The sequence below is a fragment of the Lutjanus erythropterus genome, chromosome 11, assembly GCF_056507025.1.
Source record: "Lutjanus erythropterus isolate fLutEry1 chromosome 11, fLutEry1.hap2, whole genome shotgun sequence".
Taxonomy (NCBI): domain Eukaryota; kingdom Metazoa; phylum Chordata; class Actinopteri; order Lutjaniformes; family Lutjanidae; genus Lutjanus; species Lutjanus erythropterus.
The window spans coordinates 29,431,968-29,537,838 of record NC_139327.1 but is presented as its reverse complement, the minus strand read 5'-3'; the positions used below and the strand labels follow the sequence as shown (position 1 = coordinate 29,537,838).

Genomic DNA, 105,871 nt, shown 5'->3' with positions numbered 1-105,871 from the left:
AATAAATAAATCTTATTCTCAGTAAACAAGAAAACTGCATCACCACCTGGTTTCTCTGCTTGTTTAACATCTGTTGTGTCCCATCCTGCTCTCTGCAACCATTTATTGAGTTTTAATACAGCCAAATCCTCACCTTAGTTGTTCTCACTGAACGTGTATATATACACCCTTTTAGTTCATTAGTTGTACCATATGAATCACAAATCTGAGACAAATGTGTCATCACTAATTTTAATATTAAGCAATATATACATATATAAAGTCCAGTTGGCCAACATGCATTTAAGTAACCGACTTCCAATTGGCTTTCTCCATTGATCTGATTAGAGAAATGTGGTTTTCATCATTACATTTCTCTTGGAGCAAGACAGCAGTTGCATATCTGGTTTTCTAATCACCTTTTTTGTACACGTGTACAGCGATACTGTGACAGCAAAGCAAAGAAGCGATTACACCTGCAGATGCAATGCATCCTTGCACTCAAGATGATTCCACCTAAATTCAGACTAAAACTGAAACTTTAAAATAGGGCTGGGCCGTGTCGCCCAAAATTTATATCATAGTATAATATGAAACACAGACAACAGTGGTATATACCACAGTATCTTATAATAAATAGAAAAAAATGCTAAACCTTTTGTTTCAAGTTTATCAAATATTCCCACCCCTTGTAACCACTGTCATCTGACATAATTTGCAAATTGTCGTTTTCTACTTATTGTCACATTGACACTTTTTTAAAATAAGGGCTTAATCTGTCAGCACAGTATATAATATAGCCAACATTCTTACTGTAGGGTGTATTCATACCACTGTACTTTCTATAGCTTTATGCCATCCACCCCCCCTTTGAAAGTTACCTCTAAATAAGTCATCTTCCACAGCTGAACAGTTCTAAGTCCATCAGTCCACCCATCATGTCATAAGTCCGTTGTCAGACAACAGAATGAGCAGAAAAAAGTGATTGACTGCAGGTCATACCTGTTACGAGTGTTATCCAGGTGACCAGTAACTTGTGTGCTGCTGTGCAGATGATCAGCTTCATCTGATAAATCAGCATGAAAACAGCTCACTAAAAAATTGTGTATATTAACAGCTAAAATGGTTGATCACAGAGAAGGCCAGAGGCAACAGAAAGTTTCTAATTTTACTGCCACACAGCCACTAGCCAAGCTTTCAAATGGCATTCATCCACTCTGGTGACTGCTTTCAAAAAACTTCGTTTTCGAGTTAGAAGAACACCAGCTTAGTGTGGACGAAGAGCAAAAACAGATTGCTTGTGGATGTGATTTTAAGCATTTCCCTCTCTCTTTCTCACCTCACATTCATAGTAAGTACCATCCTCTTATTTGCTTTCTTTAACTCTGTGTTGCTTTGACATTTTCTGTCCAGCTCTCAGCTCCTCTTCCTGCCTCTCTCTACTTTAATGGATTCTTCCTCTCCCCTCTTCCTCTGTATCTCTCCTCCTCAGTGCAGAGCAGACGGTTTCTGACTCATTAATAACAAAAAAATCTCGCTCCCATCTCCTGACCTGCGATTCACAAAGTTTTCTCCCTCAGGTTTAAAACATTTATTCACACGCAGAATTCAGAGGAGTTTTGGTTTGCAAAATTTCAGCAACTCTTTGTTTAAAACTTCTTACTGTTTTCACCTATAAGCCCTTATGAATATCAAATTTTCATATTAATCTGTTATTTTAAGCACTTAGTATGTCCTCCTTTGTGGAAATAAGGTTAATCTGCTTCTTGTTTGAACAGTTTTCCCCCTTCTCTCTGCTCTCTCATGACATTTTTAAACATTATTGGGTATCATTCTACAACATGAGATTGTTTCACATCATATTGGTCATATTTAGGCACTATTTAAGCACCAATCAGCATCGTTCAATCAAAGCAGAGCTGGACACAGGCTTTTTCTCCTCCTCCTCCTGTCTTATTTGTCCTTATATGAAGGTATTAAAATCTCTGCTGTCGTGTCCAGTTTCTCCTCCACTCTGCATCGGTTCTTCAATACAATAATATGAATGTTGCAGGAGTTTATCCTTCTGTATTCTTTGTTTCAAAGAATGTTGTGCCATTTGTTAATAGCAAAGAGAACTATTGAACATATATGAAAAAGAAGAGCTATTTTAAATTATTTTTTGGCTTTTTTTGCTATATTTATTTTCTTGTATTAGAATCTTCTTTGTAGGAGGGAAAAATCAAAAAATGTATTTTTCATTAGTGCGAAAAACCTATTTTCTTCCTTTTTGTACAATTTCGATGTTTTAAGCGAGACTTTGAAAAGCAATATGATGATGATGACGATGTTTCCTGTGACTGTATCTGCATGCTGTTTGTGTTGCCTTAATGATGGCTGCATCCCACTTTGATCCCTCCCAACCCACCCCCACCACCTTGACCTGTCTGGCCCCTCCCTCCCCCAACTCTAACCCCACCCCCTTCAACTCCCACTCTCATCTGATGGAGTCCCAGTCCCACCTGATCCAGTCCAGACCGATCCAGTCCAGTCCAGTGCAGTCAATAAAGCAGTGCTTTCTGTGTACACAAACTCTCTGCCTCTCTGTTCACCACACAAACAAACTGAGGTCTCACTGGTGTTTCCTGATCTACAAAGGAAAAAGGTCACTTAAATTTTAGCCTTGGATTAACATATATGGTATTCACAAAATAGATCTGAGTTTTCTTAATGACAAAGCATTTTGTAAATTTTAGGAAATCTTTTTGGCTCAGCAGAAAAATGTTTACATTTTCCATAAAAAAATCTGATTTCAAGTACAAGATTTATGTATAGTGGTTTATTTTTTTCTGTGCCCACTGAAATAATCTTTTATTCAAATCTAAAATTTTTAACTGACGCATTGTACAATAACTAAAACTGTTAAATATTTTTACGATTTTAAAAAGTGAATAGTGTGGAGACACTTCATTCACAACATCAAATATGAATCTCACGGTGGTGCTCAAAGAAAAGTCAATCAGTAGGATTCCTCCTCTGAGAACCATGAAAAGCACAAATTTAGGTCTCAATCCATCAAGCAGTTGATAAATTTAAGAAGATGAGTGAAAACTTTGACCTGCTGGTGGCAGTACAGGAAGAATCTCTACAAAGCGACAAAACTATAACTTTATCTTGCAGAACTCGGGAGTTGTTGGTCACCCTTGCCTCAATCAATCTCCCTACTCTTGGACAAATCAATTGGTTGATGGGGGAAAAAATCTGCATGTAATCCCTAGATTATTAACTTAAAGTAGCCACAGTCCACTGGGTGTGCTCTACCTGCAGCCTAAATAAGTGCCAATCAAAGGTTGCCAAGCACATACATTCCTGCAGCTTGACCATTTCTTTTACACATGTTATTTCATTGTTTCCTTCAGGGCATGTCTACCAAATAAATAAGTGCTACATACAACAGCAACACAAACATACACACAGCAGCAACAAGGATTACAGAGCAGAACCAGCCCGGCTTCTGTAAAGCACCACAGCTGCAGTATAAACTTCCACAAAAAACAACATGGGAAAAAAAACAGTTACAGCATCCATCCAACTACTGCCGTTATTTAGTTTGCTTCAATTAAAGTTTTACGTTCACACTGTTTCTCTTAACCGTCCCTCAATACCACAACACTTGTCCAAACATAAACCCAGCATGTGGAAGCAGCCACTTTAGATGCATGCTAGCTCCAAACAGGGTAAGCTACAAAACAAACACTAAAAAACATGGCAAAGCTTACAGTCGGGTCATGTACAGCTGGTATTTATCTATCAGTGAGCTTGAAACATTACTGACAGGCACTCATTAAGACAGCGGTCCGGAGTGAAGTCAACACAAGTTGTCAACAAAAATAAACTTTTTATCCACTCAGCTTTTCTGTCCTTTGAGACTGAGGGCTGATGTAACAGTTAGTTTGGAGCAGAGTAAATGTTCAGTAAATAGCCTCACATTGAGAACTAAATCCATCAGTTCTTCATATGTCCCTCCCAAGGCAATAATAAATTAAAAAACACTTCTCTCCTTATGAAAGGAACACCAACGACTGTCTGACCAATGAGAATTTGGTCAGACAAGAGCAGAACGACCAACCAGCTCACCAAGTCACACAATAATACAAACAAACCAACAGATCAAGGCGGCAGCAGAGGAGCACCTCCTGTGTTTGGCAAGGTGAAATCATTGTTTTTGCCACAGGAGGCTCTTTGATAATGGAGAGAGCCATATTTGACATCTTGAAGTTGCTTGTTTTTGCTGAACCAACAGTCCAAAGATATTCAATTTACCATTGGACCATAGGACTAAAAACATAAATATATATATATATATATATATATATATATATATATATATATATATATATATATATATATATATATATATATATATATATACACACATATATATATCTGAGGGTCAGAATCAATTCATTTATTGCAGTTTTGTTCCAAATATGACTCAGAGGACTATCAAAATGGTTGCTGATGAATTTCCTGTGGATTAGCTGATAAAAAAGAATTATGAAGAAACTTTACCATGACTCATGTCTAGGGAGGACAATGAAACTATAAAAAAGGTTTGAGACAACAGCAGACCCCATCGTAAAGAGACATAGGAGCATAAATGAAATTACCAGGACTCCTCCTAGAGCTGTTTTTTGACCAAACGGCGCAACCTGCCAAGAAAGACGTTGATCAGGAAGGCGGCCAAGAACCTCAAGACCACACTGACAAAACTCTGTTTTTCAATCATGACAGAATAACTTGCCAGGACAGAAACTGTCAGCGGAGGCCTTCAAATGAATTCAGAAGTCAGACTCTCCTGAAAAACACCACATGGCAGCAGCCTGGAGTTTGTCAAAAAAAAAAAAAAACGTGTGAAAGACAGAGAGTATGACGCAAAAGATTCTGTGGTCTGATGAAACAAAATTCAAAACGCTTCGGCTGATGCAAAGTGTTGTGTCTGCTGGAACTCGGCAGAGCTTATCAACCCTCTAACACCATCCATACCTCGAAGCGTGATGGTGCAGCTTCAGACTTGGCCAGGGAGGACATGGAGACTTTGCCAGAGGTCCAGAGGAACAATGCAGGGATCCAAACACAGGCAAATCTCGAGGAGAGCAGGTTTCTGAATGCCAAAGGCCTGAGAGCGGGGCCAACAAATTTCTCCTCCAACAGGACTCAAATATGCTGCCAAGTCAACGTTGGAGTGGCTTCACAACAAGAATGTGAAAGTCCTTCAGCGGCCTCAAAGCCCAGATTTGAATCCCAGAGAAAATCTGTGGAATGACTTGAAGATCGAGCCACGGCGACAAAATCCAAATGTGTCGAGCTGATGCAGATGTTTCCAAAAAGAGTTGATGTGACAAAGTGTCAATCTCACACTTGCATTTATCATAATTTTTATTAACAATGAACCAAGTTACTATGTGTGATGTGACAGGGGTCTCTCGTAGCGACAAACCACACAGAATTATCATCCAAATCTGCTCTACAGTGTTTTAGAATCTTTAAGCTCATTATTTTGGTATTTATTTTATTTATACTGATACACTATTTCATTTCACTCCTCTGCTCTCATCAGTTGCTGGCTGTTTTCAATTTTTTTTTTTTACTTAAAAATGAATGTACAATACACCTGCCCAGTATCACATTGCAGAAATACTAAGGCCCTGCCCACACCTACACAGGTATTTTTTAAAAACGTAGCATGCGTATACTATGGTGTGGTTCATTCAGTCAGCCAGGAGATTAAAGAAGACAGCGATAAAGACAATGATGGGTTTTAATGAACCACATCCACATCATAAGCAAAGTTTGACAGTCTGGTATCCACAAAAAAAAACAAAAAAACATACTGCGATCTCAAAGATAACACAACACTGTGTTCAACAACCAAAACCCAAATTATATCCAGATATCTCAGTCCAAGTTCAAAATCAAACCATATTAAATTCAAGCAATCCATAGTGAGAGAAGAACAGTACGCACATAAAGGATGACAATGACCACTAATGGCAGTAAGGTTATAAGCAATGTTTGAGACCACCGATTAATTTTAGGGCACAAATGATTAAATCATCAAGTTTGTTTTTGTCTTTGTCCGTGACATTTTCCCATCACAATCAGACTCTATCCTACTGCTATTTTCTAAGTCACTTCTTCCCTCTGCCTTATAATCTAAAAACCGTCCCTTGGATTCAGATAGACCTCAACTCTCTCATCCATCTGATTCACACAAACACAGTCTGGAAACAAGCCAAACAAACAGACATATTCATAATAATGGAAATCAATTTAGCAGCACAAAGAAAAAGCACCTGGAGAGACTTCATGCACCTGGCTTTCACAAAGCTCTCATTTTCATTCTTTTCCCCTGGGGCACTTTTGGAAATCGTTTTGTTTTGCAATCTAAATGTTATTTTTCCAGACTATTGTTGAGGCTAACTGGCTCACTCTACTGTACAGTTATATTACTAACTTACTATCCCACCACAACTTCAGGGACCTCAAAAAGAAGCTTTGGATACCATATTTTCTTGTATATATTCAGAGTTTTATTTCCTGCATCTACCGTCCAGGTTCACATCCTCAGATGGTGTTTGGGAAACAGCAGGATGAAGTTTCAGAGCTCAGCGTGCCACGGGGGACTCAAGAGAACTTTTTCATGCACCTGCCACAGTGCCTGGTGTTTTTACAAGCAGCACTTATTTAAGCTGCAGTAGGCAAGATTTTTATGTAAAAATGCACCTGTGTTATCTGCCTAAATCTTTTAGTAAGGCTGAAGAATAACATCACAACTTCCCCACTAATTGTGATACTACACATTCTCTGGTGTCTGGTATGAACATTTCTCCCCATACAGGAAGTGAAGAATTTAAACTAATTCTCCCTAAATAGGAGAGATCAAGCTCCAAATCCACAAAAAAAAAAAACTGTCAGCCCCTTTAGATTTCATTGGTATTTTCTTGTAAAACAACAGGAGAAGTGCTGTGTTCATTTTATTGGTGTGTTACATGGTTTGTGTTATGAAGGTTAGATTTTCTCTTGATCAAAGTTAAAAAAAAGGAGGCCTCTCTCAATTACACATTTACACATTTATACTAACTCTCAGGGACCATTTCTGTCTAGAAATATCTTTCACAGTCACATCACAGATGATGAGGTACTGGGGCCATATTCACAAAATATCCTACGGCTAAAAGTAGCTCCTAACTGGCTGAGTTAGGAGAAATTCATAAACGTTAAATTTACAAAAATAAAAAGCATGTCAGTATTAACTTGAGGAAGTTTCTGGTCCAAGAATAATGCACTAGGTCTGTACTGATTATCTATTTTTCTTACATTCAAAGCATCTATTGAGGTTTTTCCAATGAAACTTTGAAAGATGTGAAAGAAGAAAATCCTCAAATAAAATCCTTGATTTGAAGCAATTTAGAACTGAAAAAGATTTCTTCTTATTGTCGTTATATAAATGTAATTTGTGGTGCTTTTAGATTCCTTAAAGTGCTTCATTAATACAGGTGCGTGCCCTCCTTTTGTGGTAAGCAGGAATTTTTTGGTATGCAGTCAATATGTTTTTGAAAGGCTAAGCGCCAACAAAGGACTGAGGCACAATATTTCACTAGATAAAAATATGTGAATTATTGTGGGATATGTGGAAATGATTAGATCTATCTTTTTTCCACAAACTTTGACTTTTGGATTTTACAACACTCTGGAGTTATTGAAATTTTTGGATCACACCTGTTGGGACACTATGCAGCCATCACTGGAACCCAATTCTATTAATATTCTATCCAGCCCTATAATTCACAAAGCATTGTAGCACGTAAGTCTGAGAAATCAGATGTAGTCCGGTGGACTCCTAAGATATGATTCTTCTGACAGTACACTGACAATTATTATATTGTAAGTAAAATAAGACATCTGAGGGCATCATCTGAGTCTGTGGGAAAGACTGATGAACATATTTCACCATTTTATGGCATTTTAAAACAAAGAACTATTGATCGAGAACATAATCAACCAATTGACCGACTATGATAATCATTAGTTGCATAGAAAGGAGCCAGTTAAGGTGGTTCGGGCATCTTGTAAGGATGCCACCTTTTTAACATTTTAATCTGACAGAGATCAGCTTCAGGAAAAAAATCTTCCTGAGGAAGAATCTTGATTTAGCTGCAGTTGTTTTAGTTTACTTGTTCTTGCTGAGATCTAAACAGTTTATGGGATCCTCTTCTCCCTTTTTGAAGTGGCGAAATGTGGCACTACAAAGTAACTTTGCAGCTTCATTCTTGCACTTGAGGGCAGCTCTCCCACCGTCTGTCAACTGATCCATTACCCCCACAGTGCAGATATTTAAGCCTGACTGACTGAAACGGTGGAAACACATGAGAGAAATCTACTGGGATCAACAGCTGATAACTGAAGACTGCTAAAGTGAGTTAAAGAAGATTTGAAGATGATGGATGCTTGGATTTAATTTTTAAAAAACTGACTGACCACCAACTGCCACAGGGAATTCAGTAAAATTCATCTCCTGTAATCATAGTATCCTTACAGCTAACTGTCCTCCCACATGTCAGGGAGACATGCGGGTCATCAGCTAGCTCATTAGCTTTCTAGCAAACACGTGCTCAATGAGGAATGCTGATATGCTTTGTCCTAGTCCAAAAAACACGATGCAAAAAAGTAGTTCCCTCCACAACGTGACAAGTGCCTGGCAAAGAAAAATGACAGACGAAAATTCAAAATGTCAAGGCGTCCATTTAACAGCCTTTTGTGCCGGCAGCCAGTTAATCTGACACATTGTTGAAAAATCAATAGAGAGCAGAAAACTGTTAGGATAAACTGTTGGCAGCTGACATGCACCACTGTGAAACCGTGAAATCCACATTAGTTTCAGGACGTCCAGCAACCGACACAGGAAGGAGGTGGGCGGCACTGCTCGGGGGGTTTGAACAATTCTATCTGTTACAATCTGATATACTGTCCTACACACACACACGCAGTGACAACATATACACACCGGCAGATCATCATAGTCCTGACAAAAGCACTTGGACCGTCTTTTTCATTCCCTGCTCCCAGGAGATCTTTATCAACTGCACTAACACATCCAGCCCAGGCCAGTATTTTCATATGTTAGGTGTTGAAACCATCCAGTGCAACAGCAGGCTGAAATGTCAAGAGGCCACTGGGGTTTAGTGTGTTCCTGATGAATTATAAACCATCTAGTTCCTCTTAAAGCAACAAACAATAGACTCAGCGGAGGGCTTGGCTTAAAAAGAAGAAAGAGAGACATCAGACCCTGTGGACATGAAAGATAGTTTGTTTTTGTTGCTCTTGGGCCACGTCCAGGACGTGCTGCAGTAAGTGACGAAGTCCTTCCCGTATGAGACCCTTTGTAAATACTTAGCAGAGTCAAAAGAGGGTGGAGGTGAGCTGGGAAGGAGGAGGGGGCTCTACGACAAAAAAAAAACAAACAAACACCAGACTGGGAGAGAGCAAGGACCAGTATGCCAAGTTTTAGTTCCTTTAACTATCTATAAATTAGAGCCTTAACCAAGATTAATAATTCTAGTTGCTTGTTTAATTTGCATAAACATACATTTTTGATAAGAATCTTTAATTGGTCTTTAATGGTCACAGAAGAGTAATGACTAAGATTTGTACAAAGCCGTATTTTTCAATCTGGACCCCATTTTCCCATGTTTAAGTAAGTAATGGGGACAACAATTTTTTAAATTGGTTCAGTATTGAGTGAGACCACTGCAGCTGGCGAAGCAGGCTGCAATGTATCAGTATGTCCACTTAAAGTGCTTGTTTTGCCACTGACAGGCTCAGTTTGTTATTCTGATAGTCCCTCCTGGGTTTTGCAGGCTTTTGTTTTTTGTTTTTTGTTTTTTTTTTTGGGGGGGGTGGTCTTTTTGGAGGTCTAACTCAGTCAAAACTGCAAGTACAAAATTAAAAAACATAAAATTGTACAGTGCATTGATAAATGACAATGACAAACCTTGTGTTCTTATCAGTGCCCATGACAAAATAAAAAGTAAAAATACAAAAAACGTACTAAGTAAAATAGTAAAACAGCACATACATATATGTCGTTTGCACAGAGAAACACTATGACTGGTGGAGCTCACAGGAATGATTGGTCAAATTTGCAGAAAAGTTGCAGTGATTAAAAAAAATTTGCAAGGTTGAACAGAATTCACAGCGATTGGTTGAATATGCATGTATTGTTGAGATCGCACCTTCCTGGAGCGACAAGTGTCTGACAACATTTCTGAAAAGACTGCTGCAGAGACTGACCTTTTGTTACAGACTAAGATATGTTTTGTTTAACCAGACGCAGATGTTTTATTGCTCTCGCCAAACTCACCAGACAATGATGCAAGTGACATGAAAGGATTGAATTGAGGACAGTGAAGAAAGCAAATTCAACTCCAATCAAGTTATCGGCTGCTCAGCCAATATGGCCAATATAAATAGCCAATATAAAAGGCTCAAACTGGCTGAGCTCTACTACAACACGAAGCAGATCTCTGGATGTAATTTTCTCACAGTTACAGCTGTTGTTATCATTCATTTCAGGGCAATATTGTGATTCAATTTGAGAGCAGATAGAAATGGTGTTTTTATCCATAAACTGACCTCTGGTCCTTTCAGTCTGCAGGCATAATAATAAAGTGTTCAATCTGTGTGGGCATTTAAGGCCTGTCAATTCATTATTAGAATTAATCCTGGAACAATAAAAATGGTATTGTTCAAGGATTTTAAAATTGATAACAAAACAAGAGCTAGAATGAAAATAACATTTTCTATGAGGATTGTGCATCAATTTTGTATCAATATAACTATGAAAAGGTACTTAAAAGGCTGTTTTCATAAACTAATACCTTTAATAAAAAGTATTTAAATTAAATAATGTGGACAATTTAAATAAAAATTAAATAAATACCTAAATAATGTACTGTTCAGTATCAGTCAATTACTGATTATTCCAATATTGCCAGTCAATAGGGGCAGGCAAAGCAAGCCTCAGACGCTTAGGTCCTCACTTTGTGGCTTGAATCTGAGTAAGTCTAAAAGATACAGCATAGATTTGTAGTTAATGTACAACAAAATGTAGAAAAATTGAGAACTACCACATAAATTAAAAGGGGAGCGACAGTGGGACATATGCTAAAAGTATGGTTTATACTAACACATGAGTTGTACAACAAGAAGAAATACAAAGTGGAGGAGAAAAAAGTAAACACTTGTGTGGGAAAACTTGCTCCAACTCATATAACAATACAGACACAAGATACAAATTGTGTTTCTTCACTACAGAAAAAGTAACAGCCAGTTATCATCAGCAAGCAGACATAAGTAGGATCCCAGGAAAGAATATCCTCAAAGGAGTTTACACTGCAGTTACTGATGCACAACCACTGTCTGAATATTTGTTTACAACAAGGTTTACATACGGAACATGAGAGTAAAACGATAAACTGTTTTTCCTGTGTCTGTATACTCAAATCGGTGTAATCGTTTTCTCACGCAGTCCTGCAACAGACTAGTTATGTGAAACTGAAGTCATGTGAAAGGCTAGAGTCTTTTCCCTTTTAATTAGTGCATGCTGGGATATAGTCTCCAGCTGTCCAGTAGAACTGAAGAAGAATAAAAAAGAGAGAGTGACTGATGTGATTGGGAGATCTATGCAGAAGAAGAAATAACAGCAACTTAACTGCAAGACTCTCAGGTCTAAATATGTGCACCATCAAAGGGATAGTTTGGATTATTTGAAGTAAGGTTGGAAAAGGTAGTCAGTGTGTCACCTATAATTTGCCGTTTGTCACGCCCGCAGTTTAGGGAGGCAGAGAGGAGTACCAGATAGGATGCTAAGCAATGCACTAGTGTGGACAAGGTCAGCAGCAAAACATATTTTGGCCACTTAAAAAAGGCCCATCTTAAGAAATCAATATCAGTTTAAGCGTATGCTAGAGATGAAACGGGATGAAAATTTCATATCACAATTATAGTGACCAAAATTATCATAGTTATCATTGTTATCACTGTTAAAATGTGCTGAAAATTTTCAAAAAGTTTTTTTAATGAAACTCTCTCAATGATTTGAAATGGCATCATGTCCTTTGCAATGTCAATGTTTTCATTAATGCAAAACAAACCCACGTCGCTACTGCGCCTGCTTCTGGAAGACTGTTGCTGACTGATGCGGGACAGTATTTATTGAGTTTTTCAAAGCGCAGCATCAAAGCATGGTTAACACAAAAATTAAAAATTTGAAATGGTCATATTAATTGTTTGGAATTTTATCACCGCTTTATCATGAAACTAATTTCATCTAGTGTTGTCACAATATTAAAGTTTCTCATTTTGATACAATACCCTGGAAAATATGGATATTCAATACAATTTTTGATACTGCAGGGAAAAATTACTCAAATTGACGTGATTTTTTTTTTTACAGATGTTATTAAAATCAAAGCATAAAAAGGTGATTAACGCTGGTGACCATGACCACAGCAGTACATGCTTAGCTTCCTACACCAGTACTCCTGCAGTGTCTCCAAACTGGGAGTGTGTCGACAGCCACTGGCCGTAGTTAATACACCAAATATCAATAAGTACCTCATGCAACCCCACTTCAAATAATCTTAACTATCCCTCTGAGCACGTTCATTTTCCATCATTTCTAGTGCATCAAAATGTGATCCACTGATCCAAATTAGCATTGGGTGCCTCTCCCCTAGTATATCTGCTTGCAGGTCTAGTGTTATTTTCCTCTTTGTAAGTGCACACTAGCACTGAAAACACATTTCCAGACAATGTGTTGGTTATTATTGTATAAAGGCAATCATGCCCTTAAGAATATTCTCCACTGTGATTATGGGTACTCAGATTCACATTGCAGGTATTGCCTTGCCACTGTGGACATAATCACAGTACAAAATGCCCTCTCAGGTCCTCTTTCCATAATTTATTTTGCCAGGTTCCTTCCTCTCAGACAAGTAATCACCTTTTAAGAATAAGAACAACGGGATGTTCTGCTCAGATATGAGTATGAAAGTCTAGAGCCAGTCATCAAGTGCAGCTGAAAGTGTATTGTTACACTTGAGGGAGAAAATGACAAGAGAATATGCACCTGAACCTCATTTGTAATCCAGCACATGACTGTTTGTTTCCCTCTGGTAAATAATTCAACTGAAATCTAGTTTTAAAGATGTGCATGTATATAAAAATATAAAATAACTCTTTCCCTGCAGGCATAAATGTTGAATGAAGAATTTAAATTAAAAGTAAGACAAAACCTGCCTCCACAGCCGTTTGCAGCAAACACAATTAAAAACCGTTGATAACTTTTAATAGCATACATAAATCAGGAGTTATATTATTCTGATAGCATGTGCAGAAATCATTCCAGTTTAACACAACTAAACTTGAAACATAAGAGGATGTCAGATCAGTGTGGCTGTAGACTAAGAGTTTGTGCACTATCGATTAACATCACAAAGATTAATGATTGTGTATACAGCACACCAGGACAGACCACATGGTTAAATCTGATATGCATGTTGGTAGTCTGTTTACCTAAAGGCCACACCTGTCACAAACAAAACTGAATAATCTTTGGTTACTGATGGTTGATAATGTTATCTCTGCACTGTGGGCTCTGTTAGCTCATTCTATCAGCATAATATAAGGAGCAGTGTACAGAAGAAGATAATATAAAACTACAACAAATCTAAATTGTGTACACAGATAGTGAATCCTCTGGCTAAACTTGGCCATGAACAGCATGAGCAAATATGTTAGCCAGGTTAGTCAGACTCTGTGTGGCGTAACAGAGATTTCAGATTTAACTCTGAAGTAGAGCACAACGATTGGTCAGTTAACGGACGTTAAGGGAAAAAGGTTAGAGTCACTATTCACAGAGAAAATGTCATACATTAAACAAGTGTGACTCTTACAGCACCATTGAGGGATGCAACTATTTATTTTCATTACTGTTAACTACTTATTAGTTTAGCATTTAGTGGCTTAGTTTATGAAGTGTCAAAAAATAGTAAGAAATAACCATCAACTTTTTTTAAGCTTTTCTGTGGAAAAATGACACTGAAACACTTAGTCAATCATTAAAATAGTTGACAATTCATTTTCTTTTTTTATGACCTCATCAATTCATAGATGTGTACAATTGTTTTATTGTATGAAGCACTTTGTGTTGCATTTTGTTTTGTATGAAGCGAGCTATATAAATAAACTCTGATTCATTAGTTGATTAAATTAATTGACTAATCGCTGCAGCTTTAAATTAGTGCCTTTGCAAACACGTTTAGGAATTAGAAGTGGCAGTGGAAGCACATCAAAGCAAAGGCAACAGATTTAATAATATTTAATATTAGGCTATGCCATTATTAATGATTGATGCAATTATGCAGAACATCATCTATAGTCACAATGTAAATTATTTCACTTCATTGATAACGAGGTGAGATGTGCAGGTGTACATTCACTTAATAATTTATCAAAGCAGCATGTCAAAATCTCAGGAAATATTGTTTTACAAGACAGGAAAAATATAGAAAAACAGCTCAATCGGTCACAATCCTGTCCTGATGTGTGAGAAATACACTCACAGCTGGACTGCAGGACAGGTCAAACACTGGCATTGGTTTGATAATCACCAGTTGAACAGACGTTGAGCAGTAAGAGTTTACATCAAGTGGTGGTTGGTTTTAAGTTAGTATCATTCGACTGGACTCACCTGCAGGTGAGAAGCACATCCTGATTTGACGGATTTTAAACTTTGTACTTAAAGTTCATAAAGTTTCATTACTGTAATCAGAGAGAAAACCGGAGGGAAATCACCCTTATGATGAGAGTAACTACTTAAGTAAATTGATTAATTATGCCGTTCCTTTTTCTTGTCCTCTGTGTTGAGGGATCAGTGCTTTGGACAGTTTTTTATCACTCACAGCCAAAGGGAAGAGATTCAGAAGGACTTCAAAGATGGAGACGATAACAGAGACCCTCAGCTGCCTTCCTGTACTGCCCTCTGGTGGAATAACATCATATGACTTAATAGTTAAATTACTCTTTCACCACAAAGCTATCAACAAACAGTGCAAATGCAAAGCCATTTACCTTGATATGTTACTAGTGCAGAGGCTTATAGGGTTTTGTAATACACATATACTTACAGTACAAAAGGAAAACACAAGATTACAAACAGTGCAAGGCATACAATGAGCAGTGCATTCTACATACAATTCCTTACAGGAAGCTATATTTTCCGTTTTGACTGCAAAGCACTGTCAGCCCCAAAACAAACACACAAAATGTTTTTAATGGTGCTATTAAGGATATAATGAGGTAAAAACAAAGTGATTTATTTTCCAGGATGTCAAAGTCAAAGTCAATTCTCTGTATGTATTTGTTCATGTTTAACATATCACATCAATACAGGGCTAGTAGTATATAGCTGTTAAAAAATATATAATTTTATTAATATGTTATATATTTCTTAATGCACTGGTATCGGATCGTTACTTGGTAGGAGCCGATATGCAAAGTTCGGGTATCAGGAAGGAATAAATGGTATTGGAACATCTCTAGAATTGGTGTGTGAATTCTTAACTTACAGCTCAAAACTTGTTTGTGAGGTCACAGTGACGTTTGAGCACCAAATTTTAATCAGTTCACCCACTCCAAGTGGACATTTGTACCAAATTTGAGGAAATTCCATCAAAGATTGGAACAAATGTAAGGTCACACTGACCTTGACCTCTGGCCACCAAAATCTAATCAGTTCATCCTTAAGTGAAAGTGTATGTTTGTACTAAATCTGAAGAAATTCAATCAAGGTGTTCTTGAGATATCATGTTAAGAGAATGGGATGGACATACAAATAGATACAATGCATCTGGCTGTCGTCAGTGCAGAGGCAGCAAAATACTTTTTTAAATATTAAGTCCCAATCCCTTTAGTTTTTTTCACTTCACTTCTTTACTTTCACTATTAAACATAGCTATGAGTTCTACTGTTGATTTTTTTACGATGTGTTTTCACCAAACGTTTAAGTGATCTGCAATCACAATCATTCAAGATTTCCACATTTGTTCCTTGAAGATGACGGTTCACCACTATCCCTCCAGCTTTTAATTATGCTTTGGACAGTTCTTAACCCAACCTTAGCAGTTTCAGCAATCTCCTTAGTTGTTTTCTTTGCTTGATGCAGGCCAATAATTTGACCCCTGTGAAACAGAGTACCATCTTTTCAACAACCACAGGATATGTCATCTGACATATCATAAAGTTTAAGAAATGAGAAGCTACTCACTGCATCAGTTAGGGTTAAATAACTTGTTGCCAAACATATTAATCACTGCAGTAATTATTAAATGGAAGGCTCTTACCTATTTGCTTAGTTAAATCCAGGTGGTGTTTTTTTTTTAGCCAGGCAGTGTATTTAAAGACATCATCAACTGAAGAAAAAGAACTGGCAGAGAGAGACCTTTATTTTCTGGGTACACGAATAAAAGTGTTTGATTGCATGAGTATGAGGCTACACGTGTACATTTACTGTATGTATGCCTGTCTATTATATGACATGAACTGTGGTCCCTGCATTTTGATGTTGAGCGTGGGCATACATGTATGTGTGTGTGTGTGTGTGTGTTTGTGTGTGTGTGTGTGTGTGTTTACATGTTGTTTTTGTGAGTCTGGCAGGAAGCATTGTTCACAGCAGTGGTGAAGGACACATCTCCATGGCCTGTGTACCTTTCCCCTCCGCCTGCTCCTATAAATAGCTTCCAATGTTTTTGCAGTGTGCGTGTTTATGTGTGTCTGTGTGTGTGTAACCCTCGCTCTCAGAGATATTTACCAGACAGTTGATTAAGGGAAGGTGAAACAGAGACAAGGAATGACGGAAAAAACTGTACGAGAGAGCAACAGTAAGTAGAAACAAAATGGAGCGCAGACAAAGAGGGGAAGAGGACAAAAAATGGGTAAATCACCTGACCGCAAAGAAGACTTGAAGAAGACTTAGTACTATCACCTAAAACCTGTAAGGATTAGGTATGTCAATCAAAAGAAAACAAATCAGCATGTTTTTGAAAAGCAATTAAAAAATGCCAAACATTTGATGGTTCCAGTTTTTGCTGTTGCTTTTCTTTGTCTTATAATAAAGTGAATATTTTGGGGATTTAGACGAGACAAAACAAAACATTTTATGATGCTTTGCTGTCAGGTATTGTGACGTCATAGGCATTTTTCCCTGTTTGCTTGATAAAACGATGAAGATAAAACGATTACTTGATTAATCAAGAAAATAATCGTCAGATTGTTCTGTAATGAAAATAATTGTTAGTTACAGCCCCACCGATTAAAACTCCCATCACAGTAACACACCTTTAAAAATAGTTTAATACTAGGTAAGTAAAATGTGCTTAAAAGTATCAAAAGTAGCAGTGGTCATTCTACAGTAAAATGGTCCCTGTCAGTGTTTTACTACTTTATATGATTTTAATATTTTTGCTGCATTCATGTGTATGATGCATTTTACTGCTGCAGATGATTAAGGTTGAGCTAATTTTAACTACTTTATATGCTGTTGGGTAGTTTAATACACAGAAATGTATCACTGTCTATAAGATCATCATATGTTTGTGGTGTCGCTGTCATGTGAGAACCACAAATCTCTAAAAAGTCAACTTTTCATAGTGTCAGAAAAACTGTTTTCAGCTTTGTGACAATGCATTCTCCAGCTGATCCAAGAGGCTTTTTAAAGACTTCATTTATCTTAAGAAGTAGGAGAATTTTCTCAACTCTTACAAAAAGAACACTTTATCCTTTGGTTTATCATAAACTTTCACATTCAGTATCACTAATTATGGAGTGGACTGAAAGGGTATGAAGCACTGTAATCTGTACAGCTGCAACAACTGACCCTTTGCTAAGCCCCCCCTTGCAAACAGCAACTGTCCATTGGTGAAGCAGCGTACGTGGAGCTCCAAGAGGAGCGATACTCATGAAATGGATCAAACTTTGTCTTTATCTGCTCTAACATGAGCTGCAAACTTTAGCATGTACAGCTAACTCACGCTGGCTGACCAGCTGAGGTTACGTTAGCTACAAATATGAAACAGGTGAAGTAACTCAAAAAATGCTCAAATTGACAACATCTGTGCACGTAACTTTAAGCAAGTGCCATGAAACCAAAGCTGTCTCTAAGTTGTATAATTGTTTATCTTAATTTGCCATGTATCATAAAATTTGTTTAATTGTTGTAAACCTACTGCTGGATGAGACAAAGAGTCCCTCCTCTCTCTGCCAGGCAGAGACCTGCAGGCAGTGAATCACATCATATTCACACATCATATTTTAAAAGAGTAATTATTTAGTAATGGATAAGAACAGATAAGAGTTCCATTAAAGTACCGGCTCAATAAGCAGTATCGGTTAGAGTGGTGGTATCGATAAAATCTTAATGACACACAACTCTAGTCAGAGGGAAACATTAAAAAGTTAGCTGGAGAAAAACTTCTCAGCTAACTCAAGGAGTTTGAGCATTCGCTTTAGCCTATAATAGCCAGCAACATTTATAAAATCTGTCAGCAAGAGTCATCATTTTGGCTGACAAAATCCATGGAATCTGCTAGTAGGCTTGGTAAAGGGTCAATTAGTCCTGTAGCTTAGAAAATTAGAAAAAGAAAACTACTTGCCAACTATTTTAATAAGCACTTAGTAATTTTTCAAGCAAAACTGTTAAACATTTGCTGGTTCCAGCTTCTGTTAGGACTTGCTGCTTTTTCTTTTGTAATTTATGTAATGAATAGTCTTTGAGTTCTGGACTGTTGGCTGGACAAATAAAGCAATAAGAAGACCAGTTTGGGCTTCGGGAAATTGTGATCATTTTTGATCATTTTTTGACATTTGGTACAATTAATCAAAATATTGTGGAAACTGCAAATATGGCCAAGAGCAAAATCCAAATCAAAGAAGCTGCAATTTTTTTTGATGAAGTAAAATGTGACAAAGCAGCATTATAATGAAGTACTGCAGAACTGCAGAGATGTCCTGGCTTACAAATCTTGCCCTCCCAGATGTAAGAAAACATGTTATTTTGGTACAAGTCCCCAAAAGAGTCACATCATGATGATTGATAGTTTGTTTGGGTTTTTTTTCCAGGAAAACTGAACATTGTGATGCAAAAAACATCAACACTTATCATGAAGCACATCACGATATCACATCACATTTGCCTCTGAAATGTAGTGCAATGGAAGTATATGTTGCAAAAAATGGAAATACTCAAGTAAAGCTCAACTACCTCGAATGTGAACTTTCAAGTTACGTACAATAAGTTACTTGAGTAAATGTACTTAGTTACATTCCACCACTGCAGCTAACTATTGCAGAGCATTTTAAAAACACAACAAGACTGAACGAATTCCAACTAGTAGACCTTCTACTGCATATGAACAACAAACAGTTCACACAACTCCTTATGGGTATGTTCTGCTACCCAATGCAAAAAAAACCCCATGAAATTAAGACAACACACTTCACACTCAGCGTCAGTGTCCAGGAAATCAAAGCCAGCAAGCAAACACACTGCCACGGCGGGCCATTTAACTTTTAAAACAGCAAAAGAGGCAAAATTCAAACAGGAAAAAGGCACATTTTGACTCACCCTGAGTGAGGAGGAAGAAGGCCATTCTCCTTTCCTTTATGGCGGCGAAGTGTCATTTAATTTCCAGTGTTTCAGGTCTTCTAATTTTGTGTAGAGTTCATTCTTTCCCGACAACTTCAAGCCTAAACCCTCGGTCGCTGCTAGCTAGGTTAAGTAGCTAGCTAGTTGGGCAGGGGGAAATTAGCTTAAGTTAACTCTGTCGTTTATTTAACTCTTTGTTTTATTTTTGTTTTTTACATTTTTGGATATTAATTAACACGGATAACCCGATTGGATGATACACTTATGAGGTTAGGGTTATTCAATATTAATCAAATAATGATAACGTCACCTGCTGGATTCTAATCACTGTAAGTCTGCAATACCCTGTTTGACCGCACGTCGGTTCACGTTAATATATGTTGCAATCCAGGGGGGCGCTGTTGCACACACTTTGATTAACGTCAATGAAACCTGAAGAAGAGATCGCAGGTGAAAAACATATTGGGAGATATATTTATTTTTACTGAAGATAGCTCAAATAAGTGATGATTATGGTTATCCAACAAAAGAAGCATTAATTCGTTGAAATATGTAAAAGATGGCCAACATTTGCAAAATTGCACACTTATGATTATATTTTGCTAAGATCCATTGGTTTTCTGCAGAGACAAATCTTAATAACCTGTGTTTACCCAGCTATTTCATGTCAGTATGGCTGCTGTGAAGAAGATCTGCTGGTAATTGGCAAGGTGACAGTGAAAGCTAGTTTTAAAAATAACTGCATTTTTAGAGGGTCGCTTAGGGTCAGAACTTTTTGTTCTTTGCTTTATGTTGACCTTTAATATGTTTAATAAATGGGGATTGCCATGCTGCCAGCTGTCATTCATTAATTGATTTGCTGTGTAGCTGCTGTTTTTAATACTGTAATTGCCTCACTTTTCATGTTCAGTAGTGTTTACATCATTTTGTCTGCCAAACATCTTTTATGAAACATCTGTGTGAATGTGTGATCATGTATAAAAGGACTGATACATTTCTTTAGGTATCCAAATAAAAAATCGCAATAAAAATATTGTTTTAAAGAAAGGATGTTTTTTATTTTTGCCTTGATTAGTATGATGAGTTAACACTTGAACACTTATTTTAAAAACCTCTAATGAAAATCAGTGAAGACTTCCATCTTGACTGTGTTTAGTTGATAGTGTTTAATATTCTTAAATCAGTCCTCCTGCTTGATAAAGTAAACCTAATGACTGTGAGCATCGCACCCAGGGGCCTCGTGTGTTAAAATGTTCTGCGATTGAATTTTCTTATTCATCTGAAGATCATTTTTTCAAATCGTACATTGGCCTGATTTATAAGAACAGCTTCTGCTGAATATAGCTGCACTCAACAACATTCAATCTATAAATTGAGAGTGCCTCAGGAGGAGTGTGAGGGCTTCAACTCCCAAGGGGGGATTCTTTATGCCAGGTTCAAGCTCTATAAATAAAGATATTGATGTGGATTTCCACTTACTCACATTTCTAGGAACGATTTTTAGCCATGCTAGTCTCATGACTCTAGAGACGGCAGCGTTGGCCTGTCTGTCTGTCTGTCTGTCTGTCTGTCTGTCTGTCTGCCGTTCACTTTGTTCCAGACTGAAATATCTCATGAACTGCTGGATGGATTGAGATGAATTTTGGCACAGTCAGTCATGGCCCCCAGATAATGAAGCTTATTGAATTTGGTGATTCCCTGACTTTTCTTTTCCACCAGCAGGTTGACACTTTTGGCTTTTACTGAAATATTTTAACAATTATTGGACGGATTCCCATGAAATGGGTGATCCTCTGACTTTTCATCTAGCTATTGCTATTTTTCTGCCTCCACACCTGCGACAGCCGTGGCTGCAGGCATTAAGTTTTCGGGTTGTCTGTCTGTCCTGAACTCCTTGAGGAAATTTCTTCAAACTTGGTTCAAATTGCCACTTGGACTCAAGGGATGAAGTTATTTGATTTTGGTGGTCAAAGGTCACTGTGACCTCATAAAACATGTTTTTGGCCATAAATGAAGAATTCATCTGGTAATTATGTCAAAATGTCACACAAATATCTTAAATGGATAAAATGATGAAGTGATGACGTTTTATATCGAAAAGGTCAAAGGTCAGCTTCACTGTGATGTCATAATGTTCAGCTGTACTATCAGTCCTTTGTACTTCTCTGTAAAAAATAGTATCTAAGTGAAGACAGTATGTTTCTCACTAGAAATTATTCACTGGAATCATACTTGTCAATATAGTAATAACTTCCATTCCCCCCAGATACACTTAAAAACTTTTATTAAATTCCTTCAAAGTCTTTATTTCAGTATCTTATATGAGTCTGGACAGACATGGATGTAAATAGTCACTTAACTATTGGTGAAGCCATACGATTGCAAGGTGTTAATTCTAGTTTTCTATGAAATATTCAGGACATTTTCCATGTATGTGTGTGAGAAACGCAACAACATTTTTTTTTCTCCCATTTTTCATGAGTTGAAGTAAGAAATCTAGGACACAAAAGTTTTATTTCTCTCAAATTTTGTTCACAAATTTGTCAGTGAGCATTTCACTTTTGCCAAGATAATCCATCCACCTGACAGGTGTGGCATACAGAGATGCTGGTTAAGCAGCGTGATTATTGCACAGGTGTGTCTTGGACTGGTCACAATAAAAGGAAACTCTGTTTGTATCTGCATATTTTCACTGCTTTTATTCTCAACAATCTGTGCTTTCAACTATTCCCTGCCTGTAGACTACAGATGAGAAAAATTAGCGCAGGAAAAAAAAAAGCTTCTTTGCAATGTTGTCGTTCATTGTTGTTCAAACTGAGTATGAGGTCCTGCCATACACTTGAAGAGTGAAGATAAATTGTGTAGCACTTCTAAAAACACAAATGTCCATGTCATGTGCACCACCCAGTGGCCTGATAGTACAGTGATAGTACTGAGGCTAAATTTTATGGTGGCAATATGCTTTTTACATAAACTGCACAGTCTGTCTACAAGCTGCTCTGTAATCCTGCTCCACATAAACAAATAGTCTTATGTGGATATTTCAGTTTAACTGTCAGATCAGGAGAATAAAATATAGTCATCTCACCCAGTGGTGGTAAGTAAGTACATTTACTCCACTATTTATACTTACTACTACTATATCATAGTTTTGACTGCACATTTGACAGCAGTTGTTACTTTCCAAGTCAAAGATTTTTAATTAATGCATAATAGTCATGCAAAATACAGTGCATTATTAGAGCTTTAACCTGTTTTCCAACCTTTTTGGCTTGTGAAAGCATACAAAAAAGCTGTGTATAATTGCGGCCCCTTGTCGCATTTCAGATGTCCATGAATTGCAAGTCACTTCCCCTCTTAATTTCTCAACGGATTTAAAACTAATATTACTAAATAGCCCAAAATGGAGCTGCAACATTAAATTATTCAAATTAAGTATTATTTAATTGATTAATGTATTTGAGTAATTGTTTAAGAAAAAGGATAAAAATTCTCTGATTCCTACTTCTGGATATTTGTGGACATTTTATAGACCAAACCACTACCCAATCAATCAAGAAAAGATTCAACAGATTAATAAACAAATCAAATTATTATTAGTTCCAGTTCTATAGCAGAATTGTTTTTCCCTTCTTCTTTCCACATTATCTCATGACCGCAGCTTCTTTTGCGAGCCACTAGAGGGGGAAACCACAGCACCGAACAACCAAACTGTACATTAAGTTGTAAACTAGCTCCATCTTGATTCTGATTAATTCATCCAATTATAAATAATTATAATTAAAGTCACATCTGACATTGTTCTGCCTGAGTAATTTAATTTTTGCATACATTTTGCTGATTCTTCTTTACCGCTTTTTAGACCTCTTCTCAGGTCTATGTGGGCATGTGCAGACTGATCAATGAAACTAATTAAGGTTCTGTTCCATTCAGGTCAGACAGAGTCACGGCACTATTACTGTGCATGCTGGTTCGCTGGAAAGGCTCTGCTACAATAAAAGGAAGGGAAACTTAATTAGATCACAGGTAATGTCTGTGTCTACCCTGTCAATCTCATAACAATATGGCTGCTGAGAAAAAAGGTCTATTGATTGACATCGTTCTTTGTCTCTTGTTAGATTTGTTGCACCTCTTAGAGAGAGGGGAAAAAAAAAATCACCGTTATTATTGAAATTGGTAGTTTGAGATTTGTGACGTAATAAATAACCATTAAAGCTCTGGGTCACATTTAAGTGGGGTAGAGCTCTAATCAGACAGAATAACTGAAAACAAACAAACAAACAAAGAAAAGACCTTTATGGGTAAGATTTTGAATGCAGGACTTGTTTATAGTGGGACATTTTTTACACAGTTGTATTGGTGACATATTTTCCCTCCAGCCCATTGTGATGTTTATACATCTAGATTGTTGAGCTTGTTGTGGGCAGTTTCATGTAGGAACTATTTACTTTCTGCTGTAGAGAGAGAGGCCAGAGCAAAAAAATATATTGTACTGTCCCTTTAAGTTGAGGAAGCAAATGCTTACCATATAATTGAGCCAAAGAAAAGTGACAAAAAAAATCTGCATTGTAGATCAATGTTAAAGCCTGTTATTCATTGAAAACATTTATTACATTTTTTTTATGATGCAAACAACAGCGAGTCCCACCCTCGTTGGAACAGCTCATCACGTATAGTCATGAGGGAATGAAAGAGACACAAAGGGACAGGGACAGAAAAAATGTGTATTAAGCACAATTCCATCGTTTCTGTTAAAAAAAAAAAAAAAAAGAAAAACATGACAATCAGCTCTCATTGTAAATTTTGGCATCTTTTCCCCTCCTGTTGTACTCTCTGGAATAATGGTCATTAAAAATCAAAAGAACAAGGCATGCATAATAGTTTCTGGTAATGCACATAGATCAAAGGATACCACGTATAAATACAAATTCCATGTACGATGTTCATGTACATTTCATATATATATGGTCCCTTTCTTAGAGGCGTCTTCGGCCTATCTACCTGTTCCCACTGTGGGACTGTGTCCTCTGTTATCTAAGCTTGGTCACTAGATTCACCCTGTAAAAAGGTCTGCGCTGGAAAATTCTGCTTGTAGGATGGACTGATTACTAGATGTTACAACCATCTGTTTATTCCTCCCCTCATCTCTTACTGCATGTTATTATCAAGCTATTTATCCCAGTTTCATTCACTTAAATAGTTTCTTTGCAAAAACTGACCACTGTGCTATCAACACCATTTCATCAAACCTCGCCTGGGTTATAGCAAGTATTATTTTCTATTAAAAAATCCTCTCCCGTCTGTTATACTACCACCCCATGCTTCTGTTTAAAAAAGGGGAGCCCACAGAGTACTTGGATCCATACAATGCTACTGTGCCCATGAGATAGAGGTCTGAAACGAAAGTATTTTAACTTCCAAGTAAGCTAAAGAATTTATTTTTCTGACACGCTAAGATAAATGCACCGGTCCGTTTTGATAAAAGGGTGAAACAGCCGTGCGTCTATAGTGAGGGCTGTAAATATGTGGCCACACATTTTATTTATTCAAATGTAAAAGAAAAGAAAAAAAAACAGGACAAACCAAAATGAGTTGATTAAATACAGTATGGAATGAATGTCTTTACTGTTAAAAAAGTGTACTGCAATGTATACAACTATGTTGCTCTCTCTCATTGCTCAAAATGAGTTGAAGAGGGGAAAGAGGCATCATCAGGGATTGTTGATATACCAATGGAATCATATACAGATTTACAATTATAATGCGTCTATCGTCACACTCAACAGATGGCAGGAAGGGAGGGGGAGAGGTCGGCAAACAACAGACACAATATAGAAAAGACTCATCCGTTTGAATTTGAACACCCTTTGCGGTGGAACCAATGCTATGTTACGCTCTTAGAAAAAGACAGATGGAAATGAGTGTGTGCATGTGTGTGTGTGTGCGTACACAGGAATGAATTCTGTAAGTGCGGAACCAAATGTTCGACCAATAAAAGTCTATTGGGATCAAGTTGTACTGGTTTCTCTGAAGGTGGAGGCAGACTTGTTTAACCAAACATGGGGCTGAGTATGATGGTACTGGTGGCAACGGTGGGCGTCTTGAGTGGTTGGGTTTTAGCGCCCCCCTCCTGATGGTGGTGGTGGTGGTGGTGATGTCGGTGTCGGGGCTTGGCTGCTTTTAGTCGATGTACTGGGAGAGCCAGCGGAAGCCCTCGCCGTAGCCCTGTCTCTTCAACACGCTGCACATGAACACCTCCAGTGGTCTCGTGTTCAGCTCCTTCATGGGAATGGCGCCCTGAGAGAAAAGAAGGAAAAAGTGTGACGCTAAATCCACTTTTCTCTAAGAAAACACTTTCCTGAAAAATGGAGTCATTCTCTCCTCTTGACAATAAATAAAGTACATACATAAACAAAATCCAAATCCACTCACATCCGGGCCGTCGTTATTAAGACATAAAAACAGAAAGTAAGTCTTGTTGTGTGGTGTGTTTGGAATTTTAACTTGCAAGGAGAACAGAAGCAAGCTCTGGATTTAAATGCTTTTTTTTTTTGAATATGTAAAATGGGGTGTTAACTTGTTCTTTTAACTTGGCAAACAGGTTCAGAATGGAACTCCTGCAAGACAATACATGCAAGACTAAAAAACAATGTATAGACACAAAACACAATCTTCACTTATGACCCACTAGAAGTGTTTGGTATTGCCTGTATCTGCAGAGTCCCTGCCCTGTTCCTGCATTATATTATTTTCTCATTATCCTACTGTGCCCAAAATGTCGGTATTTGACGTCCTGGGAATGAGACACAACAATAAAATATCTTTCTGGTGTGTTTGCAAACAGCTCAGACTGATTCTACCTTTAACCTATCAAACTTAAACTTGATGTCTGGCACATGTTTTAAAGGTTATGCTGACAAATGAACAAGCCAGCATTATTTTATTTCACTCCAACTGCAGGAACTTAGGTCTGCTTTGACATAACTTCCAAACCATTTCATTTATATGCACACAAAATTTCCATGATTATTCTGAATATGACAACATTAGAATTTGATATGGGTCATGTAAACAGCATATTCCTAATTAGGCCTCATTCTGAATGTAACATCTCCCAATTAATACATGTGGGACATCCTGATATTCATAATTTAGGAGCATTCTTTGGACATGTATACAGCACATTAGGAATATCCCCTGTTTTTTTTTTTTTTTTACCAAAGTGTGCATCACACAGCCTCTGGCCTGTTTATGATCACCTCTGTGGATTGTAAACAAACCAAATACTCGGGATGACTACTAATTTCCCTGATTATTAGAGCAAAAGTTTAAACTTCCACAAGTCAACTCGACCATACTCTCCTCACAGTTTCTACTCACCTTGCCTGTCGTATGTCCATACAATCCAAATATTCCCCTCAGCTGCTCCTCGCTGATGGCCTCTGGTCTGTCGATCTTGTTGCCCAGGATCAGGATAGGCACGTTTCCGATGGTCTCATCTGTCATTAATGCCTGCAAAAATAGACTACGTGTTACATTCATATTCATTTTAACAAGTAATTTCCTTTGTTTTGCACCTGGTATAATCACTAAAAACTGAAAGAAGTGGACTGAGTTATAAATGTAAATGGCAGAGAGCCACTGAAAGACTGATCTAGTTTACAGGAGGGTTTGATAGTTGAAGCTGACCAAGTTTGATAGCAATGTGCTGCGATGAGCTGTGCTAGTTTATTAAATCTACAAAAATGCTTCAAAGCCAGACACATTTCATGAGCAATTGTGAGAGCAAAAATTTGTACCTTTTTTGGTTTACAGTAAGTTCTTTTATACTTTAATCTTGTTTTTCATGTGACGTTCAGCGACCCTTTAAAAATTATACATTTGTAGACCTTTTTATTTCTAACCCTTTTATAAGGCGTCATTATTTTATAAGAGATCATTAGTTGCATAAAACCACAAACTGCCCAGTGTTTCCATGTAATTGCAATTTTCTTACACACCTTATGATACAGAGAGAAAAGAAGAAAAAAATAGTGTGGTATGGTAGTATAACAGTATAACAGTAAATCTTGTACATCGCCTGCTGTGCAATGGATTTCTCTTTGCACAACACCGGCGGTGAAAGGTAACCTAGGAAACCTCGCTCTGTTTCTGGACTTACACCAAATCATTTGTTTTAACAAAAATATTCTTGCACCACCTGCAATGCAAGCATTTACAAGCGCCCCCACAAAGATGAAAAGAAAAGTGCAACATTAAAAATGTGTTTGAAATAACTAACTTTTATCTCACTTTACATGTAATATTAAGCAGCTGATTAGCAATAAATTAGCAGTTTTTCTAGTTTTCAAGTAGTGTTTCAAGAGTGCACAGCTAAATTTACTTGAGTGGGCAGAACTCCTTCGGTAAAAAAGAAGACTTAAAAGATTTAGATGCATTGACATGACAGAGAACAATTTATCAATTTTATTTTAAACACTTCGAGATCTGAATACTGTCAAAAGCACTGCTCTACAGTGTAATGGTGACCAAGCATGTAACAGGTACTTACATCAAGTTCTGCTTTTGATTCCGTCAATCTCATCTGGTCTGCACAATCCACTAGGAAGACTATGCCATTGATGGCAGGGAGGTAGTTTTTCCACACTCTGCGGGCTGTGTGAAGCAACACACAAACACAGAAACAAACATGAGAGTCAGTCCTGTCTGTCTACTTATGTCAGAAACGTTTTTGCATGCACTGACACTTGCATGATATATTTTATTCGTCTTATGTTAGCACAAGTATTGGCAGGCGGTATGGCCCCTGAAGGAAAACTGCTAACATGTCTATCATTGCATTTCCAGATCATGCCAGCGGTGAAAAGTGGCCTCAGAGTTTCATTAACACATAAAATGAAAACATTAGTAGACACAAACATACCTTGTAGGTGGCCTCCAAGGTCAAAGGTGGTAAAAGTCATGCCAGCAATCGTCAGCTCTTCCGAGGCTGGAGGAAGAAAGAAAATGACCATGAACGAAATTGAAAAGTCAGGAGGCTCAACAGTCACTGACACACAATAGTTGAGCAAACATATTACCAAAATTTTGTATTACCAGAATCCAACATTGTTTTATTTGAAAATGGCAAACATAAATTGCATCATAAGACTCTATTTGTTTTCTGAGTGGTTTTGAGACATTGGGCCTAAAGCGAGAACTTTTCCATATTTTACAAAATTTTACAAATTTCTCTTTCTTTCTTTGTACGAAGGGCTCATATGAACGCCCCACGTCAGATTCAGTAAACATTCCTAACTTCAGATACCTGTGTAAATGATCCGTCTGTGTCTATCTGACTGCATGTGCATGAGACTTGTAAATTCATATAATTAACGCCCCAGTAATACCATATAAGGCTGCTTTCAGACATCCATAAAGGAAAGTTTATCATTTTAACCTCGTCAGCAGTGGAATTAATTAAAAGGGCTGCTAGAGCCAAGAGCCAATTTCATGTCAACATAAGTTCTCCTAAATCACTCATACACACCACTTAAGAACAAATCTGTTCGTATGAGTGGTTCTTGCACGAGGCCCATTGAACGTCAAAGTTTTTGCATTCCAAATAGCAAAAGTGACGTGGAACAAGTCTCTTGCATACATGCAAATGACAGACACCCTAAATGTATTCTAATGTATTCAAAATCCTATCAAATTCGTAAATGTTTTTTTGGAACAGGTCAAACACAGGTAGAACCTTAGAAACCAATTTTCTGTTTAGAATTATAAGGCTCTAACTCACAAAACATTAAAAGAAGCAATGATTTTCAAGAACAACAAACACATGTATGAGAGATTAAATTTAATGCTTTCTGTGACGTTTTTATTAGGTTTTGTTTAATCAGAAATGCTGATTCTGATACAAGAAAAAAAATATGGATGAATTAGATTAAAGTTTATGTTGTAATTAAGACCCCACCATTTCAAATGTAGACTATTTAATAAACGTTTAAGATTAATATTTAGAAAATTTAAGCCATTTTAAGACTTATTAAGTTAAGTTATAAACGTGGCCATTCTCATGCAGGACAGCAGTACAAATACTAGGCAAGTTCAGTCTTTTCTGCGCACTAAAGATCTTGCTGAGGAGTTTATTCTCATTGTTGGTCACCGCTAGCCAGCTAATGCTAGCTTCCTAATGTTAGTCTGGCAGCTAATGTTAACATTGAGACGGGCCTGAAAGGATAGTTTTCTTTTAAAGTCTATAACCTTTATACAAGTTAATAAGTTGGATTGTTGGATATGGATTGTTTTAACACATAACTGAGTGAGCATGTGTGGATGTGTGTGTGTGTGTGTGTGTGCGTGTGTGTGAGAAAGTAGCATCAACTCACTTGGATGTAAAGTTGGCACATGCTGTCCCAATCTGTCATCTTTCAGCATGTGCAGTAGCGTTGTTTTGCCAGCATTGTCCAGGCCAAGAAATACTAACTTGCCGGATTTCTTGTACAGTCCTGAAACAAAGCCAGAAGCATTTCAGAACACAAGCCTCAACTCTTTTTTTAGACGGGCTGCGTCATATTACGCAATGCTTATTCACTGGAAATTTCACACGTGAGGAAACGTCATCACATGTGAACTCTGGGGCCAGTATTTTATAACCTTTAAGCTAGATCATGATTATCCAGATTTTGTAATCCCTTTTTTGTGTTCCCAGATAAAAGTGATGTTGTGGGTTTTCAAAGATTTTTCAGGTAGGATCATTCTGATCCAGATACCACAAGGTCAGGAATCCAGAATCCAGATTTGCAGTCTTATGATAGGCAACCATCTGTTGATCAAAGTAACATTTCATTAAGACAGATGTGAAAATATTTGAAAAGTTGAAAATGAAGTGCAAATCAGTTTTACTTTCAATTATTTAGAGTAGCACACAATACACAGGCCAAAATTGCTAAATTTGCTGGGGCTCTCTGTGGTCAATCTATCACTGCATTTATCATGACCACTTTGGGTTTATTAAAAGTGCTATCTAAATATTATTGTTGCTGTTATTAATTAATCATTAAATGTTTTGTAGGATTGCACTGCACATGGAAGAAGAAATGTGAAATTCAGTTTGAACTTGTTTTTTCTGTTTTTTGGTGTTGCAATTAAACATACTGGTTTACTGGTTAATTGTTAAATTTTAAATAGATATTGTTTTGGCATGATTGGTCTATGAATAATAGAATAATTAAATATATAACATGTGTCCTATATGTCTCTACATCCGCCTCGCATCCATGCTTAATCCACCATTCAGGTGGGATCAGGATTATCCAGATTTTTTTAACATTAAAACTATCATAAATCGCACACTGGAGTTTTAAAATACCCCAAATCAACATTATATCTGGATTCTGGGTAGGAGTGGATGACCAAATCTGTATTTCAAATTTGTAAGACCAGGATCACATAAACTGATTTTGAAATACCCAATTTGGAGATTTATTCCTATCCAGATAATTCTGATATAGATTAAAAGTTTTTTAAATACTGGCCCCTGGTGATCAGTCAGGTGGTACTGAATGTCTGCAATGATGCAAGAACTTGGGGTTGAGGGAGAGAAAAAAAAAAAAGGCATGAACTGGCTACTTAATTCACACATAAATAATGCATGATGAAATTATGCACAGGTGAATGATTTCGTCCTTCTCTAAACTCTACTTGACGTTATGAACATAACTGACACAAAAAAAGTGAAGCCACACTAGTGCAGGTTAAGCTACACATGTGCATTCTGTGCTGTGTGAAGTTGGAAAAAGTAAGAAAGAGTGGAATTGCAATTTTAATGGAGAAATGGCATCTAGTCATAGTGATCAAAAGCACCCAAGAAAACTACTTTAAATTTAGAAAGCCCCAAAGTGCTTTCAAGCTTCAAAGGAAAATTGACAAGATTTTACTGTTATTGTCAGCTCTCTCAAGTGGGTGTACTGACTAACTGAACATAGGAGAAAGGGTGCAACTAAGGTTACTCCTTACCTTTCCTGACAAGAATACAAGGCTTTGTGTATACCACTCTCTGAGTCAGCGTAGTGATACCCAGTGGATTTGTGAAATTTCTGACTGAGTCAGCTCTACTAGACGTCACCATTAGTCACAACAGCACTATGCTACCGGTCTGACAGGAAGAGCAGGAACGACTGCTTCACAGGAGCATCTCTAACACAGAAACTAGAACAGTTCACTTTGGGGAGAAGAGCAGCTGGTACACATAACAAGATGTTCCACCAGATTTCAGATGCACACATTGATCACAAACATTTAAAAAGCCGTGGTAACAAATCATGCCACGCTTCTGAGAGACATTCCCTTTGTGTGCCTTTCACGTTCACATAACATTAGGGTTGGTCTGTAGCCGAGCTGATCGCCTCGGGTTATAACAGTCTTTTTGATCCATGATAAAATCTCATACTACTTTTGATGTCTGACAATGGAAACAGATCTCTCTTACAAATGTGAAAAAAAATGTTTTGCTGAATATGTGTTAAGACAAAGTCCTTAACAAATAAATCAACTGTCAATCACATTTACATGCATTCACAAGTGAATTTCAGTCATACCCCCATCATATCATTAATTTAAGTGTAACTATAACATATGGCTTTTTTTTTTATAGTATCTGTATCATCTGCTCTTGGATTTTATCTGCTCATGTTATTCAACCGTTTGGTTGCTTTTTACCACAACATAGTCTGTCTTACACACTCAAGAAGTTTAAAAGGTATAACATACAATATTTTCTTTTTAAACAATGTATAGAATCATATAAACATAATCCCTATAAATCATCGCTTATGACCATCTAGAAGTGTGTGGTGGCGTTTATATCTGCAGAGACTCTGCTCTCTGCCTGTATTTCCTTATTTTTCTGATTATTTTGCTGTGCTTACGACGCTTTAACAACCTGCAACTTCAGTATTTGATGTCCTGGTATCTTTAACGTGTATTTACGGATTTTATTTTGTATAGAAATTTAGTTCCTCAACACTGACAGATTGCAAATCAACACAAGCCTAGGGGTGTTCCTGGCAACTAATGTCCTTTTCAATTAAACAGATTTTTTTAATATTGCACCTATTAAGAGCTATTTCAAGCCCTTAATCATATTCTTAATAGCCAAATCATATTAAAAATGCAGCTGAAAAGTGTGGCACTTTGCACCATGCATTATAAACATTAGACAACCTAAAAAACATTACGGTGCCATAACAAAACGTTACCGTTTCAGACCAAGCAAGATCATGGCTAACATTTTCAGCCACACTGTGTGACTGAAGTTAGTGGTGCTAAAAGCAGCAGCCTGCCTTCCTTGCAGCTTAATGTCCGCATGCTTGTACTACATGCGGTTATGCATTGCTCAAGTCGCATAGTCATATGCCAGTTTATTCTGGATCAGAACACTGGCAAGCCATGTTGGTTTTATGAGATATAATCTCTCCCACTTTCTGCTTTACATCTTGATGGATTACAATATCTTGCCATTAGTGCAGGAAGCGGGGGGCTGCAATCTGCTGGGGCTCCAGTGACAGTTAACCTGCCATTTTATATTAATAAAATATTCATTCATGATTTAACTGACTGGTGCTTTCTAACCATGGTAGCAATGTGTAATTGTTTAGATAAATAATTGTGCACATCCCTACACAAGCCTACATAACATATGCAGTTTGTTAGATCCTTTTAGCTGAGCCACTTTACAGGAATGTAAGTAGCGTGTGTGTCTATGGTGGGAATCAGACCCATAAGTCAGCTTGTGTTAGTGCCACAACCAAGGAGCTATAAACGTGCATTTCACAGTACACAGAAGCCTTAAAAGGAATGGTGGCCAATGATGATGGTCATTCATTAAATTCTTACTACATGGACCACATTAGAAACTTGTTAGTGTAAAAGGGCCTTGTAATGTCTTTGATTGTGAAATTAACTAATGTGTTCTGCCTGATGAGAGCTTTAGCTAAGGAGGCAACTTTGCTGATAATATTATATTGCATGAAATCCTGTAGTGTGGATTAGCAGTTAAGGATTGTTTCTGATTTGAGTCAGTGGGACACAGCGTAATCCAATACTTCTAAAGAAACGTTCCTTCTTCCTATCAACTTCTACCATCGCAAGGATGGATTTCTAGGACAAAGCACACTATTGTGCACAACGCCCCACTTTTAACTGAACACTTCAGGACTGATGTGCAAGACAGACCAGTAGTTGTAACAATGAAGACATTAATCAGACTATCCTCCCTCTAAATCCTCTTTCAAATGACCAACTCTGCTCACCATGTTACATAACATTTTTTAAAATAGCTTTGTGGTTCACACTATGGCAACACCATTTTGATGAATGAAATTAACTTAAAATACAGAAGAAGACAAAAATGTTTGCAGTTATCTTTTAAAGCTTTTAACAAGGAATTATTATGAGTTTGTGTGTCTGATCACCAGTACTCACCTAAGAACTGTAGTGCGCTACTGAAACTGTTATAAATCCATTCAAATAGGAAGGACATATCCGGAGCTGTTGAATCCTGAAAAACAACAAATGGGGGAAAAGAAAAGGTAAGAAGACATGAATGCACACAGAGGGAGAAAAAAAAGCTGAGACGTGTTATTTTGCCTTTAACATCCACTGTTATCAAAGCTGAAGTAAACTGTCCTTATACAAGTGGTCTAATGTTTGTACCTTTTCCCATTACTTTGCCACAGAATATTTATCAGTAACATCAGTTTGACTTATTTTTGCATGTAGGCTGTCACTAATGTTATCCACATAGTCTCTCTCATTGAGAAATAAGTATCAGCATTAAACTGTTGTGGAAGAAACTGTAGGGCATTTAAACAGCCACAAGACTGTATTGTTCATCCCCTGCATGAAAAGAACAATCGTCACAATAGCTAAAATGGCAAAACTGTACAATCTTTGAAACTGCAGGTTTCCATTGTGTTCTACAGTTCACCTGCTAAAAATGTTGGAAGGCAGGGAAATGTGGAAGTTTTAACTTATTGTGTAATACATGTTATTTAGATTAAACATTGTAGGAAGGGGTAAATATTAGGGGTGTTGTGATTCTCCAAATATGAGATTCTATCAGACTTGCAATTTAAAGGTCATTAATCGATTTGTTTATTCCCCAGACGACATTTTTCTCACTTGCAAAAAGCCACCAGAGTTAAAAAATTGTATAAACTGTATTTTTTTTGTCAATGACATGTCCGTTGTTGACATAACTACAGGTGGAAGCAAAATGTTTCCATGCCGATGGTGACTAGAGGGAGACAGGAGGTTTTTCCAGTTCAGTGGCCAGTGTCTCAACGAGTGCAGCTGCAGGCTACAGGTTAGCTATACAGTGTTGACTTGAAGGGTTGTGTTTTTTGGCAAAGGACATGCACAAGCAGGGAGGTGTGGAGAGAAAAAAAAATCTGTCAGAATCAATGATTCTGCTTTTTATTGGGAGGATTGAAAATACAGCTCATTTTGATTTATTTGGAATAGAAATTAGGGTTGTTCCAATACCAGTATTATAAAATGCTCATGATACTGCCTGCAATGCAGCACTGGGTATCGGCAAATACACTAGACTATGTATCTATCCAATACAAAGTAATGTATTTGTCCCAAAACGGGACCATGCTATTTTAAATGGTCAGCGGAGAACAGAAATGCCAGCTTATCTTTATCTGATGCTGCAAACCTGATAGACTTAAATTATAACTGACTGACTTACCATGAGTACCTGGCATATATATTGTTGTTGAACTGTGAAAACAGACACTGTTATTGTAGTCATTAATTCCTGATTTTGTTTGTTTTTAATGGGGATCTGCAGTAAAATCCAGGGTTGTTTTTTTGAGTTGTGAACTGTGATTGTGAAGTGGACTGAAATGTTTTGGGTTTGTGGGGGAAACAAATCAAACTCTTTACAAAGGGGATTGAACTCTTTAACTTAAATAAATAAATTTTAAAAATGCACTGAATGGATTTGTACTTGGTATTGGCCAATACACAAAGTTTAGGTATCAGAATCAATATCTGAGAGGGAAAATGTATTGGAGCACTTCTGATCAAAATGTTGACACTCCTAGTAGATGTCAAGATACAAAGGCAAATTCTTGTCCAAATTTGCTTACTTTTTTCCCATGTGGATGAGGATACTGTCTTAATGCTGCCATCCAAAGTGTTCACTAAATAATATTCATACCTAAAGACAACAGTGTTTTTTTTCAGCAACACACTATTGAACGAAATTATGGCTTAATAGTGATATCCATTACAATCCTAGAGCCTACAGGGGAAAGTACCTAAAAAACACCAAGAGACAAACGGACACCAAAAAAAGTATCAGACAACAGAGGACGGATAGTATGATCAATAGGAACCAATCAGCAACCCTCACCATATGCAGCCTGCCTCAACCTATCACATAGATACTGGCAACTAGTGATAAGAACAATGACTTGCTTTCTACAGCCAATGATAAGCTTGTTCCAGTAGGAGTCTTTGGACAGCAGGACAGGAGATTCAGAGCACTGATCACATACCATCTGACAGCTTTTCAACAGGCAACATGAGTGCTTTGTTCAACAAAACCAATCTGCAAGGGCCTTGGAAATGAAGCCTTGTCTTAGCCTTTTGTGATAAGCTACCCAGATTGCATTTTAATCAAAACAAAATGGATCTGTGATAGGACCTGCTGTAACTGTGTGAAATCAACAGCTCTCTGACTGACTAGATGCAACTGCCTGTTGCTTCAGTGTTAGATAAACTCTAGTGTTGCTCATTTGTTACTCTAGTACACCAAAACGTCTTTTCCCCTCTTTTAGGTGGCACGTGATCAAATGTTTCAGCAAGTGAAAATAACGCAAAGGGGGTATGAAAAAAACAAAAAACAAACTTCCTCTCTCTGTAACCAAAAGAGAAGCTTTAAGTTGCATCAATTTTTCCCCCCATGAAACCCTGATATTTGCTGTATAAGACTCACAAATTGTGACAGTCGCAGAGGCATCAGAATAATGTAAACTGGTGCTGACCTCTAGCCTTATTACGTAACATGCAAACAACTCCAGGGCTAAAGTATAAGGTAGCCAAAGTTCACCACACAAATACAGCTGAACTACACGTCAGCTGCTGCTGCCACACTCCAGTCCCATATGCTCCCAGGCCTCCCATTGGCTGCTATGACAGTGTGGGATGGCATTACAAACTGAGGCTACCATGTGCGACATGATGCAGCTGTAAATATGAAACTGTTTGACAGTAACTGACAACAACCATGGGCAAATAGAGGCTCATATAAGACCAATATGCACAAGAGTTTAAAAAAGACAGCAAACAAAAAATTGTGGAGCAATGACAAAGTCCAACTGCCTTAATTTGTTTCAAGGGATCTGTAGTTGTTATTTCCAGTGTTTAACTGTACTTACGGATTAATAAACATGACCAACCACATTAAACAGGGACAGTAATAAAATCTGTGACAAAAATTGTTGGTTAACAGGGAAAAATCATGAAAGGTATTTAATGAGGAATGACAAGAATGAGAGGAATTTGGCTAGAAATACCCTCAGAGCTTAACTTGCCATCAATGAGACATCTGTTATGAGTGCATTCTATCAGATGTGTTAATGACCATAATTAAAAACCAACACTCTCAACACAGGATTGTTTATGGCAGAATATGAGTATACTAAGGTTACAACTAATGATTATTTTCATTATCAATTAATCTATCAACCATTTTCTCAATTAATCAATTAGGTGTTTGCTCCATAAAATGTCAGAAAATGGTGAAAGCTCTGTTTCCTAAAACCCAAGGTGATGTCCTAAAATGACTTGTTTCATACTGCCATAGAGTACTTAAGTAACTGGAAAATACTGACATCTGAGAAGCTAGAATCAGAGAAATTGGACTTTTCTTTCTTAAAAAAATTAACTGATGAGCTAAACAGTTGGCAACTAACTCATTATTCATTTCAGCTCTCTTTAAGATTAGTTACTCAAAAATCACCGAGCTACATGTTTTGACAGTTTTCCTTTTTTTTTTATTTCACCCTCCATAATAGTTCTTCTTTGTCTGGAAAACAACTGGAAATGGTTCCCCACATTCAGATAATAAAGAAGACATGAGAATGGGTTACTTATACAAACATGTCAGTGTTTCAGTTTCAAATGAATAAAATAAGTAATAGCAAAACATATTTTTCCTTAAGCATATGGTCTGTATCAGTTCCAATCCACTGTAAGATTTCAGGCAGTTGTTGTGAATCAAGACAGATGTCATGACAAAATTGTGAATCTATAATACAGAGAAAAAGACACCGGTTTGACTCGGCTGTCAAAAAAAAAGTCCGGCTATCACAACCACTGTCAACGGAGCAGCCAAGTTAGCTAACCTTTACCTTAGCGGCTAACCTTACATGAACGATTGTTCTTCAACAGGTTCTGCGTGGACTTAAATAAACTACAAACGGTCCCAAAATTAGAATAACAACAAATTTTATGAAACTCAAACATTCGTTGAACGCAGTCATTTTTATAAAGCTTGGGTGAGGCCGGCTAGTAGGCTGGTTAGCAGGAAGCCACTAGCTACGTGTCATATTCTGAGAGGGGTCCTATCTAGAAGGAAACCTTTGATTTGCTAAACTCTCGTGAGATTTGAACGAGTTTTATCTTCATAATGCACATTGTAGAAAATAATCCTGTTCTAGAGTGTTACAACGCTATGATGAAGATGCACTTAAGTCGTCAAGACAAAAACACTTCGTTATGCTTCGATACAAATCATGGTTTAGGTAAAATAATTACTCTCGCGAGATGCTTCGCGGGTCTGGGGTTCCCTTCTAGACACGATATCTTAGAGGCGACGTTGCACGGTTCCTGGCTACGTTAGCTAATTAGCAGTTAGCTTAAGAAATACTTTTTTTGTTCTAGTAACACCGGATAATAGTAGGAAAGTGAGTATCTCTCTCTCAGTAATAGATGGGAATAATTATAATAAATACAGCAGCGGGTTAAATTCAGTTTTATATCCAGCGCGAAGCTCTTAGATAACAGCGAGTTAGCCAACTTGGAGTTAGCAATGCTAACTGCTAACTGGAGCCGGGGATAATTTGCTAGCCGAGATGCCGAGCGTTCACCTAAAACTATTTTCTGATCATTGTTGAGAAAATGTAACATAAGACTTACCCGTTATTTAGGTGTAGAGTAATTTACCAAGTGTGTTCGCTCTTATAGTCATGTAAATTGGTCTCCTGGTGGAAAAAAGAGAGCCTGCGAAATGTCAGGTCCTCCTCTCCTTTTTCGTGTTTTGTTACTGAGCCACGACACTGCAATGGCTGTCCAACAACTCCCCAAAACTCTGCCCAGCCGCTTCCTGTTTATGTTTCACACAAATCTTTCCGACAGTAGAACTGCAATAAACCGATGATCAAGTGTGGTTCTTATTTTACAATTTCCACGCGTACACACTACAGATAATTAATTTCCCCCCGTCTTTATTTCAATTTTCCGATGTAATATGCATGATAGGTTAGAACAAAAAATCTTTGAGAGATAATATTACATTTGGAATCACCATGGTGGATTAAACAAATAATTACAAAGTTCTACTGAATATTTATTTTAAATAAATCCTTTATGTAAATGTAAATGACACAGCCGATGTTGGTGGTTTTTATGAGAGAACTTTTGCAAATCACTTAAGTATATGACTAAGAACATTATTGATGCCTTAAAACTATCAGAGGAGACCCCTTGGATATTTTATTTATTTATTTATTTATTTATTTGTTTGTTTGTTTATTTATTTATTTATTTATTTATTGTCTCTGTCTTTTATTGGGTTATATTTCAGTTTACATTGTGTGATCTTTTGTCGAAAGAGTAGGGATGTAACAATAAATAGCATTATATGCAAACAAAAAAAATGCTGTCTACATCTGATTTATTATTTCAAAGGATTTTTTCTATCATAAAATTTCTTTGATTTTTGATATTGTGATAATAATGTATCATGGACTTTTTATTGTGGTATTATTGTACCTTGAGTTTATGCTATCGTTACATCCCTGCTAAAGAGTCTATTATTGTAGGTGTATCACTTAGGAATAACCCATACTGGATTTTTTCATGTAATATTTTATGAAGGTAACTGTGACTGATTGGTATTTTGAACGAAATGATCAACCACAAAACGATGGCCCACAGCTTGTTACAACATAGAATTTGATATATAGCCTGTAAAGACATGAATAATCAACTTGTTAGAAACTTAAATACTCTGGTGATTGTTTGAAATCTGTAAAGGCAGATTAGATGAATTATTTTTACTTTTAATTGTAATTAAAATTTCCATTTGTACAGAAATCCTGGCACCAAGATCTTTACATTACCCAATAGGAACAGGTGCATACAAAGACAGAAAAGATAACATGATAGTGAAATGAGGTTAAAATACGAAAGGAAAGTTTCAGCTAAATAAATATGTAAAATTGGGGCTTGCGTTTACTGTTTATTTTTCTAACTCATATTCTTCTATAATGCTAAACGGTTCCATTTAATTATTTTTCACGACTAGATATAAGAAATAAACTCAAGATGAAATATACTAAATCTAGTCTCACTTTCATATATTTAGATTTGTGTATGTAAAATCTTACAAGGATGAGGATGTTAAATGAGCAGGTAATTTAAAAAAGGATAGGGATTGTACATGAAATCGGAGATTCTCGTCTTTCCTCTTGTTTCCAGTAGAGTGGAAAATCCAGCGCACCGGAGGAAATGCCACGTGTACACACTGCGCATGCCCGACGATTTTTACGTCGATCCTGCTGGGTGATCCCAACTTCCGTTGAAAGAGGAGAAGTGTCTCACACGATTACTCTGACAAGGCCTATCGTTACTCACCCGTAGGTAGTTGGACGGGGTTTCGGTAATGACCATGGCCCTGTGATCGCCACCACGTCAGCTAATTAACTTTTTAAAGAAATTAGGAGACGTCGCCGTAGACGCCGCTTTGACTAAACGCCACATCGTCAGAGCCACAGGTTTAAACGTTACCCCGCGACTGGACTGCCAGCTAGTTAGCTAGCTAGCTAGCTAAAGACGCAGCTAGCTATTCGCCAACCAAGCACCTTTAAATTAGCTCCTGGTGTCTATTTCAAGATGTCAACGGCGGGGTTCAACTCTCAGAATGGGACAGGGACGGGACAGACATACGCGAATGGTGAGTAACATTCAAATAAAAGTAAAGTTAGCTCCAGGCAAAGTAGCTGACATTAGCAAAGTCGCTAAGTAACAAGCTAACACTAGCAGTAGTTCTTGGAGCTTGGCTTTAGTGGCTATTTGCTAACTGTAAGCTAGCTGGCTGGCTTAGTAACGCTGTGACATAAGGTAGCCAAGTAAGAGCGAGCTGTCAGGTACAGTTACGTCTGGATAACTGCGGTTAATCTTGACCTGTGTTACCCCACTGACTTAGGAAAGCAAAAAATAGCTGCTATCGTTACGGTAGGCTAACTGTGCCTGCCTTGCTTATAAAATTTAGCCAGTGTTTGCTACATTTGTGCTGTCCAGGTGGCAAACCAACAGGTTGACAAATGTAACGGAGTCAGCAGGCATCAAAACTTTTACGTCAGGTGTTGGGATGTCCCATCCTCTCCCAGTAAACATAACCGTGGTGGTGTGATCACACCATCAACTCCTGTCAAGTTGCTCGGTTAGTCGAAACTTTTCCTGTCATATTAAAACGTCTAACGAGTTTTGACTTGTCTTTTCCCTCCTGTATCTTCGGGGCTTTTCCTTGTAGTTTGATTGCCAGTCAGTAATTCAATCTGCAGGTTCATTAATTATCTCGCTGTTGAGCAATGCTGATTTCTCTGTTTTTAGCAGGCTAAATAGCTCGGGTATGTTTGTGTCCTACGTTGTAGTGTACATGTGGCATATTGGGGATGATCCAGATATGTTACTGCAGAGCTTTCTCCAGGCTCAAGCAATTACCCACTTCAGCTTAAGATTACTCACACATCTCCACTAGGTTCTCATGACCGCTGAAGGGAAACAATCTAAATACACTCAGAAGCAGCTGACAAAAGTGTACTTGTGTGCAGCCCTCAGTACCGTTTCTTATCAATGCATGTAAAGGAGCTCTGTAATACTGTGCAGATGAAGCAATTGCAGCTCGAGTTTATAATGCGTCCATGGTGTTTTAAAGCTGTTGATTAGGGCTACACAGCTAATCAAAATATTATCAGAATGGTAATATAGTCAAGTGCAATATCCAGAATCCAGAAGCTGCAATTTTGTCTGACAAAACAGCAGAAAAGTACTGTAGTGCTGCAGAGATGCACTGGCCTACAAATCTTGTTCTCCAGATGTAAGAAAATATATTTGTTTGGTGCAGATGCCAATAAATGTTACTTGATCATGATTTTAATAGTTTTTACGCAGTAAATATGAAAATTGTGATAATTCCTACAAATTGTGAATCATTGCAATACCTGTCAAAGTAACTGTGTCATGACATTTCCTATACCATATCGTCCAGCCTTACTGTAGATAAACATGTATCTGAACATGAAATTGTTCCTTACATTCCCTGTTAATTGTATTCCTATCTCTCTTGAATCAGATGGATTACTAAGTATGTTAATCCAGCTCTGTTTTTGAGCTTTGATGAGTCTGAAAACAATGTGTTACTGACAATAGAAACAAACCATGTCACTGAAGCTGGACGGGATGAGTTTTCAGAACAATGCTTGTAAATGAATTCTTATCATGGGATATCTGTAATGTGAATAAACAATTCAATTGGGATTGAGTGATGTAATAATCAGTTACAAAAAGGAATTAGTGTGTATGTATTTCCACTAGTGCTGCCCCGCTGGTATTTGTTTATAACTGAATATTTTCATAGTTGATTCGTTGGACAGTTATTATCTTGATTAATCAGTTCATAGTTGTTTGGTGTATATAATGTCGGAAAAAATGGTGAAAAATATCAGTCAGTGTTTCCCAAAGCCTAAGGTGATGTCCTAAAAATGTCTTGTTTTGCTCACAATCATAAAGGAGTAAAGAAACCAAAATATATTCACGTTTAAGAAGCTAAAATCAGAGACTTTGACTTTATAAAAAGACTCAAACCAACTAATTATTAAAATAGTTGATGATTAGTTTTATAATCAGCTAATAATTGATTAATCATTAAAGTGCTAATTTCCTCACCAAACTGATGACCAGAATTGATGCACATATAGTAATAATAACATAATATGGCACTAAGCCTCATGTATGAAAACTGAAGGCAACTGTGGTGAATGGCGATGAAATGGTATGAAAATTTCATATCATAATTATCATGACCAAAATGGTAATGATTATCGGTATTGTTGAAGTTTTTATAAAATGTGCTCAAAATGTTTAAGTACTGATACAGACACTGATTTAATTTTATGTTTTACATTGAAAACATCTCAAGAATTTGAAATGCCATCATTTCCTTTGCAATGTCAGTGTAGGGCTGGGCAATGTGGACAAAATCAAATATTTTTGACCAAATTCCTTGATATCACTTGTGCAACAATATTGTGGGGATGATGATGATCTGTGTTTTTGGTAAGTAAGCATCAGTAATGTGGATGAACCGACTAGGTAGGAAAGGCAAATAAGAGACAGGTAGAACATCCCTTTACTTTAATGCAGCCTTTAAAACCAGAAAAAGACAACACTTACATGTATATCACAACATCCAAAGTCTTAGACGATATCTAGTCTCATATTATCATATAATACTTATATATATCAATGTTTTCATTTCAAACAAATCCTGCTGCTGTGCCTGCCTCTGGGAGACTGTTGCTAACTTTGGTTGATGTTGACTAGTATTTTTCAAAGTGCGGTAATTAAACATGTTTTTTTTTATGATAAATAAGATTCCTAATTGTAATACTAATTATATGGAATATTATTATGGAACAGGTAATCATTTCATCTCAAATACTGAACTGTTTCACATAAGCTCACACTCATCTCTTGACTGATTTTTATATTTTCTTGCATATTCCCATCATACAGCCTACTGATCAATGAGGCCAATACCCTGAGACTACAGTAGCAGTACATTAGTAAAGCCTTCCTTTGGGCATTTAACAGTTAGACGAACAACTCTACTGGCAGGACAGGCTTAAAGGTATACTATGCAGATTTTGTCTTTCGCTGTTTGTAAATGCACCATTCAAAGTTGGTCCATCCTCCTTGCCTCAGCAAGCCAGAGGGAGAGGGAGAGAGAGAGAGCAGTGGTGAGAACAAAGCAGTGAATCAGAGAAATAAAACGTAACTTTCTGATTGTTTAATGGCAATTAGTGTTTCTCTGTAGCTCAGCCCCAGCCTCCAGGCAAAACAGATACACAGATCTGCAACTCTTCAGACATCCATGACACAGACAGAGCAGAGCAGAGAGGAGAGACAGAGACAGCAATGCAATCTGGTCACTCGCTACATTTTATAAAAACCTCCCGACCTCACACCTTGCATGCTGTAATTGGCTGGGACACTACTGCCCAAAGGTTGACACCCAGGAACATCTTGAACACAGAAAAATAAATAAATACTGACAGGGCAAGGTGTCTGCAGATACATGGTCGCACATTTCAAATGGGTCATAGTAGGTAATGATTGAGAGGGATGAGTTTTTTTAGGAAAATCCTGCATGGTGTACCTTTATGGTATTATAAAGAATCTCTGGTAATAATTGTATTGTCCCACTTTCCCCTAGAAAGCTCTCATGTTTGAGCAGGAGCAGTTTCAGGGTTGCAGTTAAATTTCTCAGGTGCTGAAGACATACATCAACCAAATGCTCACTATTCAAAACTTTTGTTGTGATCAGTGTCCTCATGGATGACTATGGTCATTCCCCTCTTGATCTCTGATTTGCTGAGAGTTCTGATTCCACATCAGGCTCTTTCTGATTGGACAAGAACTGTAACTGACAAGGAGCTTTAGTTCTTAAAATTTCCCTGCTCTCAGGAAGGACAAAGATTTGAGGTGGATTATGTGCCTTCATCTATCTTTGCTCATTGAGAAGAGTAGTTTTCTAATCCCTGCTCACTCTGCTGACTGAGCTCTGCTTCCAGTTCTGTAGTGCAATACTAAGTGGATAGGAGTGAATCTGTTTGCATTATGTAACCATTTAGGTTGCAACCAGTGATACGCTGATGCTGCAATTTAAGTGCTGTTGCAGCTTTTGTTATTAGATTTATTTTTTATTTAGGTAAGACATTAATTGATGTTATGAATTGCAACTCACTCTGACCTACTTCTTCCTTTTTTCCACTGACTAGTATATTTGAGATCTGTTTTTTTGCTGTTGGCAAGACCTTGCATCATCTACTGTTTCAAAAAGAGTGAATCTCGCTTTGATATTTGACACCATGGTTCTGGGTATTTACATTTGGCATTCATTCAAATTGAGAAATAAATGCCACATTTTATGGTATGTGGTATCCGGTATTTGCACACACAATATACAATGAAAGCCTTCTTAATTGTGCAAAGTGTCTGGTGTTTTACTACAACTGTGTTCAGCCCCGAGGAAGCCTCAGAGCCCCTCACTCACTGCCACTGAGAGGACAGATCATGGTAAAATAAATCCGGGTAAAGAGATTAGACCCTGGGCTGTCAGTTCATTGGTCATTTGACGGATCTGAGTGGTTTTCACTCTGAGTTGTGCCATCTGTTTTTCATTCAAGTTTTTGAAGTGAACAGATTTAAACCTGAGGATTTGTTTTAATTAAAAGACCTTTGAATCACAAACAAAAGCCCATTTAAGGCATTGCTGGTCACGTCTATCTGGGAAGCTAATGGCTCAGCTTTTGAACATTTGAATGTAAAGATATCAAAATTTTTCCACTAGGCCCATCGATGTTCAAATATTCATTGTGTTGTTTTAAAGTTATGTGCATCAGAGGTTGCTGCTTCTATTTCTTTACATGCATGCTGATATAGACAAATGTTCACATACAATTGCAATTATCAACACAACAATGCTTCCTGTTGGTGTTTATCAAACATAATAACTAGTTGTATGTCAGTTTTGTTGGCACAAAGTTACATGACAGAGAGGAAGACAGAGAAGAGAGAGAAGATACTTTTACGACTGCTGTTGCAGCATTCACACTTGAAACAAAACAAAAAGCAAGGGGCATATTTGCACGTCCCCCTGGTGAGATAAAGTATATTGTATTGTCCCGGCAGGGAAATTTGTTTAGGTCTCCAAGCCACTGCATCACACAGTATACTTGCCAACAACAACAACAACAACAACAACATCTGCTATCTGTTTAAAACATGGATCACACATACACATTTGCATAGAACCAGGTATAATCAAACCAAATAATAAAATCAAACCAGTTTTAGTCAAGTCAGATAACCAATAATCTAAATTAAATTTGCTAGTTGCTAAATAAATACCATATAATGTGGTTACATGTTGCTACTTGTTGCTTGACCAGTTGTGTTTGATCTAAATTCTGTAACATGCCTGTATCACTCTTCCTCTCTTCTCCAGGTCCATCACAGAATCCAGTTGCCCTGCAGCAGCTGCCAGGAGTCGGCTACGGCATGACTCACCAACCAACCTACAATCCAATGCAGGCCAAAGCTCCTGCACCCCCCGGCCCTGGACTCTACCCCTCTGGGCCATACCAGCCTGTTCCCCCAGTCAGTTCCTACCAGCCTGGCCCACCACCCACTTCCTACCCTGGTCCTCCAGGCCCACCGTTGTTGACCAGGCCTCCATTGGGAGGTCCTCCATCCCATGCACCTCCTCAGTCTGCCAGCCCCAGCCCTGGTCCAAGGCTACCCCCGGCACAGGGCACACCTCCCCCTCCTGCTGTGTCCTCTAGTAGTTACTACCCAAATCCACAGCAGCCGCAGCCCATGGCCCCAGCATGGCAGTACAACACAGCCCCCCCACCAATGGGGACACCCACTTCCATGAGCACGCCTCCTCGTGGCCCTGTGGCTAATCATGTGAACCCAGCTGCAAGCTCAACAGCACCGCCACTGCCGCCACCGTCATCGGCAGCTTACAGCTCTCCTCCACCAGCCCATGTGTCCCATAGTGCCACTCAGCCCCCAGGCCCAAGGATGCCTCCCACCTCTGCACATGGATACACCCAACCAGGTAGGAACACAAAGCCTCTACTGAAGTCCAAACTGAACCATCCAGATGTTATGTTCAAATAAAGGATGAAATAATTACGCAGAGTAGAGGGGATAATTCCCATTTCAGCAAATGAGAAACTAATGAAGCACCCACACCTTGGGGTGCATCAATAAAAAGGTTAATCAGGTTCAATAAAATCAGCCCAGTGAACTTAAGCCAGTCAATTCAAGGGTCACCATCACATAATCAATTTAATTTTTTTAAAACATAAACTGTTTTTTAAAACATCCAAACATGTCCACTTCCCTAGGGCACGATTTCTGCGTCTCATCCCTTTTCACCTTCATTGTCTTCTGTCACTGACATGTGCTGCAGATATGCATATCTACAGTACTGACATGTTGGAGCTGGACATTGCCCTCTGCTCTTATGCTGAACATGTTGGCCGCCTACTACCTCTGGCTCGCTCCCAGGCACAGAGAGTCATTTACTCTGAACTGGTGCAAAGTTCGAATAAGAATTTTATTGTCTCCAGCATGATTCTTAATTACGAGTATGACGTGGCATTTTGGACTAATCCAAATTGTATTTTCGGTTTCTGGTGCAGGTTGTAATGTTTGGATTGTGGTGATATTGGCACACATGCGTAATCTTGGTCATCATAGCATTTTGAGAGACTGAAGTTGTAGTTTAATTTCTTGCCGTGAGAGTTAAAGGTAGAATCAGTGGCACTGGTCCCAGCTGTTCAGAAATGCACTGGAAATATACCAGAACGTCAAATACTGATGTTTTGGGTGAGCAAAACATCCCAAGCACAGCAAAACAATGAGACAAATAAGGAAATGCAGCCTTTGTTTTTAAAGAAAATGTTGCATATTATGCATTTAAAGGGTCATTTCGACTGAGAAGTATTTAGCTCACAGTGTCAAAAACAAAGACCACTCATAAAGAATCTCAGTAACTTTTTATGCCAACTAGTCATTAAGATTTTCTCTGGAGGAGGAAGTGGTTTTGTTGAGTGATATGAGCATGATTGAGAGGATGCTTGGGTAATCTGCAGCCACAGTGTCAGGATGACTTAGCATAGCATTTTGTAAATTAACCTTGATTTTTTTTTTCTACTTTTGTGCAGTACTTCTGCATCAAAGCAAAGGTCACATGATGGCCTCTTTATATAACCACCATATTTCTCAATCTTGTGGTCAGATTGAATTGAAAATTGCAGTTCACATTCACACCCCCAACAAGAAGAGTCTGCTTGATTTTAGTGACCTTTCCCCCAGCAGCACCATCAGGGCACATCTTCCCAGTACAATGGTGACAGTGAATGTGCTAACCAGAGAAATTATTAGGTCTTTGTGAAGATGTGTACTCTGTTGACCATTTTCTTGCTTAAAATATCACAAGAGTCACATAGAGTAGGGGTACAAATCTCTAGCCACCTCACAATTTGTTTGTGGACAGCCCAGACAGAAATTGGGTTTTAAATTTCTGAACATTGGCTCCTCTAGATTGAGACAGAATCTTTCAAGAGATAATCGTGGTGCATCTCAGAATAATCTTTTTCCCCCACGCCGAGTGTCACAAGAAGTTCTAAAATGTCTCATATTTTGGCTCTGTGGAGCAGCTGAAATGGTCACAGTGCTATTGAATGTTGTTAAGTCTCCAGTATTAACACTAACAACTAGTATTCAGTCAATAAATGAGTCAGATGAATGTAACATCATGTCACAGCACCGATATAATGTGCAAAAAAGTACTGTGCACAATGTGTAGTAAAGACGATTATCATTTTAGTAATTATCATGCAGCGTCATCTCAGTCTAATCTTTACTGCCTTGTGTCCCTGAATTATAGATTCTTCCCTATAGATAATCATTTGTCCTTATGATTGTCACCAACAATTATTGCTCAGACTTATCTCCTGATTCGATACTATCAAGACACTTGGTTTAATATTTATTGCAATTTTGTTTGCTTATTTAACATTAGACCATGGGAAAAGTTGAATTATTCACTTCTAGAGACTGTATATCATGAGTCATATATATATCATAAGCGTTGAAGTAAAATTGATCCTGTTAAAAGAACATCACTACAATCATGATGCTAACTTCTGTTAGCGTGTCAAGGGGAATTCTTATTATGAGTTAGCATTAAGCTACTGGATTATGCAGTGGTAATTTACATATATAAAAACTCATTCAGCAATCAAAAATAAAATCACAGTGCTCAAGAAAATAGATTTTTTTCTAACTTACCATGTTCTGTCACTGCTGGAAGAAGAATCATCCTAACCATTTAAGCATGACCTTAGTGAATGATGTAAGTATAAAAAAAATGGTGTTGTGTGTACTGCACACAGAAAAGTAAACATACTTCCTGCATTTATAGATCAATAAATTACTCAAGGAGTGTGTTTGACACCAGACAAGTGATTTGGCTGGTGTGTCTGTGGAAATGGACATGTCACTGTATGACATAAGCTGGCTTTGGGTCAGTATTACCACCAGCTGTTGTCGCCTCTCGTCAGATCTGATAATGTTACACATCAGTGACGCCTCGTGTCTCTTCCACATGATATGTGCTAACACCATGGAGAACTCTTGTAATACATGACACAGTGATTCTGACATCATTTTAGAAGTCATAAAGCTGCCTGAATGACCTCGCTGACAACATGTTGGTGAACACATGACAACATCTCATAAAAATGACTGCTGAAGTGATTGAAAGAAACTTTGATATGTGATTAATCATCATTTATCAAACAAAAATGCAAATTAGTTCCATCTTTTGAAATTTGTGGATTTGCTGTTTTTTCTCTCTCAGGAATTGTGATGAATATTGCACTATTTTGCCACATTATATACAAACGAGCAATTAATTATTCAGAAAATTGATCAGAAAATAATTTGCAACCTTAAGAAGAATCGTTGTTGTTGTTGTTTTTCACCAGGCACTGCACCTCCACCAATGAATCCCATGACCCCCCACACATATCAGCAGAGCAGAACTCCCTATGGCCCCCCACCTACAGGCCCACCACCAACCATGAAACCCACACCACCTCCTGCTGGACCCCCAATGGCCAATGCCACGCCTCCACCCCCCAAAGCAGATGGTAAGTTTTTGTTTGTTTGATTCTTATAATCTTGGCATGTTGATTTTTCTCAACCATGGCAATCATGAGGGCAGCGATACCAATGAATGCCACATTCAAATCTTCTATAGTTATCTGCATGGTCTGAACATAGTCTGATGCACTGTTAGTCTTAAAGGTGCTTAACAGAGGTTGCCTTGACTATTTTCAGTCATTGGCTGACTTTTTTTTTTTAAGCAATGATGGAAAAATATGAAGACCGTCCCTAACTTTGACAGATTAAAACACTGAGAACAATCTACTGTAACAAGTTCCCTGATGGCCTGAATAATTGCTTAATTGTTGCTAGTTGCTTTTTAGATATAAAGCGATAAGAGGGTCTGAAAAGTTGATTTCAGTAATCAAACTGAAAGGCGGACTCGGCAGTTCTCCCAGTATCTTTTTTCCTCTCCACCCCTGCCTACTTGCAGCATCCAGTGAACATCATAGAACACAAAGCATAGCTTACCTGCCACTATATCACACTTGTTACAGATCTTTACATATCTTGATATAGATCTTTTTAAAGGAAGAATTTGAAAATGTAAATGACAGTTGTCAGGACATAAAACCAATGATCTATTCTTCTTTACAAATTAAAACTTGATAGTTTAGCAATGTTATAACCATCAGTGCAAAATAAAAAAAAACTAATTATGACCTTAAAATTGAAAGTCATATCAAATTGTGGATTTGGAGAATCGTGACACCCCTAATAATTATGATGTGGATGATAAATGAGGTAAAAAAAAAAAAAGAGGGATTGATGCGGTGGATGATGAGGGACAGCCTCCACTGCTGACATGAAAAGTGTTGCACGTCGGTGTCTCTGTTAGTCTTTTCTCTCTGTGCCCTCATAAATGCATCATCTGTAAGTGTCTTCACTATATTAAATGTTATTGTGATCGAGTTGTTTTTGAAAATGAAATGCTATTAAATAAAATGACAGATAAAAATAGATCATAAGAGAATTTTTATGACCCTGTCCGTCAACATCAGACATCGAGAAAGTGTCTAATGCAAGGGAGACAGCATGACCAGAGTGTTAGTATTGTAGACGAATTGCAGATGGTCAGTTAGTTGTGTGGTTCTAGTGGGAAACATTGCAGGTTGAAGCCAGTTTGCCCTCAGAAATTAGGCAAATTAATTGGACGTTTGAAGTACATTGTGAAGTGACTGTAAAATCAAAACGCTGTCAGTGATGATCATGATATTGTATCACTTAACTGTATGTACTTTTTATGAGCCATATTTGTTCTGATCACCTTCCGTTGTTTCCCCTCCCTCCTCTCCTTCCTCCACATGCTAGCTCAGTGTGGGGGGGTTGCTAACAGCACTCTGTCCCCCACTGAGCCCAACTGCCAGGAGGCGGATATTGAATGTCCAGGTGTGGCCAAATCTGTCAGTAGCTGTTAGATGTTGTCAGTGCTGTTGTGCCCATCCTGTCCTCTCTTTCCTGTTATTCATTGTATCTAGAGATGCTCTCTTTTTTTTAATCCTTGACATTGACACCAAATATGTGTCTCTGCAGAATCCTGATACTGAGCTTCAGTCTGGTACTTTTAGAGAAAAATGCAGAAAATAAGTACATTAGTTAAGAAATATTAGTCAAGGTGCTTTGCTTTGATCTCTGTAACTTATGCAACTAGGTGTTAGTGCTGCTTCAGCCCAGTATTTTTTGTAGTATCAGTGCATCCTCTCTGTCATCCATTCCCACCATGTCACCCCATATGACCTCAAATACATCTTTAAAACACCATCCATCACTTCCCATCATCATCATTAGTAGAGTTGCTTTGCCTACATTCTACTTTGTGTCCATCTTGTATGTATCTTTTACTGCAGGTCCGATCCTTCCATCTCCATCGCCTGTGGTTAGGACACTGGGATACAAATAGTGTAAAAGTGTCACTAAAATTATTCACATCACATCTGTGTTTGCTTTGAAACAGGAACTGTGGCTGGCGATGGCCCACAAGCACCAAACAGCTATAATCATGTTGACAACAAAATGGGTAAGGCCATTTTCTGCCACATATTGGATTCTTTTCACACCAACCACATGTGCAGTGTCGGTTTACCAAGCAGTCGTTCATAGCAGCTACTCACTTGCAGAAAATGGGCAAGTGGTCCTCTTTCAAGTCACATCACAGTTTTTGTAGGAAGCAAAGCAAAAAGTGTTTATCTTCCTCACATTTTTTTCACTAACTTCTTCAGCACAATTTTAATACTTACAAATCACGCCCTGTTGCATTGATTTTTCTGTATTATTTACTAAGTACACAACATCACAGGAGTAAAGCTCCCACAAAGCTCATCAGTGACTGTCGTCCTGGCGTGCCGTATCCAATTGCAAGTCTCTCATTTTGTCAGGTTTAAAGGATCAGTCTGGAAATATTTCATACTTTTGACATTATCATCAAATCCTGTGAAAAGACTAAAACCAACACTGAACTAATCTCACTAGCAACTATTTTCTGCATCTCCAAATCCTGACAGAGCTCATTCCACTATGCCATAGTGCGCCATTGATGTTCACACACTACGAAAAACACATTTATGAGCCACAAGTTACACTGGGCATGTTCTTTATTTACCATGAAACACAGTCACTGTTGTTTGTTTTAAATCAATCCCACATAAACCATCTTGCTGCTGTAATAATCATCAGCCAACAATTCCGCATGAATCTGCATCTTAAAATAGACCCCAACAAATGCACCGTTCTGTTTGACTATCATTTGTTTAAAATCACAGTGCACAACTGTTTTAGAAGAGTACTGAGTCTTTTTTAAAGGTTAAAAGTTAAACCATAAGTTTGTGGGACTTGGAGCACAGTGACACAGTGTATTGTTTCGTTTGGTCTTTTCATTGCATTTTTTAACTGATAAAATATAAATACCGAGTGTATTTGCTATACAAACACAACAATAACCATAAATTTACAATAAACATAACATATACACACACACTACATACACACATAGATGTATATACATCCTTAGTATTATATGAAAAATCATGCCTATTGAAGTTCGTATTAAATATTTCGTCCTACTGCAGGAAATAAAAGAAGAGAAAATGGAAAAGTCAGCTAATGCTATTCCTAACCCATGGTAAAAACCAATGAACTCAAAACCAATGTTTTTGAAGTGTTGAATACATAAATTTTGCCAAACAGCACAATAGAGTTAAGTAGTATGTTTCGATCATCCTGAAAACCCCAAATTATATCAAAACGGGATAAATGTGAAAAGACTGCTTGTCTGCTTGCTTTTCATTGGATTTGTTGACATCCAGAAACAAATGTGGAATAAGTCCAGCCTCATCATTTGAAGGGGTTCATGTTTTCAGTCATTTTTACTCAAACTGAACTCGATTTCTGTTCCCTTTTCCTCCACAGCTGGTCTGCCGCAGCCTGGACCACCGGGTCGGCACTTGGGCCACTACCCCTCCCTCCCCCCTGGGTACCAAAACACCTCAACACCCCACAACGCCGCCTCCCCCATGCACCCTGCGATGCAGGCCGCCACGCAGCCTTACACTCAAGCACCTCAACCATACCAGCAGGTGAGAGGACAGTCACAACCACATGCTGACCGAGCTTTGCTAGAGCATTTTGCATATACTGTTTTTTTTGGCTTGCGCTCTTCATGGTTGTGGAACGATGTGGTCAACCATTTCTGTCATGCTTTTGCTTTTCACCTGGTACACATGCAAAACCTTTTTGTCAGTCCAAGCACTGTGGAAATGTTAAGTACTCTTTTGGTTTAACTTCTGTGCATTTGTAGAAGCAAATCTGACAAAACAAGGAGCAGTTAGTTAAACACTATCACTCATTTTTGCCAGCAAATAACTTTTTAGAGACCAGCTTGACACATTGGTTACAGATGGTGGTCAGTGCCATAAATGACTGTAAACAATTTGTAAATATCAAATTATATTTTTGTCTGCTGTGGCATGAAAAGACAAAGACTCTGGAGGGAATATAAAATCCTTGTGATCTTTTTGGGCTGTAAAGGGATAGGCTTGTATGACATACTTATTGATAATCATTGTACTACAGCTGAACAATTAATCACTTCACAATTTCTTCCAAAGTACAATATGGCTGCTGCAGTTTTCAAATCGCAGGAGGCACAGTATTGGTTATTGGTTGTTTTATCTTGTGTATCCTTGCTTTTATTGTTTTAAGTGTTTTTCTTTTTCTGCTTTTTTGTTCAGCACTTTGTGTTATGTATAGTTATGTGTTGTGGATTATGAAAGGCAAACTGTGTGTCAGAATACCATTTTAAATTGGATATTGTTGCAGTGATGTTCTGCCCTGCATGTCATATTCTATAAACCTCAATGTGGAGAACCAGACAGGAGGACCAGCATGGAAACTAAACAATGTACCACACTGGGCAGGGTCAGCAGCAAAACATAGTTTAACTGCTTAAAAAAAGACCCACTTCAAAAAATCAATATCAGCCCAAGTGTGCACTGTATTTAGAATATTTTCACTGCTTGACCCTGCCTTCAGACAGCCTTTTCCATCAGGAAACTGCCATTATATAAGCTAAGAGTTGCTCTCTCTTGCTCAACCAGACTCCTTTGGTTTAGTTATTTTACCTCGCAGAGCACAGGCTCTACCACTGCGTCGATTTGTTAGTTTGTTTGTGTAGTTATGCGACTTTGGTGAATTTTAACTAACCTTTTAAGACATCAATGTCACAAGATAACAAAACTAACTAACAAATCAAGGCAGCAGTAAACCGGTAACTCACGTGTTCTAAAAATACTGTTTTGCAAATGGAGTCTGGTTGGTTTGGAGAGAAACATATGGTTTATATAATGTTGATTTCCTTTCAGAGAAGGCTGTGTGATGGCAAGGCAAAGTGATGAAATGTAGCAGTTAAATTGATATGTTTTCTTTTTAATTGGGGGTGTGTCGACAGCCATCTGCTGTAGGTTATACATGGATACGCTATTGATAATTACCTCCCACGATGCCACTTCAAATAATCCAAACGATCCCTGTAAAGTGGTCAGATTTGCAAGCAGTGAATATTAGCAGATATCTGCAACAGTTAATCAAAGCATGGTTGCCCATCCATGCTAAATGATTTGGCTGTCATAACTTTTTGGTAAATGGATCAACTGAGTAGCTGGCTGTTATCTCTTCTCTCAGCCACCTGGTGGCCCAGGGCCAGCCCAGCTGAGCCCATCCCTGGCAGCCATGAGCCTCCAGTCCAGCACCCCAGAGGCCCTGAGAGTGGTCAACCTGCTGCAGGAGAGGAACCTGCTGCCACCAAGCCCAATCCCCGCCCCGACACCCTGCCTCCCACAGGACCTACAGAAGATCAACTGCAACCCAGAGTAAGCCCTGGCCACTAGTTCTACTGACAACGTGTCTATATTTATTACCGTTCATTTGAGGAATTTCAGAAGTTTTGTATATGCTGTATACCACAATGTAGTGTGTCTTTAGAACCATTGTACATATCATATTATTCTCAGTACTCTAGGATGCACAACACCATCTGGCAAAGGGATGACTCAGGTGCATTTACATTCAAATTTTAATTAATATACATTGTCCCTTTTCAAATAAATAAATGAAGTTATTATTATTCTTTTTCAAACTATGCTATAAATTTTGGGTAAAATATATTAAACGCACCTAAAGTGGGACTTTTGCATTTTAAATTACTTAATAAAGTGAAGAACCAAATTTTAGATGTGTGTAATGGTCCACATTTTACACTAGATCAGTATAAGCATTTGTTTGTCCCTACATGTGTTGCTCTGCAAGTTGCTTGGCTATGTTAAAAGTTTTAAACCATGGCAAAGTGGAATTTCCATGGGTTTCCATGATCATCCATTCTCTTGATCCAGTCTGATGCTGTGCTGGTACATTTGAAATACTGAGGACAACATAATCTCTGCATGCAGTTCAAGTACAATAAACCTCTGTGTTTTTCTTTCTTTCCAGGGTTTTTCGTTGTACACTAACCAGCATCCCGCAGACCCAGTCTCTGCTCAATAAAGCCAAGATGCCACTGGGCCTATTGCTTCATCCCTTCAAAGACCTCTCGGTAACGCCTCAGTTCAATGTTTCATTTGCACACACATCAGGCAGTATAGCTGCTTTAACTTAAAGAACCTTTTATTGTCAGCTCTCTATGACAACCTCATTTCTTAGATGTCATGTAAATGTGAATCCTGGGGCTGTAGTTATAAAGCTTCCTAGTGCAAAGACTTGCTCCTAGTGGCAGAATTCTTAGAATTATGGGGTTTTTTTTGTTTTTGTTTTTTTAAGAATTTCCTCTTAAAGTTGAGAGCAGGTCCTGGTAAAGTTATTCACAAAGCACCTTAAACCTTAAAAGAGCTGCTAAGGTGAACACCTTTTAGGAGTAAGGAGGAGGACTTGTCAGAGGCTTAAGAGTTTCTTGAATGGCAGAAAGGTGACAAGGCTGCTACACATGTAGGACTTTTTAAAAATATATATATTGTAGATTATTTCTAAAGAATGGCTTGTAATGTATTCAACATTTCTTAAATATTAGTCATAATTACACCATGTCTTAATAGAGACTAAACCAATTTTACTGTTTCTTCTATGTCCGTTATTACTGAGTGCATTTCAACCAATTGCATTCTTTAAAATGAGTCATACCTAGCACTGGGGTCAATCACACCTCCACACTAAGATAAACGTTTCTGTCCCTTATTTGCCTAGAGTTGCTCTGAGAATTTCCCCTAAGTCAGTCGAAGGCTGGAACTACTAGCTAGAAATTTTTCGGTGCTCTCTGAAACCCTTTTCACACATGCACTGTAACTGTGGAGAATCTGCATGTGTGAACACAAATATCTGCATTTTTTGGCCCGGACTTAACCCTGGCAGCTCCCTTGTCCTAAGTCTGAGTGAGCTTCATGTGTGATTAGAGCATCAGAGTGTCCGGAGTCAGTGAGTGGGCATGTTGATGATACTGTGCCGTGTGCAGCTGCTCGCCTGTGAAGCCACTGATAGTTTCTTTTTCATGCAGACTATCTGCTGATCAGTGTCAGCCTACATGGGTTTTTTGAGCTCATGTTTTAATGTCTTTCTTTATTGTCTGTGATATGAAAACAGAATACAGTCAGAAAGGCAGTGCACCACCAAGTGTCTCTGCTGCTAGGTAGTGATTATTTTTCCCAGGATGGCAAAACATGGACTGGAACTCAGCTGATCTCTGCCTCTATCATCCTTCTCCGCTTCATCACAGTTTTTTAATTTCGAGGCTTTGTATTGATGTCAACACTAAGTCTTCACGGAGTCCTCCTGCTTCTTGTTCTGCAGGGACCACCCTCGTCCAAACCAAACAGATTATTTCTAACCCATGTGAACACGTCTTATTCGGACATTCTCCTAATGTGTGCTGCGTGTGTGAAAGGGCACATTTGAGCAATGTGCGGACCTGATTCTCAGGACATAGTTCAGAGTGCAGCTTGAGATTGATCTCGGAATGTTTCTGAATACAGCCCCTTGTGTACTGAGTTGTGGTAAAGATTAGGAGGAACACTGTAAACAGGGACACATTTCTCCCTGTGGAACCCAAATCTGCTGGCCATTCATGAGTTTAACCAAGATTTTACTGGTTTTTCTGTTTTTTGCACATGAATGAGAAAGAGTTCAGACAGAAAAATTATCTCTGTGGCAGCAGTTTGGAGGAAAGGGATCGTTGGAGGAAACGTATAGTAGCATATCACTTTGCAGAAGTTTAAAAAAAATCATCTACAGCCCCTTGTTTCCTAGATTTAGATAAAATGACTACTGCTGATATCAGACTTTTACTGATTAAACATTGAGAATCTGTTTAACATTTTTTTCAGAGTAGGTTTTGACTAAATACACCTCTGGGCAGAATCTGTCAGAATGAATTTGTGTGTGTTCCTGCGTTAATCGAGGACACTGAGGACAGAGATGTTGAGCAACTTGGACAGCAACAAGAAAGTCTTTATTGGAATGTCAGTTACAACGAGCTGCAAACAAGAAAATGAGTTAGCCTGGAGGCACTTCTCACACAAGGGTTGGTTTTGTTCTGTGATTTCCCTCGCAGCAACTTCCTGTGGTGACATCCAGCACCATCGTCAGGTGTCGTTCCTGCAGAACCTACATCAACCCCTTTGTCTCTTTCCTGGACCAGAGGAGGTGGAAGTGCAACCTGTGCTATCGGGTCAATGATGGTAAGGACTGACGACAGAGATATGATCTTCTGAAAGAGCTTCTGTCAGTGAGAGCACTGGAGGCAATCAACAAATTTTAAAAACAAAAAAACACAGCTTAGCAACAGAATGTACAGTATTTCCATTAAGTAACAAGTGGAGAAAATGATGACGGAAGACCTTGTTTAAAGGAGAAATCTGAAATATATTTACTGTAATAAATCATAAATTGAGGGCTCCAGCTTGCTATTAGGACTGCTTTACTCATTTTTGCTACATATTGCTCCGTTAATTTTCAACAAGCTGGTTTTGATTACCCCAAATTATTATTTTTGTTAAATTATTATTATTCTGCTACAGTTGTTCATTCGCAGAAAACATTTTGTGGATCATATTGACATCTGACAGACAGCTGACACTTTTCATCTTAGTGCAAATATCTACGGGCAAAACACAACAGTGGACCAAATCAGGCATATTTGTTTTTGATCTGAACGTTGGATAATGCCAGGTTCACATTTTTGTTGACATATGAGAGTCAAAGGTTTTCTACAGAGGGAATTTTGGATGTCTGACATAAATCAGAAAATATCGACAGTTTTCCATGTTTTTTGGAATAACTGTAATATAAAACAGGTTATGAGTGATGCATGAACAAACTTCTCCGTAGCGACTGATTACTTACATTAAGTCAAATACTTTTTGTATTACAAGTGTTCTGAACTTTTATGTTTAAATATGCAAATGAGGCGTTATCTAGTGCTAACTTTGTTTTATTACACTTTATCTGCTTGCATCTCTAGATCTCTCCTAAATTCACCGAACATTTAAATGTGTATTTTTGGATGTTTTCTTTCCTTTAGTCGGAAAGAAGATATTTTATAGAAGAAAATTTGATCAAAATTTAGAAATTGACCACCGTATGAAAAACAGTGTTTTTCATATTGTGTCTTGCTTTAAGTTTGCAAGCTTGTACTCCACGACCCCAATACGTATTTGCACCCTGAGGACTGTGGACTCTTTTTGCATTAGTAATGATTCTCCCCCTTATTTTTCCTTCACGCTCATGATTGAGAATTCAGTTGCACACAAAGTACACAGTGCACTCTTTAATACTACAACTTAACTAGATGTTTTGTGTGTTTCTCTGTGTAGTTCCAGAGGAGTTCATGTATAACCCAGTCAGCAGATCATATGGAGAGCCACACAAAAGGCCTGAGGTCCAGAACGCCACCATCGAATTCATTGCTCCTTCAGAATACATGGTCAGTTCAAACAGCTTCATTTTCTAAAAACATATTTTTTCTGAATAAACTAAAATAGAAAATGACAACATAATGTACTTGAAATAAAATTGTGCAGAACTCTGTGCTTGTGACAGTGTGTTTTTGTTGACCTTGAGTGACATGTGTTATGTTTGCCCTGATTTCCCCAGCTGAGGCCACCACAGCCTGCTGTATACCTCTTCGTTCTTGACGTATCCCACAATGCCGTAGAGACAGGATACCTGAATGTGTTCTGCCAGTCAATGCTGGACAACATCAACGCGTATGTCCAAATTACATTTCTAGTTATTGGAGTTGTTTATGAAGGTTTAATTGTATTTAAATACACTTGCTTAATAGAATATAAAATGATAGTTAATCATTCCTTGTATTCATTCAGCACTTGTCCATTTTGTAAATACTTATACAAGAAAGTGTCAAAACTTCCGCAAATACTTGTTGAACTTGTCTCATAATTTGAAGTAATATAATTCAACAAAAGTAGCAAAACTACATACTGCAAGGTTGGAACAGGGCTTTGTAAATATAGAGACAAGGATGTAATTTCTGTTGCCTGAGAGCTACCTTTAATTAAGCGTGGGTGTGTCTGTGTTTGTGTCTGTTTCTGTGTTTGCGTCTCCGTCTCCGTCTCTGTCTGTCTGTGCGTGTCTGTGTCCAAGGCTTCCTGGAGACACGCGGACAAAGGTAGGCTTCATTACCTTTGACAGCACCATCCACTTCTACAACCTCCAGGAGGGACTTTCCCAGCCTCAGATGCTCATCGTGTCTGACATCGAAGGTGAGACGCAGCTGACAGCAAAGGCCACATGCTCATTACTGCAGCAACTCGACACTGGCTGTGCAGTGTGCCAACTTACTGCACGAATCTAGAACTATAAGATATCAACAGATGTCTGACTCAACTGGACCCTGATTTCTAAATGTTAGACATATCTTTATTATGAATTTGCATATGTTGGTGGCCATTTGTGCTTTCGATACACAACACCAATTCCAAAAAAGTTGGGATGTGGTGTAAAACATAAACAAAAACAGAATATATTGATTTGCAAATTATTTTAGACTTGTATTCAATTGAATTCAGTACAAACACATGATGATTAATGTCTAAAGCACAAAATACAACAACAGAAACTCCGGACTGTTGAGCGCCTGAAGGCGTATATCAAGCAAGAATTACTAAGAATTTCACTTTCAAAACTCAAATTAAGTCCCTCCATTTCCAAACGCTGAGTCTTAAAGTGTCAAAAGAGGAGCTGATGTAACACAGCGGTAAAAATTACCCTGTCACAACTTTTGAAACATATTACAGACATCAAAGTCAGTTCAATATTTTTCCCAGTGTCCCTTTTTTGAAATCGGTTTGCTTAGTTATAATTTATGTATACACACACATTTTCACATACTTTTGTACATAGCAGCCTCAATTATTTTTTACCTTTTCATTTGTTCAGCTTTGTTGTCCTTGTCTTTAGCTTTTATGTCTGTTCTGGTCTAAGACCAATGCTAAAAACCAGAGTCAAATTCCTTGTATGTGTTCACATACTTGGGAAATTATTATTTCTGATCTGTTTAGTTATTGATTTCAAGTTGGCTGCACCACAAACAATGTTCTTTTAGTGAATAACTTTGTGGTATCTGCACCATTAAAATTAGTTTTTATCACTACTACAGTATGAGTGTGTACATGATTGTTTTCATTTTTTAAGAAATAAGTTTTTGTGCTCTGCAGATATCTTTTTACCAACACCAGACAGCCTTCTAGTAAACCTCAACGAATGCAAAGAGGTAAGAAAATTACCATGATTCAGGCTGTGTTGTGAAGCCTTATATTGTGTCTGATACGTCTAAAACTGATGAATTTGCAGCTTAGTTTTAGTTATGTTTTTTTTATGTCTTTACAGTGTGTAGGAATGAACATTAATAAGTACTGTGTATGTACACCTTGTAGCTGCACTGCAGAGTGACAGAGAACTGAAATGCCTCTGACTCTGACCTCCTTCAGATGGAAAAAAGATGAAAAGAGAACGTTTTCCCTCAGGGATCAATGATGGCTCACGGAAACTCACTCTCTTTTTGTTTGTTTTTCAGCTTGTGCAGGATCTGCTGAAGAGCCTGCCGACTTTATTTGAGAAAACCATGGAGACCCAGTCTGCCCTGGGTTCAGCTCTGCAAGCGGCCTTCAAGCTGCTGTCGCCCACCGGAGGGCGCATGTCTGTCTTTCAGACCCAGCTGCCTAACCTCGGTGTGGGGGCGCTCCAGTCCAGAGAAGACCCCAACCAACGGGCATCTGCCAAGGTAAGAGCTCTGATGGAGGGGATTGTCCAGGGCATCAGTGAGAAGTGTGGTGGACAGCATACAGTCAGACTAAAGAGCTGTGTATCCTACAGCAGTGTTATGTGACTGGCAAACACCAAATTCTGCAGTAAAGTTTGTCATAAAATAGATCTACAAAAGTTGACAACGCTCATTAAAGTAGTATCAAAAGGTGCACTGATCAGGATTTTTGGGCTGATCACTAATCACTGGAAGCAGTATCGACTGAACACAGGGTTCATTTGAAGCCTTTCTATTGATCATTATCTATTTCTTTAACCTTTCCATCACAGGTATTTTGGGACCCGTTAAAAAAGAACATGTTTGGTTTGCAGACAAGGAAAATCTGAATTCTCAAAGGAAGTCAGGGAATAACAGAGAAGTACAAATTAGTCATACTTCTAGTGCAGAACTGCACAATATTTTGACCACTTGGTTTTGCATTTTCAGTGCAGTTGAATCCAGACTTTGACAGAAAAACAACACAGACAAACAGGCAGAATCAATGAGGTCTTGTCATGAAAGCACCCTGATATAGTTGTGGGGAGTCATGGAAAGTGGTCAGGAGAGATCTGTCTTTGTGGCTTTATAATTATAATCATATCTTTTAATTTTGACTAATTGTATGTTAGTCACCTTACGTTTTTGAGCCTCATGGTCCCACCTGGTGTGTTTTCCTTCAGGACATCCAGCACTTATCCCCAGCAACGGACTTCTACAAGAAGCTGGCTCTGGACTGCTCCGGCCAGCAGGTGGCAGTCGACCTGTTCCTCCTCAGCTCTCAATACTGCGACCTGGCATCGCTCGGTAAGTCCACGGTGGAATGGATGGGAGAGGGTGGGTAGAAAAAGAGAGGTGGTTGGTTGGTTTATTGGACTGTTTGTTTACATGTCGGGTACTCAATACAGAATACACTGACCTGGTGTTGATAATTTGAGTTTTGCTAGGAGAGACAAATTTCTAATTTAGTTTCTGGTTGTTTTAGGTATATTCAACAAGAAGGGAAAATAATTTTACATTGAAAGTTTATGGGACAGTATTATGATTTAATTATTATAGGATGACTTAATGTGTATGTAACTACAGGCACTATTTTCCAAAGTGATTTCCAAAAAATAGCTTTGAAAATCTAGTGTTGGAACCTGTTCCTCAAAAATGCCAACTCAATTCTGAGTTTTAAAGACTAAGTTGGTGCAGCAAGTCAAAAACACAGCACATGCATAACACCAGATGAAAGCACAGGAGGAAAGAGTAGGAAAATTGGCTGTTGCTGTTTTGTTAAGTCAAAAAAAAGACTATCATCATCTCATCATTGCCTCATGTCTCTCCTCTTGTGTCCCTCCTCTCTCCCAGGCTGCATATCCAGATACTCGGCAGGGAGCATTTACCACTACCCCTCATACCACCACCAGCACAACCCGGCACAGGTGGAGTGCTTCCAGAAGGATCTGAAGAGATACTTAACCAGGAAGATCGGCTTCGAGGCCGTCATGAGGATACGCTGCACGAAAGGTCTGTTGGCACACGAACTGGCTCTTTGTCAGAAAATTAAATGCTTTGTGCTTCATAATGCACCACATATTTTCTCTGGGAGACGGGTCTGGACTGCAGGCAGGTCAGTCTAGTACCTGAACTCTTTAACTAAGAAGCCACGCTGTTGTAGCACATGCAGAATGTGTCTTGGCATTTTCTCGCTGAAATAAGCAGGGACATCCCTGGAAAAAGACATCTGAATGGCAGCATATGCAGTTTTTTGCATATGCAGTTTTCCATGAACCTCACCTCCATCCTCGCTTGTCCCACCTTAATAGCCCTAAATGTATTAAAATATTCCTAATGTATATTTGACCTTTAAGACTCCTTTCAGTCATTCTGAAGAAAACATAATATGTCCAAAGTCTGTCTACGTCTTTGTTGTTCTTTCTGCTTATTTTTGCTGCTGTGTTATTGTTATATTGGTGTATTAATGCATATTGATTGATTTCATCTCTCTGTCTCTCCTCAGGTCTGTCCATCCACACGTTCCACGGAAACTTCTTTGTGCGCTCCACAGATCTGTTGTCCCTTCCGAACGTCAACCCAGACGCTGGCTTTGCTGTTCAAATGTCCATTGAAGAAAACCTGGACGACATGCAGGTCGTCTCCTTCCAGGCTGCGCTGCTTTACACATCCAGCAAAGGTAGACACACACACACACACAGACACACACACACACACACACACACACAAAAAGAGCCAAGGTTGTCTTGTTTATAAAAATTAAAATGATAAAATTAATAAAAGTGAAAATATTTATCGGTGTGTCTTTATAGAAAGAAAACATGTTTTTTTTTTCTGTAACAGGAGAGCGGAGGATCCGTGTCCACACCTTGTGTCTCCCTGTAGTCAATTCTCTGTCAGACATCTTTGCTGGAGCTGATGTTCAGGCCATCTCTGGACTCCTGGCTTGCATGGGTATGTACCACAATATCTAACACAGTTTTTTATAGATTCAGACATGTTTTAAATACTGTGCTTAAATAATAATTTGTGTGTGATGTTATTTCCACAAAAAACATAATTTACTGAGTTTCCCCCTTAAAAGTCTACAATCTGTGAATATTTATCAATTTCAGAGGTTTAACCACTGAACACAAAATGTCCTCTGCTTTACTGAACGGTCCATTCTTAGTGCCTGTGCTCTGTAGGTTTCAAGTTTACACATCATAATTGTTTCAAATATGTTTTATTGAGCCAAAGAAAGTTATATATACAGTATACTGCAGTGTCAGTATAGTGGCTGAGAGAGGGTGAAAGGACAGGTTGGTAAACAAGTTTCAGTTTTGTTTTGTTGTTTTTTTATCTGCGTTGTTGTACACAGAGCAGCATGAAACCATGAAACTATCCTTCAAACTCACCACAAATGTCTTTGCGCATCTTTTCACTGACCTAACAATCACCAATTCTGGTTTGGCTGAAATAAATCCTTAATTCATTTGTTGAGAAACAAGATGATCTTGTGTGATGCATAATGATTTGACTGAGAAGAAGTTTTAGTTATTTATCCTATGCAGCCCAAAGCCCACATGTCTGTTATAACTCTGTGTTTGAGTTTACCAGGTACAGCTGTTTCGATCTCTGTGTACTGTAACTTTAAGCAGGATTGCAAAGATGAAGTAAAAACATGCAGTAAAACATGAGTTTGATCTTTTCTATGAAGCGGCACTCTGAAATTATTTTTCATTGTTGCAGTAAATAGTCTTTTGATTGGCCAGATACTAAATCATCGCTGGGTTTTCATCCACTTTACTGTTATTAGCTCTGACAGATGGAGATGAGTGGCGACAGCTGTGGTTACCTAGCAACCATTGCATACTGAGCAGTCAGATCTGTCCCGGCTCATCTCACATCTTACAGAACAGACGCTGATATTTTGCTCTCTTCAGAATTTGGCACAGAAAAGCTCTGACACTGTCATTTGTGCCTCACTTCGACTGATAGCCCACAGCTGCTTTGAAATGCTCTTTAATGTTGACAAAATACTAAAGTCTTAAAGTTCATTTGAAATTAATAAAAACTAATATGTGCAGCTATTAACACCATATGTTGTAAAGGCCCAGTGTGTAAGATTTACCGGTTTAATAACACACAGGTTTCTTGGAGTTTTTTGCACACTTACGAGACTAAAATGATTAGTATCAGTGAGGTTCGGTGCTGTTTCTGCCTGAGTTTTGAAGGGATGCTATACCTTCTGCAAACCAACAGATGTCACTATCTTTGCTAAGTTTGAACCCTTGAAGCTTTGACTCTTTGAAAGAAAATCTCAACGCTTCGTAAGACTTCAATAGTGCTGTGTGAAACTCTACGTCAGTAAACGTAGTAAGTAGTAGTTGTGACTAAACCTAAACAAACTGTGACTGAAGACTGAAAAAAACTGAAAATACCTCCTCCTTGTACTGACGCTGTGGCTCTTTATACTATGTCACCTGACAGCTTAAAGCTTGTGCTGAATCAAGTGCTCATGTGTGAAAGAGTTCTCATATCTACGGTTACCATCTAGACATGACCAAAAGAAAAATGTTCTTTCATTTCATTTTTTTCCATTTATCTACGTGACTCAAGACCATGATCACATGGTATGTCAAAGAAACAACAACATGTAGCATGGCTAAAGGAACAAAGAGGAAGGTTAGGCCTTCACTAAGACAAAGTGCAAAGTTGAGAGACATGGGGGACATACATGCACACAAATATAATTTAAAAAAATAAAGACAAGAATAACACATGTGCAAAGAAGCAGCGTGTTATATGTACAAATAGAAACATATTTCTAAACTTGACTAATTGAATAAGGTACTATATGCCTGAATCATGCATTATAGATGTGTAAATGGCATTGTACATGTGTAGTGTAAGGGAAAGAGCTTCATGAAGCATCAAGGGGCATTTAAATATGGCAGTAGTGCAGAGAGAGCTGTATGAACTGTGCAAGAGGCATCAATATGGCAGTAGAGCACAAATATCGTCCTTTATGAAGTTCCAAGTAGGACGGATATGGCAGAGCAAAAAATAGTCATGCAGGGAGATGTTGATTCAACAAAGGAAGGACACTGATGTTCTGACTCTTGCCTCTGTCCGTCTCTGCAGCTGTGGACCGTTCGGTGACGGCTAGTCTGAGCGACGCCAGAGACGCAATGACCAACGCTGCCATTGACTCTCTGTCATCGTACCGGCAGTCTGTGTTGACCATCCAGCAGCCCGGCCTTCTGGCCCCGGCCTGCCTCAGACTCTTCCCCCTCTTCATCCTTGCCCTGCTCAAACAGGTTAACAGCGTAACTTCGTTAATTTCCTAAATTCAGAACAGTAAAATAAAACTATTTGACATTTACTCCGAGCATGTTGTGTTTTAAACCGCACTATTGAGCTTTTACTGATCCACTTTTATGTGTTTGCGTGTGCTCCGTGCAGAAATCCTTCAGGACGGGCACCAGCACCAGACTGGATGACCGAGTGTTTGCCATGTGTCAGCTGAAGTACCAGCCGCTGGCCTACGCCATGCTGATGATCCACCCTGCTCTATACCGTATTGATGATCTGACTGATGAGGTGAGGAGGAGGAAACTTCACCTCAGCGCCTTCACATCTCAGCTACTGGAGACAGATTTCAGAAAATAGTGACCCTGGTTATAGTTTCCTTGAAGAGGCAAAAGGAACATCATTAATGTCCTTAACAGCTAAAACTCTAAAATCTAGGTGCTTTCTTTTTGGCAGTGGGCTGAACCGGAACAGTCATCCCAGTGTTTTCCACAGTTATTTGAAGTGTCTCCCTGCTCCTGAGTAATCTTCTCTTTTCTTCTGTTTTCCTGCCTCCTCAGGGAGCTTTGAACATCAATGAGCGGACCATCCCTCAGCCCAGACTGCTGCAGCTGTCTGTGGAGAAGCTCAGCAGGGAGGCAGCTTTCCTCATGGATGCTGGAACGGTACGGTGCTTTTAGAAATCATAACAGAAACACAAAGCTGATGTCTGAAACCTGAGGAAAAATGAGACACAACATTTTTGTCAAGCCCAAAAATGCTTTGGATTCAATAGCTGTGGGTTATAAAATGTTAACAGAGCGGTAATAATCGCACAGTAGGGAAGAGAATAAAAACCCATGCGGTGTACATTTTCTTTACAATTACATTTTGGGCTGTTAAAGGAACTGTTGGTATCAAAACCAGGATTCACCATTACTGTTGTTATTCAGTTGCCCAGTCAGGCAATTTGTTCTGTCAGTCGAAAACCCAAAGATATTCAGTTTAATATGATTTAAAAAAGAAGAGGGGCATTTTAATCGTTTCCGTGTTTAACAGATCAGCATGTTTATCCAAAAAGTTGCAGTAGGAGATTATCAGACTCGAAATCCTAAAAGTCCCAAATATTTAGATTTCCAAATGTAAATATCAGTTGATCACGTACCTTTGCTTTCCCAATAACAATACACAGGATGAGCTGATACTGAGCCTCTCTCTGCCATCCACACACCATCTGGTTGTTGGATTACAAACCTTTGTAACATTTGAGCTCCTTCAGCTGTGGGCTGAACGGTGAAAAAAAACAATGTAGTTCACCATGTCAGGACAGGAAGTAGAAGGTACTGATCTTCATCACCTGTTTACTGAGTTAAACTATCGCACCCTTTCCTGCTAACTAAGTCCTCCTTTTCTAAGTTTTTCAACTTTCAGATGTTTTCCTGAACATTTCCTTGGTTTAGACATCCAAAAATCTTAAATTGCATTTTCATTGTGTAAGCCATTCTGTTGGTTAGATTCCAGTACCTTCGAAATGGCCACACATCCGGGTTACTAACCGAACCGTGACGTCAGTGCAAAAACCACAGAAACAAACCAAACAAAGCTTGGGGTCAGGGGAAAAAAAGATTCAGCAGCTGCTAGTTTCTTATCTTCTTCATACATCTTGTGTTTTTTCCTGAATAATCAGTGAACAGAAAAAGAAACATGTTGCTGGCTTTTTCGGTGCTTCACTTTTTTGTTTGTTTAATTTTGTAGACTAGTTTGCAGACCATTTAGTAAAGTTTTCCAATTTGTGAGTTTAGTTTTTAGATACATTTTCAACATACATGAATATAACCATGATTATAACCGTGTAGCATCAGACATGAGTTTAAGCGTTAAATATTTGTCAGAAAACACAAATTTTACTGTGGATCCACTTTAATAACCCCAGGACTCACTGCACTTAAAACATCAACATCACAGTAGTAATGATGGAAGTGTGCAGTTGTTTCTAGTGATCGCTCTCAGTACTACCTGTTTATTTGTAATAATATTTAATATATGCCTTATTCTGTTCCAATAGGTGATGTATCTGTGGATTGGACGAAACTGCAACCCCAACTTCCTCACACAAGTCCTGGGAGTTCCCAACTACGCTGCTGTGCCTGATAATCTGGTAGGAAACCTCATGATGCAGCAGTTTCCTGTTTCCACCTGCTGTGGTCATTTTTCGCTCCTCCTCTTCGCCCCAAAGCTGTATCTGTCCACCAGGAGTTTATAACAAATGGTCTTGAGGATGGCAGTTAATTCACATACAGTCAACTTTAGTGTCACCCTTTACATCCTCTTCCCTGATGATGAAAACGTGACCGTCGCTCTCTCCTCCCACAGTATCTGCTCCCAGAGCTGGACACTGCCGAGTCACAGAGAACCAGAGCTTTCATTGGCTGGCTGAGGGATCAGAGGCCGTTCTTCCCCTCCCTGCATGTCATCAGGTGGGCAACAGACAACATGTAAACGTACAAGACGGTAAAGAGTCAAGTAGCGAGAGTGAAGAACATTAAAACCAGCCAGTGGCTGCTGGTGGGTTTTAATTGTGGATGGTGTCAGTCTGCTGACATTTTAAATGAATAGTTTGGATTATTTGAAGTGGAGTTTAAAAAGGTAATTATAGATAGTCGGTGTATTATCTACAGTAAATGGCAGTCAGGGAAGCAGCAGGAGTACCGGTGTAGGAAGCAAATAAAGCACTGCTGTGGATGGCTCACCTGAACAAGCAATACCAGTTTAATTTTACACTTTATCTATAATGTTCTCACCACTTTACCTTTTCATCAGACAGACAAAAACAATTATATTAGCCAAATATCACTCTCTCCAAACCAACCAAACTCCACAGGCAAAAAAGATAGTTTTGCCTCACAGAAAACAGGAGTTGCTGGTATACCGCTGCCTCAAACTTTTCGTTTGTTTGTATTTTTGTGTCTTTTGGTGAATCTGAACTAACCTTTTAAGACACCAAAGCCACACAATAATAAAAACAAACTAACTGATCAAGGCAGCGGTAGACCAGCAACTCCTGTTTTCTGTGACAGTATTTTTGTTGGTGACCTTTGAGCAATGCCATTTAGTGTCACTGTATTGGAGAGAAGGCTGACGCCTCTATGGCTGATATCTCCAGAACTCTGGAACTAAAACCAAAAAAATCTAGAAGGATAAACAGCACTACGGGCCAGAGGAAAATATGTACTTTTGATTTAGGCGTGAACTGTCTCTTTTAAGGTTAATAATGTAATCCAAAGAGTTTTTCAGAGTTTTCATAATGAAAGAAAACTCTTGAATTTCCCTTTGTCAGCACTTTGAAATGAAAGAGCAACTGAGCAACTACAGCTGACGTCTCTTGACCGGTTTTTATTTTCTCTCTCAGGGACGAGAGCCAGCGGAAAGCCAGCTTTATGCAGAACATGATCGAGGACCGAACAGAGTCGGCCCTGTCGTACTACGAGTTCCTGCTTCACCTCCAACAGCAAATCTCCAAATAATCTTCAGTGGGACTGTGCAGACGAGGAAACACTGAAGTGAGGATGTGGAACTGTGTGTGTGTGTGTGTGTGTGTGTGTGTGTGTGTGTGTGTGTGTGTGTGTGTGTGTGTGTGTGTGTGTGTGTGTGTGTGTGTGTGTGTCTGTGTCTGTATGCGTGTGTGAAGCAGACTGAAGGAATCTCCAGCTGTGGTGCGCCATCTCTCTGAGGAAAAAGCTCCTGAGCTGAACTGACGTGAAGTGTCACTCAAATCAAACTACGTGATGCAAGGACTGTGCGAGGACGGAGAGTGACAGAATTGATTCTGATGCTTATTTGACACTTTTTTTTACCCAGCTGAAGCAACACATTGGAAGAAAACAAAAAAAAAAGGAAAGAAATCCACAATGATGATGATGGTGATTGTGATTGTGTATGTCAATGATTGAATGAATCAGTGTTTATTCTCATAGAACAATGCTATCTTACCGAGGTATCGTTCAGATACAGTCCAGGCAAACGGATGTGTGAAGTGTTTTTTGTTCAAAAAGCACAGTCGTCTTTACTAAAACAAGTCAAACGTATGTATGTATGTATGCTTAAAGACTAGGTTTATGAGGATGTTTAGTGTGTTTGCGCTCAAAGACTGTTATCGGGTATCACCGGGAGTGTTTGTACGCAGAACACCTGAGCTCTAGCAACACTCTTAACATCGAACCCGAAGGACAGAACGTGTGCTTTTTATTTCCCCGTCATTATAATTGTGTGTCGAACAAATCTGTAGACTCTGTCGTAAAAAGGCAGACATGTTAAAGGTGTTTGAAGGCGGATCGACCTCGCTGTCACCTCTGCCTTGAATGTGTGGACTCGGCAGTGGAAAGTCGTTTTCTTTGGTCTGATCTGTCCTTCAGAAACTCTCTGTCATCTTTTCTGTCTCTGGACATCCAGAACACCTCTGGCAACATCGCTGTTCTGTTTGTTTATTTCTTCTTTTTTTTTTCTGATAATCTAATAATTTATGAGACTCCCAATCTGATTAAATTCTATAATTGCCTTGTATGGGAACTCACTTTTTATTATTAAACCTCTGTTCAAATACAGACTCTATATATGAAATATTTTAATATAATAGGATATGGGAAATTCTTTAACACAGACATAACAAAGCCATTGTGATCTTTTACTCATGCTTATTGATACTTGTATATTGAAAAGACTGCATTATATAAAGGTGAAGAAATGCTGATGATTTTAGTATAAACATCAAGGTGAAATGACGCTAAGAGAATAAAATGTTTGGGACTTTTTAAATGTAGTTCTGTGTTTTGGTGGGTGAACAGTGTTTATTCAGTGAAGATGAAGACTACAAAACAGAATATGGACCAATACAGTCAATTTTTCTCCTGACTGAGGGTGAATTGAAGTTATTGATTTGGTCTGATTTCATATGGTTTGTAATTATGTATTATATAAACAAAACAAATGTATTTAGGAAAAGACAAATATGTTTTGGTCTTCATGCACAGAATTGTTTCATAAAAAAAATGATGAAAATAAAAAAAATAGCCTGTGTTTGTACAGAGTAAATTGAAGAAATGTGAACTCAAGTCACATGACTTGGACTTGGGTCATGAATCAAACAGACTTGATTTAAAAAGATTTGCAGCTTTACACTAAATTACACTAAAAAACAGAAAAGGCAACGCTTTTGTTTTTGCTTCCATCTTTCATGACTTGAAGTAAAAAATGTCTTCCACTATGCAAAAACAAGTAAGTAAGTCTTAAGGTTAGAAAAGTGGGAGCAAAATCATAAGTGTTTTTGTTGAGTCTGTTTAATCTTAGCATTTCAGGAAAACCGCTTCCCAGAGAGTCAGAATCAAGTCTTCTATTGGACCATGGTAGTGTAGCTTAAACACTTAATTGTCAATGTGTGCTATATTGTCCAAGAAAGTTGAGAGTTCTCCTTTTTGCAGAGCTTTGCAAGCAGTGCCTACATGTACCAGGATGCATTGCATGCAAGCTTTGGATGCCCGCATCCATGTTATCATGTATCACCTCGTTATTACTTTGTTGGCCAATGCACTATGCATTGGCCAACAAAGTAATAGCATCTGAGTCAATATAACAGCACTGAGGAATGTGTTGTTTCAGTTGACTACATTTACCATCAACACATCAACGGTGCCAAATTTGTCTTCAGAGCTTCAAAGATTGATGAGCCACATCATTACGTTACACTTAAGCATGTAATCGTGGTTGTAAGTGCTCCACAAATTAGGTTTTAAATTAGGTTTGTCTTTTTTTACATTTATTAACACAGGTTCCTCAACAATAAGACTGGGTTGCACCAACAGAGCTAAATTTAATCCAGTGGTTCCCAAACTGGGAGGAGAAGAGTCTCTACAGGGGTGGTGTGTGGATGACCTGGGGAAATATCCAGTGAGAAAAACAAAGTGAATCAAAGTTAAATAAATATGATTTATGTATGTCTGTCACTAAAATTCAGTTTTGATCCTTTTGTAATCAGTTGCTTTGCTGGTTATTATTAATGACTGATAATTGTGGGATGGGAGCAGGAAGTTTCGAAGGGGGCCAGAAAAAGTGTGGGAACCACTGATAAAATCAACTTTCTGCTGCCCTGTATTTCTCAAAACACTGCATTGTTTGCTAGCTAACTAAAAAAGTAAAAACTGATGTAGTGCTTGCTAGCTACCTAAACATTACATTGTTTTTTACTCTAGGTTAAAAGTATAAAACTAAAATGAGGTTTAAAGAGAGTTTTAAATTAAATCTTCCTTAACTTTAAGCTAGTTTAAGTTTAGTGCATCATAGTTGAAACTTAAAGCATAACTTAATTAGATTTAAAAATGAATACTTGTTGGTGTGACCCTGCCATCTGACACAAGTACATTAATAATATTGGTATAGAAAAATGAGCAGCTCATAAAACAAGTTGTACACACTTTCACATTAACCCCTGTTGGGGAAATTCTCTGCTACTGGTGAATAACAACAAGGTTTTTATTTTCTTTGCAAAGAAAAGGTCAATCAGCATACTAACGGTCAGAGTGAAGAAAGACCCCGAACATGGGGGGACCTGAACATTTGTGCCTGAAGAACGCCCCCCCTAAGGTGTGTTTCACACCCTTTTGTCTGCCGCAGGTAACGGCACCGTACTCAGAGTGTTTTCACACTCTTTGTCAGGTACCGACTCCCTAGGGTGTGTTTCACATAAGGGGCATTCTGCAGGGTTTTGTATTCAGATGCTCCCATCATTAAGAGGTCTACACATGATAATTTAAAACATAATAGGACCTATCTTGGTGTACTCAAAGGGAGGTGGGGAATCTCAAGCAGTTTCAGCACCAAGAAATAAAAAATTGAAATTACAATTACACCCCAAATTATCCAAACTTTTACAACATGTTCATTTTGGTATAGGAGACCACCTGTCTGAGCCAGAGTTGCAGCCATGAGGTTATTTTCCATTCAGTTAACTGTATGTAAATTCACCGCCTCAAGTTTTTGGATCTATTTCTTCAAGGTTGGTGGGTGAGATTTAAACCATTTTATTGTAATCATTTTATGGGCTATTAAAACAAGAGCTCTGAGCATATATAGTTTGGTTTTTTTTCCTCAAACCCCTTAGAGATATATTACCAAGAAGCAACTGAAGTGGTTCAAATGGTCTGTCTACTTTCTAATTTCTCCTATTTCCCTTTTCCCACTAGACTTGTAATTTAGGACAATAAAAAAAAATGTGGGAATGGTCTCCTATCAAACCATGTCCTTTTTAACTGACAGGGTTAGATTTATTGCCATAGTTGGAAAATGGTTTCAAAAAATATCATTCTGATCTTTCAACCAAATTCTTTCCTAGTTGGGCTACTGAAGCATTTATGCCAAAACATCTCAGACCTCCTCCACTCCTCATTTTCAACGATGATTAGATTAGAAAATTCATCATCATTTATCACGGACAATCTTAAATCAGTTACACTCATTTTACGTTGGTTTGGCTAAAAACTTCAGTGATGTCCACGTCTCTGTCATCATAGGACAGTGTCAGACAGACTTCATCATGTTTAAATCTGCTGTATGGAGTTTTATTGTTTAATGTGCAGTTTTCATGTTAGAATAAACGGCAGCATTAAGACTTCTTCTTCTGCTTTATTTGCAGCAACAGTGTTGCTTTTTGCCGTAATGTATTTTGTATATTTTCCACAGCTCATAATTATAACAGCTTGATCATTTTGCTTTAAGTAAGTGGCTCGCGATCGCTTCATTTCATGCGGAAGAAGAGTCAAAGAGTCTGAAGACGAAAGCCTGGATTAACAAAGCGAGTTGATAACCACCGTCGTGATAAAACGTTATATCTGATTGCAGTTTTAGGCTTTGTCGATCCAGATCATGCAGAGAAAGCCTGACTGTGTTGAGCTTCCTTCGTAGTTCAGTACCTCTGGATTAGCCGGTAGCCGGGCTCGGCAGCGCTCGCCAGCCCTTCGGAAGTCCTCGGGAGTGTGACCAATCACAGCGGAGTGCGCTCGACGGGAGGCGTACCTGGAGGAGGGCCGGGGGGTGGAGTAAAGTACACAACCCTTTTTAGCGGGATGCAGAAAATACAAGGAGGCGATACAACGAGAGACACAGAGTCCTGAAGATCTGGGAGAGGAGAAATGGCGCAGCGACTGATTCAGCTGGATCGTAAAAAACTGAGCTGTTCAATCTGTCTGGATCTTCTGAAGGATCCGGTGACTATTCCCTGTGGACACAGCTACTGCATGAGCTGCATTAAAGACTGCTGGGATGCAGAGAGTGAGAGGAAAACACACAGCTGCCCTCAGTGCAGGCAGAGTTTCACACCGAGGCCTGTCCTGGTGAAGAACACCATGTTTGCAGAGTTGGTGGAGGAACTGAAGAAAGGGGGACTTCAAGCTGCTTCACCTGATCATTTCTATGCTGGACCTGGAGACGTGGCCTGTGATTACTGCACTGGGAGGAAGCTGAAAGCCCTCAAGTCCTGTCTGGTGTGTATGGCCTCTTACTGTGAGCAGCACCTCCAGCCTCACTATGATGTCGCTCTATTAAAGAAACACACATTGGTTAAAGCCACTTCAAAGCTTCAGGAGAACATCTGCTCTCGCCACGAGGAGGTGATGAAGATTTTCTGTCGCACTGATCAGAAAGCCATCTGTTATCTCTGCTCCATGGAAGATCATAAAGGCCACGACACAGTGTCTGCTGCAGCAGAAAGGGCTGAGAGGCAGAAAGAGGTCAAGGTGAGTCGCCAAAACATCCGACAGAGAGTCCAGGACAGACAGAAAGATGTCAGGATGCTTCAGCAGAGGGAGGAGGCCATCAATCATTCTGCTGATGAAGCTGTGAAGGACAGTGAGAAGATCTTCATTGAGATGATCCGTCTGATTGAACGGAGAAGCTTTAAAGTGAAGCAGGAGATCAGATCCAAGCAGAAAACTGAAGTCAGTCAAGCTGAAGAGCTGAAAGAGAAGCTGCAGGAGGAGATAACTGAGCTGCAGAGGAAAGACACTGAGTTGGACCAGCTCGAACACACAGATGATCACCTCCATTTCCTGAACATCTACCCCTCTGTGTCACGTCTGAGTGAATCTAAAGACTTACCTCTCCATCCTCTGCACTCTTTTGAGGATGTGACAGCTGCTGTGTCAGAGGCCAGAGATAAAGTGCAGGCTGTTCTGAGTGAGGGGGAGTGGGCAAAGATCTCATCGGTGGTGACTGGAGTGGATGTTTTACCAGCAGAGCCCAGAACCAGAGCTGAATTTCTGAAATATTCTCATCAAATCACACTGGATCCAAATACAGCATACGATTGTTTGGCATTGTCTAACAGGAACAGAAAAGCAACATTAACGTCAAAGGTACAGTCATATTTGAATCACCCAGACAGATTTGAGCACTTGTGGCAGGTCATGAGTACAGAGGGTCTGACTGGACGTTATTACTGGGAAGTGGAGTGGAGTGGGATGGTTGATGTAGCAGTCACATACAAGAATATTATCAGAAAAGGGAACAGAGAAGAAAGTGGATTTGGATGTAATGATAAATCATGGGCATTAGTGTGTCACAGTCAGTATTATGATTTCAGACATAACGGTGTTTCTACTTTCATCCGAAGCCCTCGGACCTCCAGAGTAGGAGTTTATCTGGACCACAGGGCAGGTACTCTGTCTTACTACAGCATCTCTGAAACCATGACTCTCCTCCACAGAGTCCAGACCACGTTCACTCAGCCCCTCTATCCTGGAGTTCGGGTTCCAAACTCTTATGGAGACAGTGCAGAGTTTTGTGAGCTCAAGTAGACAGGAGTTTAAGAGTGAATCATCTGTGTTGCTGCACAGTATATTGACATGTGTCTACAGTGTATATGATGAGGTGTGTCTGCACTGCAGAGGTCAAACACAGTGGGTGGGACTGAGATGTGTTTTCTTGGATTTCATGTTGTTTCGTTTTGTTGATTTTAATGAGAAGCTGAAATGAAAAGGAAACATTTTCTCCTTTAAATGACCTTGTTTGTTGAATTTAGATTCTCATGTTATATTTAGGAAAGACATTTTCATTATATACTGTACATGAAAAATGTTACACAAATTATCTGATGTAAAATAAATTTTGGTTCCCACTTTAAACTGAATTTTGTTATTCTTATGTCTGAAATGTGTATGCATGTATGTAAAATGTATAAATCTTTTTGGACTTTGAGCATTTGCTGAATTGATATAAGGTTAAAAAAAAATTTGAACATGATTTGTATAATGTTAGCATTTCAGGAAAACATTAGCTTCCCAGAGAGTCAGAATCAAGTCTTCTAATGGACCGTGGTAGTGTAACTTAAACACTTATTGGCAATGTGTGCTATATTGTCTAAGAAAATGGAGAGTTCTCCTTTTTGCAGAGCTTTGCCAGCAGTGCCTACATGTACCAGGATGCATTGCATGCAAGCTTCGGATGCCCGCATCCATGTTATCATGTATCACCACGTTATTACTTTGTTACATTGTTTTTTTACTCTAGGTTAAAAGTAAAAACTAAAATGAGGTTTAAAGAGAGATTTAAATTAAATCTTCCTTAATTTTAAGCTAGTTAAAGTTTAGTGCATCATAATTGAAAGTTAAACCATAACTTAATCAGATTTAAAGATGAATCCTTGTTGGTGCGACCCTGCCATCTGACACAAGTACATTAATAATATTAGTATAGAAAAATGAGCAGCTCATAAAACAAGTTGTACACACTTTCACATTAACCCCTGTTGGGGAAATTCTCTGCTACTGGTGAATAATGGAATAGTGACTTCTGCTGGCCAACAAGGTTTTAATTTTCTTTGCAAAGAAAAGGTCAATCAGCATACTAACGGTCAGAGTGAAGAAAGACCCCGGACATGGGGAGACCTGAACATTTGTGCCTGAAGAACGCCCCCCCTAAGGTGTGTTTCACACCCTTTTGTCTGCCGCAGGTAACGGCACCGTACTCAGAGTGTTTTCACACTCTTTTGTCAGGTACCGACTCCCTAGGGTGTGTTTCACATAAGGGGCATTCTGCAGGGTTTTGTATTCAGATGCTCCATTGTTAAGAGGTCTACACATGATAATTTAAAACATAATAGGACCTATCTTGGTGTACTCAAAGGGAGGTGGGGAATCTCAAGCAGTTTCAGCACCAAGAAACAAGAAATTGAAATTACAATTACACCCCAAATTATCCAAACTTTTACAACATGTTCATTTTGGTATAGGAGACCACCTGTCTGACTAAATGTCTATCCAGAGTTGCAGCCATGAGGTTATTTTCCATTCAGTTAACTGTATGTAAATTCCCCGCCTCAAGTTTTTGGATCTATTTCTTCAAGGTTGGTGGGTGAGATTTAAACCATTTTATTGTAATCATTTTATGGGCTATTACCAGTTTATTGTAATCATTTTAGTGGCTATTAAAACAAGAGCTCTGAGCATATATAGTTTGGTTTTTTTTCCTCAAACCCCTTAGAGATATATTACCAAGAAGCAACTGAAGTGGTTCAAATGGTCTGTCTACTTTCTAATTTCTCCTATTTCCCTTTTCCCACTAGACTTGTAATTTAGGACAATCAAAAAAAAAGGTGGGAATGGTCTCCTATCAAACCGTGTCCTTTTTAACTGACAGGGTTAGATTTATTGCCATAGTTGGAAAATGGTTTCAAAAAATCTCATTCTGATCTTTCAACCAAATTATTTTCTAGTTGGGCTACTGAAGCATTTATGCCAAAACATCTCAGACCTCCTCCACTCCTCATTTTCAACGATGATTAGATTAGAAAATTCATCATCATTTATCTTAAATCAGTTACACTCATTTTACGTTTGTTTGGCTAAAAACTTCAGTGATGTCCACGTCTCTCTCATCATAGGACAGTGTCAGACAGACTTCATCATGTTTAAATCTGCTGTATGGAGTTTTATTGTTTAATGTGCAGTTTTCATGTTAGAATAAACGGCAGCATTAAGACTTCTTCTCCTGCTTTATTTGCAGCAACAGTGTTGCTTTTTGCCGTAATGTATTTTGTATATTTTCCACAGCTCATAATTATAACAGCTTGATCATTTTGCTTTAAGTAAGTGGCTCGCGATCGCTTCATTTCATGCGGAAGAAGAGTCAAAGAGTCTGAAGACGAAAGCCTGGATTAACAAAGCGAGTTGATAACCACCGTCGTGATAAAACGTTATATCTGATTGCAGTTTTAGGCTTTGTCGATCCAGATCATGCAGAGAAAGCCTGACTGTGTTGAGCTTCCTTCGTAGTTCAGTACCTCTGGGTTAGCCGGTAGCCGGGCTCGGCAGCGCTCGCCAGCCCTTCGGAAGTCCTCGGGAGTGTGACCAATCACAGCGGAGTGCGCTCGACGGGAGGCGTACCTGGAGGAGGGCCGGGGGGTGGAGTAAAGTACACAACCCTTTTTAGCGGGATGCAGAAAATACAAGGAGGCGATACAACGAGAGACACAGAGTCCTGAAGATCTGGGAGAGGAGAAATGGCGCAGCGACTGATTCAGCTGGATCGTAAAAAACTGAGCTGTTCAATCTGTCTGGATCTTCTGAAGGATCCGGTGACTATTCCCTGTGGGCACAGCTACTGCATGAGCTGCATTAAAGACTGCTGGGATGCAGAGAGTGAGAGGAAAACACAGAGCTGCCCTCAGTGCAGGCAGAGTTTCACACCGAGGCCTGTCCTGGTGAAAAATACCATGTTTGCAGAGTTGGTGGAGGAACTGAAGAAAGGGGGACTTCAAGCTGCTTCACCTGATCATTTCTATGCTGGACCTGGAGACGTGGCCTGTGATTACTGCACTGGGAGGAAGCTGAAAGCTTTCAAGTCCTGTCTGGTGTGTATGGCCTCTTATTGTGAGCAGCACCTCCAGCCTCACTATGATGTCGCTCTATTAAAGAAACACACATTGGTTAAAGCCACTTCAAAGCTTCAGGAGAACATCTGCTCTCGCCACGAGGAGGTGATGAAGATTTTCTGTCGCACTGATCAGAAGTGCATCTGTTATCTCTGCTCCATGGAAGATCATAAAGGCCACGACACAGTGTCTGCTGCAGCAGAAAGGGCTGAGAGGCAGAAAGAGGTCGAGGTGAGTCGCCAAAACATCCGACAGAGAGTCCAGGACAGACAGAAAGATGTCATGGTGCTTCAGCAGAGGGAGGAGGCCATCAATCATTCTGCTGATGAAGCTGTGAAGGACAGTGAGAAGATCTTCATTGAGATGATCCGTCTGATTGAACGGAGAAGCTTTAAAGTGAAGCAGGAGATCAGATCCAAGCAGAAAACTGAAGTCAGTCAAGCTGAAGAGCTGAAAGAGAAGCTGCAGGAGGAGATAACTGAGCTGCAGAGGAAAGACACTGAGTTGGACCAGCTCGAACACACAGATGATCACCTCCATTTCCTGAACATCTACCCCTCTGTGTCACGTCTGAGTCTGAGTGAATCTAAAGACTTACCTCTCCATCCTCTGCACTCTTTTGAGGATGTGACAGCTGCTGTGTCAGAGGCCAGAGATAAAGTGCAGGCTGTTCTGAGTGAGGGGGAGTGGGCAAAGATCTCATCAGTGGTGACTGGAGTGGATGTTTTACCAGCAGAGCCCAGAACCAGAGCTGAATTTCTGAAATATTCTCATCAAATCACACTGGATCCAAATACAGCATACGATTGTTTGGCATTGTCTAACAGGAACAGAAAAGCAACATTAACGTCAAAGGTACAGTCATATTTGAATCACCCAGACAGATTTGAGCACTTGTGGCAGGTCATGAGCACAGAGGGTCTGACTGGACGTTATTACTGGGAAGTGGAGTGGAGTGGGATGGTTGATGTAGCAGTCACATACAAGAATATTATCAGAAAAGGGAACAGAGAAGAAAGTGGATTTGGATGTAATGATAAATCATGGGCATTAGTGTGTCACAGTCAGTATTATGATTTCAGACATAACGGTGTTTCTACTTTCATCCGAAGCCCTCGGACCTCCAGAGTAGGAGTTTATCTGGACCACAGGGCAGGTACTCTGTCTTACTACAGCATCTCTGAAACCATGACTCTCCTTCACAGAGTCCAGACCACGTTCACTCAGCCTCTCTATCCTGGAGTTCGGGTTCCAAACTCTTATGGAGACACTGCAGAGTTTTGTGAGCTCAAGTAGACAGGAGTTTAAGAGTGAATCATCTGTGTTGCTGCACAGTATATTGACATGTGTCTACAGTGTATATGATGAGGTGTGTCTGCACTGCAGAGGTCAAACACAGTGGGTGGGACTGAGATGTGTTTTCTTGGATTTCATGTTGTTTCGTTTTGTTGATTTTAATGAGATGCTGAAATGAAAAGGAAACATTTTCTCCTTTAAATGACCTTCTTTGTTGAATTTAGATTCTCATGTTATATTTAGGAAAGACATTTTCATTATATACTGTACATGAAAAATGTTACACAAATTATCTGATGTAAAATAAATTTTGGTTCCCACTTTAAATTGAATTTTGTTATTCTTATGTCTGAAATGTGTATGCATGTATGTAAAATGTATAAATCTTTTTGGACTTTGAGCATTTGCTGAATTGATATAAGGTTAAAAAAAAATTTGAACATGATTTGTATAATGTTAGCATTTCAGGAAAACATTAGCTTCCCAGAGAGTCAGAATCAAGTCTTCTAATGGACCGTGGTAGTGTAACTTAAACACTTATTGGCAATGTGTGCTATATTGTCTAAGAAAATGGAGAGTTCTCCTTTTTGCAGAGCTTTGCCAGCAGTGCCTACATGTACCAGGATGCATTGCATGCAAGCTTCGGATGCCCGCATCCATGTTATCATGTATCACCACGTTATTACTTTGTTACATTGTTTTTTTACTCTAGGTTAAAAGTAAAAACTAAAATGAGGTTTAAAGAGAGATTTAAATTAAATCTTCCTTAATTTTAAGCTAGTTAAAGTTTAGTGCATCATAATTGAAAGTTAAACCATAACTTAATCAGATTTAAAGATGAATCCTTGTTGGTGCGACCCTGCCATCTGACACAAGTACATTAATAATATTAGTATAGAAAAATGAGCAGCTCATAAAACAAGTTGTACACACTTTCACATTAACCCCTGTTGGGGAAATTCTCTGCTACTGGTGAATAATGGAATAGTGACTTCTGCTGGCCAACAAGGTTTTAATTTTCTTTGCAAAGAAAAGGTCAATCAGCATACTAACGGTCAGAGTGAAGAAAGACCCCGGACATGGGGAGACCTGAACATTTGTGCCTGAAGAACGCCCCCCCTAAGGTGTGTTTCACACCCTTTTGTCTGCCGCAGGTAACGGCACCGTACTCAGAGTGTTTTCACACTCTTTTGTCAGGTACCGACTCCCTAGGGTGTGTTTCACATAAGGGGCATTCTGCAGGGTTTTGTATTCAGATGCTCCATTGTTAAGAGGTCTACACATGATAATTTAAAACATAATAGGACCTATCTTGGTGTACTCAAAGGGAGGTGGGGAATCTCAAGCAGTTTCAGCACCAAGAAACAAGAAATTGAAATTACAATTACACCCCAAATTATCCAAACTTTTACAACATGTTCATTTTGGTATAGGAGACCACCTGTCTGACTAAATGTCTATCCAGAGTTGCAGCCATGAGGTTATTTTCCATTCAGTTAACTGTATGTAAATTCACCGCTTCAAGTTTTTGGATCTATTTCTTCAAGGTTGGTGGGTGAGATTTAAACCATTTTATTGTAATCATTTTATGGGCTATTACCAGTTTATTGTAATCATTTTAGTGGCTATTAAAACAAGAGCTCTGAGCATATATAGTTTGGTTTTTTTTCCTCAAACCCCTTAGAGATATATTACCAAGAAGCAACTGAAGTGGTTCAAATGGTCTGTCTACTTTCTAATTTCTCCTATTTCCCTTTTCCCACTAGACTTGTAATTTAGGACAATCAAAAAAAAAGGTGGGAATGGTCTCCTATCAAACCGTGTCCTTTTTAACTGACAGGGTTAGATTTATTGCCATAGTTGGAAAATGGTTTCAAAAAATCTCATTCTGATCTTTCAACCAAATTATTTTCTAGTTGGGCTACTGAAGCATTTATGCCAAAACATCTCAGACCTCCTCCACTCCTCATTTTCAACGATGATTAGATTAGAAAATTCATCATCATTTATCACGGACAATCTTAAATCAGTTACACTCATTTTACGTTGGTTTGGCTAAAAACTTCAGTGATGTCCACGTCTCTCTCATCATAGGACAGTGTCAGACAGACTTCATCATGTTTAAATCTGCTGTATGGAGTTTTATTGTTTAATGTGCAGTTTTCATGTTAGAATAAACGGCAGCATTAAGACTTCTTCTTCTGCTTTATTTGCAGCAACAGTGTTGCTTTTTGCCGTAATGTATTTTGTATATTTTCCACAGCTCATAATTATAACAGCTTGATCATTTTGCTTTAAGTAAGTGGCTCGCGATCGCTTCATTTCATGCGGAAGAAGAGTCAAAGAGTCTGAAGACGAAAGCCTGGATTAACAAAGCGAGTTGATAACCACCGTCGTGATAAAACGTTATATCTGATTGCAGTTTTAGGCTTTGTCGATCCAGATCATGCAGAGAAAGCCTGACTGTGTTGAGCTTCCTTCGTAGTTCAGTACCTCTGGATTAGCCGGTAGCCGGGCTCGGCAGCGCTCGCCAGCCCTTCGGAAGTCCTCGGGAGTGTGACCAATCACAGCGGAGTGCGCTCGGCGGGAGGCGTACCTGGAGGAGGGCCGGGGGGTGGAGTAAAGTACACAACCCTTTTTAGCGGGATGCAGAAAATACAAGGAGGCGATACAACGAGAGACACAGAGTCCTGAAGATCTGGGAGAGGAGAAATGGCGCAGCGACTGATTCAGCTGGATCGTAAAAAACTGACCTGTTCAATCTGTCTGGATCTTCTGAAGGATCCGGTGACTATTCCCTGTGGGCACAGCTACTGCATGAGCTGCATTAAAGACTGCTGGGATGCAGAGAGTGAGAGGAAAACACAGAGCTGCCCTCAGTGCAGGCAGAGTTTCACACCGAGGCCTGTCCTGGTGAAGAACACCATGTTTGCAGAGTTGGTGGAGGAACTGAAGAAAGGGGGACTTCAAGCTGCTTCACCTGATCATTTCTATGCTGGACCTGGAGACGTGGCCTGTGATTACTGCACTGGGAGGAAGCTGAAAGCCTTCAAGTCCTGTCTGGTGTGTATGGCCTCTTATTGTGAGCAGCACCTCCAGCCTCACTATGATGTCGCTCTATTAAAGAAACACACATTGGTTAAAGCCACTTCAAAGCTTCAGGAGAACATCTGCTCTCGCCACGAGGAGGTGATGAAGATTTTCTGTCGCACTGATCAGAAGTGCATCTGTTATCTCTGCTCCATGGAAGATCATAAAGGCCACGACACAGTGTCTGCTGCAGCAGAAAGGGCTGAGAGGCAGAAAGAGGTCAAGGTGAGTCGCCAAAACATCCAACAGAGAGTCCAGGACAGAGAGAAAGATGTCAAGGTGCTTCAGCAGAGGGAGGAGGACGTAAATCATTCTGCTGATGAAGCTATGAGGGACAGTGAGAAGATCTTCACTGAGATGATCTGTCTGATTGAACAGAGAAGCTCTGAAGTGAAGCAGGAGATCAGATCCAAGCAGAAAACTGAAGTCAGTCAAGCTGAAGAGCTGAAAGAGAAGCTGCAGGAGGAGATAACTGAGCTGCAGAGGAAAGACACTGAGTTGGACCAGCTCGAACACACAGATGATCACCTCCATTTCCTGAACATCTACCCCTCTGTGTCACGTCTGAGTCTGAGTGAATCTAAAGACTTACCTCTCCATCCTCTGCACTCTTTTGAGGATGTGACAGCTGCTGTGTCAGAGGCCAGAGATAAACTGCAGGCTGTTCTGAGTGAGGGGGAGTGGGCAAAGATCTCATCAGTGGTGACTGGAGTGGATGTTTTACCAGCAGAGCCCAGAACCAGAGCTGAATTTCTGAAATATTCTCATCAAATCACACTGGATCCAAATACAGCATACAAACGTTTGTCACTGTCTAATAGGAACACAAAAGTAACATTAACGTCAAAGGTACAGTCATATTTGCATCACCCAGACAGATTTGACGAAAGGTGGCAGGTCCTGAGTACAGAGGGTCTGACTGGACATTATTACTGGGAAGTGGTGTGGAGTGGCACGGTTGATGTAGCAGTCACATACAAGAATATTAGCAGAACAGGGACCAGAGATGAAAGTGGATTCGGATATAATGATAAATCATGGTCATTACGGTGTTATAGTGACAGTTATCATTTCAGACATAACGGTGTTTGTACTTTGATCCCAGGCCCTAACTCTTCCAGAGTAGGAGTTTATCTGGACCACAGGGCAGGTACTCTGTCTTACTACAGCATCTCTGAAACCATGACTCTCCTCCACAGAGTCCAGACCACGTTCACTCAGCCTCTCTATCCTGGATTGGCCCTTCCAAACTTTTCTGGAGACACTGCAGAGTTTTGTGAGCTCAAGTAGACAGGAGTTTAAGAGTGAATCATCTGTGAGGCTGCACAGTATATTGACATGTGTCTACAGTGTATATGATGAGGTGTGTCTGCACTGCAGAGGTCAAACACAGTGGGTGGGACTGAGATGTGTTTTCTTGGATTTCATGTTGTTTCGTTTTTGTTGATTTTAAAGAGAAGCTGAAATGAAAAGGAAACATTTTCTCCTTTAAATGATTTGTTGAATTTAGATTCTCATGTTATATTTAGGAAAGACATTTTCATTATATACTGTACATGAAAAATGTTACACAAAATATCTGATGTAAAATAAATTTTGGTTCCCACTTTAAATTGAATTTTGTTATTCTTATGTCTGAAATGTGTATGCATGTATGTAAAATGTATTAATCTTTTTGGACTTTGAGCATTTGCTGAATTGATGTAAGGTTGAAAAAAATTATGAACATGATTTGTATAATGTTAGCATTTCAGGAAAACATTAGCTTCCCAGAGAGTCAGAATCAAGTCTTCTAATGGACTGTGGTAGTGTAACTTAAACAGAGCTTTTCCAGCAGTGCCTACATGTACCAGGATGCATTGCATGCAAGCTTCGGATGCCCGCATCCATGTTATCATGTATCACCACGTTATTACTTTGTTACATTGTTTTTTACTCAAGGTTGGTGTGTGAGGTTTAAACCAGTTTATTGTAATCATTTTAGTGGCTATTAAAACAAGAGCTCTGAGCATATATAGTTTGTTTTTTTTCCTCAAACCACTTAGAGATATATTACCAAGAAGCAACTGAAGTGGTTCAAATGGTCTGTCTACTTTCAGAATTTCTCCTATTTCCCTTTTCCCACTAGACTTGTAATTTAGGACAATCAAAAAAAATGTGGGAATGGTCTCCTATCAAACCATGTCCTTTTTAACTGACAGGGTTAGATTTATTGCCATAGTTGGAAAATGGTTTCAAAAAATCTCATTCTGATCTTTCAACCAAATTCTTTCCTAGTTGGGCTACTGAAGCATTTATGCCAAAACATCTCAGACCTCCTCCACTCCTCATTTTCAACAATGGTGCCGACCTCCAGTTCCCATCTACTTAAGTTGGTCTTTTCTCTCCAGACTCATTTCAGGCAATGAATGTAAAGCGATTTTTCCATCTCCCATTCACAGCTTTGGCCACTGGCCCAAAATGAACAGTGCCACCTGTCTGCAGCTGTTTAAGCCAGTACCAGCATTGAAAGCCCATGACCTTTGACCCCTCAGGTCATACTGCTTTAAAAATCCATGTAACTGTTTAAAGGATACACCATGTATATCTACAAATGCACATTAAGCCTGCAAAGCAGAAACCATACATCAACAGCATCTGGAAACAGAACTGACTTCTCTGGGCCTGAGCTCGTCTGAGATGAACTGATACAAAGTCGAAAAGTGTGTCGTGGTCTGACGATTCCACATTTGAATTTGTTTCGAGAAATCATGGACGTCGTGTCCTCCGAGCTACGTAAACATGCTGCTGTCACATCTTTTTTGAAAAGTTGCAGGCATTAAATTCAGAATGAGTGTATAGTTACAAAAAAAAAACAACAAAGTTAATCAGTCTGAACATTTAATATCTTGTTGTTATACTGTTTTTGATTGAATATAGGTCAAAAAGTATTTACAAATCATTTGCATTGTGTTTTTGTTTATGTTTTACACAGTATCTGAACTTTTTTTGGAAGGTCTTTTGGAGGTTTGTAATTACATTCTTTCCTGTAAGCTAAATTACTTATTGGAAACTATATTTATTTAAATGTTTATTTCTTGCATTCATTGTTCCTTTGTTGTTTTCTGAAACTAATGTTGCTTTATATAGTCCTGGTCATAATTAATAGGAAAAGCCGGTTCTGGTGCATTCCATTTTAATGCTGTCTCATGTCTCTTTATATATGGATCTTGCAACCCTTAGATTCTCTCTGTGCAGCTCCTCTGACCAAACACTGAGACAATTATTATCATCATCATTATCACTGTTATTAGGTTATCTGAGAGGCTCAGTATGACTGAGTGCAGATGACACTGCACACCAACCACTCCTCTTCCTAGAATGAAACACACATTATAACCCCACCCAGAGATTATTTATTGGCAAGAATAGGCCCCTCCTGCTCTATTCACGTCAGACACTTGTTCCCTCCCCTTTCGCAGATCTACCAGTTTAGAGATGGGTGTAAACACCATGTGATGAAATGCAAGAGCTGAACAGTCCATACGCTACAGATCTGTTGGTAAACATTAAGGAAATGAGCAAAGCTTTTATCTGGTAACAGAAAGTGAAACTTATTGTCATTCAATCAAGTCTAGAGGAGAAATGGCGCAGCGACTGATTCAGCTGGATCGTGAAAAACTGACCTGTTCAATCTGTCTGGATCTTCTGAAGGATCCGGTGACTATTCCCTGTGGGCACAGCTACTGCATGAGCTGCATTAAAGACTGCTGGGATGAGAAGAGTGAGAAGAAGACACAGAGCTGCCCTCGGTGCAGGCAGAGTTTCACACCGAGGCCTGTCCTGGTGAAAAATACCATGTTTGCAGAGTTGGTGGAGGAACTGAAGAAAGGGGGACTTCAAGCTGCTTCACCTGATCATTTCTATGCTGGACCTGGAGATGTGGCCTGTGATTTCTGCACTGTGAGGAAAATAAAAGCCTTCAAGTCCTGTCTGGTGTGTATGGCCTCTTATTGTGAGCAGCACCTCCAGTCTCACTATGATGTCGCTCCATTAAAGAAACACACATTGGTTGAAGCCACTTCAAAGCTTCAGGAGAACATCTGCTCTCGCCACGAGGAGGTGATGAAGATTTTCTGTCGCACTGATCAGAAAGCCATCTGTTATCTCTGCTCCATGGAAGATCATAAAGGCCACGACACAGTGTCTGCTGCAGCAGAAAGGGCTGAGAGGCAGAAAGAGGTCGAGGTGAGTCGCCAAAACATCCAACAGAGAGTCCAGGACAGAGAGGAGGTGGTCATGGTGCTTCAGCAGAGGGAGGAGGCCATCAATCATTCTGCTGATGAAGCTGTGAGGGACAGTGAGAAGATCTTCACTGAGATGATCTGTCTGATTGAACAGAGAAGCTCTGAAGTGAAGCAGGAGATCAGATCCAAGCAGAAAACTGAAGTGAGCCGAGTTAAAGAGATCGAAGAGAAGCTGCAGGAGGAGATAACTGAGCTGCAGAGGAAAGACACTGAGTTGGACCAGCTCGAACACACAGATGATCACCTCCATTTCCTGAACATCTACCCCTCTGTGTCACGTCTGAGTCTGAGTGAATCTAAAGACTTACCTCTCCATCCTCTGCACTCTTTTGAGGATGTGACAGCTGCTGTGTCAGAGGCCAGAGATAAACTGCAGGCTGTTCTGAGTGGGGAGTGGGCAAAGATCTCATCGGTGGTGACTGGAGTGGATGTTTTACCAGCAGAGCCCAGAACCAGAGCTGAATTTCTGAAATATTCTCATCAAATCACACTGGATCCAAATACAGCATACAAACGTTTGTCATTGTCTGACGGGAACAGAAAAGCAATATTAATGGCAGAGCAACAGTTATATTTGAATCACCCAGACAGATTTGATGAAAGGTGGCAGGTCCTGAGTACAGAGGGTCTGACTGGACGTTGTTACTGGGAGGTCGAGTGGAGTGGGATGGTTGATGTAGCAGTCACATACAAGAATATTAGCAGAACAGGGACCAGAGATGAATGTGGATTTGGACTTAATGAAAAATCTTGGACATTACGGTGTGATAGTGACAGTTATCAATTCAGACATAACAGTGTTTGTACTGTCATCTCAGGCCCTCGGTCCTCCAGAGTAGGAGTTTATCTGGACCACAGGGCAGGTACTCTGTCTTACTACAGCATCTCTGAAACCATGACTCTCCTCCACAGAGTCCAGACCACGTTCACTCAGCCCCTCTATCCTGGAGTTTGGCTTCCAAACTTTGCTGGAGACACTGCAGAGTTTTGTGAGCTCAAGTAGACAGGAGTTTAAGAGTGAATCATTTGTGTTGCTGCACAGTATATTGACATGTGTCTGTGGTGCTCAGCATATTAGTGATGTGTTGGTCATGAACGATCCGGATCTTAGAGCCGGCTCTTTGAAGTGAACGACGGGAGCCGGCTCTTGATTGGGAGCCGATTTGTTTTTTCTCCTCTTTTTTTCTGTTAAAGTCGCACATGATTGGTGGCGTGTGTGTGTCCACACTGAGTAGAAGGGGGAGGGCAGGAGTTATAGACGCACAACACAGTGAGCACACGAACAAGTGGGAGGGAGACGAGAGAGAACATGCTACAGACAGAGACAACACGCTTGAAAGGTGAGAAAATACACTCGTTTGAGATGAACTGCGCCTCGCCTGGAAAGTAGATGAGATCAGGCGGCCGCAGCAGGAAGTGGAGATGAAAATCTACAGTCAAGTTGGACAGTTTTCAACAGACTTAAGAGAGAATAGAGGAAGAGACCACCTGTAGGTTACCTGTAGTCTGCAGACCATGTTCACAGCTGAAGAAATAAAGTGCGTTCTTGGTCGCTGATTGAGGTTAAAATAGAAGAGATCCCCCTTCTGATACATGTAACATCTGTTCTTTTATCTGCCTTGTAAAACCAAGTCATATATATAACCTTTATTATTATCAGAAAAAATATCTGCTTGTTGACAGATTAAAACTTCAGTGCACAACAGAAGACTAATATATCCAGTGTTAAATGTTACAATTATACAGAAAATTAGTAATTAATATAATATGTGGTGTTTATTGTTAAAATTAAGCACTCTGCTTAATATTGTAGTACTGTCCTCCATGTTGAGTATGTTGAATATATAAATAAAGCCATATAAATAATAAGCACTTGATATAATGTATGTTTTTTTACATTAGTAATTCATTTTACATTATTTTTTGGTAATAAATGAATTTGAGTAACAAAAAATCTGAGGAGCCACTTGGGAGCCAAAAGAACCATATCGCTAAAAAGAGCTGGAATTCCCATCACTACAGCATATACTGTTACATATACTGAAATCAGGAAGTGATGTTTTTTTTCCCCTCGATCTCATGTTGTTTCATTCTGGTCAATTTAATGAGATGGTGAAATGAAAAGGAAATATTTACTTTCAATATGGGATTAAACAATCTTGTTGATTTTTTTTATTCTCATGTTATATTTACTAAAGATTTTCATTATACTCTCTGCATGAAAAATATCATATATGCAAAATGTCTGATGAAAAATCTTGTAGAGTTCTAACTTATAACTGAATTTAGTAAATGGGTTTATTCATGTCAGAAATATCTATGCATGTATGTCAAATGTATAAATCTATTTGGATTTTTGAGCATTTGCTGAATGAATAATAGATTAAAAACTTGTTGTATTGTATCTTCATGAAAATTATATGTATATTGCATATTTATGAAATGTCTATGTCAACACTATAAATAAATGAATATATATAAAGAGTAATTGACTTGTCTTCATTTTTATAGAACAGCTCTTCTTTAAGGATTCACAAAACGCTCATATTCTCTTTCCCTGTCACAGTATCCTCTTCGATCAGAGTGTTAAATATTACTACTACTACTATTACTACTACTAATAATAATAATAAGGTTTAAAGGGCTAATTCATTGTTAATGAAAACACAGTAATTCGTATTTTCAAGTGATTATACAATAATGAAACCATATATATGAATATAGTTTCTGCCATATTCTGCCAATAAATAATTGATATCTAATGGACAACATGGACAGAAGAAAACTTAGTGAATGTGAGTATAATTTTAAGCCAGACTTGAAAAGTTGAGAAATGCCAAGGCCACATTAATACTACAGACACCCAAAATCTAATCCGCAGTTTTATTCTATTCTGATAAATTTGAGTTGAATCGATTTGATGATGATAAAAAAGTAATAACCGTGTGCTTCCATCACATATTCTTTATAAAATGTCCTGTTCACATCACCTGACCAGTGTTTCCTCTAAGATCTGGTTCATGCCACCATCTTCTGGTCATGAACTCTATAAATATATACCTATTTACATATACAGAAAAATATAAATAAACATGCTAAATGGCTGGTACTATTGAAAAGACTGCATTACATAAAGGTGAAGAATTGCTGCTAAGAGAATAAAATGTTTGGGACTTTTTAAATGTAGTTCTGTGTTTTGGTGGGTGAACAGTGTTTATTCAGTGAAGATGAAGACTACAAAACAGAATATGGACCAATACAGTCAATTTTTCTCCTGACTGAGGGTGAATTGAAGTTATTGATTTGGTCTGATTTCATATGGTTTGTAATTCTGTATTATATAAACAAAACAAATGTATTTAGGAAAAGACAAATATGTTTTGGTCTTCATGCACAGAATTGTTTCATAAAAAAAAATGATGAAAATAAAAAATAGCCTGTGTTTGTACAGAGTAAATTGCAGAAATGTGAACTCAAGTCACATGACTTGGACTTGGGTCATGAATCAAACAGACTTGATTTAAAAAGATTTGCAGCTTTACACTAAATTACACTAAAAAACAGAAAAGGCAACACTTTTGTTTTTGCTTCCATCTTTCATGAGCTGAAGTAAAAACTTCTGCTATGTACAAAAAAGTTTTTCTTTGTAATTTAGGTCACAAATTTACTAACACAGATTTGAATAATTTTGTGAACAAAATTTGAGAAAACCAGTTCAAAAACCAACATCTGTGATGGTTAGTGCCCATGGCATCATGGGTAACTGTCACATCTGTGGAGGCCCCATTAATGCTGAAAGGTACATACAGGTTTTGCAGCAACATATGCTGCCATCCAGACGACGTCTTTTTCAGAAACGTCATGGCTTATTTCAGCAAGGTGCGTTATGAAGCACAAAATACAACAACATAGACCCTGTACTGTTGAGCACCTGAGGTTGTTTATCAAACAAGAATGGGAAAGAAAACCCAACAAAGTTAATCAGTCTGAACATTTAATATCTTGTCTTTATACTGTTTTCGATTGAATATAGGTCAAAAAGTATTTACAAATCATTTGCATTGTGTTTTTGTTTATGTTTTACACAGTATCTGAACTTTTTTTGGAAGGTCTTTTGGAGGTTTGTAATTACATTCTTTCATGCAGGGTAAATTACTTATTGGAAACTATATTTATTTAAATGTTTATTTTTTTTTATTGCATTCATTGTTCCTTTGTTGTTAGTTTTCTGAAACTAATGTTGCTTTATATAGTCATAATTACCTGCACCTGTGTGGAAGACAGGAAAAGCCGCATTCCATTTTAATGCTGTCTCATGTCTCTTTATATATGGATCTTGCAACCCTTAGATTCTCTCTGTGCAGCTCCTCTGACCAAACACTGAGACAATTATTATTATTATTATTATTATTATTATTATTATTAGTGGTAGTAGTAGTAGTAGTAGTAGTAGTAGTCCATTTTAACTGCAACTGCAACTGCAACTGTCAAACCACTCCTCTTCCTGGAATGAAGCACACATTTAAAACCCCACCCAGAGATTATTTACTGGCAAGAATAGGCCCCTCCTACTCTAGTCACCTCAGACACCTGTTCCCTCCCCTTTCGCAGATCTACCAGTTTAGAGATGTGGTGTAAACACCATGTGATGAAATGCAAGAGCTGAACAGTCCATACGCTACAGATCTGTTGGTAAACATTAAGGAAATGAGCAAAGCTTTTATCTGGTAACAGAAAGTGAAACTTAATGACATTCAACCAAGAGGAGAAATGGCACAGCGACTGATTCAGCTGGATCGTGAAAAACTGAGCTGTTCAATCTGTCTGGATCTTCTGAAGGATCCGGTGACTATTCCCTGTGGGCACAGCTACTGCATGAGCTGCATTAAAGACTGCTGGGATGAGAAGAGTGAGAGGAAAACACAGAGCTGCCCTCAGTGCAGGCAGAGTTTCACACCGAGGCCTGTCCTGGTGAAGAACACCATGTTTGCAGAGTTGGTGGAGGAACTGAAGAAAGGGGGACTTCAAGCTGCTTCACCTGATCATTTCTATGCTGGACCTGGAGACGTGGCCTGTGATTACTGCACTGGGAGGAAGCTGAAAGCTTTCAAGTCCTGTCTGGTGTGTATGGCCTCTTATTGTGAGCAGCACCTCCAGCCTCACTATGATGTCGCTCCATTAAAGAAACACACATTGGTTGAAGCCACTTCAAAGCTTCAGGAGAACATCTGCTCTCGCCACGAGGAGGTGATGAAGATTTTCTGTCGCACTGATCAGAAAGCCATCTGTTATCTCTGCTCCATGGAAGATCATAAAGGCCACGACACAGTGTCTGCTGCAGCAGAAAGGGCTGAGAGGCAGAAAGAGGTCGAGGTGAGTCGCCAAAACATCCGACAGAGAGTCCAGGACGGAGAGAAATATGTCAGGGTGCTTCAGCAGAGGGAGGAGGCCATCAATCATTCTGCTGATGAAGCTGTGAAGGACAGTGAGAAGATCTTCATTGAGATGATCCGTCTGATTGAACAGAGAAGCTTTAAAGTGAAGCAGGAGATCAGATCCAAGCAGAAAACTGAAGTGAGCCGAGTTAAAGAGATTGAAGAGAAGCTGCAGGAGGAGATAACTGAGCTGCAGAGGAAAGACACTGAGTTGGACCAGCTCGAACACACAGATGATCACCTCCATTTCCTGAACATCTACCCCTCTGTGTCACGTCTGAGTGAATCTAAAGACTTACCTCTCCATCCTCTGCACTCTTTTGAGGATGTGACAGCTGCTGTGTCAGAGGCCAGAGATAAACTGCAGGCTGTTCTGAGTGAGGGGGAGTGGGCAAAGATCTCATCGGTGGTGACTGGAGTGGATGTTTTACCAGCAGAGCCCAGAACCAGAGCTGAATTTCTGAAATATTCTCATCAAATCACACTGGATCCAAATACAGCACACAAACTTTTGTCATTGTCTGACGGGAACAGAAAAGCAACATTAATGTCAAAGGAACAGTCATATTTGAATCACCCAGACAGATTTGATCAATGGTGGCAGGTCCTGAGTACAGAGGGTCTGACTGGACGTTGTTACTGGGAAGTGGAGTGGAGTGGGATGGTTGATGTAGCAGTCGCATACAAGAATATTAGAACAGGGACCAGAGATGAATGTGGATTCGGATATAATGATAAATCATGGACATTACATTGTTATAGTGACAGTTATCAATTCAGACATAACAATGTTTATACTTTGATCTCAGGCCCTCAGTCCTCCAGAGTAGGAGTTTATCTGGACCACAGGGCAGGTACTCTGTCTTACTACAGCATCTCTGAAACCATGACTCTCCTCCACAGAGTCCAGACCACGTTCACTCAGCCTCTCTATCCTGGAGTTTGGCTTCCAAACTTTGCTGGAGACACTGCAGAGTTTTGTGAGCTCAAGTAGACAGGAGTTTAAGAGTGAATCATCTGTGTTGCTGCACAGTATATTGACATGTGTCTGTGGTGCTCAGCATATACTGTCACACATACTGAAATCAGGAAGTGATGTTTTTTTCCCCCCTCGATCTCATGTTGTTTCATTCTAGTCAATTTAACGAGATGGTGAAATGAAAAGGAAATATTTACTTTCAACATGGGATTAAACAATCTTGTTGATTTATTTTATTCTCATGTTATATTTACTAAAGATTTTCATTATACTCTCTACATGAAAAACATCACATATGCAAAAAGTGATGAAAAATCTGTTTTTGTTCTAACTTATAACTGAATTTAGTAAATGTGCTTATTCATGTCAGAAATATCTATGCATGTATGTCAAATGTATAAATCTATTTGGATTTTTTGAGCATTTGCTGAATGAATAATAGACTGACAACTTGTTGTATTGTATCTTCATGAAAATGATTTGTATATTGCATATTTATGAAATGTCTATGTTAACCCTATAAATAAATTAATATATATATAAAGAGTAATTGACTTGTCTTCATTTTTATAGAACAGCTCTTCTTTAAGGATTCACAAAAAGCTCATATTCTCTCTTTCCCTGTCACAGTATCTTCTTCAATCAGACTGTTTAAAATAATAATAATAATAATAATAATAATAATAATAATAATAATTATAATTATAATAATAATAACAGACAAACAAGAGGAACTGTGATGGGTAATTTTTTTTTTACCAGAAACAGAACAATCATTAAACGATTCTACACATTAAAAATTTAAACTCTGTAGTAAAGGCATTTCCAGTACTCTATCTGCAATATCAGTATTCCCTCTGTGAAATGGCATAAAGTCAACTGTTGACTCTGTTTATATTGTACACACTGTTCCTATTTTTATATTTCCCCTGTTTATATTGTTCCTATTTTTGAATTGCTCATTTCTTATATTGCTTATATTCTTATACCTCATTAATTATTTTCTAATTGATGCTTGTTTATATTTTTGCCGCCCAGTTTGCAGCTGTTGTGTTTCCCTGTTGTTGGACTAATAAAGGAATATTTTATTTTATCTTATCTTATCTATTAAATTGCACCCATATTACATAGGATTGCACATCTATTACACATAATTAATTAAATTAAAATGTGTCAAAGATCTCTATGTAGGAGTAGAAGTTGACCTCATGATGAAATGTCTTAAGCTGTAATCCTTACAGCAATTCCTTACAGTTTATTTGTAATGGTTACTTCTTCTGTTTAATCTATGTTAATTTCCTTTTTTTCTGTGTAAATACCTCGTATGTAGTGTGTATTCTTTTAGTTTTATAAGTTTTATAATCGTAAATTTGGAGGTTCCAATAAAAGATTTTAAAAAACACACAACAGAAAGCGAGGACTATATTCCAGTGGGAGGCAGTAATGCCTACTAACTGCTGTCAAACGAAGAAGAAGTGGAAGACGACATTTGACGACCCTGACGTCATCACGCACAACGTGTAGCACTGGCTGAAGCAACATGGCTCTGAATGGAGGTTTGTCAACTTCTGAGCTTATAATCAAGCTAACTTTGACATTTGTCTCGTTGACCTTTACTGGTGAGAAAGGACTGGTTTGTCGCGCATGTAGGCAGTGATTCTAGAGTTTTACTTTCACTAACAACCGTTAGATGACCGTTATCTGACGTTAGCCCGGCTGGTTTGCTAGCTAGCAGCTAGCTTATCATCATGTTTTGCAGAGCACTGCGGCAGTGCTAATCACGTTTAAAATCGACACAACGTTAACTAAAGAGTTGTTTAAATCTTATGTTAAGTGAAAAAGTATTGTCTAATCGAGTTAATAAAGTCAGCAACCTGCTAGTACAGAGAGACATCGCGTTATAGCACTGCTAAGAACTGTTTATAAGTAGTGTCAGAGCAGAAGCACTGGATTTTATGAGGATAATCGTGCACTGCGGTTTCTGTGTAGTTACATTAAATGAGCACTTTGTTACTGACTCCAGATGATGAAGACTTTGAGTGGGAGCCTCCAACAGAGGCAGAGATGAAGGTGATCCAGGCTCGCAGGGAGCGACAAGACAAAATCAGCAAACTGATGGGAGACTACCTGCTCAAAGGATACAAGATGCTGGGAGAGTGCTGTGATGCGTGTGGGGTGAGCGAAGTGCACGTTCATGTTGCGTTTGTGGTGCTGGCGCCCTTTAATAATGTATGAAAGGTGAAGATGTGGTGCTGAAATAAGTTTTTGTGTTTTGTAGACAATTCTTCTCCAGGACAAACAACAGAAAAACTATTGCGTCTCATGTCAGGAGCTGGACTCTGATGTTGACAAGGACAACCCTGGTATACACAACATATACTCTCGCATTCAATGCACATTAGTAATGAATACACCAGCTTTCTCTTCTCTTGTGTCTTCTGTAGCATCTTCACATTGTTTTCTTTCTGTCACGTAACACATCCAGTATTTACTGATACCAATATTTATGTGATAAATAAATAAGCATTCCATTTCTGTCACAATTTTACTCTCTTCCCCCCACTGCAAGAATCACCACAGCCTGCACCTGTCACCTTTTTTGTATTTGGGACTGAGGAAAGACAGGTTGTATGGTTGTATTGAACAAATTCCCTATGATCAAATCTTTCTATCGATAAATACTCCATCACCATTCAGTGTGGCTGTGGAGAGTCTTTTTAGCCTTAGAAATCTCATCAGAAGAACTGACCACGAAACATGCATTTTGAAAGAGTAAACCAGAGAGACAATTTCTGTGAATTACTGAATACATTTCAATATGAAAATAACTAGTTTTGTAAATTACCCCCATTTTTTAAATTTAAATTTAATTTAATGATCTCATTTAGCAGCACCACTGCCTCTGGGGAACACTAGATGGTGCTCCAGCAGGCCACGGTCCAGTCATTGAGAATGGCTGCTATAGGTTATATGGGGCTGTGGTTGGTTTCATAGAGGCAGTATTGTAATTTGCCTCTACCCAGTTTGCTGTCAGATCATCAGGACAATATAACCAACATGTGCAAGGAGGTGGTTTTCATTTTGGTAACTCAAAAGTACTCTAACAAGTTACTTTTCTCATTGGGTAACGCTGTTGTGTAACATGTTATTTTTTAATGGTAGTATTCTTGTAATGTAATGAGTTACTTTAAAAAGAATTACACACTGATTGTATATTTTATGTGTGCTTGTTCCTATGTCTCCTTCCTTTCCTTCTGTCCACTCGTCTCAGCTCTGAATGCTCAAGCAGCGTTGTCTCAGGTGAGAGAGAGACAGCTCGCAGCTCAGTCTCCTGCACCGTCCCAGGCCCATGAACTCAATGGAGGCCCCAGCAGCAGCAGTCAGACAAGTGTGTCAGTGCCCAGACCGGAGCACTGTGAGGGGGCCGCAGCAGGGGGGAGAGCTGCCCTGCCTCCTGTTGCTGTCCCTACTCCCCCAGCTCCTGCGTCCACCACAGCCCTCGCACCCACTCGACCTGTAGTTAGTTCGCAGAGCGCCGCCATCCAGCCTGTGTTGCAAGATGCCGAGGAGGCTGTTCTCACCAAACTTCGCTGGGCCACTACCCAGCTACAGAGCTCTGCCTCCCTGGAGGCAAGTATCCAGCTCTGCAGCCTCATCACCAGCTGTGCCACCTCACTGCGCACCCTCAGGGAGCTCAGCCAGTAACCATGGTTAAACAGGAACACCTCTATCCAGGAGCACTGACTCTGGTTCGCTGCTTTGCAGCATCTCTCTTTGGCTGCATTTAAAATTGGTCAAGAAAATGCACTTGAAATAGGATTAAAATGTCAAAAGTTTCTCTTCAGTGAAATGACAGTTCACTCCAAAATATATATTTTCCTCTTATCCATTTAGATTGTTGTGGTGTGAGCTGCTGAGGTTTGGTACCAATTTGATACCAGTCTGCCTTCTCTTGAATATAATATAATGGAACTAGATGGCACTTGACATTTGAAAAACTCAACAGCAATGTCTCCAGAAATCGTGACCTGATTATCCAAGATAATCCACAGACCCTGTTGTGAGCAGTTTCACTGAGGAACTTTTTTTTTTATTTTTTATTTTTTAATTTACAGTAAAAAGAAAATAGTTCAACAACAAACTGCTCAGAACAAGATCTGTGATCATCTTGAGTAACTGTTGTGTGTCTTTGATTTTGGGGTGAACTGTCCCTTTACCGTACTTATATGGCTGGCAGAAGTATGTTACATGGTTTCATAATATGCTGAAGTACAAATGTTTGAACATCTGTCTTTTTTTTTGTTTTTTTTCCTGCAATTTGTAAGTTATGATAATGAATGAATAAGAGCTGAACACTTCTAAATACACAGTCATCATCAATATTAATGTAAAATCCTCTGCAGTAACAGTCAAAAGTTTGGACAGATTTCTCACTCATTATTTTTTATTTTCTATAAGAAATGTTTCAAATTATACCAACAGTGTGTGAAGCTGTTATAAGAGCAAAAGGTGGCTCTGAAGAATCTAAAATATCAAAGAGCGTAAAACTTTTACACACTTGTATGTTGACGTGTGTAGGAGAAGACTTAGGGTGACAACAAAAAGTAAAAAGACTCGCACACGATCTCCTGCAAAAGATTTAATAACAATGAAAAACAGTGTGAGAATCTAAAATGTAAAATACATTTTTCCTTTTCACTTTTTTTTTTTTGCTTACTGCATAATTCCATATAATTTCATAGTTCCGATTTCTGCAGTGTCAATGAACAATGTAGTGAAATAATAAAAAAATAAAGAAAATACATTTAAAGAGAAGGTGTGTCCAAACTTTTGACTGGTACTGTGCAGCTATGGTTGAACACATCACTGGTGCATTTTTTTTTTTTTTTTTGCTGTTCAGTTTGATGCTCAGACAGGTTTCTGTTGTCTCTGACCCTCTGGTGATGCAAAGATTGTCACTGTGTGCTTCCAGTTCTGAGGATTTCATTGTAAATATATTTGATACATGATAATGGTGATGATGATGACGATGATGTTCACGTGATTCAGTGATGCTCAAATGAGACAGGGACAGGGCGACATTCAGGAGTCAGACTCATAATTCTTTATTCGTTAAAACATCTGGAGCAAATAAACTGTGCATTGTACATCAATAGACGGCACTTCATATTAGATATTAAAAGCCAGCTTCAGTGTTGTTCAAGGCAGTTAGAGTTTTCTAATTACGTACCTGAATAAAGCTTTGCCTGTTCAGGAGTCCTGCAGTTTGTTTTTTCCCACAAGAGGGCGCCAAATGCAAAAAAAAAAAAAAAAAAAAAGGACCATAAAGTTTATTAATTGAGAAATGCTGTATTTAAATAAGTAGGCTACCGTTTTATGTGGAAGCCCATTTCCAACAGTAAGGTAGGTCATAATTAATAGATTCAAAGACAAAAATATTACAATGTCAAACTTATTAGATGAGTCAGGATTCTGATTTGAAATTGAACATTAAAAAATGTTTTTTATATCATAAAGACTTATAATTTTGTTTTGTTTTTTCTCATAATTGCGACTTTTTTTAATCATGAAGTCAACTTGGCTTAACTTTTCTTGTAATTGACTTTTATCTAATATTTTCCACCTTTACCTCAATTATGTCTTCTTATCTCATTTTTGACTTTTTATCTTATACTTATGGCCTTTTTTCATCTCAGTTATAACTTGGTGGCTCGTAATTATGACTTAACATGGGGATTTGCGTTTTTTGTTTCCATGTTTTGAAGTACCTACAAACATGTAAATTGCATTTCTGTGTAAAACTTATGTATTTATGCTGCTTGAAAAAGACTTAACACACACTGAAGTTCTCTCTTCTCTGGACTTCATCATGTAAAAAACTGCAGAGCAGACATTAGTGTCGGACCAGAATACAGTTTGAAAGGAAAACAAAAAAAACTTATTGGGGTCAGCACTGAATATTTTAATATATAAGTAGATCTTTTAATCATAATTCTAATAAACAACTATAAATACACAATAATTACTACAAATATTCTTTAAACATGTTTCCCTGGGTAGGACAAACAATTTGTGATGTTTTTCTATTAAAAGTACTCTGGACCACTGGTAAAATTTTCTCTTACCTGAGAGATGAGCAAAAATAAGAATACACTGGTGAATCCCGCAAATCAAGGGATACAACAACGAACAAGAAAGAGAAATTTTGTTGAAATTAGACTTATTTTTCCTAAAACATCCCTTATCATCATTGTGAATGCAGGGTTCATAATAAAATGAGTCTCCCCTGCTTTACATGTTTTTTTTTGTCTTATTACTGTGTCAATACTGATATATGTTTTTGGATGAGTGAATATTTTCTGTTTGAAATAATTTCATTGTGAAGTTTGATTATAAATGTTACACAGTGTGGTGTTGCCATGCTTCATGTCCAAAACAAATATTCTCTATAATTAAAAGAAAGTCCTCAGAGACGGTGTTGGGGCGTGTCTCGGTCACGCCGGGCGGAGCTGCGGGCTGTCAGTCTGTGAACTCTCCCACACAAAGGAGAGGAAACAAAACAAAGGCAGGAAGCCTGACATTAACCCGGGCTTTACTGCTTCTCCTGCGGCCGGACCACATCCAGAAAACAGGCATGCACTGACCGGATTGTGCGCTGGACGCCGCTCCGTTCTGCTGCTGGGAGAGAAGAAAACGGCAGCTTTGGGTGGAGGTGAGACAGCACAACGCACTGGACTGACTGCGTCTGTCAAAGTGATCCATGCAGAAACTGTTGCGTCGCGTCTCCAGCCGAGCGACCTGTCCTCTGTCTGTGCAGCAGTGATGATGAACGGGAGTCGGGGCAGCCCGGCGGACTGTCCGGTGGGCGGCGTCTTCTCGGCGGAGGGTCTGCCGCCGCTCCCCAGAGGCCTGAGCGGCATCCTGAACTCCAGCGGCGGATCGTGGCGGGACATCGAGAAGGTGCACAGCAAGAGAGCGCGCATCCAGGCCGACATCAGCCGGGGCGGCGGGGACGCGCTGCGCGGTCACGGCAAACCTGGCGGACTGGACGCGGCTCTGGCTCTGCTGCGCAAAGAGATGGTGAGGCGGTCTGCTGGTGCCAGGGGCGGTTCTAGAGCAGGTTTATACAGGGGGGGGGGGGCAGGGGGGGCAGGCTGGGGTCAGTTCTGTCAGGGGGGCACATTCAACCTGGGACAAAAAAAAAAACAAAGAAAGTGACTGTTCAAGCTTTCAAAATTTGTGTCTCATTGTATGAAATAATAGCGCACAAAAAACAACATAAAATACCATGATTGATATTTTTGTCACTTAGGGCTGCAACTAATAATCTGTCGATTATACATTCTTGACTGATCAATCAATAGTTGTTTGTCTGTAAATGTCAGAAAATAGCGAATAATGTTAAAATAAACTATTCCCAAAGCACAAGATGACATCCTCCAATGTCTTGTTTTGCCCACAACCCAAAGATTTACTGTCATAGAAAATTTAATTTTTATTATTATTATTATCAAAATAGTTGGTGATTAATTTAATATGAAAACAAATATTCTCCTCCTGATCTGCACCTCTCTTCATAATAGTTCAAGTTTGGAGCCATGATTGTGGTGGTTTTGAAGCATTCATCATAAGTCTCTTCATTTTACCTCTGCTTACTTTTTCGCCCTCACAGTTAAGCTCATAACAACCAGTAATCATGGAGGACGTGCACACGCTACATGCGTGATTGTGACTACATAGCAGGCTGATACTGACACAAAAACACAGGAAAAACAAAACTTATTTTAAATTACATTTCAGTAATCTCATATTTTATGTATTTTTATTTAGAATTTTGTAGTATTTTGATAGTATTATGTGTTTTTAAATTAATTTATTGTATATGTCATAGTTCAGACATTCCTCCACATACCACTAGCGGGAGCCCATGTGCCACCAGTGGTATTCACACCCCAGTTTGAGACTCTAGGCTCTAAGTATGTTTTAACACTCATGCACTATTTTGGAAGGTGAGAGTACCCAAAAATATGTGAGCAATATGTGTATATGTCTTGAATGTATTTAAGTATGCCTAAAGTGCAGCTTTCAGTATAGCTGAAGTGCTTTCAATTCACAAAATGTAAAGTACAGCCATTGCAAACATTTAAAAAGTAAACCAAAGCATATCAAATCTATGTTTCGAAAATATACTATCACTTGGGTTTGGTGACAAAAAAGTTTGATGAGTTAATTCTGTCGATATCCACTTAATAGTTTAAACCACATCTCATCAGTGAAAGAGAAAGTAATGGTTCAATTTTATTATTATTATTATTATTATTATAAGACCGATTATTATTATGTCAAACTATTTCTGAGTTCGAAAATGAACTCACAGTTTTCTCATTTGTTGTGTAATCTTTGACGGGCAGAGCAAATGTTTTGTGTTTGCGGTCGCCAGGTCGGTCTGCGTCAGCTCGACATGTCTCTGCTGTGCCAGCTGTGGTCCCTCCGCGAGGCCATCCAGGAGTACAAGGGCTCCTCGCTCCTGTCCGAGGCCTCGTTCAGCGCCGATAACGGATACTCTGAGGACGAGGAGGAAGATGATGAAGTGGAGGAGGAGGATGATGAGGAGGAGACAGGAGGAGCTCTCTCACAGTCTCTTTCTTCCTCTTCGTCCTTGTCTCTGCCCCCACCCAGCAGCAACTCCAGGGACCAGTGGATCAAGGAGTCCTTTCATATTCCCTGATGAAGACACAGACACCCGCTCCATGCACCGTGTCTCTTACTGTCCTGTTACACTTGTTTATATGTCATGCATCTGTCCTGCAGACATTACATCCAGTATACAGTCTTACATTCTACATTCAGACACTTTTGTCGACCAAAAATACCTTAATTTGACATTCCATTGATGCCATTAGACGTGCTTTTGGAAACGCTTATGTGGCCTTTACAGATGCATGCATTTACATTTGCAGGATTTCGCTCCACTGCATCATAATATCAGGTTTGATATTTGGCTTCAGTGCTCATGTGTAGCAATCTGATAAGTTCAAGAAGCATGAAGTGACTTACACCTATTTTTATACTTTTTGTTGTTCTACTTGTTATCTCCCCACACACACTACATCAGGCCTGTTCAGCCGACCCTTCCTAATGTGTTCCTATAACAGCTGAGCGACCTCGGTACCTTGGTCCACTTTCTCCTTTCCTGTTTCCTGGACTTAGGGGGGAACTGTAAAAGTGACATGAGGCTGACATGAGAATGGGAGACATCAATTTAATTCAATTTCTATTTAACTTTATTGGCATGAATGTCATATAAACAATATCGCCAAAGCATCAAGGACAGAACAGTTAATAATAACATAAAAAATACAGTTCATTGATAAAATAGATAGTAGAATAAAGAAATGGCAGAAATCTATCTTCAGTCTGTAGCCCAATCAGTGCAAGACTGTGAAACACATCAACAGTATTCTTACAGGATATTTTAAATAATATAGCCTGCATAATTAAAAGTAATTTGATACAGGCAGCTGTTGTTTTAGCTTGTTCATATTATCTGTTACCACAGACTAATTTATTTTCAGGGCCAACAGGACAGGATTCAAGACAACTGCTCAGCAAGTCTGGTCATCCTGAGTAACATGCATTCATATCTTAACTCAGCTAGTGTTGGTAGCTAGTGTGTTTTTAGCTAGCTAGTTTGCTAGCGTTTTGCTAACGTTAGCCAGCTACTTGACTAGTGACTGGCTACTGTTAGCTAACTTAATTTGTTACCCTATATACCACTTTTTCAGGAAAAAGGAGAAAGCTGACTGAGGTACCAAGTTGGCTCAACTGCTATTGGATCACAGAGCGAAAAGGGGGCGGGACTTAGGAAAGGTGAGTTGGCAGGTGTTTACATTGTTTATTAGAAGATCATTATTTTATTAGCAGACTTATTAGCTGATTCACTTTATTACTTTTAGTTCTAACTCAGGGTGTTAAAGCAGAGGGAAATTTAGTTAAAGAGAGCCAAATTCTAAATGAAAAGAGATGTTAAATGCAACATTGTTGTTACTGAAACAACAAACTATACTTACAATCTAGGATTACAAAGGTGCATCGCTTTTTTTTTCGTGTCTTTTGGATACAGTGCTTCTTTTCTAACCGTGAAAACTAAAGTGGTGAAAAAAACCAAAAAGGTGCTTTTTTAAATCAACTTTACAACCCAGGTTTACAGGCCAGACAAAGGAAATGTAAACATCCGGCCTCTTGGCATGTTACTTCTTTCTAATCTGACCCTTTTGAGAAAAAATAATTAAATAGACCTGCTCTATATGACAGGGCTATTTAGGTAAACTTATGGTGAGTGATGATTACACACAACACTGACAGGTAAATACCATACCATACCATACAGTTGTTGTTGTTTTTCTGGCTGTGGGCCAATCAGATGAACACAAATCAATACATGCTGTTGACTGGCTGCTAAACCTGCTCTACCTGGCAGATAAATTTGCTGTTTATTGTGTGTTAAACTAAAAAAGAAACGAAAAATCGAGACAGAAACTAGTGAGACCAGATGTTATCAGCTTCTTGCTCATCATTGCATAATCTACATGCTGCTTTATTGCCACTGAAGTTGATGAAATATTATTGTGACATCTATGAACACGAGTGTGGGATGAAACAAGGTTCCAGACTCATCAGACTCCCCCGTTTGTAATCTGAGTAAAATAATCTCCTTTATCACTCGTTATTCTCTGCCGTTTAGCATCTTGACTGAAGAACAGAAGTGCTGTTAATCAATAATCTGTATTCTCTTTAATTCTTTGAGTGTTTAACACATTTTTCTGACTCAAATATGAGGAGAAATAAATGAAAATTATATGTAACTTGTTATTCTGTCATTTATAAATCTTAATTTACAATAAATGAAATTTTGTAGTGTTTTATGCCCCTTCTTCTGTCTCGGTCAGGACACTCCTGTAAAACATTTTTAATCTCAGTGAGGCACTGAGATTAATAAAGTTATATATAGGCCCATATACTGAAATACATTTTGTGTCATCTTGAGATTTCAATGGTCCTAACTCATAACAACACCTGAGAAAAAAATAGCAAATTATAGGAAATGTTCCTTTTCTCACAGGACAACATGCTAAAACAAGCTAAAAACATTAAATAGTCATTAACTGCTCATAGGTAGCATTCAAATGACACCAGCTGTCATCGACTTGCATGTCTTTAGTAGTTGTTATCTATCTTTTTGTAGTTTTCTATCTCTTTGTGGTCTT

At 38.8% G+C, this 105,871-nt stretch overlaps 9 protein-coding genes across 10 annotated transcripts; 8 read left to right on the top strand and 1 right to left on the bottom strand.

Annotated features, from left to right (window-relative positions):
• Positions 1–24,302: 24,302 nt before the first annotated feature.
• On the bottom strand, positions 24,303–39,081 carry sar1b (secretion associated, Ras related GTPase 1B). Its single transcript, XM_084729921.1, has 7 exons — positions 38,924–39,081; positions 34,193–34,268; positions 30,097–30,216; positions 28,647–28,712; positions 28,275–28,378; positions 27,104–27,235; positions 24,303–26,020 (listed from the first exon to the last, which is right to left on the bottom strand). Exons 2-7 carry the CDS (start codon positions 34,248–34,250, stop codon positions 25,904–25,906), a joined length of 597 nt encoding a protein of 198 aa, XP_084586047.1. The 5' UTR covers positions 34,251–34,268; positions 38,924–39,081; the 3' UTR covers positions 24,303–25,903.
• Positions 39,082–40,574: 1,493 nt separating this feature from the next.
• On the top strand, positions 40,575–71,417 carry LOC146319312 (protein transport protein Sec24A-like). Of its 2 annotated transcripts, XM_084729919.1 has the most exons (24): positions 40,575–40,961; positions 46,299–46,916; positions 49,858–50,022; positions 51,350–51,427; positions 51,993–52,055; positions 53,444–53,610; positions 55,214–55,401; positions 56,018–56,120; positions 58,125–58,251; positions 59,386–59,495; positions 59,666–59,778; positions 60,176–60,294; positions 61,249–61,304; positions 61,608–61,814; positions 62,516–62,639; positions 63,186–63,344; positions 63,838–64,011; positions 64,176–64,286; positions 66,459–66,634; positions 66,780–66,917; positions 67,187–67,291; positions 68,671–68,763; positions 68,979–69,082; positions 70,015–71,417. In XM_084729919.1, the coding sequence occupies exons 1-24, from the start codon at positions 40,901–40,903 to the stop codon at positions 70,127–70,129; spliced, it is 3,474 nt and encodes a 1,157-aa protein (XP_084586045.1). In that variant the 5' UTR covers positions 40,575–40,900; the 3' UTR covers positions 70,130–71,417. The 2 variants fall into 2 exon arrangements, with proteins under 2 accessions (XP_084586045.1, XP_084586046.1); XM_084729920.1 differs by lacking the exon at positions 51,350–51,427 and having other exon boundaries at positions 40,576–40,961.
• Positions 71,418–74,782: 3,365 nt separating this feature from the next.
• On the top strand, positions 74,783–76,771 carry LOC146319311 (E3 ubiquitin/ISG15 ligase TRIM25-like). Its single transcript, XM_084729918.1, has one exon. The coding sequence runs from the start codon at positions 74,783–74,785 to the stop codon at positions 76,442–76,444; it is 1,662 nt and encodes a 553-aa protein (XP_084586044.1). The 3' UTR covers positions 76,445–76,771.
• A 2,372-nt stretch (positions 76,772–79,143) lies between these two features.
• Positions 79,144–81,141, top strand: LOC146319310 (E3 ubiquitin/ISG15 ligase TRIM25-like). Its single transcript, XM_084729917.1, has one exon. It carries the CDS (start codon positions 79,147–79,149, stop codon positions 80,812–80,814), a length of 1,668 nt encoding a protein of 555 aa, XP_084586043.1. The 5' UTR covers positions 79,144–79,146; the 3' UTR covers positions 80,815–81,141.
• Positions 81,142–83,523: 2,382 nt separating this feature from the next.
• LOC146319309 (E3 ubiquitin/ISG15 ligase TRIM25-like) lies at positions 83,524–85,517 on the top strand. Its single transcript, XM_084729915.1, has one exon. It carries the CDS (start codon positions 83,527–83,529, stop codon positions 85,192–85,194), a length of 1,668 nt encoding a protein of 555 aa, XP_084586041.1. The 5' UTR covers positions 83,524–83,526; the 3' UTR covers positions 85,195–85,517.
• Positions 85,518–87,402: 1,885 nt separating this feature from the next.
• Positions 87,403–90,644, top strand: LOC146319308 (E3 ubiquitin/ISG15 ligase TRIM25-like). The gene has a single exon (XM_084729916.1). It carries the CDS (start codon positions 87,529–87,531, stop codon positions 89,191–89,193), a length of 1,665 nt encoding a protein of 554 aa, XP_084586042.1. The 5' UTR covers positions 87,403–87,528; the 3' UTR covers positions 89,194–90,644.
• A 2,251-nt stretch (positions 90,645–92,895) lies between these two features.
• Positions 92,896–95,119, top strand: LOC146319307 (E3 ubiquitin/ISG15 ligase TRIM25-like). The gene has a single exon (XM_084729914.1). It carries the CDS (start codon positions 92,961–92,963, stop codon positions 94,617–94,619), a length of 1,659 nt encoding a protein of 552 aa, XP_084586040.1. The 5' UTR covers positions 92,896–92,960; the 3' UTR covers positions 94,620–95,119.
• A 960-nt stretch (positions 95,120–96,079) lies between these two features.
• znrd2 (zinc ribbon domain containing 2) lies at positions 96,080–98,522 on the top strand. The gene is made up of 4 exons (XM_084730368.1): positions 96,080–96,160; positions 96,628–96,779; positions 96,883–96,967; positions 97,876–98,522. The coding sequence occupies exons 1-4, from the start codon at positions 96,145–96,147 to the stop codon at positions 98,307–98,309; spliced, it is 687 nt and encodes a 228-aa protein (XP_084586494.1). The 5' UTR covers positions 96,080–96,144; the 3' UTR covers positions 98,310–98,522.
• Positions 98,523–100,960: 2,438 nt separating this feature from the next.
• On the top strand, positions 100,961–104,266 carry fam89b (family with sequence similarity 89 member B). Its single transcript, XM_084729913.1, has 2 exons — positions 100,961–101,684; positions 103,045–104,266. The coding sequence occupies exons 1-2, from the start codon at positions 101,427–101,429 to the stop codon at positions 103,330–103,332; spliced, it is 546 nt and encodes a 181-aa protein (XP_084586039.1). The 5' UTR covers positions 100,961–101,426; the 3' UTR covers positions 103,333–104,266.
• Positions 104,267–105,871: the final 1,605 nt, after the last annotated feature.

Coding starts and splice junctions, on each gene's coding strand:
- LOC146319311 (XM_084729918.1), top strand. CDS start 74,783: ATGGCGCAGCGACTGATTCAGCTGGATCGTAAAAAACTGAGCTGTTCA.
- sar1b (XM_084729921.1), bottom strand. CDS start 34,250: ATGTCCTTCCTATTTGAATGGATTTATAACAGTTTCAGTAGCGCACTA. Junction 28,713..30,096: donor TGTGCCAACTTTACATCCAA/GTGAGTTGATGC, acceptor TTCTTCCTCCAG/CCTCGGAAGAGCTGACGATT. Junction 27,236..28,274: donor AATCAAAAGCAGAACTTGAT/GTAAGTACCTGT, acceptor CTATTTTTGCAG/GCATTAATGACAGATGAGAC.
- LOC146319312 (XM_084729919.1), top strand. CDS start 40,901: ATGTCAACGGCGGGGTTCAACTCTCAGAATGGGACAGGGACGGGACAG. Junction 56,121..58,124: donor ATCCCTTCAAAGACCTCTCG/GTAACGCCTCAG, acceptor TTTCCCTCGCAG/CAACTTCCTGTGGTGACATC. Junction 64,287..66,458: donor TGGACTCCTGGCTTGCATGG/GTATGTACCACA, acceptor CCGTCTCTGCAG/CTGTGGACCGTTCGGTGACG.
- LOC146319309 (XM_084729915.1), top strand. CDS start 83,527: ATGGCGCAGCGACTGATTCAGCTGGATCGTAAAAAACTGACCTGTTCA.
- znrd2 (XM_084730368.1), top strand. Junction 96,780..96,882: donor AGTGCTGTGATGCGTGTGGG/GTGAGCGAAGTG, acceptor TGTGTTTTGTAG/ACAATTCTTCTCCAGGACAA. Junction 96,968..97,875: donor TGTTGACAAGGACAACCCTG/GTATACACAACA, acceptor CACTCGTCTCAG/CTCTGAATGCTCAAGCAGCG.
- LOC146319308 (XM_084729916.1), top strand. CDS start 87,529: ATGGCGCAGCGACTGATTCAGCTGGATCGTGAAAAACTGACCTGTTCA.
- LOC146319307 (XM_084729914.1), top strand. CDS start 92,961: ATGGCACAGCGACTGATTCAGCTGGATCGTGAAAAACTGAGCTGTTCA.
- fam89b (XM_084729913.1), top strand. CDS start 101,427: ATGATGAACGGGAGTCGGGGCAGCCCGGCGGACTGTCCGGTGGGCGGC. Junction 101,685..103,044: donor CTCTGCTGCGCAAAGAGATG/GTGAGGCGGTCT, acceptor TGCGGTCGCCAG/GTCGGTCTGCGTCAGCTCGA.
- LOC146319310 (XM_084729917.1), top strand. CDS start 79,147: ATGGCGCAGCGACTGATTCAGCTGGATCGTAAAAAACTGAGCTGTTCA.